The sequence below is a fragment of the Eptatretus burgeri genome, chromosome 7 (assembly GCF_056783735.1).
Source record: "Eptatretus burgeri isolate ZD-2024b chromosome 7, Ebu_testis_v1, whole genome shotgun sequence".
NCBI classification, from domain to species: Eukaryota; Metazoa; Chordata; class Myxini; order Myxiniformes; family Myxinidae; genus Eptatretus; species Eptatretus burgeri.
In genome coordinates this window covers 17,488,240-17,632,418 of record NC_140967.1, presented here as the reverse complement: position 1 = coordinate 17,632,418, position 144,179 = coordinate 17,488,240, and the positions used below count along the sequence as shown (strand labels likewise).

Here is a 144,179-nt window from a genome sequence, read left to right as displayed (position 1 = left end):
GGAGTGCCTGGCCAGGCTCTAGTCTAGAGGAACAAAAAGCTGGAGGGGAGGGGGGTCAGGTGGGGCAAGACCATAAATGGGGTGACAGAAAACTGCTAGGCCACTAACCTATTTGCAGTGGGAGTGGAGTAAGCCTTGCACTTTAGACTCCTGTTGAGTAATTCCAATTTCCCTCAAGAAATTGGATTCCACCATTCCCAGGGCTCAGGGTGACCTCTGGCAAAACCAATCCACAGATATCAAAAAAGTCCACAAAAATGTAATAACTGACAATTTTACAAACTTAATGATTGAGTTATGGTATTATCCAGGTGTTGGCTTAACGGTTAAGGTGGCTGGCTTAAGATTTTTGGGTCTTGAGTTTGAGCCCCTGTTGTATGGTTGAAATAACACCAGGTGGGGTTGACTCAGCCTGTCATCCTTTTGAGGTCATCAAATGAGTACCAGCTTACTGGTCACAGGGGGCACTGCATCAGTGGCATAGCGGTGCTCCTAGAAATGATGCAACCAGCAGCCACAAGCTGCATACGAAATAATACTAGTTATGAATTGGGTTCAGAAGAGGTCTGGACATGGTATTGTAATATAATTGAAATTATTATTATTATTGTTATTTACGTGGTAGAAACAATACTTTGGGTGCTTTTGTGACGTTTAATTTGTAGTGCTCGTAACCCAGGGGGCATTCCAAAGTTAATGACAAAGTGACTGCGATGTTTTAGATTTTTTTGAAATCCAATTGTCGCAAAAGCAAGAATAATCCTGTCGGTTTTTTCATTCGTGTAGAACAACATGAAAATTAAAATAGAATGAAATTTTTTTTAAAAATAGAGTCATTGATGAAAGAAAAGTATCAAAAGAAGCTCAAATGAGCTCAGATCCTCGTCCTCTTAATGATGACGTCATAAAAACGAATATGACGTCATTGTGATGTATCAGGTTTGCGATAAATTATCTGTGCTAATGCCCGGCTTGATTCCTGCAAACAGAATTCAAAAAGCTTGCCTAGTTTCGGAGATAATTTTTTTGGCGATTTCCATTAGTGGAGATATTTTGACGTCATAACTTTTTTTCTCGGAGGAATTTTCAAAATCGGAGATGGTTACTGTCTGCGCAGGGTATTTTTACATATATACGCCAAGTTTCAGGAAGTTTCGATGAAAACTGGAGGCTGTGAAACAAAAAAGTCCACAAGAAGAAGATTAAGAACAACATGAGTCAGACTTGGGGATCCTCCACGAGGATCTAAAAATGGGAAGCCCTCCTATATATATATATATATATATATATATATATATATATATGTATGTATATATATATATATATATATATATATATATATATATATATATATATATATATCTATCTATCTATCTATCTATCTATCTATCTATCTATCTATCTATCTATCTATCTATCTATCTATCTATCTATCTATCTATCTATCTATCTATCTATCTATCTATCTATCTATCTATCTATCTATCTATCTATCTATCTATCTATCTATCTATCTATCTATCTATCTATCTATCTATCTATATATATATATATATATATATATATATATATATATATATATATATATATATATATATATATATATTGTCTGTAAATATTAAACCGAGTTTGCTTTCCCAATGCCTCTACTCAGCAACAGGTGAGTATGTCTATTAAGTACGTACTGATATAAAGTGAGTATGTGGTTTTACAGTGTCCTGCTAAAGTGTCCACCCCCCTCTAATGTTTTCACATTTTGATGCTACCCGAGCATATTTCATGATGCTTTAAAATGAAACGTGATATATGGAGTCTTCACAAACTACTGCAAAATGATAAAGCTAAAAAATGCATATAAAATGTGAATACGTTTGATTAACAGAAAAAAAAGTTACATAAGTATTCAACCCCTTTGCCTAAAATCACTTCAGGAGCATATGATTTGTTTGAAAGTTTACAAAATAAGTGTAATAGGTTTCACCTGTATGTAATCAGTGGTTTAACTTAAAAATTAAACTCCCTCAATTATCTGAGGGGTTTTATGGTGCAACTCACTTGGTCAACCAACAAGGCAAACATGAAGACCAAAGGAGCTTTCCGAAGAAGTCAGACATAAAGTGGTGGAGAAACACCGTTCAGGAGAGGGTTTATAAGAAGATTTCAAAGTTACTCATTATCCCTTTGAGTCCGGTGAAATCCATCATCGCGAAGTGAAAACGTATCACACCCCCTAGACTATACCCAGATCAGGTCACACATCGAAACTCAGCAGCCAGGCAAGCAGGAAACTGGTTTGGGATGTCACTGCAAACCCAACAATGACTTTGAAAGATCTGCAAGGCTCTCTGTGTCCAAGATGGGGGTCAGTGTTCATCAATAAACAATATCCTGCTCCCTTCACAAAGCTGGCTTCTCTGGACAGGTGGCAAGAAAGAAGCCATTACTGAAAAAGACCTATAAAAACTTTTATGGAGTTTACTAAAATGCATCTTAATGAAACTGCAGGCACGTGGAGAAAGGTTTTGTTGTCAGACGAGACAAAAATTGAACTTTTTGGGCTAAATTCAAAAGCGTTATACGTCTTGCGCAAGCCGAACACTGCACATCTCCCAGTCAACACCATCCCTACTGTCGAGCATGGTGGTGACAACATCATGTTATGGGGCTATTTTCATCAGCAGGGACTGGCAAGCTTGTCAGGATGGAAGGGGACAATGGAAGGTGCAAAGTACAGGAGAATCCTAAATGAAAAGCTTCTTGAATCAGCCATGAATATGAAACTGGGTCAGAGATTCACATTTCATCAGGACAATGATCTGAAGCACAAAGCTAAAGCTACACTGGAGTGGTTGAATGAGAAGAAAACATGTTCTTGAGTGGCCCAGTCAAAGTCCTGATTTGAAACCCATTGAACGTTCATGGTGAGGCTTGAAGATTGCAGTCCATCGCCGATCCCCATCAAACTTGTAAAATAGCAATCCCCCTAAAAACACTGCACAAAGCTGGTCGAGAGAGAGAGAGAGAGAGACCTTCCAAAAATACTCATCGCAATCATTGTTGCAAAATCTGCTTCCAACAAGTATTCACCTTTGGGGATGAACACTTAAATTGCAACCAGTGAATTTTGATTTGTACATGTTTTTTAACAGGTATTCCTGAGATGTATCCTCCTTTAACTCGAACAGTGTTTCGTTTGATGTCTACAGTTATGTATTAAAAAAAGTTAATTTGGAAAAATTGTTTCCACATAATTCATCATTCATCGAAATGAGCCATTATTGGTCGGGGGGGGTGAATACTTATGCAAGCCACTGTAAGTACATAATTTTCGAACATGAGTACGTCTATTAAGTGCGGAGTAGAATATAGTTATTGCTATGAAAGCACTTTTACCATGTACATGTAGCCAACCACTTTCGATCCCCCAAGTCATGGCTGTATCAATTTAGTCCGTTTTTCAGCTTCAGCAAAGGTAGTACTCAAGTCCAAATTCACCTTCTATACCCAACCACAGTGTGGATAAACACCGAGCGAGTTCTAGTTATTCCCTTGAAGCATTAAGCAAGAGAGGTGTATGATTTGACCTCGAGTAAGGTCGGTCAACATGACATTGGCGAGAAAGATGGGGAAAGAACCCCCAAATTCCCATCAGCCAGAAAACCCTGCGGTGCGGACGTTCAGGATGCAGAACAAATATCTAGGAGTGAGGAAATCATATGGGGAGAGGGTGGACATCTTGCCCAACCATTCCTGCCAAGGGCCTCTTGCTCCACACGACTCAAAATGTTTGATTTCATCTTGCGCGTTTCGGTTGATCTGATCTCATCTGAAAGCATAAAGTTTCCCCTCCCTCCTTTATCCTCAGTTATAAATGAGTTCATTCTCGATTTTACATCAATCATGATATTTGCAATATAATTGGGTCTCGGACAATCTTCATGCCTGGTGTTTGGCTTTCTGGTTCGGGTGGTGGACTTGGAATCCTCGGATCCTGAGTTAAAATCCTGCTCGGCTTTTGAGTTAATACCAGGCGGGGTTGACTCTGCCTGTCATCTTTCTGAGGTCAGCAAAATGAGTGCTTGCTTTCTGGTATCCTGTGTCGGAGTGGTGACCTATCCAGGATTGTGCCCAGTAGCTAAAGAGACTGTTTAGGCAGCAACAACGCTCTGCACAGAGTATGGTCCCAGGGGATGGATGGACAATCCTCCCTTGAAAGAAAAATCCCACAGCAGCATTCAACGTAAACACCGATGATCCCACGTTATCGGCACACCTGTGCACCAATTCTTATTATTCCAATGTACAGGTTGAATATTTGCAATTTTTAGATCCTCGTGGAGGATCTCTAAGTCTTACTCACGTTTTTGTTCTTGTGGACTTTTTTTGTTTCACAGCCAACAGTTTTCATCGAAACTTCCTGAAACTTGGCATATATATGTAAAAATTCCCTGCGCAGACAGTAACCATCTCCGATTTTGAAAATTCCTTCGAGAAAAAAAGTTATGACGTCAAAATATCTCCGCTAATGGAAATCGCCTAAAAAATATCTCCGAAACTAGGCAAGCCTTTTGAATTTTGTTTGCGGCAATCAAGCCGGGCATTAGCACAGATAATTTATCGCAAACCTGATACATCACAATGAGGTCATATTCGTTTTATGACGTCATCATTAAGAGGACGAGGAGCTTATCTCATTTGAGCTTGTTAACCGATAAAGTACAGCATGTACAAAGTTAACAAGCGACGTTGCTTCAGCACAATGCAATGGGTGACACATCGTTTCAGAGTAAATGCTGCACGGATAACATCTTGCTCTTTTCATTTTCATTCGAGCTGAGAAAACATCGGGGCAGTGTCCTCCACTTCCATCCAAACACGAGAGCTGAATTTGGTCTCCAGGGGACGCTGCCTGTAGTCTGAGTGACGCGTGCAGAAGATCCTGTTTGCTTGCCTGTGGAATCTCACCTTCACGTCAGGCCACACCTGTTCTTACCTTTGATCCAACAAGTTGAGAAATGATTGTAAAACTCCAATGTCATAATGAGTCACCTCCGCATACTCACCCCGGCAATCATTGTTGTCACACTTTCTTTTAATATTTACTCGCAAATACCACCCGTCGCTTCACTGATGGGAATATAAGGAGAGAGAGAGAGAGACAGAGAGAGAGAGAGAGAGAGAGAGAGAGAGAGAGAGAGAGAGAGAGAGAGAGAGAGAGAGAGAGAGAGAGAGAGAGAGACAGAGAGAGAGAGAGAGAGAGAGACAGAGAGAGAGAGAGAGACAGAGAGAGAGAGAGAGACAGAGAGAGAGAGAGACAGAGAGAGAGAGAGAGAGAGACAGAGAGACAGAGAGAGAGAGAGAGAGAGAGAGAGAGAGAGAGACAGACAGACAGAGACAGAGAGAGAGAGAGAGAGAGAGAGAGAGAGAGACAGAGAGAGAGAGAGACAGAGAGAGAGAGAGAGAGAGACAGAGAGAGAGAGACAGAGAGAGAGAGAGACAGAGAGAGAGAGAGAGAGAGAGAGAGAGAGAGAGAGAGAGAGAGAGAGAGAGAGAGAGAGAGAGAGACAGAGAGAGAGAGAGAGACAGAGAGAGAGAGAGAGAGAGAGAGACAGAGAGAGAGAGAGACAGAGAGAGAGAGAGAGACAGAGAGAGAGAGAGAGACAGAGAGAGACAGAGAGAGAGACAGAGAAAGAGAGAGACAGAGAAAGAGAGAGACAGAGAGAGACACAGAGAGAGAGACAGAGAAAGAGAGAGACAGAGAGAGAGAGAGAGAGAGAGAGAGACAGAGAGAGAGAGAGAGAGACAGAGAAAGAGAGAGAGAGAGAGACACAGAGTGAGAGAGACAGAGACAGAGAGAGAGAGAGAGACACAGCGAGAGAGACAGAGTGAGAGACAGACAGACAGAGAGAGAGAGAGAGAGAGAGGGAGAGACAGAGACAGAGACAGAGAGAGACAGAGAGAGAGAGAGAGAGAGAGACAGAGAGAGAGAGAGAGAGAGACAGAGAGAGAGAGAGAGACAGAGAGAGAGACAGAGACAGAGAGAGAGACAGAGACAGAGAGACAGAGACAGAGAGAGAGAGAGAGAGACAGAGAGAGAGAGAGAGACAGAGAGAGAGAGACAGAGAGAGAGAGACAGAGAGAGAGAGACAGAGAGAGAGGCAGAGAGAGAGGCAGAGAGACACAGACACACAGACACACAGACACACAGACACACAGACACACAGACACACAGACACACAGACACACAGACAGAATGAGAAAGAATGAGAAAGAATGAGAAAGAATGAGTGAGAATGAGAATATGTGAGTATGACCATGCTCTCACTTGTCCTCTGTCTGCTCTGTTCAGACTGTTCTTCACATTCGGCTGCCTTCAGTCTCCTTGGAAGGTAGCCATGATTACTCCATTACACAAGAAATGTGAAAAAAACAAGTCGTCTTAACGACAGACTTACTTCCAATTATAAGAAAAGCTGTGGAATCCATCATTGCAAATGACAAGTCTCGGTGGCAGAATGGTTGGAGGGTCTGCTCCAGTCTCAGAGGAGATCGGCGGTTCAAACTCAGGCCGAGCCATTCCAAAGACTTTAAAAAATGGTACTTGCTGCTTCCTTGCTTGACACCCAACATTTAAAACGATAGAGCACGGCCAACTCCCATCGGTTGGCATCCATGGGGAGGAGGAAATTCCTCCTTAGGAAATGCCCTGCTGAGTGCGGTGAGAAAAGCAGCGCCATTGTTGTGATGTTGCTGGTACCCGGGGTATCCTGGGAAGTGATGGTACTTCCCCCAAGGCCAATGGCTGTGTTTGGTGTTCATTTCATCCGAATGTCCATGTGTGTGAGTGGCAGCTCCATTTTGAGCCTCAGATCTTGTATAAAAATAGTCATAAAGTCTCTCATTTTCTCAAACACCATGATGTCTCCCCATCGTTTTGGATTCCATCTCTCCACTCAACTTTGCATGTGATGCCGTTTTTCTCTCAACAATGGGTGGAGGTCCTGTATCTCAAACAAGAGGTCAAGCCTGTCCGTTGATATTATATCTCAGGCATTCGACACAGTCTGCTATCCTGTTCTGCTTTTCAGGCCACATGTGGCACACAAACACCTTCTTTCCTTCATTCCTCGCCTGCTGATATATATATATGTGTGTGTGTGTGTGTGTGTGTGTGTGTGTGTGTGTGTGTGTGTGTGTGTGTGTGTGTGTGTGTGTGTGTGTGTGTGTGTGTGTGTGTGTGTGTGTGTGTGTGTGTGTGTGTGTTTTTTTTTTTCTACAGGTTTAAGGACAATTAGGACAACTAAAACTTAAAAAAATGCACGCACGCACATGCACACACACACTTTTTTAATGTCCTGTGAGGCATAGTGACGTCATTATCACGTGGGTGGGTGAGAATTCACAAAAATCAAGTGATAAAACATTTGACTCCTGGGACTTGATTAAAGACACAACCCGTGCACAAGACTCACCATCACAGGTGTGGTGACAAATTCGTGCACAAAGGTTACAGAGAAGTACTTTTGTTGAAAAATTTGAGAATAGAAAGGTTATTGAGTTTACAGTCATGTTGGTTAATAACTTTTTCAGCACGGTAAGATTTCAGGCATAAATAAATACTCCTTGGGAAAGTTTTCGCATATCTGTCTCTCAGGTATGTCTTTATAGACCCATCATTCCTGGGATGGTGTTGTCAGGCAGACGTATCCCCAGGGTAAACTTGTTTTCTGACCCGTCAAAGCAAGAATAATATAATTCGGCAGATGGTGCTCATTGCCTCCACAAGCTATAAGTAACCCTTTCATGTTTGCATTTGATCTTGAGGGGTGGGAGTGTGGGGGGTATGTCCTTTGCACTCTGGTGACCCAAAGACAGTGGCTTCCCAGTTAAAATGGATCAGCAATTTTCATTCCTGCTGGCCAGAAAATACAACGTGGTCTCTGTTATTGGGCCAAAGATCTGATACAAAGCCTGCAGTACTGCTTTGTTGTTCAAGAAAGCACTAGGCTTACAAAACAATCATACATTACCATAAGAAAGGAGAGAGTGCAGTAATTGTACCTGGACATCAAGGTGCAGTCCTAGATTGTATGCAAAGCATCCTTTCAAACCCACAAACTACTAAAATGGCATGTGTTTCCCACCACCTGGAGACGAGGACCTCCAGTTAAATCATTTCACGTTCACATTGGAAAACAAACAAGGAGAGCTGTTTTACACTTGGGCTCATTATTGAGCTAGGAAGAGTTGAGTTCTTCATAAAGTCTTTCCAACCATCCCTGATTCATTTTCTGAAACTAGAGTTTCTGGGCTAACAGGATGACCTTGAGGTATGCACACTTGCCTACAAGTTGTCAAGCCCAGGGGTTTGAATCCTGACCCATCAACAGTGGCCAGTTAAAGTGTTCACCCTCGATCAATAATGGCACATTTCGATGAATTATAAATTATGTAGAAACACTTTTTTCCAAATGAACTTTTTTAGATCCTCATGGAGGATCTCTATACGACGTCTTACTCACGTTGTTGTTCTTCTGCTTCTTCTTGTGGACTTTTTTTGTTTCACAGCCTACAGTTTTCATCGAAACTTCCTGAAACTTGGCATATACATGTAAAAATTCCCTGCGCAGACAGTGACCATCTCCGATTTTGAAAATTCCTCCTAGAAAAAAAAGTTATGACGTCAAAATATCTCCGCTAATGGAAATCACCTAAAAAAATATCTCAGAAACTTGGCAAGCTTTTTGAATTCTGTTTGTGGGAATCGAACTGGGCATTAGCAGAGATGAATTACCACACATATGATACATCATTATGACGTCATATCAATTTTTATGACGTCATTCCTATTTTTTGTTTCACAACCCAGAGTTTTCATCGGATCTTCGTGAAACTTGCCATGTATATGCAGAAAGCCCACGCGCAGGCGGTAACCATCTCCGATTTTGGAAATTCTTCCGAGAAAAAAAAGTTGACATCATAATATCGCCGCTAATGGAAATCGCCGATAACATTATCTCCGAAACTAGGCAAGCCGTTTGAATTTTGTTTGCGGGAATCAAGCCGGGCATTAGCACAGATAATTTATCACAAACCTGATGCATCACAATGACGTCATATTCGTTTTTATGACGTCATCATTAAGAGGACGAGGATCTTAGCTCATTTGACCTTGTTGAATAAGTTCTCCCACAACTCAAAATCTTCTTCTTCTTCTTCTTCTTCTTCTCCTTCTCCTTCTCCTTCTCCTTCTCCTTCTCCTTCTCCTCCTCCTCCTCCTCCTCCTCCTCCTCCTCCTCCTCCTCCTCCTCCTCCTCCTCCTCCTCCTCCCAGCATGTTTTGATGGAAAGTCGAGGCAATGTGCAGTGTTATAAATATCTTGTGTCTCCGCCGGTTTTCAGGCACGCCGGGTCATGTCACAGGGCAAGCTTTAAAACCATGAGACAGGAGAGGCCTTTCATGTGAGCACGTTTACTTTGCGAGGCCTGACTCCGGGTGCGGACATCACAGATTGTTTCAGAGAACCGCTGCATTGCCTTGATATTCTTGGAACACGGCTTTAAGATAATAATTAGTTAATTACAACAACCTCTACTGACACCAGGTCATGTGTTTTCATATATTGGACATGAGGCAGTTTTCCATCATGTTCTCAACAAACTAAAACTCACCGGCATCAATAGTTTTGAGGCGTGAGACCAATGGCGAGATCAATCAAACATGGACAATGGACATCTTATTGTCCATTAAATGATAATACACCAGTCAAAAAAGCCTCTTGGCCTGAGCTTGTCTGAACACGACTATTATTGCTTTAGGAAAGATAGATCTGCTGATAATGTTTCAGAGAACATTCTCTTTGGGTTGTGTACAACATTATTATTCTCGACTACATGGCTGGCATACACCAGCACACTTTATAAAGACCTCTCCACCTCCTGAACCTCCATGCAGCTGAATGGTTCACCCCCAATATCTTTATTCATTGGACAATGGAGTTCAGGGCATTTAGCTTCTTGGCCAAAGGTGCAGAATGTGATGGTGGAATAGAAAAATATCAAGGGAAGGGAAGGGAATGAACAAGAAAAGAGGACAGGTAGGAGGGAGGAATCTCAAACGAGCAAGTAATACGGTTGAGATAGGGGAAAGGTCGATGGGGGTAATAAAGATGATGGCTCAGAATTGGGGACGAGAAGAGATGGCGGAGCACTGCTTGCTTGAAGCCCTGGAGGGAAGAATGGGACAGGACAGTCTCTGGAAGGTTGTTCCATAGATGGGAGAAGTGATGAATAAATGGGTTGAGCCATGCAGTCAGCCTGGATTTTGGAAGTTTAGCCAGATGAGGGTTACTGAAAGAACACATGGATCCTGGAGTTGCTGGGGTGGGTTGGAGGGCTAATATAGCAGAGGGAGCAATATCAGAGAAGAGGTGATTAAAAAAAAACAGAGACCACCGAGCTGCCTGTGATGTGAATGTGAGAGCAGCAGGTGCTTCGGCCTCATCATGAGAGATTCCAATAGTTTTGAGAGCCTTAGGTTCCACATAATCCAGGAGAGACAGATATGATGGTGGAGTAAAACAGACAAAACGACAATCGCAGAGAGCAGTACTCCATTGAGCTACGGACAAAGGGATATGGTACCTGACATGTTGGATGGTATACACCATTCAACTCTGTCCCCATGTGACACAAAATACCTGTTTATACAGCACTTTGGATAAAAGTTGGACAGTGCATGCCAACATTTACATTGGACTGTATACATTGATATTCCATCCTTAAAAATAAAAAAAATCATGATCACTGTTGAGATTCTCATTATATTTCATTTATATTGTTGCAGATCCAGGGTTCGAGGTTCACCATGAGGGGAAGCACTCAGATCCCTTTCAAATGACCAGTCGGATAACTCCGTGCTTCGGCAGATTGTTTAGCAACCAGGAATGCTGATTGGTACCGACAATCCTGCCTGGGTGCCACTACTTTGTGTGTTACCGTTTCTGGTGGATTGATCGCACCAAGCGAGTTTCGTGCTCTCAACGCATATTTGTGTTAACTTACCTGACCAGGTGCAGCCGAGTGGAACTGCCAAGTATGCACCGGCTAATAGGAGCAAATTGGTGTGGTACAACTTCCTGGCTAGCACTATGTGCAGACTACGCTAGACCAATGGAGGAAAAGACATGAACTGGGTACATTTATATTAGAAGCAATTTATTGATAAGCAAGGGTGAGGAAAAGTAGCAGTACACTAAGAGGGATTTTAATGCACAGAAATAAGTACAACAGGGGAAAGCAAGAATTGATGAGTTGCGGCAAAAAGAAAATACACGCATTGGCAAAAACACAACAAGAGAGACAGTGCAGGACTAAACCGATCCTAAAACTTCTATAATGTTATCTTGTACTAACATGACAGGTACCATCAAAATCATTCCCAAAGAAGGTTAGAGTACAAGAAAGATGAGATAAGAATGCGGTGTTTGCGACCTCCTTCTAACCTCATATGTTTGACAGACCAACAGTTCCCAGTTGCTGAGGAGGGGGAAGGGAGGAGAAAAACTGAGGGCGACTATTGTGCATGGTCGGAGGGAGATGCAAAATGAGGGGGTGTGGTGATTGGTAGATGAGGTGCAAAGAAGAAGGCGTAAAGATGTGGGTTTGAGGGTTTTGGAAACAAAGAAAAGAACATGTTAGAGGATTGGCCTAATGTGAGTGTAAAGAGGTCTGTACGTGTAAATGTTTAATGAGTTAAGGCGGCACTCAGTCTGGTGTCTCACACTTGTAGGTGTACTCAATTCCATCCCCTCTGTCAAGCTCCGCTCATTCCGTCAAGCTCTGTTTGCTCCATTCCGCTCCATGACCCCAACAACAAGAGGAGAGACAGCCAGAGAAGCGAGCTCTCTTTTAGTCTTCGTTTGATTATAATCCCCTGGTGGGGGCGGCGCTTGAGAGGGGAACGGGTGTAGCGATGAGTGTTCTCCAGCACCCTCATTGGTGTACAGATCATTACCCCAGCGTTAACTCCGCTCAGGCGAGGCTTGAGCAGCGGAAATGCCCTTACTCAGCCTGAAATCAGCCACGTTACTGAGCTCCGAGATTAACATGGCGCCAGGGCATTTGGTTGTGCTCTCTGGCCACGAACATGTGCCAGACACCCAATTAGGGTCGTAATTGAATGGAATGTTGGGGATATCCATACCATTTTGAATGGAGCCCAATGCACACTTGCGCCCTGGGCTAGACGCCAGAACGTCCAGACCCGAGCAACTACCATGATGCGTGTGCTACCCTAGTCTCCTGCTGGTCCAGAGGGAGGTGGTGAACATCAATGATGATGGTGGTTGAGCGATGGCAGTTGTGGTGTAGTGTAGTGGTTGGTTATGGCATTGTGGTTGAGGCATCGTGATTGTGGCGGTTAATGGCAAAGGCAAGTGAGCTTAGGTTGTGGTTCGATTGTGTGGGGGAATTGTAAAGAAGGTGTTGTGGTAGTCGGAAGAATGTTGTGGCATTGTGCTTGAATCTGGTAAAGGTTTGAAGTGAGCATCTGTTGGGTAATGGTGTGTGATTTGAATGTGAATTGGCTCGTGTATACAAATGACTGCCTGTTGCTATGGTCTGCATGCTTGCGTGGTTGAGAGGTGGTGCGTGTGAAGTAAAATCGATAAAGAATGGGATTAAAGACCTGCCTGAAGCCCACGCAATGCATATGACCCGTGAACCCACTACACAATAGGGAAGGGCTATCTAAAACGAATGCAAATGAAATAACTGTCTCGGGACCACTATATGTTGTGTGCCATTGCCTTGGGGAGTGACAGTTTCTCAGAATTGTAGCAAAATGTACATGTGTGTGTATGTATATGTATATGTATATGTATATGTATATATATATATATGTATCTATATCTATCTATATATATTATGTATGTATATACACAAATGTATATATACATATCCATATCCATACATCTATATATCTATTGCTACTTGCCACTTGGTAAGTGCTCCACAAACTGGTTGGTAATGGAACTCAACCCCTGATGACATTTAATAGCTGGGGTGAGATTCAAACCCAGGCGAGACAGCTTAGGGGCGAGTGTGTGCCCCTCTAGGCTAGGGATTCTTAATTTTTTTTCCTGCCATTTACCCCCTTTGACATGACCAGACATTTGCCCCTACACCATGAGCTATTTCAATTCATCGACTGACCAATGCAATTTTGGCAAAAAAAAAGAAAAAGAAGTGAAACATGTGACGTGAAAGGGTTAAAAATTGCACTATTTTGGAATTGGTATATTTACCCCCAGCCATGGAATTTTTTTCTCCCCCGAGGGTTCAATTTACACCTCATCCCCCAGTTAAAAACTGCTGACTCGGCCATCTTGCCAGCCCACAACAAATATCGTACACAAGTACACAATTACACCAACCCACACTACAAATGTACAACTCCCTCCCACATAGACATCGTCATACAATTGTTACTATTGTCACACAGTCATATTAGCCAAGAATGTCAAAAGATGTCCTGATGGCGATCCGTAAAAGGATTGTGGTGTTGCATTGCGTTGTCATTCTTACCTTGTTTGGTTGTTTTTTGGGATTCCATCCCAACATTTATTTAGCTCTCATTGGAATTCGGCTGAAATGGGGGCTTATCTGGATTTGGTCTCAATTTTCGTGTCCGTGCATGCGTGTGTGCATGTGTGCGTCCGCAACCATATCTCGGACATGTCTGGACCGATTTTATTTATACTTGGCACAAAGACAACGCATGATGATATACCTTTGCGCATTATTTTGTTTTTGACATTACATCCAAGATGGCCAACTGGCGGCCATTTTAGTTGTAGAAAACCCAATGTTGAACACGTCCTCAACCATTTCTCGGACATGCATTTACTGGTGTTGTTCAAACTTGGCACACAGATATCGAATGATGGCTTACATATTTATGTCATTTTTTTTTTTTTGATATCAGTTCCAAGATGGCCGACTGATAGCCATTTTGTTTGTTAAATGTGTCCCCAACCATTTCTCAGACATGCACGGTGAGATTTTGTTCAAACTTGGCAAAAGCACATTACATTATGGCATACACGTACACCTCACTTTATTTTGTGATCTAATCAAAGATGGCCGACTGGTAGACTGGCAGCCATTTTAGTTGTACATAAATGTGGGTTTGCCCTTTAACTCCACACAACAAAATTACTAAAACAACGGGAGCGATGACATTTTATGTCTTTTTTTACTTGTTTAAAGTGTTTTTTTTTCTGACTTTTGCTAACGAGGAATGGTTATTTTAAATTGTGCTAAAACAACTAGGCAAAAGGTTACAATTATGATGAAAGCTTGTAATCAGGATTGAGGATGTTATATGAAGAGTGACATCCCACTTCAAAGGTCGGGAAGTGAGTGGCGAGCCACGAAATGAAATTAACTTGAAATTAAACGATAAGTCTGATATATATATATATATATATATATATATATATATATATATATATATATATATATATATATATATATATATATATATATCTTACCTTTCTAAGATAGTCCTCATTGATAGATTCCAAAGAACCCACCTAATTTTCACTTGAATTGGTTAAAAATTGGATCCTGAGGATTCCAGGGTCCTGAGTTCATAAGAGTTACTTGCTGTGCCTACCTGTCACTTCGCTGATGGATTTAATCAAATGTTAGCATGTTGTACTTCACAAACATATTGCATGTCCATCTGTAATTGTCAAGGAGATGTAAAGTGTTTATGTATAATTTTGTGCTTCTTCCGTGTCCATCACGCTTTATTCTAAACCAGTGATCTCCACTACTTTTTTTTAGAGGGGAGCCACATTTGCTGATAAGATATCAGTGTGAGAGTCGCTCCATTGACTGCAGGACTCCATATTGGCTGCTATTAGTCAACGCCTCCACATACTCCTCTTCGTCGTGGTTGACTGGGCTGCAAGCGTAATTGCCTGTTTACTGCAACCATATCCTGAGTAGTTATGTTACTGTTATGCTTCGCATTGGAACACTCATTTGAAACCACTGGGTCAATTTGATAGCACTTACGGCGGATTATTATGGGGGTGTTTTTATATTTGTGTATGATCAGCCACACGGCAGGGCCACACTTTCGGCCACCAGGGTCGCCAGTGGCCCCCCGGGCCATGCAATGAAGAACAGGGTTCTAAACAGTTCCTGCTGTTGTACCGTTGGAACTGCTACGTTAAAGTTCCAAGTCCTGCTTCTTCGTCTTCCATCTCAAAAAGACAGGATTTAAAAAACAAGCATTTTCGTGATTAAATGGACACGAATGTTTGTTCCAAGTAAATAGACTTTTTAGTTTTTCCAACAAATAAATCGATTATTAGCTTTGCAATTATATTATTATCCTACACCAATAGGAACCCTTTAGAATAAAGCCTGATGCACACACACACACACACACACACACACACACACACACACACACACACACACACACACACACACACACACACACACACACACACACACACACACACACACACACACCTGACTTTTCTGAGGGATCATTTGTGCCAACATCGGTTCGAAATCTGTCATCGTAATGCGGGGGATTGAGGGATGGAAATTATTAATCAATTTTGACCTCGACTTCAATTTATTGACATCGATGGGAAAGAAGGTTTTCTTGCAAGTGCATGCGCTTCCAAAGAGAGAAGCCGTTTGGTTGATGCGCCGATGAACCTTTGCCTCTACGCCGTCCTCCAAGTCACTGAGCTCGAACTGCATACCAATTGGATCAATTTCTGGCTGAAGGGGTCTTGTAAAATGGAATGAAATTGGTCAGGGGAATGAAGTCCAAAGAGTGCTGGCAGAACTCTTCCTGCAAGCATTGTATGATCTGAAAGTACTTTCCTGAGCACAGGAGGCACAAAACATTGTTTCCTCTTCCAGATCTTAATTGTATGCCAGGAAATGGGGTACATTGTCATCCCTCAGATGCCTCCGCAGTCGTTGAATTTTTCTCTCAAAGAACTTCACACCGTCAAATGGAGTGGATCCATCTTTCCAAGACCTTGCAGTTTCATAACCTGGTGAGTCAACGAAGAATGAATGCTTGGTCACACACATATACTTGGTATTGCTCGGTTGAGGTATATCTTGCCAAATTCAGCAATTTCTTCGCTCAGTAGAAAGAAGCACTTCATAGTGACACTTCTGCCCGGTTTTCCGAGGAGTCAACATCTCCAAATTGGCTTCATATTAATCTAAGAAGCCATTAAATTGGCAGTGATTCAGGCCTCTGATCCTAAATGGAGTTTTCACACTTGATTGCAAAAATTAGTAACGCTGCGTTTCCCGTGTGCTCTAATTAATTGGTGTATGAAAGGGATCCCTCAGTATGTTTTTTGTAAATAATGGGCTAGTCATCGCCGGCATCCTTAAAATATTGAAAATTCTTGCTCAAATAATCTTCAGTGGAATGTCAGGCTTGGCCAGCCGGCTCGTGAAAGACTTGGGCCAAAAAAAAAACCGTTCCCCAGCTGACCCCACAAGAAACTGGGAATAAGTGGTGCCGTTTATGGCATTTTATAGACGATCTGGTTTCCATTTCCCTGCAATATAGTGAACCGCGACATAGAGCATGTGGTGGCCACACACCTGGGAACGAGCAATCAATCATACCTCAACACACTACCAAACATACATAGCCAGGTGCACATAATCCCCCAAACCTATCTGTTAATCCTATCAATCTATATCCTTCGATCGCTATACATGCCGAGTGTTGGTTTAATGGTTAGGGTGGTGGGTTTGGGATCCCAGGGTCCAAAGTTCAAATCCTGCTCAGCTGTTGAATTAATACCAGGTGGGGTTAACTCAACCTGTCATTCTTCCGAGAGCAGCAAACTGAGTGCCAGCTTGCTGGTATCCTGTGTCGGAGTGGCGACCCATCCAGGATTGTGTCCAATAGCCAAGGAGACTGCTTCGGCAGCACCGACGCTCTGCACAGACGGTGGTCCCGATGGATGGATTGCTGTACGCGCTTATCTGTTCCTCCCTCAAAACCAGACTCAGTGATGTAACGGTTCGAGTGTCTGCTCTGAGATTGGGAGGTCGGTGGTTCAAACCCTGGTGGAGTCATACCCAAGACTTTAAAAATGATACGTTCTGCTTCCTCGCTTGATGCTCAAAAATTAAAAAGGACACATCAAATATCTTGATGCTCAAAAAAAGGACACATCTTGATGCTCAAATATCCATGTGTTGGTAGCCATTTCACATGCTTGACAGGCTCAATGGTCTCCTTTATTTAAGTTCCTTGATAAGGAACTCGTATTATTAGTATATTTACTCCCACGACTACTCTCCCCTGGCAAACTGGGTCCATTAACCAACCATGATCTGTATAAAACAAACACCTGTGTCATTGTTATTGCACTTTTTTTTTCTTTTTTTATCTTAAAGCTGTCTTACTTTTCACAGCCAGCTCAAAAAACAACAATAAAACACTACTTGGATATACTTAGTCAATCTCTTATAATAACCAAAGCTTGTGATATCCTCCCAGTAACCTTCTCTTCGCTTATTTAAACGGCACAATGTTTTCACAGCTAGCTACAACCTGACAGTCCTCTAAAAATCCGAGTTGCAACAAAATAAATCTTCTCCAATACAAATACTGTGGGAGGGGAGTTACCAAAGTAGAGCTGCACTGCCAAATGAAACTCATGTGAAGTGTGGCCCGGTGCTCGTCCAACGTTTCTTCACTTCTTTAATTTTTTTCCAGCATTCTCTTGAATGTCATCACAACTATTACTGTACAACATACACTGCGGTGCAACAGTGGTTGTAAATTTGTTTTTGTTCAAGTTAAACCAGGAGGTTGCAGAAAAAGAAAATAAACAAGCTCAAATGAGCTAATATCCTCGTCCTCTTAATGATGACGTCACAAAAAACGAATATGACGTTATTGTGATGTATCGGGTTTGCGATAAATTATCTGTGCTAATGCCCCGTTCGATTCCCGCAAACACAATTCAAAAAGCTTGCCTAGTTTGAGATAATTTTTTTATGCGATTTCCATTAGCGGAGATATTTTGACGTCATAACTTTTTTTCTCGGAGGAATTTTCAAAATTGGAGATGGTTATTGTCTGCGCAGGGTATTTTTACATATATACGCCAAGTTTCAGGAAGTTTCGATGAAAACTGGAGGCTGTGAAACAAAAAAGTCCACAAGAACAACAACGTGAGTAAGACTTCGAGATCTTCCATGAGGATCTAAAAACCGTTTTATTGCAAGTTGATGAAACGAGAAAATTTCAAGAAAAGTTGAGCGATGCTTCCTTCGTCGTCCAACAAGAACAAGATGATAAAGCATTGTGCTTGCTTTGTAAACAAAGCATACCTGTGAGAAGCATTACAATGTGTCGGATGTCATTGCCTGACAAATTCTAACTTAACTCATACGATGCATTCGTTTGCGATCAACGAGTCTGCTTTCAAGAATGCTGTCCAACCAAACCACTCTTCCCTTCCACCACCTTTGTTTTCTGTACCTCGTCCTATCTATCCCACGTTCTCTCTCCTCCCCCACTTGCTTTTTAATATAATGATGAATTCCTTCTTTATAACCATTTTTAGCTCGCCTGTTCGGAGAACAGAGAGCTATAGCGATATCCCCGGTGTGAGCATCAGCGTGAGCGTGAAAATGTTAAATTTTTTGTATTACGGAAAAACTCCTCGACGGATTTCGACGAAACTTGGTGGGGGGGGGGTTAGGTATGGTCCAAGCATCATGCCATTAGATTTTGGACTTGGTCCCCCCCCCAACCAAAAAAAAAAAAAATTGTAAGAGAATTTTTTTTTTTGCATTTCTACATGTTTTAAGTGATTTCCAACCTCCCCCCACCCCCCGCCCAAAAAAAAATTGTTCGAGAAAAAAAATTTTTTGCAACTTTTTTTTCGACCAAATTTCGATTTCTTTTTTTTGCATTTCTACATGTTTTAAATGATTTCCAACCCCCCCCCCCAAAAAAAAATTGTTAGAGAAATCTTTTTTTGCATTTATACATGTTTTGAGTGATTTCCAACCCCCCCAAAAAATTTAGAGAAAAATTTTTTTTTGCACTTCTACATGTTTTAAGTGATTTCCACCCCCCCCCAAATAATTGTTCGAGAAAAAAAAAATTTTTGCAACTTTTTTTTCAACAAAATTTCGATTTCTTTTTTTTTTTGCATTTCTATGTGTTTTAAGTGATTAGGATTTCGACGAAACTTGGTGGGGGGGGTGGGTTAGGTATGGTCCAAGGATCATGCCATTAGATTTTGGACTTGGCCCCCCCCAAAAAGAATTGTTAGAGAAAATATATATTTTTTTGCATTTCTACATGTTTTAAGTGATTTCCAACCCCCCCCCCAAAAAAAAAATTGTTAAAGAATTATAAAAAATATTAATTATTAGACTCGTCTTTTAAAAACGATAAATGTATAAACAGGCGAGTATTGAGTGGCTTTGACACCAACTCTGGTTATATGAAGCATGCTGTAGTAGCAAACAAATTGATACTAATGAGAAAAATTTGGATTCATTTTTTAAAATATTTAAAAAAAAAAAGAATTAATTTTTTTATTTTTTATTTTTATAAAAAGAGACCAATGTAATGGAATCTGCTTTTTAACACAACTGAGCAGTTCATGTTTGTTTCATTGCCCTATGGAGATCTCTACTTACAATCCATTTATAGAATGGAAACAGATCTTCAAAATGCTGCAGCATTGCCATCACTTTTGTTTTATGATCCCTGATAATTTTATATTCACCTCGTTTAATGGCAATCCGTTTTATTGCTGTTTTAAAGGATCATTCTTATTACAAGATGTATCAAGGAAAAGAGTGTTGAAAATGTGAAAATTATTTCAGATGAAGAGACTGCTGTATTGACCGATGTCCTAACTGGGGTGTTATGTGCAAGTGTCAATTTCAGCATGGTTCGCTTGTGAATCGAAATTTTCTCAAGATAAGTCTCCATGACTCAGTGATGTCCATCAGTTAAATAATCTTGGTTTAAACAAAGTAAGAGTTCTTTGAAGAAACCCATTTAATCATGGTTTCAGTCGGGACATATTTATTTATCATAGACGCAAACACTCCATTTCAACAGGGTTGGCAAGATTGCCTAGGACTTAGAGAGTAGACCCGAGAGGTTTGCACACTCAGCTTTGATCTGTCCAACCTGGGTTTGAATGTCGACCCAGAATTTCAACCTCTGAAGTTTGAATCTCATCCTCTCGAATCTCGCCCTCTTTCAACTCGCCCTGTCGAATCTCGCCCTCTCCACCTTGACCTCTCGAATCTCACCCTGTCGAATCTCGCCCTGTCGAATCTTGACCTCTCGAATCTCGCCCTGTCGAATCTTAACCTCTCGAATCTCACCCTGTCGAATCTCGCCCTGTCGAATCTTGACTTCTCGAATCTCGCCCTGTCGAATCTCACCCTGTCGAATCTCACCCTCTCGAATCTCGCCCTGTCGAATCTCACCCTCTTGAATCTCGCCCTGTCGAATCTCACCCTGTCGAATCTCATCCTCTCGAATCTCACCCTGTCGAAACTCATCCTCTCGAATCTCGACCTGTCGAAGTTCACCCTCTCGAATCTCGCCCTGTCGAATCTCACCCTGTCGAATCTCACCCTCTCGAATCTCGCCCTGTCGAATCCCACACTGTCGAATCTCACCCTCTCGAATCTCGCCTTGTCGAATCTCACCATGTCGAATCTCACCCTGTCGAATCTCAACCTGTCGAATCTCAACCTGTCGAATCTCACCCTCTCGAATCTCGCCTGTCGAATCTCACCCTGTCAAATCTCACCCTGTGGAATCTCGCCTTGTCAAATCTTGCCCTGTCGAATCTCGCGCAGTCGAATCTCACGCAGTCGAATCTCACGCAGTCGAATCTCGCCCTGTCGAATCTCGCCCTGTCGAATCTCGCCCTGTCGAATCTCGCCCTGTCGAATCTCGCCCTGTCGAATCTCGCCCTGTCGAATCTCGCCCTGTCGAATCTCGCCCTGTCGAATCTCGCCCTGTCGAATCTCGCCCTGTCGAATCTCGACCTCTCGAATCTCGCCCTGTCGAATCTCGTCTTGTCGAATCTCGCCCTGTCGAATCTCGACCTCTCGAATCTCGCCCTGTCGAATCTCACCCTGTGGAATCTCGTCTTGTCAAATCTCGCTCTGTCGAATCTCGCCCTGTCGAATCTCACCCTGTCGAATCTCACCCTGTCGAATCTCACCCTCTCGAATCTCGACCTCTCGAATCTAGACCTCTCGAATCTCGCCCTGTCGAATCTCACCCTGTTGAATCTCACCCTGTCGAATCTCACCCTCTCGAATCTTGTCCTCTCGAATCTCGCCCTCTCAAATCTCGCCCTGTCGAATCTCGACCTCTCGAATCTCGCCCTGTCGAATCTCGACCTCTCGAATCTCGCCCTGTCGAATCTCACCCTGTGGAATCTCGCCTTGTCAAATCTCGCCCTGTGGAATCTCGCCCTGTCAAATCTCACCCTGTCGAATCTCACCCTGTCGAATCTCACCCTGTCGAATCTCACCCTGTCGAATCTCAACCTCTCGAATCTCACCCTCTCGAATCTCGCCCTGTCGAATCTCACCCTGTCAAATCTCGCCCTGTCGAATCTCACCCTCTCAAATCTCGCCGTGTCGAATCTCACCCTCTCAAATCTCGTCCTCTCGAATCTCGCCCTCTCGAATCTCACCCTCTCGAATCTCACCCTCTCGAATCTCGCCCTGTCGAATCTCGCCCTCTCAAATCTCGTCCTCTCGAATCTCGCCCTCTCAAATCTCACCCTGTCGAATCTCACCCTCTCGAATCTCACCCTCTCGAGTCTCACCCTGTCGAATCTCACCCTCTCGAATCTCGCCCTCTCGAAACTCCCCCTGTCGAAACTCGCCCTGTCAAACTCGCCCTCTCGAAACTCGCCCTGTCGAAACTCGCCCTCTCGAATCTCGCCCTCTCGAATCTCGCCCTGTCGAATCTCATCTTGTCGAATCTCCTCCTGTCGAATCTCACCCTGTCGAATCTCACCCTGTCGAATCTCGCCCTCATGAATCTCGCCCTCTCGAATCTCGCCCTGTTGATTCGCACTCTGTCGAATGTCGCCCTCTCAAATCTCACCCTGTTGAATTGCACTCTGTCGAATCTCGCCCTCGCGAATCTCGCCCTGTTGAATCGCACTCTGTCGAATCTCGCCCTCTCGAATCTCACCCTGTCGAATCTCACCCTCATGAATCTCGCCCTCTCGAATCTCGCCCTGTTGAATCGCACTCTGTTGAATCTCGCCCTGTTGAATCTCACCCTCTCGAATCTCGCCCTCTCGAATCTCGCCCTCTCGAAACTCGCCCTCTCTAAACTCGCCCTGTCGAATCTCACCTTGTCAAATCTCACCCTCTCGAATCTCGCCCTGTCAAATCTCATCCTCTTGAATCTTTCCCTCTCGAACCTCACCCTGTCGAATCTCGCCCTCTCGAATCTCGCCCTCTCGAATCTCACTCTGTCGAATCTCGCCCTCTCGAATCCCGCCCTCTCGAATCTCGCCCTGTCCAATCTCACCCTGTCAAATCTCACCCTCTCGAATCTCGCCCTGTCAAATCTCATCCTCTTGAATCTTTCCCTGTCGAAACTCGCCCTGTCGAATCTCGCCCTGTCGAATCTCGCCCTGTCGAATCTCGCCCTCTCAAATCTCACCCTCTCGAATCTTGCCCTGTCGAATCTCGCCCTGTCGAATCTCGCCCTGTCGAATTTCGCCCTGTCGAATTTTGCCCTGTCGAATCTCGCCCTGTCGAATATCGCCCTGTCGAATCTCATCCTCTCGATTCTCACCGTCTCGAATCTCGCCCTGTTGAATCTCGCCCTCTCGAATCTCACCCTGACGAATATCGCCCTGTCGAATCTCATCCTCTCGATTCTCACCGTCTCGAATATCACCCTGACAATTCTCGCCCGGTCGAATCTCGCTCTCTCGAATTTCACCATCTCAAATCTCGCCCTGTCGAATCTCACCTTGTCGAATCTTGCCTTGTCGAATCTCACCCTCACGAATCTCGCCCTCTTGAATCTCATCCTCTCGAAGCTCGCCCTGTCGAATCTCGCCCTCTCTCAACTCGCCCTGCCAAATCTCGCCTCTCGAATCTCACCCTGTCGAATCTCACCCTGTCGAATCTCACCCTGTCGAATCTCACTCTCTCGAATCTCGCCCTGTCGAATCTCACCCTGTCGAATCTCACCCTGTCAAATCTCACCCTGTCGAATTTCGCCCTGTCGAATTTCGCCCTGTCGAATTTCGCCCTGTCGAATCTCGCCCTCTTGAATCTCGCCCTCTCGAACCTCATCCTGTCCAATCTCGCCCTCTCGAATCTCGCCCTCTCGAATCTCATCCTGTCGAATCTCATCCTGTCGAATCTCATCCTGTCAAATCTCACCCTATTGAATCTCGCCCTCTCGAATCTCGCCCTGTTGAATCTCATTCTGTCGAATCTCGCCCTCTCGAATATCGCCCTCTCGAATCTCACCCTGTCGAATCTCATCCTGTCGAATCTCATCCTGTCGAATCTCACCCTATTGAATCTCGCCCTCTCGAAAATCGCCCTGTTGAATCTCGCCCTCTCGAATATCGCCCTCTCGAATCTCGCCCTCTCGAATCTCGCCTTCTCGAATCTCACCCTGTCGAATCTCATCCTGTCGATTCTCACCGTCTCGAATATCACCCTGACAATTCTCGCCCGGTCGAATCTCGCTCTCTCGAATTTCACCATCTCAAATCTCGCCCTGTCGAATCTCACCTTGTCGAATCTTGCCTTGTCGAATCTCACCCTCACGAATCTCGCCCTCTCTCAACTCGCCCTGCCGAATCTCGCCTCTCGAATCTCACCCTGTCGAATCTCACCCTGTCGAATCTCACTCTCTCGAATCTCGCCCTGTCGAATCTCACCCTGTCGAATCTCACCCTGTCAAATCTCACCCTGTCGAATTTCGCCCTGTCGAATTTCGCCCTGTCGAATTTCGCCCTGTCGAATTTCGCCCTGTCGAATCTCGCCCTCTCAAATCTCGCCCTCTTGAATCTCGCCCTCTCGAACCTCATCCTGTCCAATCTCGCCCTCTCGAATCTCGCCCTCTCGAATCTCACACTGTCGAATCTCATCCTGTCGAATCTCATCCTGTCGAATCTCACCCTATTGAATCTCGCCCTCTCGAATCTCGCCCTGTTGAATCTCACTCTGTCGAATCTCGCCCTCTCGAATATCGCCCTCTCGAATCTCACCCTGTCGAATCTCATCCTGTCGAATCTCATCCTGTCGAATCTCACCCTATTGAATCTCGCCCTCTCGAAAATCGCCCTGTTGAATCTCGCCCTCTCGAATATCGCCCTCTCGAATCTCGCCCTCTCGAATCTCGCCCTCTCGAATCTCACCCTGTCGAATCTCATCCTGTCGAATCTCATCCTGTCGAATCTCACCCTATTGAATCTCGCCCTCTCGAATCTCGCCCTCTCGAATCTCGCCCTGTCGAATCTCATCCTGTCGAATCTCATCCTGTCGAATCTCATCCTGTCGAATCTCACCCTATTGAATCTCGCCCTCTCGAATCTCGCCCTCTCGAATCTCACCCTGTCGAATCTCATCCTGTCGAATCTCACCCTCTCGAATGTCGCCCTGTCGAATCTCGCCCTGTCGAATCTCGCCCTGTCGAATCTCGCCCTGTCAAATCTCACCCTCTCGAACCTCACCATGTCGAATCTCGCCCTGTCGAATCTCGCCCTGTTGAATCTTGCCCTGTCGAATTTCGCCCTCTCGAATCTCACCCTCTCGAATCTCGTCTTCTCGAATCTCGCCCTGTCGAATATCACCCTCTCGAATCTCGATATCTGAGCTGTCTATCCTGGATGTGAAACTGCACCATCTGTCATCCTTGTGTTTTGTAGGTAGGGTGATCCATCAATGTGTGTGCTATCCCTCGGAAGGACGTTAAACTGGCCGTCCCATCTGCCAGCATTCGTTAGTGGACAATATATATCTCACGGTGTCCTTCGCGAAGAGTAGATGAGCTCTCGCCGGCACCCTGAAGAAATTCCAAATTTCTGTCCTGACTTCCTTTTGCGGAGTGGCGACCAGACTAGGATTGTAAACCTGGCCAGAGAAACTGCTTCAGCAGAACTTATGCTCTGCATGCAGCCTGGTTCATGATCTGATCATTGTGCAAAGCAACAATTGGTCAAACGTTGAGATGATCAAGTTTAAAAGTTTTAAAAAGTCCTTGAATCCAAAAAGTTGTAGAAATTGAGTTCTATTCATTCACCAAAGATGAAGGGATATCAAATGAAGGAATGGAACAATAACGACTTATCCCTAAATTGCATGTGCCCCTTCCATATTCTCACCTTGTATCACGAAAGATTTTGGTGGAACACAGTACTTCCATTTCAACAATGAGATGCACTAAACAAGAAGAATGTGAAACATCATTAAGCAAGTTCCTCAAACTCGGCTTTGGGAACAAGAACAGTTATTGTAGCAGCTTGAGATGCTGACATTGATCATGTCGAATGACCTTTGTGTGTCTCCCCATATACTTGAAGTGTCCATCTCCAGAGGTTGCCATAACCATTGCAACTTATTATAGACCACAACTCAATTTAGTACTTCCTATTTTATATTAAACCCCGAGGACAAATATTGGCCACTTCACATTGCTGCTTATTCGAGTCAAGGCTGATAGATACACGGACACCCAGGCAATGGTGCACAATGGGCTCAGGATGTTGATGCCCTCTTCCGGCGAACTCGCATACGAAACAAATTTGAAGTCATCTGGTAATTCATCAACGAATAGCATGAGCAACATGATTACACCATCTTAAGGCAGTAATTTTTGAGCAACTCAAATCTTGATAAAATCTACACCGATTGTTCAGTTCAAATAGCTGGGGAAGAAGTAAAAAAGACTTCTTTATTTATTGCAGACATGGAAACAAGATGAACTTCCTGAGCTCAAGTACATCGATTGCTGTCCATATTTTGTCTCTTTTGTTTGGCTTATCCAATGCAGATGGAGGTTTAATGTTTTCCAAAGTATGATCACACGGGTGATTAAAAAAAAATAAACCAATGTCACCCGCAGGGTGACCTGTATGTTGCCAAAAGGTGACCACGTGTGACTTCTTTAAGGTCACACTGAGGTAAACAGAGCTGCTATCCACCAGGAGCGGCTCCTTGAGGAATATCTGCCTACGAGAGATTCCGATGAGAATCGTTCTGCAGAGTAACCATGAAAAATATGCTTTTGCCTCATAACGTCACCAAATGATGTCATAATGTCTCAAGCTTGACATATCTAGAAAGCACTCATCGAGGTGTTCAATTTGAGGTACTACACGATATGGTTCCTAAAACTTGAAAATTTGACCTTGGGGTCAAATATGTTTGACCTCATGCGCTAACCATGAAGGTCAAGGCCAATCGCCACCAAAAATTAATCAGCTGAGCGCCAGACCATGAACTATATTCCCATGAAGTTTGAAGACGATCCGATCAAAATTACTCAAAAAATAAGGGTTTCGTTGACTCCCCTGATTTGTGCCAAAGTGCCCTTGACCTTTGACCTTGACCTTCAAAATTTTGTGCGCTGAAAGGGACCTCTATAGGCCTCTGATATGGGAAGTTACAAAAATTTCCGATGATAACTGTGCTCTGCAGAATTTTTTATTCGTGATTACAGACAAACAAACAAAAAACAAACAAAAAAACAAAAAACAACAAAAAAAAAACATACAAGCTGACTAACATATCTTGCAAAAACTTCGTTTTGGCAAGATAAATATATTATCAACATGTGTAACCTGTAAGAATTTGAGTATGCAGTACACCTTTGACTATTCAAACTTTAGATTTATCATGTTGCAGTGAAATTATGGAAAGAGTCTTTGGCAAATGCTGGATTTATATTGGCTTGTAAATGATTATGAGGGTAGGAAAGTGCTAAGTGAGAGTTGGAGGGAGGTGGGGAGAATAGATGCGAAGGTGTGGGGGGCAGAGGAGGGGTACGAGGGGCCATCTAAAAGCTTAAGAAGAGCAACATACAGTGGTTTCAGGATAATCCTGGGAGAGGCATTTTCGTGGTTAATAATTCAGGGAGAGTTAAGCAAACAGGGAATATTGGATTTCAGTTCCACCGTGTCTTTACAGCCGCATGTCATCGATGAAACTTCTGCTAAAAATGCGTCCGTGGTGTGGGTCTGACAAAATCATGATCTACCTTATGAATTCATTCTGCACGGCTTTAAATTTACGGCGAAAGGAAGGCGACAGGTGGCGTGGTGAATGTGGCGCACGCTAGATGGTGCTGTAAGCTCGTTTTGTGGGCATGTCATGTAGTTCTGCCTGTGTAGAGTGAACAGGGAGAACATGGTTGGGTTACAGCTCTTTATTACGCCGAGTGATGATTGGAGAGAGAGAGAGAGAGAGAGAGAGAGAGATAGAGATAGAGAGAGAGATAGAGATAGAGATAGAGATAGAGATAGAGATAGAGATAGAGATAGAGATAGAGATAGAGATAGAGATATGATAGAGGAATATAGAATTCAATTTTAAGAAAACAGCAAATTGTGGACACATACTTAAGTCTCAACAACACTGGTTTTTGCTGTCATCAACACTCACACATGGAACCCAAAAATAGAAGAGAATCTTCCAAAAAAAAAATATTCCAAAATTAGAATTAAATAAAAGCAGATTTAATTTTGTTTGTTTTTATATATATTTAGAATCATGACATCTGGTCGATCATAATATATTTTTTTCTTTACATCCTTATATGAAAACAAATGGACCATTAAACAGCAATTGTAAGGCTGTGTTTCCTTAAGTCTAATCTGAACCCATGATTCATGAATGCAGATTGAAGTTCATCATGGACACACGCATGGACGGTTTCCTGGCATACGACCTGTTAACGCGATTTGATGCACAAATTATTAGAATTCAAGTGGTCGCTTCATAGTTAAACCCTCTGTCGATTTGACCGATTCAGCATTCTTTTTGTCCTCACAACTCTGCTCTCTTCCAGGGTGTCGGTACCACTTACCACCACATTAGCCACAGTCAGCTCTGATAATGGTTCACTAGACCTAAATGAGGCATGACCTCAAACCTATGCTCCATTATCACCATTTCATTGTTTGGAAAGACAACCACCAACGCAATGCCACAATGTTGTCGCATGTACGCCCGCACGGCAACCTCCTAACCACCACCACCACCACCACCACAACCACAGATGATCATACTATACACGTCAAAGGAAATAGATTTAAGTATGACTGTGCTTTAATACATTTTGAACACTGCTGCACCCAAGTGGAGAATGTGCTTTGTACTCCAAAAGGGGTCTAAACAAGATCACCAACAACTAGCTGAGCAACTAGGTAGCTTAAACACCCAGCCGAGAAACCAGTCAATCGAGGTGAAGGCCCAGAGAGACAGAGATGGACAGCACTACGGCTCGGCGTATTTATCTCTTCGCTCCCTGCTGGCTCCTTACCTCTTCTCTTAAGGCAGACCGTAGATCAGGCTATGCCCCGCCAGCCAACGATAGCAGCACCAGGCAGGTAATCAAGGCTCTACGCACACACAGGCCTCGCAGACAATCATGGCCCTGCATGACAAGCAGTCCCCACCCTTCCTATCCAGCTCCTAAGAACCACAAAATGGCCTGCACCGGCCCACGCTGTTCTTTGCAAACCAATGTTATCCGCACTTACCTGGGCTCACACGGAGGATCACACAAACATAATGCTTACCCACGCTATCCACTATTTTGGACAACGTTGTCACCGCAGTGATGTAACAACAGATAACTTACCTTACTCACATACACTTAACACATATCCAAAAATTTCTGAGAACTTTGTGATTCCCACAAGGTTAAGGCCTTATAAACTAACTACCACCCCCTACCCTGTAGACATAACAATATGAGTATTAACAACCATTTTCTCCTTTGCATGTTGACCATCAATAGGTACTTCCTTTGAACTGACTTTTTCAATGTCCAACCGGCAATCATGCTCGGTTAGAAAATCTAATCTAAGCAAAGAAGAATCACACACTTCCACCATACATACATTTACATCAAATTATCTTTCCCCACGGCCTAAATTAAAGATTTGTTTTTCAAGTTTAGGTGCTTTCACCTGATTGGACAACATCCACTAATATTTCATTGCAAAATGAGTCGTTCACGGTTGCTTTCCCTATCACCATACAACGCAGTGTGTACTATGGACACATTGGCTGTCGTATCCACAATGGCACGGGTGACCTTCCCTTCAATCATGTGTACCAAAGTCACATTCCTTCATTGCCCAACTGCATAGCAGGACTCAAGCACCATTATTAGGGTGGAAGTGTCAATGCAAGTTTGGGTCTGCCCCATGAACCGGCTAATTATTTTTCTATCATGCCTAATTTCAGCTGATGGTGCGGGAACTCTTACAGCCACCGGACTGCTACGAATCAACCTCCTCCCTATCCACAGTGAGGCTGACAGTGTGACCAACGTCTAGACTCAGACTCACATACCGGCTGCTCCAGTTGCACCTGAGCCAACTCTGACTTATGAGCTGAACCAAAACACTAAGTGAGGTACTGTACCACTTCAGCATAGCCTCAACAAGAGACCCGCTGTACATTAAAAATTTCCAATGTCAAGCTTCTCCGAGAGGCCACCAGGCAAGCATATGTCTCCACCTCTGACCAAGAATTTAAACCTGCGATGCACTGAAATCGAGTCAAATATCGCTTCTAAATTTTCTTTCCCATCAGAAATGCCAGAAGTGACTTCACATGCAGCCCTTCTTGCAAAGGATCAACATGAAAAGGCATTCATGACAGTAGGTCCATGACGAATGTCCCTGAAAGCTCTGTGCTCGGGTTTAGAACCTCTAAGCAGTTTATTTTTTGTACTCCTTCCCCTCTGATGCTTTTAACCCTTTCCTCTACCTGCTCAATTCACCTTGTCAACCACTTTTCTGGTCTTCTCAATTTATTCTCAGAGGCCTTCTCTAACTTTTCCATTCTCTCTCTCTCTCTCTCTCTCTCTCTCTCTCTCTCTCTCTCTCTCTCTCTCTCTCTCTCTCTCTCTCTCTCTCTCAATCTCTCAATCTCTCAATCTCTCAATCTCTCAATCTCTCAATCTCTCAATCTCTCAATCTCTCAATCTCTCAATCTCTCAATCTCTCAATCTCTCAATCTCTCAATCTCTCAATCTCTCAATCTCTCAATCTCTCAATCTCTCAATCTCTCAATCTCTCAATCTCTCAATCTCTCAATCTCTCTCTCTCTCAAACTCTCTCTCTCAAACTCTCTCTCTCAAACTCTCTCTCTCAAACTCCCTCTCTCAAACTCTCTCTCTCAAACTCTCTCTCTCAAACTCTCTCTCTCAAACTCTCTCTCTCAAACTCTCTCTCTCAAACTCTCTCTCTCAAACTCTCTCTCTCAAACTCTCTCTCTCAAACTCTCTCTCTCAAACTCTCTCTCTCAAACTCTTTCTCACAGCACCACTCATCTCCTCTCCTCCCTCTTTATTCCGATGAGGATTCTTAAAATGACCTTCCAACCTCTTATGTGTCTTCACTTTTTGTTTTCCAACATCTATTGCCAAATTTTTCATTCATTCATCCTTCTTACCAAATTGCTCTGTAAATTATTCTTCAATTGTTCATTAACTTTATCAGTATGATCACCAATGATAACACTCAAATGAGCAATCTCGATTTTTATATCAGTTTTTGTATCTACTCACCTTGCTGTGTTTCATCTTTCACCCTGTATTTCACATCCATGTCAATTTTCACACTCGATATCAGTTTTCACACTCTCTTTCACACTCGTAATCATATCATTCATCTAAGCTCAGAAATCACTCCTGCCTGTTCGAAGCATGCTTACCTTTATAGCGGTCATCTCTCACCACTAAAAAAGACTCAAATGTCACCACGAGAGTTTAGATTTCTTGATGCAAACACTGACTGATGTACCAGACTCTGTTTCGGAGCGTCAGTGCTGCCAAAGAAATTTTTTGGCAAGGGTTATACTGGGTGGTTTGCCATTGCCTTCCCAGCAGTAGTTAGGGCAGGAATTTGGAATTGAACCATGGTGTCAGCGAGCTGTTAGCTCACCTACTCTTCCAGAAGGACACTGTGGGATCTTTAACGTCCACTGAGTAATGCTGGCAGACGAGACCCCCGTTCAATGCCCATTTGAGGGACGGCACACACACATTGATGAATCACACTACTTGTGAAACATCGAGATGACAGTTTATAGCTGGGTTGGGATTTAAACCCAGGCTAGAAAGACAGCTTGGAGCGAGCGCGCGTACCTCTCGGCTATATTGCATGATGTGGCGATTCATTGCTTTGTAACATTAACAACTGAAAACATTTTGTACTCATTGTAATCATCTAATTTATTATTCCTCCCTAATTCTGGAGATGTCCCCACAGAGAACCGCACCATGGTATCGCCATGGAAGCTTGTCAAGATCGAACTTGAAGAGCCAGGGCCAAACACAGGTGAGTACGGCCTGAACTTTGTTCAAGTGGATCGATATATTCAGTGACAGTGTGATATGAATACTTTTGTCGTGTATGGCCATGGTTTGGAAATGAACAACCAAGCCACTTGTATAGCGCTTGCCAAGTGGCTTAAGCACTCAAGCAACCCCTCAAACAAAACAGTTGATAAGGAACTCCTGGCTTGTCAAGCGATTAGTGATTTCCGAACAGTCATATAAACACCATGGATCCAGAGATGCCTGGATTGTCAAGAAATGTCCGAATTGGATAAATGGAGACTTTTTTTTTTTTAATTTTTTTTAGCAGTTGGAACTGCTGCTAAGGTCAATTAAGAAGTTTAAATTTTGAATTTGAATGAGATTAAGAGATTCTAGAGGTTATGGCATGTATGGAAATGAAATAAAGCCACAAATGCTTGCGTCTCTGGGCATTTATAAGCATTTCAATGTATCCAGGGATTTGTAGGTATGATGGATGATCAGGCATATGATGATATGAATGAGGAAAGTGAAAAAAAAAAGTTTGTCACTAACAAACTGTTGCATGCAGCCTGTTCCAAGTCAAGGCATTGTTGAGCAGGCCAAAAAAAAATGTCGAATTAAGACCCCAGTGAGGGTCAACAAGGTGACCAAGGATGAGCCTTGATGAAGGATATCATTAAATAAGGTCGTTATTTATCTTCAAAATGGGTGTTTTAATGAACCCAAACACCCAATTTTCACTCTTGCACTTCCTTGAAGTTTTCTTCGTATGCATGCAAAGTTTCAGGCTGCTCGAGCTTGAAGAGCTGGGATTTTATAAGGTTTTGAAGGTTTTATAGTTTTGGAGTTATGGACGACACACACACACACACACACACACACACACACACACACACACACACACACACACACACACACACACACACACACACACACACACACACACACACACACACACACACACACACACACACACACACACACACACACACACACACACACACACACAGCCATTTTCAGTAAAGAAGAAGACTAGCATGGATCGCCTCGCTACGCTCGCCTCTTCACACGTTGTTGCAGAGTTTGATGTTGTACATTTGCTGTGTTGGTGTGATTTCCACTAACCATAATACAAACATTTCTTTTCTGTAAATTTATTTGTAATATTGGTGATGATATATTTATTTGAAATTTAATTTGTGACCTAAGAAGGCCCAAGTGGTCTTAATGGTCAATGGTCAAAGCTATCTAATCTGTCTGAAGGGTATAAGGGGTCTAAATGATGTTAAGGTCAAAGGGGTCTGAAGGTTCTGAGTGATCTTTTGGGTCCTGGGTGCCTTTTGGGTCTTCAGGGTCTTTGGTGACTTTTGGGTCTTCAGGATCTTCAGGGTCTTTTTGGGTATTCAGTGACTTTTGTGTCCTCAGGGTCTTTTCGGACTTTTGGGCCTTCAGGGTCTTTTGAGTCTTCAGGCTATTTTTAGGTCTTCAGTGACTTTGGGGTCTTTTGGGTCTTCATGGTCTTTAGAGTATTTTGGGGTTTTCAGTGACTTTTGGGTCTTTGGAGTCCTCGGGTATTTAAGGGCCTTTGGGGGTCTTTTGTGTCTTAAGGGTCCTCAGGGTCTTAGAGGGTCTTCAAACGTCTAAGGGGTCTCAGCAGTCGAAAGGGTTGAAAGGTACATTCCAATAATACGTAAATAATTGACATATAGTCACACGAACGGACGGACGGACAGAGGGATAGAGGGAGGGAAGGAAAGACGGATGCATGCCGAGACCAAGCTTTTTTTTTAATATGAAGATGATGATGTGTGGTAGACCAGCCAAGGACCAAAATTGTGACTTTTACCTGCATGGAAGGTTAATAGCCGACACCCATGCTAAATCAATCAGTCATCGGTCAGACAGAAATACTAGGGTGGATGCCACTAAAATTTTTGACCTGAAAGGTCATTTCAAGGTCATTTTGAGCCCCAAAAAAGGTCAAATTTCAAAGTCATCCAAATATAGTCATGTAATATATATCAAAAGAAAGGTATGGAAGAGACAAACCGTTTGGTACTATTTTTTAGGTAAGAATATTGATATCAGAAGTAGGTCATGTCGGTCAAAGTCCACCCTAGTATAATAATATATAGTCCACCCTCATATAATACCGAAAAGTAGTCAGGAAAAAAAATACTACTACTTTGATATAATATTTATTTAAATTGCCAAGAATTAATATATACAGATGCATCTTTTGAAGTATTATTAAAAACAAATGGCATTAGAATATCAAATTAGAACAAATGAATATATTTTTTACCAAAAATTTGATGTGGATGCAATATGTATTCGACAGAAATAGTGGTCAATCTGATGGATTACAACAGTCAATAGAATCGCAGCCACAGGTATTTGTACATTTCATATCGTTTTTGAAGCAGGTGTATCTAGCAGTGTTGCACTTCGTTTTGCAAGAGCAGGTCACAAGTTCGAGGCAGGACAATGGTACAGGAGGTAGCCTGGTCCATTGAGGTTTCAGACACCCTGACTCCTTCTTCGAAGCATCTGGGGGCAATGTCACAATAACAACAGTTTCCATCTCTGCCTGAAGCCAAATCTTGGCCTGGTAGTTGGCGCGTTGCACATGAAGCTCCAAAGCATCACATGTTGGAGGAAGCAGTTCCAGGCCTGTCTTGGCTTTGCTGAACATGTTCAATCTTGCACTATCAATTGTTTGCGGCCCTGGACTTCCATAGACGTTGCCATTTTCCACAAATCTTTGAAGAATGTTTTGAGCTATCGACGCATCGATTCTTCGAACCGTATCAATACCAATGGTATTGTTCGCTGCATGGAAGAGATCCAAAAGTGCCTCGGAACGTGTAGCTTGGTGGAGTGCAAGCCCAAAACCAATATGTTTCGGTGTCAACTTTAGTTTCTTAGACACTGCATACACAACGTCTTGAGCAATGCTGCACACACTCTGCTTGATACTGTTGTCTTCTTCAATTCCCTCATGAAGATCATCCGCATCACTGAACAGTAAACGCAGAAATAGATACAAGCTGTTTGGGATAACTTGTGCAACATGTTCTTGATCAAGTCCTTGCCAAGTGCTGGAATAACCTGGACTGTCTGTGAGATCTTCTCTGATTCTCAGTGCCACATGTACCATTTCTTGATAGATATCTCCTTGATTAAGTCAACAGCACCAACATCTTCATTTTCTGTGGATTCCGAATCTGAGGATAAACCACCACGTTGATGACTTATTGTCAATGCCTTTGACAGAATGAAGTTAGACTTTTCACCAGGGCACATTAATTATTGGTGCTCTATTTGAAAGAGGTTTGACATGTCTTGCCTTTGAACCGATCATTTTCTTAACCTTTTCGTAGAAGGATGTGTTTCTGGACTGATAACTCTTACGAACAGGGATGCTTCTCTCAGCACACATGTCCTGGTATATGCGCCACACATCCGACATGTCATAAGTATTACCTCGTGAAAGCCTAATGTCCAAATCAGAGCACAACTTCGTCATGCACTCATCCAGATCTGGTTCAACTTCTTGAGGCGTTCCTTTAGTGCGTCGTTCGAATGTCACTGAACAGGCCACATGATACAGGCCATCAGCTGCCATAAAGTCACTGACACTAGAGAGTCTGACGGACATCACTGGATCACATTTAGCTCGTTCAATCAGTGCTGTGGATTTATTTGTAGTTTCTACTCGGTGAAGCTTCTTGCTTGAGATCTGTGACTGGCAAAACATACAGATCTTCCAGTCAATAGTTGTCTGAGAACTTCTCCTTGTTGGAGCTGAGATGTTTGAGCTGGTAGATGGTACAGATGCTGGTTGTCGTTTATTTCCTAGTCTGTCCAGTTTGTTTTTCGATGTAAACACAGAATGGCAGGATTTGTGCCACTTAATTTTGAGAGAGCTAAATTATCCAACGAGAGATCATCTAGTCTGTCCAGCACGTCTGAATACCTGTGGGCACCCAATTTCCTTCTTTGTTGTGCAACATCTTTGGTTCTGGTTTTTCCATCAGTGGAGGCTTGGCGAAGGTCGCCTGAACTGCTTTGACAAAAGAAGCACCCATTCTTGTTTTCAGAGTCAGTGTGCTGCCTCTTGGTGGTCCTTCTGGTGGAATCTTCACTCATGATTATTGTGTCATCAGTTCAGAGCCTGCAAAAGAAAAGACAAAAATGTTATTCGTTGCATACAGTAAAATGTATACAGGTTGTACATTGTAATAATTCTATTATATTATTATATATTTGTATATATAATATAGGTGCTTTTTCGTTTTGCAGTCTGGTGTTGCCAAATCGAATTTATTTCACTGAATTAACCTAACAGAGGTTAGGTTTTGTTTATCAATTGGCAACACCAGACTGCAAAACGAAAAAGGCCCATAATATATTATATAAATTATATATTATATTATATCTAATTTACCATATATTTTTATATATTATATATTCCATACCTTTCTTTTGATATATTGTTGTGGAGCCGGGTATTGGCCGCGAGCACGACCGCGAGGTGGAGCAGTAGGGTCGACTCTGCCGAACACCTGGAATCAAGATGGTACCTTTCGGAAAACTCAGAGGGTACGGGTCCCTTACCGGACCGTGAATCGTCAATAATTCCACCACATGGTACAAGGTTATTTGCCAATCTTCAAAATACCTAGAGATCCACGTGGCGAGTTACCGAGTATTCACACCCTCGACGGCACCCGTACGAGTCGAGCCGCTAGCGTGCCCTACCTGTGCGCAACCCGAGCGGATGGTTGCCGAAGTCCCGTCAGTCCAAATGTACATTTACAGTGGCAACAGTCTTTGTAATTCACCAACACGCACCACACTAAACCAATGGAAGAAACACAAAAACGAGCTGATACATTAAACGGATGGGGAATTTATTCACAGTAATCTGGGAAACGAGGGAAGCACATCAGGGCAGAGTTATCACGACTAATAGAAAATGCAAGGCAAATAATGTACAGCGAAAGCACTTACCAATTTACTACTTACAGACGGGCTCACCAACAGAAAAACACACACACACAGATACCCAGAAGGACATGAACCTGTCCACCTCGTGTGGTCTTCAACAATCCGAGCGACCCAGACCAGCGTCGCGATGCGGTCCGAAGAACCAGGCGCCAGCGAGAGGCGATTGAGGAACCAGGCACCCGCGAGATACGAGCAGAGTCAGGAAACGGAGCACGTCAGCGACGAGATGCCTTTCGCCCAGCCTCAAGATATGCGTTTTGAACGGGCGCGAAATTCTTCCTCTCCAAGCTCCAGCAGATCCACCGATTATTTGCTCTCTGTCACTTTTATCGCTCTCGGGCATGGTCCGCTCAGGTGTGGCTCGCTCTCGGGCACGGTTCGCTCAGGCGTGGCCCGTCCTCAGTGGGTTGGACACAACGCTTTCCCTTACTTGGTGCGCTGCCAAGCGAACCGGTTCATGACCATATTTGGGAATGGAATTCAGTCCGCTCATCGTGGCCCGTCCTCAGTGGGTGGGACACGACGCATTCCCTTATTTGGCGCACAGCCAAGCGAACCGGTTCATGACCATATTTGGGAATGGAATTCCATTCCCGGACTAATTCCGAACACGCCCGCATACCAATGAGCGCGCGGAGAATGCCGGGAGTAGAGGGTTGTCGCTGTGAGAGTGAAGATGGTGTTGTTGTAGTTGTAGATGTAGTAGCCGTAGTTGTTGTGAATGATGTAAAAACCCTAACTATCAAAATAACTCACAGCGCATGTGCATTTATTCACCCATTAAACGAGGGACGGGGACCCTAACTAAAAAACACATACTTACCAATATAACTCTTCTATAGGACCTGTGTGTTGAGTGCTCATGGCTTCCAGATTCGCAACAATATTACATGACTATATTTGCATGACTTTGAAATTTGACCATTTTGGGGGCACAAAATGACCTTGAAATGACCTTTAAGGTCAATCTTTTAGTGGCATCCACCCGAGTATTGTTGTGGGGCCGAGTTTCGGCAGCGAGCTCGACCGCTAGATGGAGCAGTAGAGTTGGCTCCACCGACCACCCAGAATTTATAGGTCATCACCCCGGATAACTCCAGAGCCGACGGGTCCCTTATCGGACCGAAGATTGCCAATAGGTCGACTGCGTTGGATAGGGTCGAATGCCAATTTCAATTTACCTAAATACCCACGTCATCCAAACTACCGGGGAAATTCACCCTCGGCAGAGCTCGAGCAGAACGAGCCGTTAGCGTGCTCGAACCATGCGTAACCCGAGCGGATGGTTACCAAGGTCCGTCGGTCCAAATGCACAATTTGTCGCTTCCCAATTTCTCAACACGCACCATGCTAAACCAATGAAAGAAACACAGAAATGAGCTGAAACATTTAACAGGGGATTTATTTATAATTGGGGGGGGGGGGTGGGGAGGGAACACACAAAGAGCAGAGTTATCACGACTAAAGCCAGGCAAATAATGTACAAGGAACACAGGAACTTAACAGTTTCTACTTATAGATGGGGCCCAAGGACACACACACACACACACACACACACACACACACACACACACACACACACACACACACACACACACACACACACACACACCCCAAAAAGAAAATGGCCCGATGGATCTTCAGTCGGTAGAGCCGGCCCGGGGTACCTGCCCTGCCTTGTGCAGTCACACCAACTCGAACCACCACGGTGAGACTCCAACCCACGACCCGAAGTCCACGACCACGACCGTCTGCAGAGCCCTCGTCGACAACCACTCACTGGCTTTGAATGCCAGGTTGGAAATGCCTAAACTGAAAATGTCCTCTCCCACCAGGAATGTCTCACACACAATCCTTGCCGCTTGGCAAAACGCCACGATCTCTCGAACTGGCGATCGCTCCTGCCACGAGCACACCACTCTCTGCTCGCTGGTCCAGACAGCCACACTTTCTCCTCAGGAGGGAGGGGCTTCTTCTTCTGGCCACTCGCCTCCTCATTGGTCGGACCCATCGCGCAATTCCCTGGCCGTCATCCATTGGAAAGACCCACGGTAGGTGGGACAACTCCCACCCTTCTGGGCGGAGTCCCGAGCGGAGGCGTTTGTGGCTCCGCCCACCTCCTCACCTCTGGCCACGCGCGTAATGGCGATGGTGTTGAGACGGGAACGGGGCAGGTGAGATGCCCGCTCCTTGCCGATTGGCTAAAGAGGGACGCCATGCCTTTGTTAAACTCCGCCCACGCACGTGATCACCGGCGAGCTGCGAAGAATGCCGCGAGAGCGAAGATGGGCGTTGTTGTCATTGTGGATGTAAAAATCCTAACTATAAAAATAACTCTGCAGCGCACGAACATTTAATTCCCATTAGACTAGGGACGGGACCCTAACTAGAAACATGTACTTACCGATATAACTGATCCATAGGGACTCTGACTGTTGTGCGCAGTAAGCTTCCAAATTCGTAACAGTATTTCGTCTGACCTATGACTGATTGATTTGGCATGGGTGTCGGCTATTAACATTCCATGCAGGTAAAAGTTTTTTTTGAAGCCTTTTTGCTTCTTGGCTGGTCTACGAGTAGCACAAAAAACATTATGCCTTTTTTTTTTCCTTCTCTCTTAACACATAATGACAAAAAAACCTGTGTTTCTGACGAAACCCCATGATGGCCTTTATTGGGACTACATAGGCCTTGCGTTTTTACACGTTTCAGCAAATTATCATGAAAGAGTCTGCACGTTTGACGTATTTGGAGAAATTACGAATGCACAATTAACTTGAAAATCTGAGGATCGATGCATTTGCAACTGGAACAGCACGACGAAGAGTGCAAACTTCCGCCAGGCTGAACAGTTTACATTTTGTATCCCACTGATAGGCCGGATCTGCATCCGGATCTTAACCAAAATGTTATCGGCTTGTTCTTGTGAACTACTCAACTCATCCACCAAGTTTTATTACAACCCGCCCACAACTTTTTGAAATACCATGCGATATGTCGATTTTGGACCCATCTCTGATTGGCGAAGAATCACTTAAATTTCGTTTTTTAAATTCTCATATTCCGAACTGGATCTTCACCAAAAATTGAATCAATTTGCCCTTTTCTCACACTCAACCTGGACACCAAGTTTCATCCGAATCTGCCCATAAGTTTTTGAGATATCGTGCTACAGATAGTTTTTGACCCAACTCTCAATGGTGAAAAAAAATCACTGAAAAAATTATTGCGTCCGGATCTTCACCAAGATATAATCACTTCGTCCTTGGCACACACTCAAACTGTCCACCAAGTTTTGTCTGAATCCGTCCATACTTTTTGATATATTGTGCTCACAGACAGACAGACAGACAGACAGATAGACAGACAAACAGGGGTGCAAACATAACCTCCGTCCACCTTCGGTGCAGAGGTAACTCGACCGGCACTCGGTGGTGTGCATACCTCCACCAGGCTGAACAGTTTACGTTTTGTATCCCACTGAAAGGCCGGATTTGGATCCTTTCCTGAATCAAAATCTAACCGGCTTGTTCTTGTCACCTCTCCAACTCGTACACCTAGTTTTGTCATAATCTGTCCACAACTTTTGAAGTATCATGCTAAATATCGTTTTTGGCCCCATCTCTCAATGGTGAGAACCACTTTCGAATTTTTTTTTTTAAAATCTCGTATCTGGATCCGAATCTTCACCAAAATATCACAAGTTCGTCCTTGTCACACACGCAACCTGTCCAGCAAGTTTCATCCAAATTCGTCCATAACCTTTTGAGATATACTGCGAACAGAAAGACAGACAGACAGACAAATAGGTGTGAAAAAATAACCTCCGGACACCTTCAGTGGCAGAGGTATGAATATCACACAGTGCATTATTGTTTAATACAAAAAATACGACAAACAATGTGCATTGTGACGCCATGAGAACAATAAACCTCATGTTTTGAGGTTTCGCTGCTGCAATGCATAAGTGAGGGAAGTGTAAAATGTTTGCAACACGCTGTTCCCACTTTTACCGGTGACATGTGGCAGGTCTCCAACAGATCCCCGTGGTTGCAGTTATTGTGGTTCTTGTTGGGGGTAGATTTTTGAAATGTGTACCCATTGGTCAGACAGCTGCTGGACCCCATCCACATTTGTTGCTTGACTCCACCGACCATGGCACCCAGATTAAATAATATGGCCACCATCTTGGTTTTCTGGTGGGCCGAAGACATCAAGCCTCTGGGCCTCCGCTGATTATACTGTCGCAGACCCGGCGTCGTGGGGGAACCGCAAGGGAGGGGCTGTCTCTGATTCCTCTCCGGACTCAATGGGAATCACAAGCCGTCAAACACGAATAACCTTGTGTCACGGCGGGTCGCTAATCGACTGCGAATGCCAATTTGTGGGGTGCAGCAAAAGGCAAACAATATAACAAAACAAGACACAGGGTTATCCCGAAAGTTGTTATCCAGTCTTAACTTGTGCTACGACAGGTGCCATCATGCACACACAAAAACCCGAGGAAAATTAGAGATAGCCCAGAGATATAGAAACTGTTGAGGATTAATGACCTCTCAGTACCTGGCGTGGCCGGCAGACCGGTGCATCCCAGAACGCTTCAGAAAGGGGAGGAGGGTGAAATACTGAGGGTGTTTAGGGAGCATGTTTGAGAAGTGCAGGTGTAATACGATGTAGGGTGCGGCGTAGTATAGGAGGAAAAATGTGATGTGCAGGTCAGTTCAGTTCACTCTTCAGTTCACTTTTGGGTTTTGCTCTGAAAAGAACAGTTGGTCGGGCTTGTCTGTGTTGATTGCTCTTTTGCATCCACAGTCGACAAGAGATAGATGGTAGAAAAAAGATGCGTGGAAGAAAATATCCGATCCTTTATCGTGTAAGAGTCTGTATGTGTAAGTGTCGCTGTATGATGTAACCTAATGAGTGACGTTGAAATGGAGCAGTCCCGGCTCGCAGCAGCAATGCGTGACCCCGTGCCTGGTCACGCTGAGTCGACGCTTGTCCTTGCGCCACCTGTCTCCCCGGCAAGGTCCGATGTCCAGTGATGATTGCTCCTGCAATGCTCTCGATGATCTGCTCCCGATGATAGTCTGCTGCCGTGATAGTCTCTCGAGAGAGTCTGTTTCCGTGATAGTCTCTTCCCATGATAGTCTCTTTAGAATGAGCTGCATACGTTCTTTTCTAAGCCTGGGACCAGGAGAGGAGCCAACCATCAGATCAAAAGGAGCTCTAACAAAAATGAGCTCCCCTTTTGGTCCGTAGCAGTCATAGCCACGGCCCGCTAGGCCCCGGAGGTGAAAAATGGCTCAGTCGCCTGCCAACAGAGCCACACACAACAGCTCCTGACCTTTACATTAAGCCATAGTTTTTGAAGGTGCTCTCTGGACCCAAACGTGCGCTGGCCTTCATTCGAACATTGGATTTTAGGGAAATCCTTGCGCCTCCAGTCTTTAAACGAGCTCCATCGCACGTTCACGCTTCGAGTTATGCCCCAAAACAACCTGACCTACATCTCCTCCATGTCCTTTGAGGCTGTGATAAATGTTCGATGATTATGTGGGAGTTGAGGTAGTTGTGGAGTAGCATTTATTTTCCATTTATATTTTTCATTTATTTACCGGGCGCAGTGGCGTGTGCCTGTAATCCGGCGACTCGGAGGCTTGGGTTGGAGGATCGCTTGAGGACGGGAGCTCTGCGCTGGGCCACGCTATTAGAGGGTGTAGGGCATCCCGGGATCATGGCGAAACCCAATCCTTATCCCTGTGTCGTAAGAGGCGACCAGGGTTGCGTCAGGAAGGGCATCCGGCGTAAAACCTATGCCAAATCAGTATGCGGATCATAACGGATGATCCGCTGTGGCGACCCCTATCGGGAGCAGCCGAAAGACGAACAACAACAACATTTTTCATTTATTTATATTTTCATTTATGGATGCTTTCTGATGGTTCTGTGTTTCTTTTCCTTGTGTCGGCTTCGATGTATGCCTGGTGTTGGCTTAATGGTTCGCGTGGTGGGCTTGAGATCCTAGCATTTTGAGTTAAAATCCCCCTCGGCTGTTGAATTAATACCAGGTGGGGTTGACTCTTCCTGTCATCCTTCTGAGGTTCGGCAAAATGAGTGCCAGCTTGCTGGAATCCTGTGTCGGAGTGATGACCCGTCCAGGATTGTGTCCAATATCCCAGGAGGCTGCTTAAGCAGCACCAACGCTCTGCACAGAGTATGGTCCCAATGGATGGATGGATGTAGGAGCATGTTGTGGCATTTGTGGTGAAGTAGTAGTACGTTGTGGCGTTGGGGGAAGAGGTGGAAATTCCTTGCAACGAGATTGTGAATAATGGTCACGCTTGTAATGGAAAATGTAAGCGTGGGTTGTTGTGGAGTGGAAGAACTGCAAGGGTTAAAGGTTAAAGGTTAAAGAAGTATAAGAGGTCTTACTGAAAGAATCCCACCCAACACATCTTTCCCATTTACACACTAGACGTGCACACGTTGCTCGTTTTTACTAAAATGCGCAAATATGTACCCAGATGCCATATCGCAGATAGTGATGAGGTTGGAGGATACAACAATGAGGGATACATATGAAGACCACAAGGGGAAAACCAGAGATGTCACTTTTTATAAATTTCAGGGTTATTGCACCTGCCAATAGTTGGCAACATAAGGTTTCCTCTCACAATATTAATTTAACAAATAACCAGGGGTGTCACATAATTTATATGGTATAAAGTTTAGCCCTGCAATGAAAAAACAAGTGTTGTCAAAGCTGAACAAGTAGAAACCCAGAGTTGTCAGTACTTTACTCCTGGTTATCTCCCTTTCATTCATGTTAACTGTTCCACCATAATATTCAGAGTTGAGAAACTAAAAAATGAAAGGTTGTAAAACTTTCACAGCATAAACTCTGAGCACTACAATGGCCTATTTGGTTATATCATGGGCTCCGTAGTTGGTGCATATCGTGGTTCAAGCCTGGTCAAACCTTTATTGTGACTTTTATGGGACCCACGCCGTGGCTTAATGGTTAGCGCGTTTGAGTACCCATCCCCATTCGATGTACCCACCGCCCAATCAACCTGCTTAGGTATATGAGGGGGTCACATTAGGTGACTTCGGCTATCGCGGGGGTGGTTTATCCTTGGTTTCCTCCCGGTTTTCCATCATATTAAGTAGTACGGAGTAAGAAATGGAGAATCCGTCGTCATATAAGCGAAATACCCTTGAGTATGGCGTTGAACACCAATCAAACAAAAAAACAATGACCCTTTAATGTTGAAAAAAATAATCTGTGATCACCAGTCATGTAATGTATGCTAATAACCAACAAGCATGAATTTGCTGCACATCCTGGGTTAAAATTACATGGCAATTATAAAACAAGGGAATAACCAGTGATGTCAGTTTGCAACATTGATTCGTTCTTTGCTCTGAAATTAAATAACACAGAAGCTTGGCAAATGCTACATGCTTAATTTGATCGGCCAATGATCACTCTTCCTTTTACTGGAAAAGAAATCTATGTGACAGTTATTAAACAGTCCACCAAAGTCTTGAAACTTTGTTTTTCAGTTTCTTCAAAATTGACTTATCCTGACATCTCTGGTTTTCCCCTTGTGGTCTTCATATGTAAAAGTACATTTCACAGTGTCGTTATTTAAAAAATAATTTAAAAAAAGGTTCATTAATTGGGGTGGCAAAACCATTTTTCATCACTTTAAAATTTTGGCTCTTCCACACCTTTGTTCCTTGCCAGACTGGCCGGACAGCTGGCTCGAGGTATGTGCACTCACCTTTGAGATGTCTAACTTGGGTTTGATACTCGACCTAGCTATAAACTACCATCCTGGTGTCTTGATGTTAAGCCAGATGACCCATTTGCCAGTGTTGGTTGTTGATAAGCATTAATGATCCCACGTTTCCTTTCACAAAGTGTAGGCATGAGGTTATCACTGGAACCCTAAACTGATTACAAATTTCTGCCTAACCTGTGGGTAGCAAGTGGTCTTCTTGGACTCTCCTTGACACCAGGTTGCACCGCTTGCTATCTCAGGTGTCAGAGTGTGGTTGCTGTCATTGCAGTTCACATGTTTCATATGATCGGCCTTTTTTGACTGCTTGAATGGCAACCAATTCAGCGTGCCCCTTGCCGGAATTGCAAAGCTTTTGTCTTTCGACAATTGACAGGTGACCGCTTTCTTCAATTGAACTGTTCAATCTTGATGCTATCCAGAGATCTTTTCTACAGCTGCTATTTACATCCTCATGACTTTTCTTCATCCGCCCACCTCCTTAGGACTGCCTGAACCCCTAAGTTGTCATGCCAAGTTTGGTTGAGACTGGCCAAAAGCTGTGAAGCATTTAGCGAACAAACAGATAATCCTCACTTCATAGCTTGCATGGGTTGGTCTGTCATTGAACACCCGCCGTCGTCAGGCAATTTAATTGGGACCAAGCACTGACCTACCTATCATGTCTCCAGCCCATTATCACGCCATGGTGTTAGCAAGCAAAGCCAGAATAAGCCTCCACAAGCCCACAGCGTTGTCTCAAAGCCATAAGACTTAATTTAATCGGTTTGGGGGAATTCTGGTGCAAATATTATTATTATCAATTATCATCTTCCCAAATTGACTTGTGGAGATGACAGCACTCCCTTGTCTTTGTAGTTTCTGGTACTGTCCATCATGGCTGATTTATAACTGTGTGTGTGTGTGTGTGTGTGTGTGTGTGTGTGTGTGTGTGTGTGTGTGTGTGTGTGTGTGTGTGTGTCGGGTGGGGGTGAGGTTGTACCCAGAAAACCACACAGTGATCAGCATCAAGCCAAGTTGGCTTCATTGTCATCACACATTCACACCCACCTGAATCCTCCTCTGCACCTCGACCTCCAACTTCCCATCCCCAGCTACTGTTCTCCCCAGATATTCAAACCTATTTCCCTGCCTGATCTCCTTCCCCTCTAACCTGATGATCATTTATTTTCTCTGTTGCTCGATCCACATCACTTCAGTCTTCTCCATACTCATCTTCAGCCCATGCTTCCCAAATGCCTCCTTCCACTCCCCCAGTACTTCCTGCATCTCCCGTCCACTCTACACCACAACAACCTGGTCGTCCACATACAACATCCTCCACAGAATACCTTTCATGTTCACCTTCCTGCTTACCAGCTCCATCAACATGATAAACATGGGTGGGCTGAGAGCACTTCCCTGCCTCAAACCGATGTTCACACTGAACTCAGACATCCTATGACCAATCAAAACTCTTCCCTTCGTTCCCTTGTACATCTCTTCCACCAACCTAACTTCTGCTTCTGGCACTCCCATCCACCTCGGTATCACCATCTCTCTTGGGAAAGTGTCAGAGGCCTTCTTCTGGTCCTCCAACCAGAGGAAGGCCATTTCACCTCCAACCTCTTCTCCACTTTTTTCATCTTCCCTTTATTCCAGTCATTTTATTCCTTTCCACCATTATGTTTAGGCACTCCTTGTGTTTTTCACGTGTCTTCCTTTCCTTCTTGTTATAATTGCCTTTTTGTTCTTCGCATCATCAGTGATACAGGAATCCTCAATGTTCACTACGTGGCCATCATTATTGTCAGATTTATTTATTTTATGAAATGTATCTCTTCCAGACATATTGCATTTGAAAAATAAGTAAAACATATTAAAACATTACCCAAACTTAAAAACTTAGAAGCGTACCTAATTGAACGTTACATCCAACTAGAGGAATGAGCATTCGTTGATGATCAAACTCACACACACACACACACACACACACACACACACACACACACACACACACACACACACACACACACACACACACACACACACACACACACACACACACACACACACACACACACACACACACACACACACACACACAAGCATTTAAAGGCCATTTTCCCCGCTAAAGCGGGGGTTAGCCTTGCGGGCCCCATGACAATCTTCTCTACTTTACCCTGTTTTCTGCATCTCCCCTTCTTAATCCCCTTGCCCACATTTCCTCTTCCACCACCTTTAGCCAAGTTTTTCTCGGTCTTCCCCGTCCTCTACTTCCGACTACACTCATTTCCAACACTCCTCTCACCCAGTCACTTTCATCCTTCCTCAACGCATGACCCAACCATCTCAACCTGTTTCTCTTCACAACCTCCATCACAGACTCTATTCCCATCATCTTCCGCAAGTGATCATTTGTCTTCCTCTCTCTCAACGATACTCCACACATCCACCGAACCATTCGCATTTCCACCCTTTCCAGCCTTTGTTGCTGCTCCATGTTCAGTACCCATGTCTCACTCCCATAAATCATCGTACTCCTCACACATGAAGCATACACCTTTCCCTTCAGCTTCAACGACACTCCCCTCTTTGTCAGCACGCCACTCAGTTCCCGAAACTTCTTCCATGCACATCTCACTTCAGCAACCGTCGAAGAGTCTGATCCACCTTCTCCATTCAGCATTTCTCCGAGATAGCAAAATGTTTTCACCCCTTCCAGCTTCACACCATCTCCAAGATCCAACTCAACAATTCCTTTATCTGCTGCTCCCTCTATGCACACCTTACACTTGAATGTAGCTGCCACACTGGTTAATGACCCTCTCACCCCACTACATTTTTGATGAACCCATTCAGCACACATTGTACACTGAATGGAGTTCACTCCGACACCCTTCCTGCACACAGCACACGGCCACTTCCAAGTCCTTTCCACCTCACCACTTGGCATTACCTTCGTCTTTCCGATATTCACCTTCAAACCTTTTGCCTCCATACATTCCTTCCACTTGTTCATCTTCTCCTTCAGTCCATCCATACTCTCTGCAATCAACATCAGATCATCTGCATACAGGAGCTACCACGGTAAACCCTCCTTTACCCTCCGAGCCAGCACCTCCATCACAACTACAAATAGAAGTGGACTTAGTACCGACCCCTGGTGCACTCCTACCCTCACCTCAAACTCACCACTGTTCCCATCCTTCGTCCTTACAGCTGTGCGTGCTCTCTCGTACATGGCCATCACTACTCTGATCAACCATTCCTCCACTCCTAACTTCCTCAATGCCCATGCCATTACTTCGCGTGGGACCCTATCAAATGCTTTCTCCAGATCAACAAACCCAAAAAACAACTTCTTCCTCTTCTCCATGTACTTCTCCTGCAACTGCCTTACAATAAAAATTGCATCTGTCGTTCCTCTTCCTGGCATAAATCCAAACTGCATTTCGTCAATCTTTACCTTCTTCCTTATCCTCTTCTCCAACACCCTTTCCAATACCTTCATTCCATGCTCCAATAACTTTATTGCTCTATTGTAGCCACAGTCCAGAGGGTCACCTTTCCCCTTGTACAGAGGGACGAGGGTACTCAGTTCCCAATCCACTGGAATGCGGCCTTCTTTCACCACCAGATTACAGATCTCTGTCATTCTCTTCACACCCCAACTTCCCGCTGCCTTCAACATATCTCCCACAACTCCCGTCGGCCCTCCTGCTTTTCTACTCTTCATTGCTCTTATAGCTTCCTCAACTTCCTTCTCAGTTATCTTCTCTGCTGGTCCTAAAACTTGGTTACTCTCGATGTTTCTATCCCATTCATTTTCTACATTCAACAGCCTTTCCATATACTGTATCTCTTCCATCTTCCTTTAATTCCATCTGAGTCCACAACGATTTGTCCCACTTCATCCTTCAAGCAACTCACCCCCGTCACATCAAATCTCTCTCTCGCTATCTGCTTTGCAATCCTGAATACCTGATGATCAAACTCATACTTAAATTCAAATGAACAAGGTCTCTCTGAAGGATTCAAGAGAAGTTTTGCTCCTTGAGCAGAGCACAACTGTTCATGGGCGTACCTTGTGAGCACTCTCAGCAGGGTTTGAGGATGGATGATGATGTTTGATGATGCGCCTCCCGCATAAAATTTTTTTAACAAACTACATCACACACGGCCATATTGAACTGATTGTACCAATTGCGAACCTCAAACAAACGAACGACTGTTTATTTGATTTTATTTCTTCTCTTGAAAATATGGGAGGCAATACAAGCAGTTCGAACCAGACTTCGGATGGGTCATTATTTTTGTATACAAATTCATGCACGAGCTCAAACATACAGTAGTATGGGTCATGATGTAACAGAACAAAAGGAACAATACAAAGAGAGGAGGGAAAACACACCATCAGCAGGGTTGAGTTACAGAATAGAGGGAGACTTGGAAAAATCAGGGATGTGGGGAAGAATAGGAGAGGATACAAGGGGTGAACAAGATAGATACAGCTACAAACTCTCAGAAAGGAAAAACTGGATACTTGAAAAGAAGTGGATTTGTGGAGGGTTAATGAGAGTAGAAAAGATCATGGTTTTGGATGGGAATGATCTGAGATGGTGGCGTACACCTGTATTGAAGCCCTAAGGGAGGAATGATGAAGGAAATGCTGAGTAGCAAACAAGGAACATTCTGCTTCCTTGTTTGCTACTCAGCATTTAAAAAAGGATAGATCGCAAACAACCATAGGTTAGCAACCTAACCTATGGTTTGTGCAGGCTCGATGAAAGAGAACTCATATTTATCTATTTACTTGCAGAGAAGCCTGTCAAATGACGAGCGACTCCTCTGTATTTTCACATTATTGAGCCTTGAAAACTCGGGCTAAAATCAAAAGTACGTCCAAAAATCCTTAATTTATTCACAGTCCAACACATGAGGCTTTACCTGGGGAGGATTAGCAGTGAGGGGAGCAATTTGTCAATGAAATACAGTTGGACCTCGTTTAGCGCAAAGGATGCGTTCCTGGAGGTCTTTGCGTGATACAAAATTGTGTTAAACGATGTGGTTATATAGTGGAAAAGATAGGGATATGTTCCAAGCTAGCGCAAAATTGGTGATGAATGGCACCAGTATGGAAGCACAGAAGTCTGTTCTTACTGAATCACGTATCACGGGTCAACAAAACAGGCATCTCAGCCACACTGGGAAACAAGGTGAGGAAGTGGGATAGAGAAAGAAAAGTACGATGTGTATTGTCAGCCTCTCGTTCAACGTACGTAAGCTGGCGGGCTTACATTGGTGTCAACAAAAGAGGGTTAGAGGAAGATTGAAAAGGAGGGAAGGTGGTGTGAAGCGGCATGTGGGAACAAGTGCAGATGGTGACTGCATGTCTTCGAGGAAATGGTGTTATGTGCAGCAGTCAGTAAGCTCTCAAAAGAGCAGTTGGCGCTGTTGATGCTCATATGTATGAAGGGAATGAAGGAGATTAGGGAAAGCAAGAGACAGAAAGCGTGAGTCAGTGTGTATGGCCAATGCACCGGGACTTCTCTGGCTGGTATCTTTATATATACGTTTAAAATCATATGTTGAAAATCCCATGGCATCTTTATATGATGGAGAGAGGGCAAGTTATCACTGACCGGAACCTACCCAAGTTCAAAATTCTTGACCGACCAAGCTGTGGGGTTTGTGCCATTTGCTGACTGATGGTGGTCAGCCCTCAAGGTTCTCTCTTTGTGCCAAGAACCGGCAGCCTACTGGGATGCATTACTAAACCATATGTGATGGTTCTATCATCATGATATGGACTTTACTTACCAATCCCACAAAGATACACACATACACACACTCGGAGTCACGCTGATCGACATGCGTTGAGGACGTGGCCTGGTCTTGCGGCTTGTTGAGTTTTGCCGACCCCATGATGTTGAGAACGAAAACCCAAGCTTTGGTTACTCCCGTTTTGCCCACATGGGACTGAGTTTTGTTGGATCAAGGACCGTGCCGAATATAACGACTTCGATGGGAGCGAGAACCAAGCCAAGGACGGCAGCTTTGGTGGGGAAGAGGGCCGCACCCGGAGTTTCGCCAATTGACATGTGTTTGTCTGGCACTCTGGCCTTGCCTTATGCCTTGTTGGATCTTGCGACCCAAAGGCCACACGGTAGGTCAGGCAGATTGACATTGTCACCACTTCGGGGATGGAGGGGGAAATGGAACACAGATAAGGAGACTGCTTGGTCCATGAGTTGTGGTTCCTTGCTGGGGTGATGATGGATGCTTCACTCATGGGGAAGGCCCCGTTGAATGGAGCATGGATGGGGAGACAGCTTGGTCCATGAACCGTGGTTCCTTGTTGGGGTGAAGATGGATGCTTCAGGACTGGGGAAGGCACCGTTCAGTCTTAAAGACTCGCGAGTGATGATGATGACCAGTGGCGGTGGTGCGCGCGCACGCGCGCGCACACTCACACACACACACACACACACACATGCACACACACACACACACACACACACACACACACACACACACACACACACACACACACACACACACACACACCCACACACCCACACACCCACACCCACACATACACACATACACACACACACACACCGGAGGAAAATTAGATAGTAAAGAAAAAAATAAAGAAAGAAAAGGTCAGGATAAGCGCCCTCAAAAATACCTGGCGCGGTTGGTCGACCAATGTGACCCAGACACTTAGGGAGAGGCATGTGGGAGGAATAATGGTGTCTAAAATGTGGGAGTGGGAGGTGTGATATATGTAATGTGAGGGGGGCGGTGTCTTGCGAGAGGAAAATGTGAATGCGTGTCAGCATTTCCGTTCCTTTGTCCCAGCCCGCCATGAACAATTGGGCTATTGCGTCCACAGTAGACGGAATAGAGGGACGTATAGAGATATGGAAGAATGTATGCGTGAGGAGAAAAATCCCAATCCCAACCATGTAGATATGTGTACGTGTGAATGGTGTAACTAAACTCTGTGGGACGCTCCACCTGAATGTTCCCACCTTGTGATACTGCATGTTATCTACTCCTTCCTACTCGATCACAGGGACGAGTGGAACTTTTCGCTGATCCGCCCGTGTGTGGCCGGTTGGCGACTCCATCCGGCTCGGCGGTTCAGTGGCTCCAACAGCAGCGGCACGATGATGGCAAGGTGGTGAGACACACTCGTACTCACGAGTAGGCTGCGAAGAAGAAGAACAAAGGGAGAGAAGAGCAAAGAAGGGCAGCCGCACAACTACTAAACGGCTCCGTGCCGCTTCTTTTATAAGCCCTGGGGCAAGGGTGGGGCGAGGACTGGATAGCGACGTGCTGTGGCCCAAATCCCACACCTCTATTGGGCCACAGTGGCCTTAGCCACGCCCCGCCAGGTTCCGGGACCGGAAACCGGCTCAGTAGCTTGCCAACCTTGGCGCGGCTTGGAGCTCCTCACTTTACACGGGGCCGCACTCCCCAAATGCGCACCCTGGCCCCAAACGTGCGCTGATCGTTATTCTGATGTAGATTGGTGGCGGACCTCTCCCTCTACCCACGGGCCTCCTCCACGAGCCGCGACGCACATTTGGGACCCGTATCAAGTCCTTGAATCACCCTTCCCGTGTCCCCACCTTGTCCCTTGAGGGTTCGCCGTGGTTTAATGACTGTGTGAGGGTGGTTATGATGATGATCGAGCAGGACGCTCACATGGGACGTTCCTGGTGAAATATGCTGGTAATTGTGGTGTCTGTAGAGTGGTCGAGCACTGTGCGGTGCCCAGGGTAATGGCCGGCGCCGTGTGGTGCTCAAAGTAGAATGGCGAATTACAGCGAGGTAGGAGTGTGGTTGTGAGAGTATTTTTCCCATCTTTAGGAGGCAGTAGCGGTGAAGATGGTGAGGTTCGTGGAGCGAGATGAGGATTGAGGTGAGGTGTCGCTTGAGAACTAGCATGCATATTTGCATGAAAAATGGCGCGCAAACTCCCGAGGAAGGATGTATTGTCGGCAGAGATGCTGGTAGTCAGAGCACGCGGAACGTGCTCACAGCGTGAACCCACCAGAGATGCTGGTAATCGAACACGCTGGAGACACTTTCAGTGTGAACCTGCCAGAGATGATGGTAACCAAACACACAGGAAGCACTTGCAGCGTGTCTGCGAAATCATTATTGAGTGGTGTGCGTGCTTGCATTTGTGTTTTTGTATAACAGCTCGAAGGAAAGGGTTAAAGTGGAGGTCAGGGTGAGGATTGAAGAGATGTGTATATATATATATATATATATATATATATATATATATATATATATATATATATATATATATATATATATATATATATATATATATATATATATATATATATATATATATATATATATATGACCGAACCACGAGTCCCACACAACGCAGTTCGTCCCATTTACCCACGAGACATGAGGAGAGGACTAACTATATGAACACGAACGAAATAACTGCCTGGGGTTCACTGTATGTTGTGTGCCATTGCCTTAGAGGCATTCGGTTTTACAGAACCACAACAATATACACACATATTGATATGTGATTATATACATATTATATACACACATAATATTACACCTATTCTATTGTTTTGGAAAACTTATTCCAGGGGGACAGCATTCCTGGACAAGAAGGTGATCCGAGCATCACTTATTTCATTAGTCTTTGTATAGATAGTCCTTGGTTCCTTGTCAAAGGGCTGTTTGGGGGGGGGGGGGGAGCACGCATTGGCTAGGCTGTATTTGTCCTGTGTCATGTCTCCCCCCTTCCCCTCTGTTACTTTCAATCTTTCCTCCTTTACCCCATCAGCTCACTTCAACGATCCACCAATAATTTCCCCTCCATTAAACATCCTTTCAATAGTCCCTCCTTCACCCCATCTCTCTTGCCTTCGGCCCCACAGCCGTTCGGTCGTCTCTCGGTCCAGCAGAATTCCTCTCTGTGTTCTTTCCATTTGTGCATTGTTTAATTGGACACGTTTGACTCGTCTGTGGTCGTTAACCCATCGGCTGCTCTCGCATGCATGTTCACAATGCCTCTACGCCATCAGCCATAACTGGAAAGGGGGCAAGAACATGAGTTTCGTTCCACTGATTGGGGGGACACTTGGTTTTTTGCGGATTGTGATAGCTATTAACGTTATAAAATGGGGGACAAAAGTTCTCCACGGAGATTCCTGCAGTTTTTTTTCTTGCCATTGGAAATTTGGGTAATTCGAGCCCAAACGGTCATTTTGGTGTCCGAAGGCAAATTCTGCTGCCAATATCCACAGACATTGACATCACTCATGCCTAAGATTTTCAGAACACGTTATCATTGGTATAGTGAACGTATTCCAGAGAGTTCTCCAAATTGCTGCACCTGGCTTCTTCTAGGGGATCTTCCAAACATGGCGATTTCGTTAAAATGTGTCGGTTTGAAGTGTCTGGGAACCAACTTTGGAAGTCGATATCTAATGATCTGAAAAGCGCACATACACCAAACTGCCTAGAGTAGTTGTCATCTGTATTGTGAACGCATTACAGAGAGCTCCGAAGGCTGCTTCATATAGTTTCTTCTTAGGGGTCTTCCAAAAATGGCGAAATTCGTTATAATGGGTCAGTTTGACGTGTCTGAGATAAGTTTGGACGTCAATATCTACTGTTCTGAAATGCCCACACGCACCAATCTCCCTAGACTTGTTATCATCTTTATTGTGAACGCATTGCAGAGAGTTCTGCAGGATGCTGCATTTGGTTTCATCTGGGGGGTGGGGGGGGGAGGGGGTCTTCCAAAAATGGTGAAATTCGTTAAAATGGATCATTTGGGTATATTGTGGACAAAATTTTTTGTTCAATAATTGCCTTTGACATCACCAGCGTTCAAAACTAGGTAATATGCAATGGTAGTACAACAGAAAGAACACATTAGAGAAATTAATACAGATTAAAACCGATATAAAAACTTTTATTATTGGTAAGAAGGAATCCCGATACACTCACTCGGTACCATTAGACAATGGCATGTGAACATGGTGTTATCTGCAGCCAACAAACATCAATTACACAACGCTAAACTACGTTAACATTTCGTATCCTTCATCCTCATCATAATCCTCCTGGTCATCATTACAATTAATATCGCCATCATCATCATCATCATCATCACCACCATCATCACAATCATCACGAAGATCAGTTGCATGTCTGACATTGTCACAGTCTGAAGATTTACATAAATCTGAACATGGCACTTTTGCCTTTTTGCATGAACACCTCGAACTTGAGCACTTCGATACTTTGCAAGCACATTGTGTGACTTTCAAAAGAATGGGGCCGGATTGATGGTCATCCACTTTATGACTAATTTCCCATCAACAATCTCCCACCCATGGCCAACAGGTGAAGGGGCACCAAGAGACTGCGCAAGGGATCGCCTATGAATTGTCGCTTGGTAATTGGCCCTCAAGGTATGCATATGTAATGCATCCTTGGTTGGTGGAAGGCTTTGACCAGATGTTGAGGAGACGCAATGCATTTTGTGTCGTGCCTCATTGACGTCATCTAGTTTTGGCTGCCCGTAAAGATGATATACGAAGGATTCCAGGGATTTGAGGCGAACTTCATCTAGATCGAAACTTCGTCCCAGTTCAATGAAAGACCGTGTGTAGTCGTCATGATCAATCATAATAGTGAACGCTTTCTGCTTGCCTTTTCCATAGAAAGCGCTGGTGGAATCACATCCCGTGAATGCATGTAAACCTATTAGTGCCTTGCATACATCAGCTCCAAGACAACATGTCATCTGCAAATCCATAATGCGTGATGTCTCAAACACCACATTGCCAGTCATGAAGAATGTTTTGCAGGACAGATTTTGTTGAAGACAAAGGGAAATTATGCCCACATCCGAGTCGCAGCTCACGATGACAACATCTTCAAATGATGCACTAGCGTGTTGCTCGTGGAGAAGAAGCTGCGTGTCTGCTTCCTCGTGGTCACATGACAACTCATCGACAGAGCAAATGCTTGTGATGGCATTCCTACTCCTCAGAATGTGACAGCACTCTCCATGTGTAATGAACACATCAACGTCCCTATCGAAGTAGGTACGCAAGTTGATGTCCTTCCATACCGGCAGGAGGAAAGCAACAAGTGATTCTTTATTCTGACCGCTTGACATGAATTTTGACCATTGCTTCGATGTTTTTTCGTCTTTACCATAAATATGTATGGTCTGGCTGCCACTGACCGCTCTCCTATCCCTTTCTTCATTTTTTACGCTTATATCAGGGTAGCGATCGACAACAAAATCTAGGCGAGCACAATTCGTGTTCTTGGCAAATTTTGTTAAGGCAGAGAAAACAGCATCAGCCAGCCCTCCAAAAGTAGCTGGGATAGGCTTAATGGACCGAATCAGGGGACCCGCATCCACAATGATCGCTGCGTGGTCAGGGATGCCACTCTTCAGGTAGTCAATGCACTTTTCCTTGACCATTGCCAGGAGCTTTGACTTAACATTTTTTGCCAAGGACCCGTCAGCACCGGCAAGAGGTAGTGAGACGGGTGCCAGGGAATGAGTCAGAATGCCACGGAGATCGATACTCCGAGACTGATCGATGGCAAGAAGTCGCGAGAATGCATTTCTCTCATTTTTTCACAATGACTTCTTGACCACTGGTTGTTTTGGAAGATTTTGAGATACTTTGATCGGCGAAGGTTCTCAGTTTTCAGAAGTATGGGGTCAGTGGAGAGAACATATCAGGATGAGGCTTCATCTTCCGGTGGGGTGCAGTCTGCTCACCCAATCCATCCACTACGTCCAGACTTTTATCTCTCACAGTCAAACAGTCGTTAATATATCGGCTCAGAGATTCCTCGCCAGTCAGATAAGCAGACAGGAGATCATGTTTGACACGATCGTTAGCTATGACCCCAGAGCTTAAACAAACCAGTTGATCAGACTCAACTTCGAATGGGTTGATCATACTCCCAATCGTAGTAATGATTGACTGGACATCCTGATCATCTTTCCTCACTTGCGACTCGTACAACCCCTTCCTCTTGGTGCAGTCAGGCGACAAACCCGCCATAACCTCGCATTGCCTTGCAATTGCAGCATGCTCAGGCTGCGCCAGTATCCATCTCTGTATGGCACCTGGTTTGAGGGTTATCCCAGTCAATCCTCCACTGGTCTTCGAGTCACGATTACACGTTTGTTCTCTTGCCTGATCACAAGCAATTGATGAGAATGGGTGGCGATATTGACGCTGTACGGTCCACCGCCCCGTGACGAGCATTTCCTGATGACATGCAGGGTGTGTCCTCTGAAGATCCACCATCTCAATCCACTAGACAGGGAGATACCTGGCATAATTTACCCGGTCATAGGAAAAGAATCAGGGCAACATGGCTCGAAACATTTTCCCCACATAGCCACCGAAAACGGCAGGGCACCATCATTTTCTACATTTGGCTGATGAATTACGCACTCGCAAGGTTCAAAACCGAACATTTTGACAATGAAAACAACGAAAACGTTACAAAACACACAGCTTCACGGGCGCAGCCATCTTGAATAATTAATTTGTTTTCGGGAAAGACTCTCACCGTTCGGTGGTCACGTGACCATCAATTAGCGCTGGTTCCAAGAACAAACATCTGAGCGGGCGGAACAAAAGGGCGATTTTCATGACGGAAATACGCAATAACTGCGCGATTTTGAGTGGAGATCTTGTGGATTGAGAAAGGGGTGGGGGCTGCATTGAAAATTTCCTCAGAATGGTGTGGTGTTTTCCACAAGTGACGTCGTGGACCCGCCCCCATCGGCTGCAGAACAATGGGAGAGAGAGAGAAAGCTTGTGGGAGGAGGGAAGAGAGCGGTGTGAAGAAGAAGAAGAAGAAGAAGAAGAAGAAGAAGAAGAAGAAGAGGAATAGGAATAGGAATAGGAATAGGAATAGGAAGAAGAAGAAGAAGAAGAAGAAGAGGAATAGGAATAGGAATAGGAATAGGAATAGGAAGAAGAAGAAGAAGAAGAAGAAGAAGAAGAAGCAGGACGGTGGAAGCGAATGTCGAAAGCTTGCACGAGCGGGGGATACAAAGAGCTCTTGAAGGGGAGAAGAGGCCACGAGGGAATGTATCATAATTTGCCTGTCAGCGAACGTTCTTGCCTTGAAGGAAGTTTATGATCATGAGAGAAGCAGAAGGCAGAAGTGAACGGGGAAAGTTTCAATAAGCAGAGACACAAAGAGCTCAAGAGCAGAAAGGCTGAGTGAACCAGTAAGGCCGAGAGGAGCAGAAAGGCTGAGAGGAGCGGAAAGCCTTTGAGAAGCAGAAAGGCCGAGAGGAGCATAAAGGCCGAGAGGAGCATAAAGGCCGAGAGGAGCAGAAAGGCCGAGAGGAGCAGAAAGGCCGAGAGGATCAGAAAGGCCGAGAGGAGCAGAAAGGCCGAGAGGATCAGAAAGGCCGAGAGGAGCAGAAAGGCCGAGAGGAGCAGAAAGGCCGAGAGGAGCAGAAAGGCCGAGAGGAGCAGAAAGGCCGAGAGGATCAGAAAGGCCGAGAGGAGCAGAAAGGCCGAGAGGAGCAGAAAGGCCGAGAGGAGCAGAAAGGCCGAGAGGAGCAGAAAGGCCGAGAGGAGCAGAAAGGCCGAGAGGAGCAGAAAGGCCGAGAGGATCAGAAAAGCCGAGAGGAGCAGAAAGGCCGAGAGGAGCAGAAAGGCCGAGAGGAGCAGAAAGGCCGAGAGGAGCAGAAAGGCCGAGAGGAGCAGAAAGGCCGAGAGGATCAGAAAGGCCGAGAGGAGCAGAAAGGCCGAGAGGAGCGGAAAGCCTTTGAGGAGCGGAAAGCCTTTGAGGAGCGGAAAGGCCGAGAGGAGCAGAAAGGCCGAGAGGAGCAGAAAGGCCGAGAGGAGCAGAAAGGCCGAGAGGAGCAGAAAGGCCGAGAGGATCAGAAAGGCCGAGAGGAGCAGAAAGGCCGAGAGGAGGAGAAAGGCCGAGAGGAGCGGAAAGCCTTTGAGAAGCGGAAAGGCCGAGAGGAGCGGAAAGACCGAGAGGAGCAGAAAGGCTGAGAGAACGAGACAAGCTCGCATGAGCAGAGACACAAAGACTGAGAAGACTCATGAGGGAAAGAAGAAAAGTGTGCGAGGGTAAAGAAAGGAAGGTTTCATGAGCAGTCGGTGTCGAGCTTCTTTTGAAAAAGAACACTCCTTCCATGAACGTCATCCTGCCTCCTTGATCCTGTCGGCCACGAAGGACGAGGAGGGTGAATGGCGGCACCTCCTCTACAAGTGCCTGAGGAGGAAGAATCTGAGGCAGAGGAGGGCAAGTGGCTCTCTAGCTCGCATATCTGGGATGCCGGAGAGAACTCGCCGACGATGTCTGGGCACCTCAGGGACACGGATGGGTGTCCTCATTGCGTCACATCCCCACTACCCGTCTTCCCCATCCATTATCCTCTGCATTCTCTTGTGTACTTGCGCTGTGTGAGGTGAGAGAGAAAGGAAAAGGCTGCTTTTCTTTTCTCCATTTACGTCACTTTTATTTTATTTTCAAGTTCTTGTTTTATTCTTCTCCGCTGAGTGAATGATGGCCAAGTCTTTTGTGTAAGATTGAATAAGAAGGATACGTGTTATGGTTAAATCTGTTCTTGTGTGCCTTTTTGCTTTCTTGCTTATAAATACTTGTTTAAAAAAAAATGATTGCTTGCTTGTGTGTTTGTGAAAAATAATTGTTTGTTGTCATTTCCAATCTGTCTCGGTTGCCTTTTCCTTCGTCGGTCCGACACAGTGCACAAGTATCGTTAGACAGGAAGTTGTACCCCAATAATTTGTTTTGTTTGGCGGCACACACTCGCTGTAACGCTCGGCAGTAATCTGAGCATGCGCTGAGGGCACGTGACACGAATGAGCCAGTCGTCCACAGGTAAGGCATCACGCAGGGTAGTGTAACCCTTCCCAGATTGGACATTATAATCGGTTTCATGGTTTCACCCAGCAACCTGCTGGTGTGCAGAGTTATCTATGTTAAAGTTAGGGTTAAGATTATATACAAACATATTATACTTGTCACATTGCACATATTATGTACTCACACATTGTATGTGACATATTGTACATGTTGTATACAAACACATTGATATGTGTGTTTATACATGGCATATATGCAGAAATAACACACACACACACACACACACACACACACACACACACACACACACACACACACACACACACACACACACACACACACACACACACACACACACACACACACACACACACACACACACTTGTCGACTTAAGGATCCCATGACCATCATTTTATTTGCAACAACAATGATGCGCACGTAATAAAGAGAGCGTGATAATGAAGGCATTTGAGCAGATGGTACGATGGTGAAAAGGCAAGATTGCCCGTCGCCAGGTTTATCACCCTGGCTTCTCATCCCAGTCCAAGAGTTGCTGTCCAACGTTCTCCATCTTTCTTTCCCATTGTGTATTGCACCTGCTTGCATTCATTTATAGATTCCACAGTAGCCAGGCCTAATTACCACCACTCTGAAATCTTTGTTCCTGATGTTAGCTTCGCTGCACAACCACCTGTTTTCTACAATCACAAACATCCATCTTTAATGTTGTCCGCAGAAGAGCAATGATTTCCTGCAATGCACACTCTAGCTTCAGTGATTGTCACCACGTTTTAATGATTCGGATTAACCATTATCTGGGTTTATTAGGGAAGAAGATGTAAATCTATAACACACACACACACACACACACACACACACACACACACACACACACACACACACACACACACACACACACACACACACACACACACACACACACACACACACACACACACACACACACACACACACACACACACACACACACACACACACAAAGCTGCACTTGTGCTTTATCTGCTCCACATCAGGTTTCCAGGCTGACTCTTTAACAAACCTTCATTTGTGCGTCAACAATCAAGGCCCAAGTGATGTCATTGTGCTTTCACGCTCATTACCTTAGCGCATGGATAATCGAGTTGCTAGAGAAATAGATACCAGGTTACTAGGGTGATGTCATGTTCTTGGCTGGGGAGGACAGAGCCCAGATGTGTACAAACACAAGGGCACATAAATGGATGGAGCACGGACCTGGACGATGATGTCATCGAGTGACATCAGCGGCAAGGGGGAGTTAATCCTGGGCCAGTGTGGATGTGGGATAGGGAGGGGGTGAGTTGGAGGAGGGAAGTCGACAAGCTTTGAAAAGTGGGCTCTGGGAACAAAGGCATGTTAAAAAATACAACACAAACGATGGGGGCAGAAGATCGATTTGGTTGCAAAGCTACTGGGTTTCTTCGATGATGAATTTGTCTCTGCGAGGCTTCTGTTGTTGGCCTTAGGCCTTGCATCCTGCAGGCCCTGGGCCTGACTTTGACAGAAATGGCTGTGTCGCTATCCCACATGCATCAAGCCACAGCGGCCTGTGCACAGATGGCCGCAGCACGCTTCGCTTCATTAGGGCCGCCTTGTGTGCCCTCACGATGCGTCGCTTTGCAGCAGAGCCCCCAGGAGGCCTCGCCCGGAGAATGTGTCCTTATTCTCCAAGTCTCCTGAGGGTCATCTGCCATGGCACGGTGACAGCGCCTGTCACTCGGGCCGTGGGAACCAGGTCCACGCTTTGTTTTCCTTCTCCCTCCCCCGACTTCAACAGGTGCTGCTTGGAGAGCCCGAACGCACAGTTAAGCACAGTAGCTAGTGCAGACGGGCCCTGCTGTTTTACAGTGAATAATTTAGCAACTTCGGTTGGACACCTGATCCCCAACAAGGAGAGATTGTGTTCCCTCACGTTGAAGATTGTTTACCGATGGTTCTCCCCTGCTCTGAACATGTACTGTTATATTGTGTGATAATAGATGATTGTGTTCCCATTTAGCACTTTGTCAGACGTATGCAAACAACGCAGTTCGGTTTATTATGATTAATTAGAGAGTGAGGAATTTACGTCACCCAGTGGTGGGTAAACTCACATCTAACCAAAGGTGTTAGCTGCATCTGTGCAGACATGAAGCTTACAGGTAACGAAATATGCAATGTAGTCACACCTGACTGTTGGGTTTGCAAGTTACCTTATTGTTGATGAAACTTTATAATTGTCCCAATTGTAATCATATATGCTGACACCACGTCCTTCTTTGTCCTCTCTCACTCATGTGTACCTGCTAATCCTTTCTCTCTCTCGACAGCTTCCATTCTTCCACTCACACCATGACTGCCCAACATCATCTGCAGCTGTGCTTTACCCAATTAATTGTCTTGAAATACTCGTAGTTTAGCCTTCCTATTTATAGGTTATAGAGCAGAGGTGGATCCAGTGTCTTGAAAAAGGACATCAACATGTCCTACAATGTAAATGTGTCGTTGTTGAATTGAGGTATAATAATGTATACTTTTCACGAAAACGTGTGTGCACGTATACATGGTGTCCATAAAGTCATTGTGCAACTTTGAACTTTTTATAAAAGTGGGATTAAGCAATTGGTTCACATTCTGTCTGCCTGTCGGTTTATTTCCAAAGTCAGTTTATGATCGAGGAACACCTCGATTTCTATTGAAAGTTTTATTTTGAACACTAATCAGAAAACGAACCTGTAGTTTCACAGTACTTTGACTCTGAATCAGTCCCGATCATGCATGCACAAACAGGAGTGGGATCATTTTTCACTCACCTGGGATGTAGTTCCAGGGAGCTTATGGGATGGCGCAGCATCCGTTCAGTCCATCCGTCAGTCCTTCCAGGGTTTAGCCTTCCTATTTATAGGTTATAGAGCAGAGGTGGATCCAGTGTCTTGAAAAAGGACATCAACATGTCCTACAATCTGTCAGTCAGTCCGTCGGTCCGTCTGTCTGTCAATCTGTCTGTCAGTCCATCCATCAGTGCATCTGTCAGTCTGTCCATCTGTCCATACATTCTTGCAACTTCTCTGAAACTACACACACAATTTCAATTGAACTTGACCATAACCTTCATTACCTGGTATGTACCAAAGTTTATTCATGGCATTCAAAAAAATCGGGCCCTAAGGGGGTCTATGGAGGGAGTTTACGAGGGGTTAGTTTGAAAAAGTAGATCGGCGGGGTTTGCCAGACGGTTTTTTAGTGAGAGTGTGAGATTTGTCAGGATTGAAAGACATGTTCCAAGTGTTTGACCAGCTTGTGATTTTTATTTTCAAGGTCTGAAGAGAGGGCAGAGGCTGCTGCCTTCTTGTCTGAGGGATGAGGGATCTCACGGCAGAGGGTAGAATCATCAGAAAAAATGTCATGACAAAGAGTAAGAATCCAACTGTGTACAAGTGTTTGAATGTTTTTTGTACTGTAACCCCTCTTATCCCCCCCCCCAACCCCTTCCCCAAGAAAAGAGGTAAAACATTTTTTGTCGACTTGACAAATTACCTCACTTTTTAGATCCTCATGGAGGATCTCTAAGTCTTACTCGCGTTATTGTTCTTGTGGACTTTTTTGTTTCACAGCCTACAATTTTCATCGAAACTTCCTGAAACTTGGCATATATATGTAAAAATTCCCTGCGCAGACAATAACCATCTCCGGTTTTGAAAATTCCTCCTAGAAAAAAAGTTATGACGTCAAAATATCTCCGCTAATGGAAATCGCCTAAAAATTTATCTCCGAAACTAGGCAAGCTTTTTGAATTCTGTTTGCAGGAATCGAACAGGGCATGAGCAGAGATGAATTACCGCACATACGATACAGCACTATGATGTCATATCAATTTTTATGACGTCATTACTATTTTTTGTTTCACAACCCAGAGTTTTCATCAGATCTTCGTGAAACTTGCCATGTATATGCAGAAAGCCCACGCTTAGGCAGTAACCATCTCCGATTTTGGAAATTCTTCCTACAAAAAAGTTAACGTCATAATATCGCCGCTAATGGAAATCGCCTATACCATTATCTCCGAAACTCGGCAAGCTGTTTGAATTTTGTTTACGGGAATCAAGCCGGGCATTAGCACAGATATAATTTATCGCAAACCTGATACATAACAATGACGTCAATTCGTTTTTATGACGTCATCATTAAGAGGACGAGGATCTTAGCTCATTTGTGCTTGTTTGTTGTGTTTTTGCTGCTGTCTGCATTTCCTGTGTGTGTTTGAAGCTTGGTTTTGTTTTAAAACTTGTGCGAATTGGTGAGTATTCGTCAGTCTTTTCATATTGGGTTTCTTTGAGGTGAAAAAAAAAAACTTTCCTTTGTGTGCACGATTGTGTTGTTCTATTTTCTACTTATTACCTTCAGGTTTTTTTCACCACAATTCCTCCACCCTTTCAATACCCTCTGTTTCATGTCAAAAAATGAAAGAAAAAAAATATTTTTATTCCCTTCTCACAATTATACCTCCTGTAACCACGTGACTTCCCGACCTCCTCTTCTTCCTCCTTACCTTTTTGCCGATCCACCATCCTCCTTTTTCCGATCCACATTCACCATTCACCTTCATGATCTTTTCTTCAACCTTTCCTTTCCATAATCTTACCTAATCTTTACAAAAAAAACGTTAAAATTTTTTTTTTAATATCCTTTCCATTCTCACCTTACACCTCCCATAACCATGTGATTTCTCAACCCCCTCTTCCTCCTCCTGTTATTTCGCCAACCTTTCATCTTCCTTTTACTTTCTCTGATCCACATTCGCCATACACCTTCGTTTTTTTTCCATCAACCTTTCCTTTGCCCAATCTTACCTAATCTTAATTAACAACAACAACAAAAACAACAAAAAACGGCCTTTCAAAATGTTTCAACTTCCTCTGTCACACGTGTGGTTTTCTGCTTTGTATCATAATTCACTACTCTTCGTCTTCTTCGTCTTCTTAGTCTTCTTAGTCTTCTTAGTCTTCTTCGTATTCTTCTTCTTCAAAAGACATCAATTCGACCTTTCCTTCATCCCATGTCTAAAAGGCCCCACTGTTACAAAGATTCTTTTCGCCATTCTCGGAATTCTCCGTTATTGCATCCCCCACATAATGTATTTAATCGCATCTCTGAATTAAAAAAAAAAAAACTTTAAAATCCCAGTTTGCAATGCATGTTCATGTTCCATCAATCGCGTTTTTTTTTTCCAACTTCATTGCCAATTCACCCTACCTCTTTAAATCTACCTCCTCCAAACTCAGAGACATATCACGTGCTTTTGACACAGTCTGGCACCCTGCCCTGCTCACCAAACTCTCTTCCGATGGTATCCAAGGTCATCTCCCACTCCTGGCTCGCAGACTTCCTCTCCTGTCATAGCCAACGTGTGACCCTTCATGGAGTTCTCTTATCCCCTCTTCCTGTCTAGGCTGGAGTTCCTCAAGGTAGCGTTCTGGATTTCTGTGATTTCTCTGGATTTTCTTTTTCGTGTACCTTGTCGAGGCTCATATGAGAGCTAACACAGAACACACATCAAGGGGGGCATGAGACAAGAGGGGCAGGAGTGGGAAGGACAAAACAATGGAGAACAGACATGAGATCTGTGGAAGGGAGGGGGGGGACACAGGGTATACAAGATGGACATTACAGGGACTTTCAGGGAGGAAAGCAGGGAATTTGAAGGAGGTGGGTTTGGGGTGGATTAACTGGGGTAGAAAAGATCGAGGATTTGGATGGGGGGGGGGCGATAAGAGGTGGTGGTAAACAGCTGTTTTAAAGGCCTGGAGGGAAGAATGGGATTGAATAGAATGAGGGAGTTTATTCCAAAGGTGGGGAAAAAAGAGGAATGAAAGAGTGAAGGTGAGCAGTGATTCGTGATTTTGGTCGTTTTACCGGAAGGGGGTTGTTGGTAGACCATGGGCGCCCTGTGGAAATATGTGGGGACAAATTGCAGACACAGCAGGGTGGGGGGGCGAGATCTGAGAGGAGACGGTAGAAGCCAGAAAGACCATCGACCTGCCTGCGGTGAGAGAGTGAGATGCCCAAAGACTCAGTCTCACCGCGGGAGATACCAATGATTCGAAATGCCTTGGTTTCCACAGCGTGAAGTCGAGAAAGCTGGGAGGCAGGAGCACCAGCCCAGAGGGGAGAGCAGTACGCCATCAGGCTGTGGACGGAAGCTTTGTATGTGGTCAGGAGCTCAGGTGGGCCAAGGAAGGACTTTGCATGACGGAGGATTCCCAGTCGGCGACTGGCTTTGGAGGCGAGGTTTGAAATGTGGCTTTACCAGGAAAGATCTTGGCAGATAGTGAGACCCAGAAGCTTCAAAGAAAGGACTTCTTCCAGAGGATTGTTGAGAAAGTGGATGGGGGTGGGGGGGGTTACAAATGGTCTTTTCGGAGAGACAGAGTGAGAGTGTGAGATTTGTCCGGATTGAAAAACATGTTCTACATGTTGGACCAGTTTGTGATTTTAGTGAGTGAAGAAGCTGCAGTGAGTCTGCACCAGATCTGCAATGAGTGAAGAAGCTGCTGCTTGCCGGTCTGAGGGATGGCAGAGGGTGGAATCATCAGCAAAGAGATAAAGAGGATTTTCCAGACAGTCGGAGAGCTCATTGATGAAAACCAGAAAAAGAACAGGGCCCAGAATGCTGCCTTGAGGAACTCCAGCCTCGACAGGAAGAGGGGATGAAATAACTCCATTTAGGGCTACACGTTGGCTGAGACAGGAGAGGACGTTTGTGAGTCATGAGTGGAGACGGCCTTCAAAAACAGCACCCTCTTCAGCTCCCTCCAGATCTTCAAAACAGCCCCCATCCATAATCATGATCTTTTCTCCTCCCGTTAATCCACCCCAAACCCACCCCCTTCAAATTCCTTGCTTTCCTTCCTTAAAGTGCCTGTAGTACCATCTCGTTTACCCTGTGTACCCTGCCACATCCCTCTCCCTTCCACTGATATCCTAATGTCTCTTCACTAATGTTGTTGTTCTTCCCTCTTAGGCCATGGGCTACATATGGCAACCATGCACCCCCCCCCACATCTCAATGAACCTATGTTTTTCTGAATCCCCTGGATGTGCTGAATAAGAAATCAAATGTTAACATTGAAAATATAGGGATGCACTTCCGGTTTTGACCCTATAAGTAATGGTACCCTAAAAACCGCTAATCGCTGCTCCGCGTTGGTCATGATTTCTATGCCTCATCATATCAACTTGTAGAATGGCTCAATGAAGGTCAATGTTCACATGTGATATACCAAATAACAGCTGATGCTATTCTGCTTATTTTCATGTCTGATAAGTTGTTGCAATACATATTGCCTAAATCACAGTCATTTAAATGAGCATACCCCTATCCAGGAATATTCGCGCACTGACTGACACTTTCATGTTTCACATTTTTTTATTTTACTGATAAATATGGCAAAGATCATCAATTTAAAAGTCATTCCTAACATTCTAGTCGGCAACAGAATTATTTTAATCCCAATATTAGCCAGATACCTTGATAATAAGTTGCGAAATTACATTTTAAACTTTGTTGGTGTATGCTGAAAGTTGGTCCAAATCCCACTTTCAAGAATGATTCTCGCGCGTACATTGTAATTGTGTTATTATTATTTGTAATTTAGCACCAACAAAATAATCATCGCCTTGAATGGTACATGTACTGTAGTTATATAATTATAATCATGCAACACTCCTCTCATTAATAAGCACATTTGAAATATCAGCTTCGTTATGGCTTGCCAGATATTGTGAAAGAAGAAGTCTCTCTAGACATTTCTAGACAAAAGTAATTAAACCTCCTACATTCCCCTGAATAAGAAGGTAATTTACCCTCTCCCACAGTCCCGTGAAGATTGTAATTGAATTTTAGATAAATTACGTATAACATCAGTCCTCCAAATTGTTCTATTCGGACATCCGCTACCTTGGATATGACATCTACCAGCTTCAGTACATGGTAATCTCAGTCGTCTGCAGCTGAAACACATTCTGAGGCAGCCATTGGTGCACCCACTCGACACGATCTCCGCACACACTTTAGGAATCGGAGGGAGGGAGACCAAGCGTGGTGCAAGCTTCTCATCTTTGTGGGTCCAGCCCATGGATGTAACACTCGGGAGACATGGATGGAGAGAGTGGGATTGGTTTTAGACACTTGATTGATGGTGTGAACACATAATGTGGAATCGTGCTGCATCAGATGTAGGTAGAGTTTCTTGAGATCGTCCCATGCAGGATAATTTGACTCGTGCCTCATCACAACTGTCTACATCTGGTACTCCATACACTTTGCAGATGAAAACCTCGAATGATTTCATGGCGTCATCGGTAATTTATGTCTGGTGTTGGCTTAATAGTTAGGGTGGTGGGCTTGGGATCCTAGTGTCCTGAGTTCAAATCCCGCTCAACTGTTGAATTAATACCAGGAGGGGTTAACTCGATCTGTCAACCTTCCGAGGTCGGCAAAATGAGTGCCAGCTTGCTGGTATCCTGTGTCAGAGTGGCGACCCGTCCAGGATTGTGCCCAATAGCCAAGGAGACTGTTTCGGCAGCACCGACGCTCTGCACAGAGTATGGTCCTAATGGATGGATGGATGGATGGATCGGTAATTTCACCTTTGCCTCGACTGTGCAACAGGTCATGGTGTTCCTTGAACACTGGCCAAGCAGTGAACTTGCTGTGACCAAATAATTGAGACACATTGTCATACCCTGTTTCGGAAGGAAAGCGAAGTATCGCGTCAACTTGAGGGCCTGTCAAGTGCTTTCGAACATCGTGCACTGGAATATACTTGGGGATCTTGGCAGTACCAGATTTCATCCACAAATATGAACATGGCATTTTGTCATGGGCTAGCAATAGCACCATGACTTCTCACTGTCTTTCATGCCATGCACTGACACCACTATTGAGTCCACATTGGCATGAAGGTAGTGGAATACAAGACTGGTACCAGCCTCTGAGTGATCGACTTCAAATGCTGTTATATCAAGCTCCAGGTCTGAAGTCTTCACCATTGTAGGTTCTGGAAATCCTTCAAAGACAATAAAAATTGTGTTTGTAGGGCTGTATTCAATAAGGCGATCAGATCGAAACGTGGCAAGATGTTCTTTGTTTTCTTCCAATGCCATAAAGTTTGACCAGTTTGCCGGTGGCAGTACTGTGCGACTTTCTATATGATGTCTCACAGGTTGCAAGCCATGTTTATGTTTCACTCTTGTGCCCATTTTGATGGAGTCTTTCCAATATCTATCAAATGCTACTTCAATGCTTCACGGTAGGGATGGTGTTTGATGGGTGATAAGTTGTGCTCGGTTTCCGTCAGACGTAGCGCTTTGCATTCAGGCCGAAGAGTTCAATTTTCATTTCATCAGACCACAGAATCTTTTGCCTCATGGTCTCAGAGTCTTTCACGTGCCTTTAGCAGACTCCAGTCACGCTGTCTTGTGCCTTATAATCCCCCATCCCACTCAGGAGTGGCTTCCATCTGGCCACTCTCCCATAAAGCCGAGATTTGTGAAGTGCTGCAGAGATTGTTGTCCTCCCGGCAGGTTCTCCCATCTCAGCCAAGGAACTCTAGTTCTCTTCGGGTGGTCATTGGGTTCTTGGTCACCTCCCTGACCAAGGTTCTTCTTGCCCGGTTTCTCAGTTTGGTCGGACGGCCAGCTCTCGGAGAGTCTGGGTAGTTCCATATTCTTTCCATTTCATAATAATGGAGCTCACTGCACTCTTGGAAACTTTCAACACATGAGAAATTGTTTTATACCCTTCCCCAGATCTATTCCTCTTCACAATTCTATCTCGGGGCTCGACGGACAGTTCATTCGACTTCATGGTGGAGTTTCTGCTCGGCCATGTACTGTCAACTGTCGGACCTGACATAGAAAGGTGCGTTTCTTTCTAAATCATGTCCAATCAATTGATTTGGCCACAGATGGACTCCAATTGAGTTGAAGGTAGAGACATTTCAAGTATGATTTAAGGAAATTGGATACACCTGAGCTCAATTTGGGGTATCATAGCAAAGGGGTTGAATACTTATTGATGCAAGACATTTCAGATTTTTAATTTTTAGTTCATTTGTGAAATTTTCTAAAAACGTGTTTTCCCTTTGTCATTATGGGGTATTTTGTGTAGATCGGTGACAATTTTTTTTAATTTTATCCATTTTTAATTCCGGCTGTAACACAACAGAATGTGCCAAAAGTGGAGGGTGTGAATTAGGCACTGTGTAAATCCCAACTGCCTTATTCTCACTCTGCAATTCACCTGTACTATACCTTAACGGCCCTATTTTGGAATCTCCAATCAGCTTGTACTGTATAATAATTGTTTTATTTCACTCTCCAATCCAATACAAACCATCTCCACCTTCATGGTCTTAGTAGTTGCATTTCTGACTCAAATCCACCTGCACGACACCGATGCTTCTATTTGTCCCTCTTTCTCTTCTGGCAAGCTGTTATTTGCAACACAGTACCCCCATCAATTGAGCCTTTGTGGAGCTTGTTGCACAGATTCTTATTCTTTTAAATGCCGTGCAAGATTGAGGGGGTAACATCATTGGCTGAGGGCTGGTTCGGCCAGGAATTTGTAATTTGTTTATGGTGCTGGCAATTGCTCGACTACTCTTCACAAAGGACACAATGAGATCTTCAACGTCCACCAACAAATGTTGGCTGACGGGATTCCCATTTAACGTCCATCCGAAGGAGGGCAAACACATTGATGAATCGTACTACCTGCGAAACACAGGGATGACAATTTATAGCTGCGTCTGGATTCAAACCGAGGATAAACAGCTTTGAGGTAAGTGTGCACCTCGAGGCCATCCCATCAGCCTGTTGCACAGATTGATGATTGATAAATGATCATTGACATCAAATCAACTGAATTAAACCGTTTTATAATTCCGAGAGTGGATTAGACATTTCAAACCTGCTCAAAACGTGTTCATGTTTTCAAGCTGTTGAAATGCCGTCCAGGAGGTAGCAATAGCAGCACAAATATTTATGTTAATGCCTTGTGCACCAGTACAGAAACTTGACCACAATCAATGGCTGACCATATAATAGGTTGAAAGCATCACTGGAAACCTTTCACTTGAGCCAAGTCTTTTCTTGGCATTTAATAGCTCATTATGGCATCGGAGGCATTTCTAAGCTGTGCCATGGAGTAATGCTCTCAATTGTTGGCTAGAACTTCTGTGTCTCACAAAGAGGTTTTGGACACGGTGTGTCGAAACCTAAATGGCCGAGAATGATGAGGATAGTCCAACAATGGAGTTTGGAATACGGCCCTATCATTTTATAGCAGACAGAATTTGGAGTTTTTCTTCTACCTGTCATTTTATAGCAGACAGAATACTTCCCATAGGATGGCACAACACTGGGTTGAACCGTGCTCTATCCTCTAAATGCCAAGTGTCAAGCGAGAAAGAAGCATATACTTGGCCAGGTTCAGAATTGAACCATCGAACTCGTAAGCTCAACTTCCATGCTCAAAGTGGATCCTCTAACCACAATGCCACATAGTTTGGTAAGCTCTTATTACCAGTTGAAGCACTTTCGTGTTTTTCTTCAGACTTTATTGCCAAAGAAGTTCACAATTCTTGGCAGGCCTGTGGTGATAGTCACGTAGTGTTGAGTTTTTAGGACTCCTGAACTCCATTCCGTGTCACCCGCCCCCATAAAGAACAAAAATGTTCCAGCTGATCAGACTCTTCTTTCCCCGTCTCAAGTGTTTTCAGGCCGACTACTGTGCTTATATGTATGTATATATATATATATATATATATATATATATATATATATATATATATATATATATATATATATATATATATATATATATTTATTCCAGCCATTTCTATCTATTCATTGCTTGTAATTTAACTCTTCCATTGACTTTAGCATTTGAAAAGAAAGTAAAAAAAAAACATCGGAAGTTGGAGTTTAAGTTCATTAGACTTGGTGGTGTAATGGTTGGAGTGTCCACTCTGAGTTTGGGAGATTGCTGGTTCAAACCCTGTCCAAGTCTTTCCAAATGCTTTAAAAATGGTATGTGCTGATTCCTTGCTTAGTGCTCAGAATTTAAATGTATAGACCATGTACAAACATTGACAGGTTGGCAATCATTGTTCAGGCTTGATGGGCCAAAATTGACTCCTTCTGTGTTGAAGTTTCTTGCAAGGGAATTTGTATGTCACTCATGCTTTGTTTTTTTTGTATGATTATAATTAATTGTAAGGAATAGACCAAGAACATAACATGGTTCATAGGTTCAATGTTTTTTTTAGGCGTTAAAGTAAAAAAAAAAAACTCCCAATAAAACCTGGCCAATACTGCCCATAAAATTTCTGGACAGAACCCAAGGAGATTGCGTTATCCAGGTGACATCATCCCTGGAACGATTGTTTCAGTACTGCACTGAATAGACATGCTGTTGTGCATTATCAATGCTTCGTTTCGGTGGACTGTGCTAAGAAATGGCAACATGACTCTTTTCAGAATCCTCGAGATCAGGAAGTTTAATCTGAGGAAGTGTTTTACGATTATGTTGTAGGAGGTGCTGCAAAGGCAATTCAGCCATACATGCATGAATCCGAGATGGAAAGTGGAGAGACCCGAGAATCCTGAAATGATTAACATTTTGACTTGATTAGTAAATTATCTTGATTAGTAAACAATCTCATTAGTAGATTAGTAAATGGGGGGGGGGGGAGATAATTATCTCATCACCTAGATGGAAGTTTTTTTTCTTTTTTTAAAAGGGCTCCATTCGTTTTTGAACATCGATGTCATGAATCATCATGCTGAGTTTCAAAACGATCTGTTGAACCGCTTCTCTGGAGCAGGGAAAAAAACGAAAAATTGTAAATGCACCCACTGCCTGACATGTGGATTTAACAACTCATCTCAATTCCGTTGTTGATGAGCAAAACATGGAAATGGAGAGTAGTAATGATGATGGAGTGTGCACTTAATGAACGTGTGCGCCTTGACACATGCACATCTACACTATAAAAGGAGCTGTGCGTGTGTCTGAGTTCCACCCATTGGCATACCTGCCAACCCTTTTTGAAGGAAAAGCGGTAGGCTGGCGTGCGACTGCGTCGCACGCGTCCCTAGGGGGGTCCGGGGCATGCTTAAGTCACACTTTCATAAAGAGTCCTTCAATGCCATGGCAATATTCTCACCAGTCGCAGAATTGACTACTGGCATGTCGAGAAATGATGTTGTGATTAGGCCCGTTATCTGATCTTCATGGGTGATCAAGACTGGGAAAAACTTGTCCTCATCATCACTGCTTCCATCCGTTGCTAGGGTAAACATCAGATCGTTCCGGCCGACATTTTGCTTGATGCAATCAACTGACTGACCCGCGATGGTGCACTTATTATGAGTCGCCTTGGTACGACCACATGCGTACTGACACGCGATCTCGCTGTCGGGGAACATCCGCGGGACCAGCTTGGAGAAATGGTCATTTAGGGCCAGAGGCAAATTGTGCTCCATCACCAGTCCTTGAAATAAAACCTCGGCGTTGATTGACATCTGCATCTCTCGCACTGGCTGGAGGGCTATTTTTGATGTGGTTGCCACCGCGCGGGAGTTGCTGATGTGGCGACTCAAGTCGTTGTATCCCCCATGACTGATGGAGAAGTCTGAGCGACACATATCACAGAAGGCATGTCCGTCTCCCTTACGCGAAGCCTTGCTACACTTGAACTCTGTTGTCCAACTTGGCTGAAACTCGTTGACCCAGCGTGGGGGTGTTTTTTTTCTTTTCTGGTGTTTGCATTGTTGTTGTGCACTGAAGCGATGAGTACTCTCTGTTAACTGCAGTCTTTGATCATGAATGAAAAATGGCGCGTTGTCTTGAAATGAATGCCCACTGTTTCCTGTCGTCCCATTGGTCATGCTTAGTTTGGAAGCAATAACCAATTGCTGACGAGATAATAAATCAAGGTCAGGCACGAGTTTTGTGGAATGTAGAAGCGGCCGCGTGTAATACGATCTTGTCAGTGAGAAACGAACGCAAAACTGAAAAAACACAACTATATATATATATGTTTTTTTTCCAATAACAATTTCCAAATGCGGTATGTCTGACTAATAAAATTGGTATGCGTTGGGAGCGATAGAATATCGGTAGGGTTGGTAGGTACGCATTGGTGGGACAGTTCGCCTGACTCCAACCACAATTTCCATACGATGGTCGCCATGATGGTTCTCACTGCAATGCGAAATCAGAGATATTCGGAGCTGTCATATTCACAATTGCCATGCCCGCCCTATTCCCATCATTGTAAAATGACCAAAGTGACAGTTAAAAGGATTTTGAGCCGATAGGAGCCACGGGCCTTGTGAAGATCGACCTCAGCGAATGAGACAGCGGTCTGTTGTTTATACACTGCTCAAATAAATATGTGGCATGACATCCTCATTTTCATTTATTGCCCTTGGTTTGTGTTTCCATGAGTTTTCTGGAACTGGGATGTTGAAATTTTTGCAGATATGCCAATAAATCACTTTGTGTACTTTGTTGTGTTGTTGTGTGTAAACTTGTTCTGATCATAGTTTTTTGCATCCCGAAAGCAGATGACTCGTACTTTCTGTTTCTGACTTAGAACGAACACTTGTCCGTCTTGCTCAGTCCCACAATCTTTTAAAATCCATTGATGTGGTGTCCTTGATCTTGGGCATTTATTATTATTTGTTCTCCATCCCAGTTGAGCTGACAACTTCTCAGCTATTCCAATGAAAGTCCCACAATCTTTTAAAATCCATTGATCTTGGGCATTTATTATTATTTGTTCTCCATCCCAGTTGAGCTGACAACTTCTCAGCTATTCCAATGAACTTTCTTCGTTGATTCCAACTCGGTCCAATTCTTTTTTTTGAATCATCCTGCTCTTTTGCCGTTCTCCTAGTTGTTGGTGTGTATTTGTTGATATCTCTTTTTATATATTTCTTTCATCTTTTTGCAATTGTTACCTCTGCCACAGAAGGTGGAAGGAGGTTATGTTTTCATCCCTGTCTGTCTGTTTGTTTTATTTTATTTTATTTTATTTTTTTAGGCACTGTCGAGGTTCGTATGAGAGCGAACACACAGAAGGTACAACAAGGGGAGCAGGAGACAACAGGGACAGGAAAGAAAAGGAAAAACAGTGTGGAACAGAGACATGAGAGGATCTGTGGAAGGAAGAGGGATGGGATGGGGTGGGGTACACAAGGTAAACAAGATGGACATTACAGGGACTTTCAGGAAGGAAAGCAGGGAATTTGAAGGAGGTGGATTTGGGGTGAATTAGCGGGGGTAGAAAAGGTCATGGTTTTGGATGGGGGAAGAAGAGAGGTGGTGGTGAAATGCTGTTTGGAAGACCTGGAGGGAAGAGTGGGATTGAAGAGATTGTGGAAGTTTGTTCCAAAGGTGGGAAAAAAGAGGAATGAAAGAGTAAAGGTGAGCAGTGATTCTTGATTTTAATAGTTTTACCAGAAGGTAGTTGCTGGCAGACCTTGAGCGCTCTGCGGAAATGTGGGGGGACATATCTCAGACAGAGCAGGGGGGGGGTGGGGGAGCGAGGCTGGAGAGGAGATTGAAGAAGACAGAAAGACCACCGACCTGCCTGTGGTAAGAGAGCGAGAGACCCAAAGATTCAGATTCAGCCTCATCACGGGAGATACCAATGATCAAAAATGACTTGGTTTCCACAGCGTGAAGTCGAGAAATGTGAGAGGCAGGAGCACCAGCCCAGAGGGGAGAGTAGTACTCCATCAAGCTGTGGACGAAAGCTTTGTATGTGTTAAGGAGCTCAGGTGTGCCAAGGAAGGATTTTGCATGACAGAGGATGCCCAGTCAGTGACTGGCTTTGGAGGCCAGTTTGTAAATCTGGCCTTCCTCAGAAAGATCATGGCAGATAGTGAGATGCAGAAGCTTGAATGAAAAGACTTCTTCAAGAGGATTGTTGAGAAAGTGGATGGGGTGGTGGGGTGGGAGGGGGGGTCCAGATGGTCCTTTTGGAGAGACAAAGTGAGAGTATGAAATTTGTCAGGATTGAAAGACATGTTCCATGTGTTCAAACAGCTTATGATATTACCCAGATCTGCAGAGAGCGAAGAAGCTGCTGCTTGCCGATCTGAGTAATGACAGATGGTACAGTAGAGGGTGTAGTCATCAGCAGAGAGATAAAGAGGATTTTCCAGAGTCAGAGAGATCATGGATGAAATCCTGAAAAAGAACACGGCCCAGAACACTGCCTTGAGGAACTCCAGCCTGGACAGGAAGAGGGGATGAGAGAACTCCATTAAGGGCCACACGTTGACTGCGACAGGAGAGGAAGTCTGCGAGCCATGAGTGGAGATGTCCTTGGATACCATAGGAAGAGAGTTTGGTGAGTGGAGTAGGGTGCCAAACCATATTGAAAGCACGCAATTTGTCTCGGGAGATGGCTCTGATATTATGTCTGACATTGAGGATCTCCATCCAATTTTGGGAGAGTGGAAGTAGCATATCCAGGGTAAAGTGACCTGGTCTTAATCCAAATTGATGATTGGAAATTAAGCCATTGGAGAAGATGAAGGATTTACTGTCGAAAGCGATAATGGATTCCATAACCTTGCTGATGATTGGGAAAAATCTGATTGATCTGTTTTTGCACCTTTTTATTCAGAGCGATAATGTTTGCAGATTTCCAAGCAGATGGCAGATGACCTTGAGCAAATCAGAAGGTGATTAGAACAGAGAGAAGGTGAGCAAGAGCAGAGGAATAGATTTTTAGGACACGTGGGTTGATGCCGTCTGGACTGGTTGCAGAATTAGCGTCGAGGCTTGACAGAAAGCTCTCCACCTTGTCAGGAGAAAAGCTGTGTGCGACTGGGTAAGGTGGGTACACAAAGCGATGGATTTGGGACACAATATTTAGAAGCAAACACGGAGTTTAGGCATTCAGCCTTTTCATGTGCAGTATCAGCTGTCTGGCCATTTAAAGTAAGGGAGGGGATGGAGGGGGAACATTCACCAGAAACAGACTTCACTCAGCACCACCAGGATTTGGAGGAGGTTTCAGAGTTCAGACTTGAGATGAGAAAGATGTTGTTTTCTGGATCTCCTGAGGGTAGGCACACTTGTTCTGAGCTTTGTGGAAGGAACTGAGATTACCTTCAGTTGGATTAGCCTTCCATGAGGCGCAGGCAAGTTGTTTCCGGACAACTGCCTCTCCGCAAGCTTCAGTGTACCACGAGGGGACGGCAGAATGGTCGGCCAACTGAAGACGAGATGGGATAGATCTGTGCACGAGAGAGAGCAAGTTTCTTTGAAATAATTCCCAGGATGAGTTGATGTAGGAGAAAGTAGCGATGGGAGACCAGTCTAGAAGTTTAATGGCTGCTTGGCCAGTCAGCCTGCGTGAAATGCCAGACTCAATGGCACTGAGGTAGTTCTCTAATAACAGCCAGAGATGTTTACTTTGACAAGGACGTGGTCAGCTGAACCAATTGGTGTGGAGGAAGAGCAGCAGATATTTTCAGGGAAATTTGTCAAAATCAGATCCAGAAGAGATGGAGTACCGTTGGTTGAGATCTGGGTCGGGAAGTTGACCGATTGTTTCAGTCCCAATGAGTCACCGAAGTCTTTTGCTGAAGTGCCATGGCAGGTGAGAGAGGTACCCACACACAGCCAACTGGCATGATGACAATTGATGTCACCACAGATGAGGAAGAGAGAGTTGGGATGAGAGATAGAAGATGGTCCATGTTTTCGGAGAGCAAGATGTAAATGGAGTCATCACTGTTTGGTGGATGGTACAACACACAAATATACACGAGGTGGGAGTGGAGGGGAAGCCGTAGCCAGAGATATTTCTGGGGGAGTGAGGGCAGTGCATGGAGAGTGAGGAATAGAGTTGTTGATGAAGAGAGCAACTCCTCCACCAGGACGAGGCTCAGGTCTGTCATACTGGAGGAGGGAGTCACCAGGGATAGATACTAGGGAGTCAAAGACGTCTTGAAAGAGGAAAGTTTCTGTTAAGCATATTGTCTGCTTTGTCAGTGGCAACCTGCCTGGAAAGATCTGTCAGGTTTGAGCGAAGGCCCTGGATGTTTGAGGCCCACACTGTTAAGGAAGAGTGAGGGGAGGAGGTTTTGGGTGCAGGGGAGAAGAGGGGAGGGTAGGACGAGGGAGGAGGCGGGGGTGGTGGGGGGGGGGAGGTAAAGAGAGTTGTTGAAAGAGTGTGGGGGATTGCAGAGGAGCTTGGGGAGAGGTCCGGATGAGAAGGAGAAAACGCTCAGTGGTGATGGGTTAAGGTACAGTGGGGAGTCATGAGAGAGGAGGCAGAGGTCAGTTGAAGATTGGAGGAGGTGGAGTGATGAGATAGAAGAGAGAGGGCAGGGGAAGGAGGCAGCTTTGTGGATGTGAGGGGGGGGCACTTTGAGAAGGGGGAGTGAGTGGGAAGATTGGAGGGAGAAGGGTGAGAGAGGAGGGTGAGGGGGGAGTTTTTGACTCTCCTCCTCCCTTTTCCTTCACAGTGTGGACTTCAAACATCCGGGCCTTCGCTCGGGAGGGGATTGTCTGTCTGTGTGCAGGATATCTCAAAAAGTTGATGGATCCAGATGAAATTTTGTGGACAGGTTCAGTGTGTAACAAGGATGAACTGATTAGATTTTGGTGAAGATCCAGAACTGGATCTGACAACTAGAATTTTAAAAGTGGTTCTTCACCATTGAGATATAGGGCCAAAAATGATATAGGGCATGATATCTCAAAAGGTTGTGGACGGATTCGGACGGAACTTGGTGGACACTTTGAGTGCATAACGAGGACAAATTGACTCGATTTCGGTGAAGATCTGAATTCGGATCTTGATACGACAATTATTTAATTTTTCAAGTGATTCTTCACCATTGAGAGATCGGTCCCAAAACGATATCTTGCATGATATTTCAAAAAATGTATCGGGTCAGATACGTTCTCGTGGATCAGGCATTACGTGGTGGAGGTATGCGCTCTACCGAGTTGGCCTTCTCGTTGAGACTGTTTGTTGCCGTTTCATTTTCCTGTGCGGTGTCTTCTATGCTCACCTGTGTTTGGAAATTCCTGACGAGGTGAGTTAGGGATACCTTTTTCAGGTTTGTTGTGTTCATGTTTGCTTTACAAATTGCATCTGATAGTCTGTTGAGCATTTCAGATACTCAACGAGTATACACTGCCAGCTTCCATCGCTTGTGAGGAAGGTGAAAGAAGGAGGGAGCGAGAGAATAAGGCAGGAAGGAGTGAGGGAAAACGAGCTTACGATGAGAGATAGTCTTGCGGGGTCAGTGCCTTATCAGAGCTGTAAAAACAGAGGGGTAAATGGTTCCATGGCATTCGCAGATATTTGATGTTAATAAGTAAATCGTTCACGAGCGAAGTTGTCATTTCATGTAATGGAAGATGAAATCTCGATTGCAGTTGACCGTGTATGGGTGCTCTGCAATTACACCACAATACACTGCCGGATGTAAGAGCATTCACCGAATGATGTCAACGGTCACGTGCTGTTCTCCATCGTAATTTGGGAGCGGGGAAAATAGTGCTACAAAATGTGTCTGAAATGCTGCACAGTGTAGTCGAGTTTTTGTAATGCATGTTTGAAGTGCCTGAAATTCAGAAACAACTTTAGTGTTGTTATTGTTGTTGTTTATCTGAACGGAACTAGAAAAATAAAGAAGGCACTTCTGGCACGGCCCGGATGGCTGACAAGCTGGAGTCTTGCTTATGTTACACGGTGTCAGATGTGGGATATCCTCCCCTCTTCTGTACTGAATGTTGAGGTCATACCATTGTTATCGTAGTGGAATGTTCTGCAGTCTCTTTGGAGCGGACAACAATGGCTTCTTGGCGATAATTTCCAGAGGCTTATGGTCATTGTGGACGATGACTGGTTTCCCAAATATATAACAATGAAACTTCTTGCAGGCATGAACTATGGATAGCATCTCCTTCTCTATTTGTGCATACCGCATACCGCGAACACCCTACTAATTTGTTTCTTGATGCGATGAAAGATGGCCGATTTGCAGCCATTTTAGTTGTAAAAAAAACCCAATGTTGAACACGTCCTCAACCATTTCTCGGACATGCATTTACCGATTTGTTCAAACTTTGCAAATTGATAACGAATGATGGTCTGCATGTGCACGTCATTTATTTATTTATTTTAGATCAGATCCAAGATGGCCAATTGGTGGCCATTTTGTGACTTAAATGTGTCCCCAACCATTTATCAGACATGCACAGTCCAATTTTGTTTAAACTTGGCACAAGCACAGTACACGATGGCATACACTTGCACCTCACTTTATTTTGCGATCTGATCAAAGATGGCCGTTCAATGATGTTGGACTGGCGGCCATTTTAGTTGAAAATGAATATGGGCTAGCCATTGAACTCTGTGCAGAAAAATTACTAAAACAGCAGGGTCTATGATATTTTATTTCTTTTTTTTCCTTGTTTTTATTTATTTCCCTGTATATAAGTTGCATATTCCCTTCTCGATTTTTGTGTCTGTTAAGCCGCTGTCACACCTTGACGTTTTAGCCAGCGTATGGCAACGTATCATAATGTATGTAAAACGCTGGCGTATGCTGAACTATTGATGTTTTTTTTTTAATTTTTCGGTGTATAATAACGTGTTGGACGTATGCATAACGTATTAGTAACATACACAGAACGTTTTAATCACATAGATAACTTATACCAACGAATGCTGAGCGTGTTGTCGGCGTTCACAACCTATGCCCAACGATAGTCTAACTTATGCATAGCGCGCGGCAGCGTATCGCCGACGATCACGTGGCGTAGGCTATTAATAGGCTGCAGCTCGACGATTCAAATCATAACCGCACTAGACATCGAAGTGTCAACATCACCGTCATACCGAAGAAAAAATAAAAACCAATGTCACCCCCAGGGTGACCAGTATCTTGCCAAAATGTGAACATGAGTAACTTGTTTATTTGATTAAAGTTACTGAAAAAATAAGGGTTTCGTCGACCTTGATGCTTGACCTTTTGTGACCTTGACCTTTGACCTTGACCTTTATATTTTCGTACGGTTAATGGTATCTCTCCAGGACCGTTGTACATTAAATGTTGTACATTAAATGTAGTTTTTTTTTTACACTTCCATGACCTAATCTGTTGAACTCTCATACATTAATATTAACAACAAAAACGATCTTATAATGCTTCATCTTACTCTCTCACACATGTGGTACTCTTTACTGTTTCACAATGCACTACTCTTCTGCTATTTTAACAGACTGCTCTCATTTCGACCTCTCCTTCATTCCTTGCCTAAAAAATCCAACTATTACAGCGCTTCTTCTCTCCATGCTCTGAATTCGCCTTCATTGCATCCATCAAGAATTGTGTTAAATCGCATCTCTGACCTAAAACTTTTAAAAACCACAGTTTGCCATGGATGCTCGCTTTCCATCAACCATTCTTTTTCCAACTTCAGTGCCAACTCACCCCCTCACCCCTCACTCTCTCACTCTCAAAGCAACCATCCCACTCTTCTCCCTCCAAGCCTCCCTCTCACCTCTTTCAAAAATTCCCCCCTCACCTTTCTCCCACCTTTCATCCCCTCACTCTTCCTTCTCTAAGTTGCCCCCCTCTCATACACCAACCTGCCTCCCTCCACTGCCCTCTCACCTCCATCCCTTCACTCCACCTCCTCAAATCCTCAACTGCCATCTTCCTTGTCTCTTGTCCCCCCTCTCCCCCCAGCACCACAGAGCCTTTTCTCCTCCTCATTCCGCCCCCTCCCCTCGCTATTCTCCACTACCCCCCACTCCTTCACCCACCCTCCCTACCTCCCCCTCTCGTCCCTCGTCCGACCCTCCCCCGCCCCTCCACCTCCTGCACCAAAAGCCTCCTCCCCTACCTCTTCATTAAAAGTGTGGACCTCAAATATCCGGGGCCTTCGCTCAAACCTTTCAGATCTTTCCATGCAGGTTGCCACTGACAAACCAGACATTATCTGCCTAACAGAAACTTTCCTCTCCCAAGACGTGTCTGACTCCCAAGTATCTCTCCCTGGTTACTCCCTCTTACGGTATGACAGACCTGAGCCTCGTCCTGGTGGAGGTGTTGCTCTCTTCATCAAAGACTCTATTCCTCACTCTCCCTGCACTGCTCTCACTCCCCCACCACCCCAGGAATACCTCTGGCTTCGGCTTCCCCTCCACTCCCACCTCATGTTTATATGTGTACTGTACCGTCCACCGAACAGTGATGACTCCATCTACACCTCACTCTCCGAAAACATGGACCATCTTCTATCTTCTCATCCAAACTCTCTCTTCCTCTTATGTGGCGACTTCAATTGTCATCACGCCAGTTGGCTAGGTGTGGGTACCTCTCTCACCTGCCATGGGACATCAGCAAAAGCTTTCTGTGACTCATTGGGACTGACTCAATCGGTCAACTTCCCGACCCGGATCTCAACCAATGGTACTCCATCTCTTCTGGATCTGATTTTGACAAATTTCCCTGACAATATCTGCTGCTCTTCCTTCGCTCCAATTGGTTCTTCTGACCACGTCCTTATTAAAGTGGACATCTCTCTGGCTGTTATCAGAGAACCACCTCACCGCCGTCGAGTCTGGCATTTCACTCAAGCCGACTGGCAGGGTCTCCGAGCAGCCATCAAACTTACAGACTGGTCTCCTATCACTACTTTCTCAAACATCAACTCATCCTGGGAATTCTTTCAAAGAAACTTGCTCTCCCTCATGCACAGATTTATCCCCTCTCGTGTTCAGTTGTCTTACCCTTCCTCCCGCCCTTGGTTTACTGAAGCTTGTGGCGAGGCAGTTGTCCTGAAACAACTTGCCTTTGCCTCATGGAAAGCAAACCCAACTGAGAGCAATCTCAGTTCTTTCCACAAAGCTCGGAACAAGTGTGTAGCTACCCTCAGGAGAGCCAGAAAACAACATCTTTCTCATCTCAAGTCTGAACTCTCAAACCTCTCTCCCTCCTCAAAATCCTGGTGGCGTTTAATCAAATCTGTTTCTGGTGTATGTTCCCCCTCCATCCCCTCCCTTACCTCAAATGGCCGCACTGCTGATTCCACACGTGATAAAGCTGAATGTCTAAGCCAGCTGTTTGCAGCTAAATCTTGTGTCCCAAACCCATCACTATCTCTACCCACTTTACCCAGTCGCACCCAACTGTCCCTGGACTCTGTATCCTTTTCTCCTGACAAGGTGGAGAGCTTTCTTTCAAACCTCAAGTCAGATTCTGCAACGGTCAGACGGCATCAGCCCACGTGTCCTCAAAGCCTGCTCTTCTGCTCTTGCTCACCCTCTCTCTGTTCTATTCACCCTCTCATTTTCCCAAGGTCATCTGCCATCTGCTTGGAAATCTGCTAACATCACTGCCCTGCATAAAAAGGTGCAAAAACAGATCCCTGTAACTACAGACCAATCAGCCTTCTCCCAATCATCAGCAAGGTTATGGAATCAATCATCGCTTCAGACATGAAATCCTTCCTCTTCTCCAATGGCTTGATTTCCAATCATCAATTTGGTTTCAGACCAGGTCACTCTACCCTAGATATGCTGCTACTGCTCTCCCATCAATGGATGGAGGTCCTCAATGCCAGACAGGAAATCCGAGCCGTATCCCTGGACATATCACGTGCTTTTGACACAGTCTGGCACCCTGCCCTACTCACCAAACTCTCTGCCCATGGTATTCAAGGCCATCTCCACTCATGGCTCGCAGACTTCCTCTCCTGGCGCAGTCAACGTGTGGCCCTAAATGGAGTTCTTTCATCCCCTCTTCCTGTGCAGGCTGGAGTTCCTCAAGGTAGCGTTCTGGGCCCTGTTCTTTTTCTGGTTTTCATCAATGATCTCTCGGACTCTCTGGAAAATCCTCTATTTCTCTTTGCCGATGACTCCACCCTCTGCCGTACCATCTGTCATCCCTCAGACCGGCAAGCAGCAGCTTCTTCGCTCACTGCAGATCTGGATAAAATCACAAACTGGTCCAACACGTGGAACATGTCTTTCAATCCAGACAAATCTCACACTCTCACTATGTCTCTTCGAAAGGACCGTTTACAAAACCCCCATCCACTTTCTCAACAATCCTCTGGAAGAAGTCTTTTCTTTCAAGCTTCTGGGTCTCACTATCTGCCATGACCTTTCCTGGGAAAGTCACATTTCCAACCTTGCCTCAAAAGCCAGTCGCCGACTGGGAATCCTCCGTCGTGCAAAGTCCTTCCTCGGCCCTCTTGAGCTCCTGACCACTTACAAAGCTTTTGTCCGTAGCCTGATGGAGTACTGCTCTCCCCTCTGGGCTGGTGCTCCTGCCTCCCACCTTTCTCGACTTCACGCTGTCAAAACCAGGGCTTTTAAGATCATTGGCATCTCCCGCAATGAAGCTGAGTCTTTGGGCCTCTCACTCAATCACCGCTGGTTGGTCGGTGGTCTTTCTGTCTTCTACCGACTCCTCTCCAGCCTTGCCCCCACCTGCTCTCCCTGCGATTTGTCCCAACCACATTTCCACAGGGCGCTCAAGGTCCGCCAACAACCCCCTTCTGGTAAAACTACCAAAATCACGAATCACTGCTCATCTTCACTCTTTCATTCCTCTTTTTCCCCGCCTTTGGAATAAACTTCCTCACTCTATTCTTTCCCATTCTTCCCTTCAGGCTTTCAAAACAGCTGTTCACCACCACCTCTTATCTTCCCCCATCCAAATCCTCGATCGTTTCTACTCCCGATAATCCACCCAAGCCCACTTCCTTCAATTCTCCTGCTTTCCTTCCTGAAAGTCCCTTTAATGTCCATCTTCCCCTCGCCATGTTCCCCGTCCCATCCCCATCCCTCTCCCTTCCACAGTTCACCTGTGTCTGTTCCCCAATGTTTTGTCCCTTCCACTCCCGCCCCTCTTGTCTCATGCCTCCTTGCTGTTAGTTGTGTGTTAGCTCTCATACGAGCCTCGACCAAGGTATACAAAAAAAAAAAAAAAAAAAAAAAAAAAACATGAAATATCAAGAGATTTTGATGAGAAATGAGGAAATAAATTTTTCATGAAAAATCCGTTTTTTCGTCATGATGTCTTAGCGTCAAACTTTTGACAAATCTGGAAAGCACTTATCAAGCGCTTTCATATGAGGTATTACTCGATATGGTATCTAAGATTTCAAAATTTGACCTTGGGGTCAAAAACTTTCGACCTCCAGCACTAACCATGAAGGCCAAGGCTGATCGCCACCAAAAATTAATCAGCTGAGCGCCAGACCATGAACTATATTCCCATGAAGTTTGAAGACTATCCGATCAAAATTACTCAAAAAATAAGGGTCTCGTCAACTCCCCTGATTTGCGACAAAGTGACCTTGACCTTTGACCTTGACCTTAAATTTTATGCGCTGAAAGGGACCTCTATAGGACTCTGATATGCGAAGTTACAAAAATTTCCAATGATAACTGTGCTCTGCAGAGTGATCGATACGTGATTACAGACAAAAAAAAACAAAAAAAAAACAAACAAAAAGAAAACCTTCCGGCTGGCTAACATATCTTGCAAAAACTTCGTTTTGGCAAGATAAAAAAAAACCAGGGTGTCTGGAACACTGACGCTAACCATTACATTGACGTGTTTCGACTTATGAGTAACGTGTGTCAACGATTGCGTAACGTGCCTACAACACGTTACTCATAGGTTAGAAATACGTTTCGGGTACGCTAAACATTACCTCGACGTGTTTCGACTTATGAGTAACTTACAAGTAACGTGTGTCAACGATTGCATACTGTGCCTACAACGTATTAAGCGTTATGCGGAACGTGTGAGTCATACGCTGGCACACGTCGAATACATTATGGGTAAGTTTGTATACGTTAAGAGCACGCTGGTATACGTCGAAAAATTTCAAGCATGGAAAATTTGTCTAACAGCTTGGCGTACTACGACATATACCAGCGTGCTCTTAACGTATACAAACTTACCCATAATGTATTCGACGTGTGCCAGCGTTTTAGCCAAATTTTGCACATGTCAGGCATACGTTGGCGAAATCGTCAAGGTGTGACGGGGCCTTTAATTTGCATGGTTTGTTCCAAACTGCTTGTTTTCGTCCACCTTTTCCCCCATATTCATTATAAACTAGAGGGGGAGCACTCGGTGGAGTGCAAAACCTCCGCTGCCAATACTGCTAGGTCACTCAAGTGAACCTGATAGCCTATTCATTCAATTTGACGTCAACTGCTCACAGAGTTATAGTTTGCAACTTTCCTTTTTACTTTTAACTTTTACATACTCAATTCATTCGTCATAACTAGATTCCTTGAGACAGAAATTGATTTTACGTGGGTATATCCACCTGAAGTTCGAAAATCAGCCGCAATTATAATTTTGGCATGGTTTTTTTGTTGGAAATCACTAATAACATGTAAAAATGCAAAAAAAAAAAAAAATTAAAATGTTGAAAAAAAAGTTGCAAAAATTTTTTTTCTCTAACAATTTTTTTTGGGGGGGCGGGGTTAGAAAACACTTAAAACATGTAGAAATGCAAAAAAGAAAAAATTCAAATATTTTTTCAAATTGGCCGTCATAGTGGTCATATTGGATTTTGGACCAAGTCCAAAATCTAATGGCATGATCCTTGGACCAGACCTAACCCCCCCCCACCAAGTTTCGTCGAAATCCGTCGGAGTTTTTCCGTAATACTGTTCACAAACAAACAAACAACCAAACAAACAAACAGAAAGGGGTGAAAACAGTAACCTCTGATCTTCGATGGCGGAGGTTCATAAACCCTTTAAAAGGTAACAAAAAGCTGTTTGAGCCATCTGTCTCCTGTGCGTGTGTCATCAGTTTTGGCTTATTTGTGCGATCTTGGGAATGGTAAAGTAATAATTAATTGAATGCAGTGCAGTGGAAGATATAAACTCTTTGGCTGTTTCCTGGAACAAAGGATCCCGGCACTGAGGCATACGGTGTTAATGGAGCCTCAGACGTGACTATTTTTAAAAGGAAAAAAAACCCAACAACTTTTAAATATCGGGTTTTTTAAGGAAAAGTATCCTGCACATTGGAAAAATGTCCTTCCCATTGAAGTCCTCATGTTGTCCCCCTTCCCCCTCCCACCTTCCCTCCCCCCTCCGACCTTCACTTTCCCCTCCCACCTTACCTTCCCTTCCCCACCCTCTCTCACATAATGTCTTCCTCGGTCTTGCTCATCAGGCTGACAGTGACAATTCACAGTCCACCACACAGTGTAAACTGATATCATCTATAGGTCAGACCTGGCAGGGCAAGGAAATTTCCCCCCTCCCTGAAGGTTGTTATTGAGCCAGCTGGCTTTTTACTTACAATGTGATAGCAACATGGTAATTCTCCTGATGCTAATCCAGGTTCCAAAACACTAGAATCTAAATTTATAGTACTGCTGCCTTCAGCTGCATTTGAAATCACAAACACCAGGTTGTCAGTCTCAACCAAACAGTCATTGCAGACCCCGTGCAATGTTTGTCACTGGGAGAGTCACAAGAGAATGTGAAGGGGGGCAGTAACTCATGCAGGGACATATTAATTTTATGCTTCCATGAGCCTTGACTTTGTATACAATTTTTCTTTAAACGTATTTCAGCATATGGAATTGGCAGTGAATATATGGTAAATGTTTGATGTTGAAAGACCAGAGTTTTGCCCAACTGCAGGGTTGTACCTCACCTCTAAGCTGTCGAGCCTGGGTTTGAATCCCAGTGTTTCACTGGCAGGGTGATTCATCATTGTGTGTGCCATCCCTCAAATGGAAGTCAAATTTGGCATCTCAAATGCTGACATTAGTTGGTGGATGTTAAAAATTCCACAGTGTCCTTTGCGAAGAGTAGGCGAGTTATCCCTGGTAACCAGAAAAAATTCCAAATTCCTACCCTAACTACTGCTGGGAGAGGGATGGCAAACCACCTAACATGGCCACTCCCAATGCGAGCATTACGTTCTCAATAAAACTCTGATTTATGTTCACATTGGCTGCCATATTGTATCCATATTGAGTCCGGTATCCACTCGAAAGGCACTTCTTTACCGCCACCATCGAAGGTGGATGAGGTTATATTTTCACCCATGTTTGTTTGTCTGTCTGTCTGTGAACAGGCTATCTATAAAGGTTATGGACGGATTTTGATGAAACTTGGTGGACAGGTTGGGTGTGTAACGAGGACGAATTGATTCGATTTTGGTGAAGATCCAGATCCGGATACTACAATTTTTTTTTAAACAAACCTTCACCATTGAGAGAGGGGGAGCCAAAAATGATATATACCATGATATTTGAAGAAGTTGTGGATGGATTATTACAAAACTTGGTGGATGATTGGGATAGGTGACAAGAACAAGCCAATTCGATTTTGCTTAAGGTTGGGATGCAGATCCAGCCCATGAGTGGGATACAAAAATGTAAACCGGTCAGCCTGGCGGAGGTATGCGCTCCACCGATTGCCGTTTCAGCCATCCCTGAGATAAAAAATATTTAATTCCGTGCTGCATATTGATTGCTCATCATAAGTGGTTAAATGGTTGTGTTATCAATTGTGTGATTAGGGAAATGATGTTGATAAAGTTTTACCACAGAGATCAATTGATGTATCTTGTAAGGAATCCATTTGCACATTCATCCGTAAAAGTTGATGGCTGTCAGTTTATGTCGACCTACTGAGCAGGACTTCTCCAGCTGTTTTAGCAGGAGTGTCAAAATAAAATGGAATTTCAGTTGAAAATAAAAGATAATTTTTTACCTTTTAAAATGTTTGAAACAAAAGTGATCGACAAACTGGTAACGAGATCAATGCAATTTTTCTTCAAAATTATTCTTTGATCTATGGATCGGCTCCTTGATTTGTTTGGAAATGAAAATGGAAAATTAATTGGACAACTTGAACCAATCGGACGATGCAGAACAACGCGGACCTCATTGTGCTCGGCGAAGAAACCAATTTCTCATTCAACTGACACATGGTTTCACAAAGTGTGGAAAACCCTATATTTATTCCATCTGAAAATGTGGAAGAATTTTTGCATCCTTCCCCAGCTGCAAGCAACATGAATGCACCAGCAGTCTGAACCCAACAGACTTATCCTTCCCCCCACCCTCTCTTTCCCTCTACATTTAAGCAAATAATATACTGGAAGATTGTCTTCAGTTCAAGTCTAAATTTTAATGTCACCAAAATATGCAGATGATACAGCAATTAGCAGATTCTGATTGAACGATAAATGTGAACATGTGAACGAAGTCCAGAAGTTTGTACGAGGGCATGTCAAAAAAGTATCCGCAATATATTTTTATTTAAATAATATAACTACAATTGAGCATGTACAAGAGAATCATTTTTCCACATGGTCCACCTCCTTTTAAACACACTTAGTACATCGGTTCATAAGCTTCTGTACATCCTCAGAAAAAAATGTTTTCGGCTGAGTGATGAGCCACACATGTACCGCTTCTTTCACTTGTTGGTCACTGGCAAAGTGGCGGCCTCTGAAAGCATCTTTGAGTGGACCAAACAGGTGAAAGTCCAAAGAGGCCAGGTCAGGACTGTACAGAGGATGCTCCAACACCTCAAAGTTCAATTGCCAGAGGTTTTCCACAATATGGGTGGCAGTGTGTGGAGGGGCATTGCCATGCAACAATGCAACACCTTTTGACAGGAGCCCTCGGCGTTTCCATCGAATAGCTGGTTTCAATACCTGACCATTTCACAATAACAGACACTGTTTACTGTTGTGCCCCCATCTTGATGGTGTTCCAAAATTTGGCCTTGTGAGTCCCAGAAAAGTGTGCACCACTTTTCCGGCTGATGGTTGACATTTTAAACTTTTCGACTGGTGATGTCGGATGTTTACACTACATGCTCTGGCGTTTGCTCTCTGCCTCTTGATGGTAGACCACGTCTCATCTTCAGTGACAATGCATCTCAAAAAACCATTCCCTTCATGCCGAAAGCGGTTCAAAAGGCTTTGGCAGATCGTCACATGGTTGCGCTTGTGTCTTCTGTGAGTTGATTTGGAACACATCTTGCAGAAACTTTATGAAAGCCAAGTTGGTTGTTGATGATTTCATGTATAGAACCATGACTGATGTTCAGCTGTTGTGCCACTTTATCAATAGTCGACCGTCGGTTATCCAGAATCATGGAGCGGGCTCCTTCAATGTTTTCTTCTGTTGTGGACATGGATGGGGGTCCAGATCGTTCATCATCAGTGACAAGTGTGCGATAGTTTTTGAACATGGTAATCCAATCATACACACTCCGCTGTGGTAAAACACTGTTCCCATATTGTGCTGAAAGTCTGTGATGGATTTCTACCTCTGGTATACCTTCCGCCCACAAAAATCATTTCACTATGCTGCTCTTCTTTGGTGCAAACGAACAGCGGAGCGGTCATGTTAACTCCATTATGGCGACAAAACTACTGACTGCTCAAGGTTGAAACTGCTTCACAATGGCGCAGACAGTTTGTGCTTGTACGTGCAAGTACAATAAGCAATCTAGTCAACACAACACAGTAGTTTTTATTAAATCATTGTGCATATTTTTCGACTCTCCCTCGTGGACTTGAACAACTGTCATGATTTGGTTCTTAATGTCAATAAGACTTGATTTTTGATTTTCACTGCTCAGGAGGCCGTGAGCCTTTTCGGATCATAGTAAAATATTGCACAAGTTTCGAAGTATAAGTGTCTGGGTGTCATGATTGATGACAAATTGAAATGGAACAGGAACTCTGAAGTGTTGGCTGGCAAAAGCAATCCAAAGAATGTACCTTTTGAGGAAATTGAAAGAGTTTCACATTGTCAGGTCAGGTTCGAACTGTGACCTGCTACAGGTACCATGTAAACCTGTACTAACCTGTTCCATGGTCGGGTTGTCGGCGACTAAACCGTCTCCCCCACCAGGTTTTCTGGTGAGGGGGGTGTTTGGATATGGACACCCAGCAGGATTAAAAACAAAACCTGTCAAAGGGCGGAGGAGCTCCTTGTGAGCCAACGGCCATCCATATCTAGTGCCCAACTGTGTCTGCAGACGTCCTCCTGCAGTTGGGTTACTTCTTATTAGGAGGTTGGTGGCAGGATTTGCACTCCGGCCACCGTAAAACCCTTCATTCCGCAAAACGCAAAAACGCAAAAAAATCTGAAAACCCACTCCGTGGGAGTACCTCCTGTGCAGCTTCCCTTCGCAGGGCAGCTCACCGGATGACGGGATTGGGGCAAAGCCTTCGGGATCCCCAATCTTTGATAGGAGGGAAACCACGGGGTAACATCCCCGGGTCAGATTGCGGGAGAGTGTGTCGGAGTGGTGCTGAGGTGTCGTCCACCAGACGGCGGTCTCCTTGGGTTAACCTGAGGCGGTCCCTTCGGGTGGGTGCCTGGAATGTCCTATCCCTAAGAGAGGATGATCACCTGGCTCTGTTATCATCTGAGCTCAAGCGTTTGGACATCGGGATTGCAGCTCTCTTTGAGGTTTGGAGACCGGATTGCGGCGAGATAATGGTGGGTGGTTACACCTACTATTGGTCTGGTCGCTTTGATGGTTACCATACCCAAGGAGTTGCTGTAGCTGTGTCCAATAAGCTGACCCCAATGATAATTGAGGTAACACCGGTCAACGAGCGTATTATGAGATTAAGGATTCGTCACTCCTTAGGTGTCATTTCTCTGGTCTCTGTTTATGCTCCGACTGAGGCGAGTGATCTCACCGTGAAGGATGCATTCTACGCCACACTCGAGTCTGTGGTTGATCAGTGCCCCAGACGAGATACACTTCTAGTCTTGGGGGATTTCAATGCATCGACTGGAACTGATAGGGATGGTTATGAGGTGTGTGTTGGTCCCCATGGGTCAGGAACTATGAACCAGAATAGCACTAAGTTCCTTGACTTTGCAAGAAGTCATGGACTTAGGGTGGCTGGTTCATGGTTTCAGCGCCCACAAGCTCATCGCTGGACTTGGTATTCCAACGCTGGCGGTGTGGCAAAGGAGATTGACCATGTCCTCATTGACGGTCGTTGGAGGATGATCCAGAACTGCAGGGTCTACCGGAGTGCTCAGTTCCTCAATACTGACCACAGGCTTGTTGTAGCAACTCTAAAGCTGCACCTTAAATCCTGGAGAATGGTACCATCCCAGCCTAGGCTGGATGTTGGCAAGCTCAGGGATGAGAGAGTAGCTGAGGAGTTTGCGAACAGGCTGAGTGGACACTTGGGGGGTCTGGGTGCTTTGGGGGGTCCTGAAGAGTTGTGGAGCGCCTTTAAGACCACCGTCCTTGATGTTGCCGGTGGATGTCTTGGAACTCAGCGCAGGGCAAAGAAGAATTTTGTCTCTCAAGGGACACTGGATACCATTGACCAGAGTCGCAGGGCCAGGCTGAATGGCAGAGCTGAGCTGTTCAGGGAGCTGAGGCGTAAAACTGTACGTGCACTGAGGGTGGACAAGGAGGCCTATGTGCGAGGAATCTGTGAGGGGGTAGAGCATCACCTGTGGACAGGTGATTCTCGTCCCGCTTACAGGGGAATTCGCGCATTACGTTCATCCAAGCCCATCCCTCGGAGCACTGCAGTTTGAGCAGAGAGTGGTAGGCTCTTGACAGAGGAGTCTGAAGTGAAGGCCCGCTGGGCCGGTTACTTTGAGCGGTTGTACCAGGCTGATCCCCCAACTGTTGAGTTGGACGTCAAGGGTGTTACAATCCCTGTTGCCGACCCACGAATCAACTGTGGTCCACCTTCGCTTGTGGAAACACGGGCTGCGGTGAACCAGTTGAAACGGGGCAAAGCTCCAGGGATCTGTGGCATCCATGCTGAACTTCTCAAGGCTGGTGGAAGTGCTGCACTCGTGTCGTTGCATGCAGTTTTGTGCTCTGCCTGGAACACAGGCATCATCCCAACTGACTGGAAGAGGGGCCTTGTTGTCCCTCTCTGGAAAGGGAAGGGTGATCGCCAAGACTGCAACAACTACCGAAGGGTGACTCTGCTCTCAGTGCCGGGCAAGGTCTTTGCTCGGATAATTCTCGATAGGGTTCGCCACCATCTGCTTGAGCACCAGCGTCCAGAGCAGTCAGGCTTTACACCAAAGAGGTCAACGATTGACCGTATCCTTGCTCTTCGTGTCCTCACCGAACGCAGACGAGAGTTTCGGCAGGGGCTGCTTGCAGCCTATGTTGATCTCTATAAAGCGTTCGATTCAGTGAATCGGGATGTCCTCTGGAGGATTCTTGGTCTTCGTGGGGTGCCACCAAAACTGATCGATCTGATGTCTGAACTCTACTCTGGTTCTGAGAGTGCTGTGAAGTGTGGTGGTACCATCTCTGATTTATTTCCAGTTGTTACTGGAGTTCGTCAGGGATGTGTACTGGCCCCCACACTTTTCAGCACTTGTATGGACTGGATTTTAGGGAGGATGTCGGAGAGATCAAGTTGCGGTGCATCGTTTGGGAATGTCAAGATCTCGGACCTTGATTTTGCAGACGATGCAGTCATCTTTGCGGAGACTTTAGACATCCTCTTGGGGGCCCTCGAGGTGCTGAATGAGGTGTCGGAGCCGCTGGGATTACGGGTTTCTTTGGTCAAAACTAAGATCCAGGCTTTCGGTGACATCTTGGATGCTGCTGTCCTGTCTGTGTCTGTTTGTGGTGAGGATGTTGAGGTCATGGAGAGATTCACTTACCTTGGCAGTGATATTCATGTCTCTGCTGGCTGCGAGTCAGAGGTCAAGAGACGTCTGGGTCGGGCCTGGGGAGTCATGGATTCACTGGATCATGGGGTGTGGCGCTGCCGGTACCTGTGCGGGAGGACGAAAGTCCGAGTCTTCAGGTCCTTGGTACTTCCAGTCTTGCTCTATGGGTGCAAGACTTGGACTCTGACCAAGGATCTGAGACTGAGACTTAATTCCTGTGATACCAGGTGTCTTCGGAGAATCCTTGGCTATCGCTGGTCGGATTTTGTGTCCAACGAGCGGTTGCTGAGAGAGACTCGGATGAGATTTGTTACCTGCTTAGTCCGTGAGCGTCAGTTGCGGCTGTATGGACATGTGGCTTGTTTTCCTGATGCTGATCCTGCTCACCAGATTCTCTCAGCGAGGGAGTCTCATGAGTGGAGGAGGCCAGTGGGCCGACCACGTGCCTCATGGTTGCAGCAGATTGACCATCATCTCAAGGAGATGGGGATGGGCCTGGCATCTGCCTGGGGGATGGCCAGACGGAGGCCCCTGGAGTACCGGCGGAAAGTGGACGCAGCGACGCGCTGTTCTGGCACATGCTCCCATACCTGACCTGACCTTCACATTGATAATGGTATCTTGGTTATGTTTTTTTTTTTAATTCAGTCTCTGATCCATTAGGTATTCTCACTCTCAGTTAATAATAATAATAATAATAATAATAATAGTAATAACGAGAGCAAAGTCGATTGCCGTCATCGCAAATCTCCACGCTTCCCACGAAAAGCAAAGTTGGAAGATGGCGAAAAATTCCACCATGAATGACCCAATATCAATTTTTGAGTTAATTTTTTTCCCGTTTTGACTCCTGTCACCACAAGTCCCCACCCCCTTGGGTGTGAATCGGATGTCAAATCCCAAAAATATTTTTGCATATTTAATGCGTCCCGCAATGTTGATTCTTCTTCTTCTTTCGGCTGCTCCCTTTAGGGGTCGCCACAGCGAATCATCTGCATGATCCGCACAGTGATTTGGCACGTGTTTTACGCCGGATGCCCTTCCTGACGCAACCCTGGTCGCCTCTTACGACACAGGGATAGCGTCCCGCAATGTTGATTGCATACACCAAATTTCATTATGAAATGTGTCCGTAATTGCACTTTTTTGAATCTTACCTTATTATCCCGCCCTAGGAGGTGGGACCAAAATGATGCTGCTTTTGTACCTTCGTGCCATGTGGTGATCATAACTACCCAGTTTGGTGAATTTATGTACAACCGTTTAGGAAGAGATATTGTGATGGACAGACGCACGGAGCCGATTACAATATCCCCCCGTTTTTTTCAAAAGTGTGGGGATAATAATTTTCCTTACAAAGAAAGTTAAGTCGACATAGGAGGAGGCCATTCGGCCTACCAAGCCTGCTGATCAAACGGGCCAACCTATGGCTGTTTGTCAGTGTTTCATCCTTTTTAAATGCTGTCTCCAAAACCAGCCGTAGTCTGGGTCTTTTCTTCAAAAATCAGAACGACTCACAGCTTTCAAAGCTTTGTTCATAGCTCGATGGAGGACTGATCTCCTCTTTGGGAGCAGGGATGGTACCCCAGCATCACATGTCTGCTCTGGATTCTGTGAAATCTCAACTCAGAATTATTGGAATCTCGCTCGATGGGGCCAAAACATAAGGTATGTTGCCATCATGTCGCAGGCAGGTTGGTGGCACTGCTTTTTATTATTATTATTTTTTTTAAAACTACATATCCCCTGGTCTACTTCCCGAATGTTTACGAGCTCCTTCGGCTCTCGCAGACCTCCATTCCTCCCCAGCAACTCCATGATCAGATGTGTGTGTTCTTCTGATGACCCATCCTGGTTCAACTTCCAAAATTACCAGACAAAGTGGCATCTTGGAGATCAGTGGTTTGATTCCAACCCTGACAGAGTCATAGCAAAGACTTAAAAAACAGTATTTGGTGCTTCATTGCTGGATATAATTTTCATGAATAGTCCCAACTGGGACAGACGTTCATCTATCGATGGAGGGTGGGCGTTGTCATGGTGCATTCGGTGATAAAGTTGATTTTCAATTTAATTGTCAGGTCAGGTATGGGAGCATGCGCCAGAGCAGTGCCTTGCTGCGCCCACTTTACACCGGTGCTCCAGGGGCCTCCGTCTGGCTACCCCCCCCCCCCCAGGCAGATGCCTGGCCCATCCCCATCTCCTTGAGATTCTGCTCAATCTGCTGCAACCACGAGGCACGTGGTTGGCCCATTGGTCTCCTCCACTCATGACGCTCCATCGCTGAGAGAATGCAGCCGCAGCTGATGCTCATGGACTATGCAGGTAACAAATCTCATTTGAGTCTCTCTCAGCAACCGCTCGTTGAATACAAAGTTCGAACAGCGATAGCCAAGGATTCTCCGACGAGACCTGGTACCAAAGGAATTAGGTCTCCATCTCAGATCCCTGGTCAGAGTCCAAATCTCACATCCATCGAGTAAGACTGGAAGCAACAAGAACCTAAAGACTCAGACTTTCATCCTCCTGCACAGGTACCGACAGCACTACACCCTGTGATCCAGTGAAACAATGACTCCCAAGGCCCGATCCAGACGACTATTGACCTCTGGCTCACAGCTGGCAGAGATGTGAATATCACTGCCAAGGTAAGTGAATCTCTCTGTGACCTCAACATCCTCACCGCAAATGGGTACAGACAAGATAGCAGCATCAAATATGTAATTGAAAGCCTGGATCTTAGTTTTGACCCCGGAAACCCGTAATCCCAATGGCTCTGATTCCTCCTTCAGCACCTCGAGGGCCCCCAAAAGGATATCCAGTCTCCACAAAGATGACTGCATCATCTGTAAAATCAAGGTCAGAGATCTTAACATTCCCAAATGATGCACCGCAGCTTGATCTCTCAGACCTGCTCCCCAGAATGCAGTCCTACAAGTGCTGCAAAGTGTGGGGAGCCAATACACACCCCCTGACGAACTCCAGTAACAACGGGAAATAAGTCAGAGATGGTATCACCACATCTCACAGCATTATCAGTACCAGAGTGTAGTTCAGACATCAGATCGATCAGTCTTGGTGACACCCCACGAAGACCAAGAATCCATCAGAAGGCATCCTGACTCACTGAATCAAACGCTTTACAGAGATCAACAGAAGCTGCAAGCAGCCCCTGCTGAAACTCTCATCTGCGTTCGGTGAGGATCTGAAGAGCAAGGATACGGTCAATCGTTGACCTCTATGGTGTAAAGCCTGACTGCTCTGGATACTGGTGCTCAAGTAGCTGGTGGCAAACCCGATCAATAATTATCTGAGCACAGACCTTGCCGGGCACTGAGAGTAGCATCACCCCTCAGTAGTTGTTGCAATCCTGGTGATCACCCTGCCTTTTCCAGAGCGGGACAAAAAGGCCCCTCTTCCAGTCAGTTGGGATGATGCTTGTGTTTCAGGCAGAGCACAGAACTGCATGCAACGACATGAGTACAGCATTTCCACCAGCCTTGAGAAGTTCAGCATGGATACCACTGATCCCAGGAGCTTTACCCCGTTTCAGCCATTTCACCACAGCCTGTGTTTCCACAAACGAAGGTGGATCATAGTTGATTGGATGGTCAGCAATAGGGATAGTAATCCCACTGACATCCGACTGAACAGCTGGTGGATCAGCCTGGTAGAGCCGCTCAAAGTAACCGGCCCAGCGGGCCTTCATGTCGGACTCCACTGTCAAAAGCCTACCTCCCTCTGCTCTAAATTGCAGTACACCGAGGGATGGGCTTGGAGGAACGCAATGCGTGAATTCCCCTTTAAGCAGGATGAGAATCACTTAACCACAGGTGATGCTCTACCCCCTCACAGAATCATCGCACATAAGCCTAGTCCATGCTCAGCACATGTACAACTTTACACCTCAACCCCCTGAACAGCTCAGGTCTGCCACTAAGACTGACCCTGTGACTGGTCAATAGTATCCAGTGTCCCTTGAGAGACAAAATTCTTCTTTGCCCTCCGGTGAATTCCAAGATATCCACCGGTAACATCAAGGATGGTGGTCTTGAAGGCGCTCCAACTCTTCAGAATTCCCCAAAGTATTGCAATCCCGATGTTCAAACGTTTCAGCTCAGATGATAGCAGAGACAGATGATCATCCTCTTTTAGGGATAGGAAATTCCAGGCATCCAGCCGAATGGACCATTCCACGTTAACCCAAGGGGACTGTCTTCTGTGGGATGACACCTCAGCACCACCCCGACACGCACTACCGCAATCTGATCCAGGAAGATTACCCCATGGTTTTCCTCATCATCAAAGAGTGTAGGTCCTGAAGGCTTTGCCCCAATCCCGTCATCTGGTGAGCTGCTCTGCCGAGGGCACCAGCACAGGTACTCCCACAGAGTGAGTTTTCAATTTTGTTTCCATTTTTCTTGTGTTTTGTGGAGGAAGGGTTTTACGGTGGCCTGGGTAAAAATCCTGCCACCACCTTAAAAACAAACAAAGTAGGAAACCCTACTGCATGAGGACGTCCACAGAAACAGTTGGGCACTAGTTATGGATGGCCGTTGGCTCACAAGGAGCTCCTCCGCCATTTTTGAGTGGGTGAGGAGGGATGCAGAAATTGGGGACATGACGTTTTGAGGTTGCGGGTTTCGGGTGGATACTTTTCCTGATTTCAAATTCCCAACTTTGACAAATGGAGATGCAAAAAGGTCACGGGATGCGAGATTTGAATGCTTGTTAAATGCACAGAGAAATGCTGCGCTGTATGAGCGGGGGTGAAGGGGTTGGGGGTGGGGGGGGGGACGATATTTGTGGACGAAGCGCAACGCAGACAAACTCCTGAGAAAAATAATCCTTTTGAAGAGGAAGGAGAAGAGACATCGTGTTATAGAAGATCACATGTGGCATTTGTGTAAGAGATATAATCAAAATGGCCTGATTGATTGTGTCCGTGGAGGGGCTCCTCAAACAACGGTGCATCTCCTAGATTGCCCTCTCTTACCATAGCCTTGTGGACCAGATGACCTGAAGGCTCTCAACTCGTGTGACAAAGCCTGTGTTTTGCAGTGGTTGGGAAAGTGTAGCGAAACGAAAGAAGAACGTCTGCAGTGATGGTATTGTAAGTGATGCTTCACCACACTGAGCTGGCAGAATAACCTCGAGGTATGCACACCCACCTCTGAGCTGTCTATCCCTCGGTTTGAATCCAGACCCAGCTATAAACCGTGATCCTCATTTTTCACAGGTAGGGCGAGGCATCATTGTGTGTGCCGTTGCTTGGATGGAAGTTAAGCCGCGTTCCCTGTCTGTGCCAGCATTAGTTGGTGCATGTTAAAGATCCCACAGTGTCCTTCCTGAAAAAGGAGGAGAGTTAACACCAGAACCCTGTACAAATTCCAAATTACTGCCACCTGCAGTCGAACATACTGCCTTGGAGTAGTGATCTGTCCAGAATTGTAACCCTTGCCAAGAAATTGCTTCGGCTGAACGGGCACTTTGTAAGGTGCGTGTGAACACGCATCAACACTGCCCGATTCATCACCTACTCTCTCTACCAATCTTTCAAGAAGGAAATATACTTTCCCAATGGTGAGTGATTTCAAAATGTATTCAAACCAAATCGGACGTGTCACGCTAATGACAGAAGCCCCTCTGAAAGAGTAGTTTGTTAGTTGACGTACTCCTCAGTCCCGAAAACTGAAGCAATAAGTGGGGACCACATCACAATGTTCACCATTTTTTGGTTTTAAAAAGAGATTTGTGGAACGAGATTCTGAGACTCCAACAGGTGTCATGACATCGCGTATGGGCATTGACACTGTATTTGTTGCGGGAGTAACTGATTGACACAAACCCGTTATTGTACAATTATGAATAAAAACCATCTATCGCAGAAAGGATTTACTAACTTAGCTGTTTGGCAGCTTTAAGTCTACCAGATATGACGTCGGGATGATTGGATGTATTACGAGCAAATATGATACCACGGTACAAGAAGTTGCACCACTCCAACAAGCAGATCCAACATTGGCCGACAAACCAATTTTACTTCCATTCACAGTTGTTCACGACTACAAGTAGGTCGAAGTAATAACTCAACAATGCAGTAAGCTGCAGGTGAAGCAATTAGTCCGGAGGTGTGAAGTCAACCTTTCAGTGGCAGCAGAGCAGCAGAAGATTGGGCCTCCATGTTACCATTGTCAACAGATTGACCTTTGACTCAACTGACCCATTGTTTGACCCCGATGTGCCTCCCGAAGGACGTTTAAACACAGTGGTGTGCTCCTGCTATTTACCATGATGTAGGTTGCCGGTGTGTGATGCTACGCCCCCCACCCCCTCCCCTCCGATGCAAATTGTGACACGACCGTGGGGTAATTGTCAATTTGGACAGTCTCTGGTTTGACTCTCTGATTTTGCATCTTGTAATGTTGTTGTGCACCAGCTGGTGGTTTCCAAACAAAACAGCCTCCAATTCTGTCACATTACGGAGGATGATGGCAGTGGAATCAAGTGAACTGTACGGAGTCGTATTAAATTTCATGGAAATTGTAGCAGAAGCTCATTATTAATTTCCTCTCATAAACTCGTCAATGTGTCACCATGACAACAAGGACAAAGGAAAACAACTCAAGCGAACGACTGTCCTGTATTTTCCACAAGTGGGCCAAAAGATGGCAGGCTGGGTCAGCCGAGAGTCGGGTGAGCGGGGGGGAAAGGCTGGGATGCGGAGGAAAGAGGACATGAACGAGAGAGCCAGGGCCACGAGGTCACGCCACCGAAGCCATCATTCATTCCCAACATCACATTAACAGCAGCCCCGGCTAAAGTGCATCTTGTAACATCCATCTTCTCGGCGGCTTTATGGGCATTTGCTTGTGGCATACTTTGCTTTTAATTCCATCAAAAATCCCTCCCGGTTATAGAGAGTTTGGAAAGGCCAATAAAAAGCAATCGGATGAATTTGGCCTACCACGGTCTAGCGGAACCCGTGTCCTGCCTGGAAGCCACAGCGCCTGCAATTCGTTTGAAGGCGCATAAAGGATTCTCGTTCTCTCTAATCCTCGGCACGATTTTCAGGATTATTTCTTAGCCTGGAGATTTCTTTTCCCTTCTGCAGCCACTTCGTGCTGGCAAGGGCAGGCGTCTCTGTCGATAAGTGGACTGCAGCCTTCCCCTTCGTGCCGTCACATCGACACAGACATAAAGGTCAGCGGGTTTGGTTGCCCGCCTCCAGCACAATGGAGCAGCTGTGTTTATGCTCCCTGAGCCCCCCGCCCTCCACCCTGCACCCTCCCTCTTCCTCAGCCGGTCTGACTCTTGCTCTGTGCTGTTCCCAAACAAGATACCGTTTCTGTGCCATTTTTCTCTCGACGATTCCTTTCCTCGTGTCAGAGCTTGTCTGGACGACACGACCCTCTAAAAGCAACGAGATTAATTGATTCTGTCTGAGCTGCCTAAGCGTTGCTATTATTAACCTGACAGAACCTCATCTGCAGTGGGTTTTAAATAATGTACGTTAATGTCTTTTTTTTTTATGGCTTAATGTACCTCTTTACACTGGACACTGATTCTGCACAGTGGCCTTGAATCCAGATTGAGAGATTCCCCGAGGCCTAGCCAAGTCGTGTAAACAATTCCCCCTCCCCCCCCCCCCCCCCCCGTGGCTTCATCTGCGTAAAAGGACACTTTAGTGACGACTGTTTAAGGCAACTCGGCTCAACTTTAAGGAGAAACTCTGTTCGATTTGGAAGTAAACCGGTGTGGTTGGAAAACGGAGTCTCGTTTCGATTACCCCTTGAAATCAATCGGAGCAGTCTTACTTTGTTGAAGACGTTGTGAAGATTTGGTGAAATATTTCCAGTTCTCGAATGATCTGAGAATTTGTTAGAATTTTGGCAAAAAATTGTTTCAACAAAATTGGGTCCATCACTTTGCGAACAAGTTGAAGCGCTTGGCAGTCTCATTATAGAACCAATAATCTGGAGGTAGTTGTAATAATATAGGATGTGTAAAGATAATGCAAGAGAGGTACTCAAACATACCTGTTTCACAACTTTGTTTTTCAATACTTACCCTTGATCCCAATTCATTTATTTAATTTATTTTCACTAAATGCATTCCAATTGAATATGTGTAGGTAGATTTGTGGGGGGGGGGAGGGAGGGAGGTGCCTCTGGCAGGAACAGTAGGGCATGCAAGATGCCCCCCTCCTGAACGGCTACCTCGGTCCTGGTTCTATGTTCACTGTATCATCGACGTCCGCAACAGAGGACTCTCCGGCTGACGATGTAGCGGGAAAATTTGAAGGGAAAATGTTCATCATTCTGAACAAGATGACCGTTTTGCCACGTCCTTCCTGACAGGGGCATGTTGCCCCCACCTTGCTCTGACATGGATCTGAATGGTAATTTGATTGTTCAAAATCCAATGGCAATTTGATTCTTACAGGTAACGAGCACATTGAGTTCAGAAGCAAGTCTTGGCGAGGTCTCGATGGGGATGTTCAAAAGTGTTTTGCAAACTAGATACTCACAAAAGTGTCACAAGACTGCCAATGCTTTTATTTTTTAATTTAATTATTAGACAATATATTAATTTATATGTATGTATTAATAGATAATATATGAATAATTTTTTTTTTTTTTGTAGATCTATGCCTCAATATACTTTTTTGAGCATGCCTTGTACTAGCTATTGTGTCTCCCTGGATAATGTTGAAAACCCTTCACCATACTAAAATGCGCCATTGTCTGTCTGAGCCTGATACATTCAGTCGTTACTGATCCAATCTCGAACCAAACTTGCCAGGAGGATTAAAGGTCACACGATTGAGGTTGTAGTGACTTCATCCCCCCCCCCCCCCGCTTACCGAAGGGGGTTTTCTGCCTTTGGCAAAGTCCATGTTTAGGTGTATATCCGTGTTAAGATAGCTTATCGTGGCATTTTTCCTACACTGCTTCGAACAACAAGAGTAATAACAACAATAATGATTACAAACCAATATCAATACTTATTACAAGATAATATTGCAACTATGAATATCCCCCCGCCCTTAACCCTTTGAACCCTAGTGGCCACTTTACCGGCCTCCATTCAAACTTCCATATACCCGAGCGGCCGGTTTACTGGCCTCCATTCAAACCTCCATCTACCCGAGCAGCCGTTTTACCGGCCTCCATTCAAACCTCCAATACCCGAGCGGCTGGTTTACTGGCCTCCATTCAAACCTCCATCTACCCTAGCAGCCGTTTTACCGGCCTCCATTCAAACAAACAATACCCGAGCGGCTGGTTTACCGGCCTCCATTCAAACCTCCAATACCCGAGCGGCTGGTTTACCGGCCTCCATTCAAACCTCCAATACCCGAGCGGCTGGTTTACCGGCCTCCATTCAAACCTCCACTACCCGAGTGGCTGGATTACCAGCCTCTATTCAAACATCCAATACCCGAGCGGCTGGTTTACCGGCCTCCATTCAAACCTCCACTACCCGAGTGGCTGGATTACCAGCCTCTATTCAAACATCCAACACCCGAGCGGCTGGTTTACCGGCCTCCATTCAAACATCCAATACCCGAGCGGCTGGTTTACCGGCCTCCATTCAAACATCCAATACCCGAGCGGCTGGTTTACCGGCCTCCATTCAAACCTCCATCTACCCTAGCAGCCGTTTTACCGGCCTCCATTCAAACAAACAATACCCGAGCGGTTGGTTTACCGGCCTCCATTCAAACCTCCAATACCTGAGCGGCTGGTTTACCGGCCTCCATTCAAACAAACAATACCCGAGCGGCTGGTTTACCGGCCTCCATTCAAACCTCCAATACCCGAGCGGCTGGTTTACCGGCCTCCATTCAAACCTCCAATACCCGAGCGGCTGGTTTACCGGCCTCCATTCAAACCTCCACTACCCGAGTGGCTGGATTACCAGCCTCTATTCAAACATCCAATACCCGAGCGGCTGGTTTACCGGCCTCCATTCAAACCTCCACTACCCGAGTGGCTGGATTACCAGCCTCTATTCAAACATCCAACACCCGAGCGGCTGGTTTACCGGCCTCCATTCAAACATCCAATACCCGAGCGGCTGGTTTACCAGCCTCCATTCAAACATCCAATACCCGAGCGGCTGGTTTACCGGCCTCCATTCAAACCTCCATCTACCCTAGCAGCCGTTTTACCGGCCTCCATTCAAACAAACAATACCCGAGCGGTTGGTTTACCGGCCTCCATTCAAACCTCCAATACCTGAGCGGCTGGTTTACCGGCCTCCATTCAAACAAACAATACCCGAGCGGCTGGTTTACCGGCCTCCATTCAAACCTCCAATACCCGAGCGGCTGGTTTACCGGCCTCCATTCAAACCTCCAATACCCGAGCGGCTGGTTTACCGGCCTCCATTCAAACCTCCACTACCCGAGTGGCTGGATTACCAGCCTCTATTCAAACATCCAATACCCGAGCGGCTGGTTTACCGGCCTCCATTCAAACCTCCACGACCCGAGTGGCTGGTTTACCGGCCTCCATTCAAACATCCAATACCCGAGCGGCTGGTTTACCGGCCTCCATTCAAACATCCAATACCCGAGCGGCTGGTTTACCGGCCTCCATTCAAACATCCAATACCCGAGCGGCTGGTTTACCGGCCTCCATTCAAACCTCCACTACCTGAGTGCCTGGATTACCGGCCTCTATTCAAACCTCCATATACCCGAGCGGCTGGCTTTCCGGCCTTCAGGGTTATGGATTTGGAAACCTTGTGCACACAGACAGCCAGAGTCCCCGTAGTTCAGTTATTTCGATAAGTATGTGTTAATAGTTAGAATCCTTCCTTCTGTCTAATGGGAATTTCGTGTGTGCGCTACGAGTTATTTTCCAGTTAGTTTTTTTTTTTTTACATCTACAACAACTACAACACCACCATCGCCCACGTGCATCATGTCACGTATAGGGGTGAAGTTCCCTCTGCCCACCGTGAGCTCGTCCAATCAACGGTGGCCACGGGTCGTCCGACAACCCCCCGGCCAATCAGGAAGCGAGTGGCGAGGAGAAGAAGCCCCTCCCACCAAAAGAGGAGTAGAATGGTTGTGAGGAGCAGTTTTTCGGAGACCGGTTGATTGTGGCGACGGCAGAGTGGTTGTGAGAGACGAGAGGACGGCAGACAGGAGGATCGTGGCGATTCTGAGCAGTCGGTCATCGTGGCAGAGGGTCGTGTTTGGTGGTTGGAGCGATCTGGGACAGTGGTGTCATGGTTGAGCGGTCTCGTTTGTGGGCCATGGACTTCGGGTCGTGGGTTCGAATCCCACCAGTGGTTCAGGTCAGTGTGACCGCACGAGGCGGGACAGGTACCCGGCTAGGCCCATGCCCTCAGCTCGCCTTCCCTCCGAGCTGAAAGGCCGAAAATAGACCCACGAGGTCCATTTATTGTGTGTGTGTGTGTGTGTGTGTGTGTGTGTGTGTGTGTGTGTGTGTGTGTGTGTGTGTCTGGCGCCGTCCTGCATGTAGAATTCAGTGCTTTTTCTTTGCTCATTGTACATTGCCTGCCTTTTATTCGGATAACTCTGCTTTGTGTGCTCCCCTCCACGATTATTATTGTAAAATAACTCCCCCGTGTTAAATGTTCCAGTTCGTTTCTGTCCTTTCTTTGATTTACCCAGCATGATTCAGACTTGACAATTGGTGAGGCCGTATGGGCCGGTAAATTGTTCATTTGGTCCAGCGCAGCTTTGGTAACTTCCGCTCGGTTACGCCGGATCCGAGTCGGTGATAGCGACTCGATTCGGATGAAGTCGGCTGAGGGTGTGGTTTCCCCGGTAGTTGGACGGCGTGAGTACTTCGGTAAATTGGAATTAGACAAGTGGACCCTACCTCACGCCGTCAAAATATTGGCGACCACGGTCCTCTAAGTGACCCGTGACCTTTCGGAGTTCTCCGAGAGTCACAACCTAAATTCCGGGTGTTCGGTGGGAGAAGACTCCACTGCTCCACCGAGTGGTTGTTTATCGCCGCCGAACCCCGGCCCACAACAATATTAATACTTATTACAAGATAATATTGATGCTAATAATATCCCCCCTCCCTTAACCCTTTGAACCCTAGTGGCCGTTTTACTGGCCTCCATTCAAACCTCCATCTACCCGAGCAGGCATTTTACCGGCCTCCATTCAAGCCTCCAACACCCGAGTGGCTGGTTTACCAGCCTCCATTCAAACTCCATCTACCTGAGCAGCTGGTTTACCGGCCTCTATTCAAACCTCCGTATACCTGAGCAGCCAGTTTACTGGCCTCCATTCAAACCTCCATCTACCTGAGCAGGCGTTTTACCGGCCTCCATTCAAACATCCAACACCTGAGTGGCTGGTTTACCGGCCTCCATTCAAACAAACAATACCCGAGCGGCTGGTTTACCGGCCTCCATTCAAACCTCCAATACCTGAGCAGGCGTTTTACCGGCCTCCATTCAAACCTCCACGACCCGAGTGGCTGGTTTACCGGCCTCCATTCAAACATCCAATACCTGAGCGGCTGGTTTACTGGCCTCCATTCAAATCTCCATATACCCAAGTGGTTGGTTTACCAGCCTCTATTCAAACCGCAATATACCCGAGCGGGCAGATTTTTCTCCAGGGAGCCCACGGAGGGGGAGCTGAAAGTCCAAGGAGCTCAGCGTTCAAAGGGTTAAGGGTTTTTCCTCTATGGGAAATTTCTGTGCTCACGTGGATAAATAGCTTATCGTGGCATTTATTGGGGCACATCTACCGGAAGTAAAAAAAACATTATAAACTGCAAACACATATGATTAACTTTTTAAAACGGTCATTGCTGTTGTTTAACACGACACCCCAATTTTGACCTTCGTTTGATGACCTTCATATGCTCCCGTCGGGAGCAGTTGTACTCGTATCCTGTTTCAAAGGAGTATCCAGTTGGCCTGTTTGGTGGTCCCATCTGAACTGATGGCTCCTTGTGCTGGGATCGCAGTTTCAAATGCAGCACACTGTGTTGATTTGTTAAGTCTACCTGGAGGGTTCATAATTAGCGCACTCACCTTTGAGCTGTCTAATCTGGGTTTGATTCCCAACCCGACTATAAACTGTTGGTTTGGTGCTTCGCAGATAAGGCATTGCGTCACAAAGTGCAATTGTCCCTAGGGAGTACGTCAACATTAACCATCCCCTCTGACGGCGTTATTTGGGGGCATTAAAGATCCCACTGTGTCATTCGCAAATTGCATCCTTGTGATGTCTTTAATGTTTTTTCTTTTTTCCCTCCCTTAACGTCTATGTACGTCTCAAATACAAACGTACAAACTCTTCCATAAGCTTTAAACACAAAAATTGCAACAGAACATAAATAATACAGATTCTAACTTTCGTTGTCCTAAAATAGACTTGAAAAATAGTTGTTAAACTCTTATGGTCCTGAAAACTTTGGCCCCAAACTCTTTCCTCCCACGCACCCCCGCACCCTCGCGCACCACCTCCCACCTTACTCCTACGAATGATTGCTTGTCACGATAAATCCCTGTTACCTGCTGTTCTTTGGGTTCGTGTTTACTGGTATTTAAAAAAAAAAAGTTTTATCGAGGGATCAATGCAACTCTTTCCTTGTTTAAACCGGAACTTTTAAAAAGGACCATAAAACTCCAGTGGGTAAACATTGCTGTGTCAAGAACAACCAAGGGGTACATATGAAGGTGGCCAGGATTTTGCTTGATACCTGAAATATTTCTGGTCCAGCTCTCGCTTACGAATGAAAGCACTTGGTGGGGAGTAAGTTATGATGGACTGTTTTGTATTGGTTGTACCGTACTTTCATTTTCAAAGTACTTGTAAACAACACCTTTCTGCAATATTTACATTCGATAGTGAAAACTACTTCGTCAGTGAAAAACACACTGAAGAGGTGCAAGGCCTGCTCCTCTTCCAGCACAGCCAGGTCGGTGGCCTCGCAGTTTTCTATTGCCTCATTTCTGGTCTTGCCTTACCTGCCCCCCTCCTTCCCCCAGCTTTTTGTTCCTCAAGAGTCTGGCCAGGCATTCCCTCTACCAGCAACCCACACCTTGTTCCCCTCCTCAAATCCAGGCTAACTGCTCATCTCACCCCCACTCCCTCCCCCATCCTAAAACCAATATTCCCTCGACTGAAGAATTGCTTCATTGAGTCTGTCCAACCATGTTCTTCGCTCTACTCCTCGTGACCAGCTATTGCCATCTCTTGTTGTCCCCCATCTCTGATTCCTGATCTTTTACACTCCCACTGATTCTCCTCTCCAATCCATCCACACTTGTATGCATTTACCATTTTTTTTTCAGCTTTTCCTGTCCATTCAGTTCCCTTGTCCACTCTATATGCCCCCACTTATGCTGCCCGTGTGCTTATTCCTTCCCCTTCCCCCCACTCCCTCCTGCCTTGTATGCCAACTCCCTTCGCTCCATCGCTGTGTGAACGTCAACCCTCTGTCATTCAACTCTTCCCTTAGCCACGATCTCCATAATTAAATAATAATTGGAATTCCTTGTAGTCGTGAAACTTCATTGTACCGGATATTAAGTCTCGACTCTGGAGATTACCTCCATCGTATACCACGTGCTTCTTCTTACTACGCATGTTCCGTCCCTGCCTCGAGCTTTTCTTGATGTTGTGAAGCAAAACCAGCTGTACAGCTGCCCAGAACGACCAGCTGTGGCCGGGTCATTTAAAGGTGTGTCCTTGCCTGCAATCTCTTTGGGGATAAACAGGAGAAGGGTGGGGTTTGCCACGAACATCTGCTTCTCTTGTTCACGCTTTTCACGATTTGCCTTTTTCTCCTTTACTTGTGACAAGTGTGAAGCAGATGCATCGTGATGACATTTCAGCGATAGACGCTCATCACCTTTCGCTCACCATTTATCACCATTCTCCCACAAATAATGAGCCGCTGACATTGTAATTAAAATGATAATCACAAAAAAAAAAAAAACCACATCAGAATTATTTACCTTCAAAAGCCAAAAGGCGTACGCAACTGCCCTGCCCAACTAAGCGCAATATCCTTCCTCGTACTATGGTCACTTGCGAAGTAAGTTTTAAAAAAATAATGGTTTTATTGATTCCATTGTGGTGAATGGAAGACAAAAAAACGCTTGAGTGCGCATTTCTTAGAGGCTGTTGACTTAACAAAGGTCTTTTATGCCCCTGTGTCATATAGGACTTTGGTTCGTGTAATGCAGTGTGATAAATGGTTCGCTGTACTGCTAAAACAAGGAGGGTCCAGTCATTGGGCCAAGATGACATAATGAATGGACCATGCCATAATGAACAAGTGCAATGAAATTCAAGACAAGGTCCATAGAGCATTGAATTTCCTTGAAGGAGTGTTGTTAAATTTTGTGCCTTCGACTCTCCACCCTGCTAACTCTGTATAAGGTGTAATGGAAAGAAAAGAGAGTGTGTTAGGTCATTGGATGGAGGGGACCATGGTTGTGTTGGGTTTAAAAAAAAAAACCCTCCGGGGTTGCATTCAGGATGAAGTTGGAGATGTGGAAAGAGGGTGGATAAATATCTGTGTAAATAATATGACTGTGTCTGTCCCTTTGTCACGATCGCGATCTCCAATCGCACCGTCAACAAACTGTTGCCACGATCAAAAATGGATGCAGGGATGGGACGGACACAGATCATTGTTTAAAGGAAGATGGACGGATGCTTCCACATGGTAATTTCTTGTGACCATCTCTACCTTGTTTTCGTATTTTTTTTTTTTTTGCTGTACCATCCCTCATCCTTTTACCATCCGTACATTACTTGTAGCCATAAATATGTCATTGAGTCCTGTAAGGATGGTACAGAGCATGTGTGAAAGACTTGGGCCAAAAACTTTCACCAACCAACCTTCCACTGGAACAAAATGACGCACACGCACACGCACACGCACACACACGTCTGACACTTTATTTTCAAATTGTACAGTGTCTGCTCTTCCCAAAATATGATGTAATTCAAAGGATTGTTGTAAATGATGTTAATTTCACAACATCCTGTGCGCAACTTTATTATCTCCGCCACCGAAGGTGGATGGAGGTTATGTTTTCACCCCTGTCTGTCTGTTTGTCTGTTTTTGTCTGTTTGTGAACAAAATATCTCAAAAAGTTGTGGACGAATTCGGACGAGACTTGGTGGGCAGGTTGGATGTGTAACAAGGAAAAATTGATTCGATTTTGGTGAAGATCCGTATCCCGAGTCAGATCCGAGAATTTTTAAAAAGTGATTCTTCACCATTGAGTGATGGTGCTTAAACAATAAATGGCACGATATTTCAAAAAGTTATCGACTGATTTGGACGAAACTTGGTGGATGAATTTGTTTGGTGAAAAGAACGAGCTCATTAAAGTTTAGTTCAGGTCCGAATCCAGATCCGGCCTATCGGTGGGATACAAAACGTAAACTAATCGGCCTGGCGGAGGTATGCACTCTACCGAGTGCCCTTCTAGTTTTAATTGCAAACCTCAAAACATAGTTCCCTTACCTGAAGTAAGAACCTTAACCTGGAAGCATTAGATAGTAAGCTGACTGCCCGGATCATCAGTTGTGCACCGTTCTTCCTTGAGGTTTCCATTCCCCGACTGCCCGAACAAACACACATACACACACCTAACACACCATGTCCAAAATGATTGCCGTGTGGCACAGATGTCTGTTGTCTCATGCCCCTCCTTCTCGGCTTTAAGAGTGTTACGCACAGCCACCTCAAGGTTTCTCCCATAAGTACCACTGCTCTCTTCTACTCTCACTGAACCCCATCATCTCTTCCCCCCCCTCCCACCCCCCTTTCTTTTCATCCACTCACCCACTCATGTGCCATCTCTCTTTGTCTCTGTTCCCCTTTGATTATCTTACAGTTTTCAGCATGTGAACCTGCTGCCCTCTGTTGTTGAGTCGCTCTATGAGCCTCAGTTTCTGTATAAAAAAATATGACGTCAATTGTTTTTCAGAAAAAATGGAAAATCAAAAATATGAAACTTTAAATAAATATTTAAATCACATTCATGAAACCAATTAAGGTGTGATATGGGATTATAAAGATTGTTTCGACAACAATTCCCACAGTGAGGTGTCATAAATATATATATATATATATATATATATATATATATATATATATATATATATATATATATATATATATATATATATATATATATATATATATATATAAACTCGTGTAGAGAAATGCTTGTGGGATGATTTACTCCAGACAAGGAGCATCTGTGAGGGAAGTTTCAGGCAGGGAATAAACCGTTAGGAATTTTACGTGTTGCTGTAACTGCTCAATCCGTAAGTCTTCCTGGATGGATCATTTTAGGACTTTAAATCCAGGATTGAAATACAGAAACCTCCCCACCAGAGAAACTCTTTCCCATGGGAATGAGGTATGGCTGATGAAGAGTGGCTCTAGAATCTACGATGTTTATTGTAATCTCTGGAAATAGATGTCAGAAGGTGGAAAAATTCCCCTCTCGGTCCTACAGTATCTTCACACGTCGTTTCGAGTTTGGTATTTTTTCAAAGACCAACTTGTGGTTATGTATCTATCTATAATTCCAGCAGTGTGTGTGTGTGTGTGTGTGTGTGTGTGTGTGTGTGTGTGTGTGTGTGTGTCTGTCTGTGACCGCTGTTTCCCGACAACCACTGGTCCGATCTCATTGAAACTTGCCAGGTATATTGCTGGGGCCCTGTGGATGTGCCTTTTCAAGGTTTGATATTAATCGGACAAGTGGTTCCCAAGTTATGGCCATTTATTTACCAACCAATGAAAGGACACGTTGCTGCGTAGGCCGGTGCGCGGCCGGCCGACGATGACGACGTCACGTGCTGTGCCAGTTACGATGGGGATCGGTGCCTTAGTTACCGTGGCGTAGGAGTGGCAATGGTCAATGGCAGCGAATGTCATGGCAAGCAAAGACAGGGCGGTGAACTTGATTTTAATTTGGATTTTAATTAACTCTGTGTGTGTAAGTATCTCAGCAGTTGATGCTTCAATGCAAGCGATAATTCGTGGAATGCATGTGAACATTCCGTACGGGCACGCACCACTTCCGGATAGTGATGACTTAATGTCTTCCAATAATTTCTCGATTTCTTCTACGCATTTATAGATAAACACAATGCCCCAATCCAGTCGTCGTTTACGAGAGCGAAGGAACGGCCCGGGTGGTTGTTTAAAAGTTTTTTTTTGGGGGGGGGGGGGGTTGCACGTACGGGCACGTGCACGGGCACGCGAGAGTGAAGAAACTGCCTGTGTGGTTGTTTCTGGCTCGCGGTTTGAAAGTTTTTTTTTTTTTTGGTTTGCACTTACGGCCACGCACATACGGCCACGCACGTACGGGCACTCGAGAGCGAAGGAACGGCCTGTGTGGTTGTTTCTGGCTCATGGTTTCAAAGTTATTTTTTATTTTATTTTTATTTTTGGTTTGCATGTACGGCCATGCACGTACGGGCACGTGAGAGCGAAGGAAAGGCCTGTGTGGTTGTTGTTTCCGGCTCGCGGTTTGAAAGTTTTTTTTTTCACGTACAGCTATGCATGTACGGCCACACACGTATGGGCATGTACTAGTCTATCTATAATTCCAGCAATGTGTGTGTGTGTGTGTGTGTGTGTGTGTGTGTGTGTGTGTGTGTGTGTGTGTGTGTGTGTGTGTGTGTGTGTGTGTGTGTGTGTGTGTGTGTGTGTGTGAGACCGCTGTTTCTCGACAACTACTGGTCCGATCTAATTGAAACTTGCCAGGTATATTGCTGGGGACCTGAGGATGTACCTTTCCAAGGTTTGATATTAATCAGACAACTGCTTCCCAAGTTATGGCCATTTATTTACCAACCAATGACAAGACACGTTGCCGCATAGGCATGGCCGATGGGGGAAGGGCACCATTTAGTTACCGTGGCGTAGGAGTGGCAATGGTCAATGGCAGCGAATGTCATGGCAAGCAAAGACAAGGAGCTAAACTTGATTTTAATTTTGATTTTAATTAACTCTGTGTGTGTAAGTATCACAGCAGTTGTTACTTCAATGCAAGCGATAATTCGTGGATTGCATGTGAATATTCCATAGGGGCACGCACCACTTCTGGATAGTGATGACTAAATGTATTCTCATAATTTCTCTATTTCTTCTACGCATTTATAGATAAACACAATGCCCCAATCCAGTCGTCATTTACGAGAGCGAAGGAACGGACTGTGTAGTTGTTTGAAAGTTTTTATTTTTCTTTTTTCTTTTTTTTCTCTTCTCTTCTCTTTGTGTTTTTCGTTGTGTTGACATTGCGAAAAGGCAAAATACGTTGGCGCTAATTGAATAATTGGCCATTAAAACTAAATTGCGAATAATCGTAACTGCGATATGCGAACTTCCAGACAGTGAGGACTTAACTTCCGGACTTCCGGATAGTGACTACTTACTGTATTCTTTCTCGACTTTTTTTTTTCTTGATTTTATCTACTTACTGTATTCTTTCTTTCTCGATTTCTGTACTTTCTCGATTTTCTTAAACACAATACCCCAATCCAGTCATCGTTTATGACAGCGAAGGAACGGTGTGGTTGTTTGAAAGTTTTTTTTTATTTTTTTTTTTTTGCATGTATGGCCACGCACGTACAGCCACGCACGTACAGCCACGCATGTACAGGCATGCGAGAGCGAAGGAATGGCCTGTGTGGTTGTTTCTGGCAAGCTGTTTGAAAGTTTTTTTTTTGCATGTATGGCCACGCACGTCCGGCCACACACGTACGGGCACGCACGTACGTGCATGCACTGGTATATTATGATGTACCATACTCTGTAACAGAGCATCAGTGCTGCCAAAACAGTTTCTTGGCAAGGGTTATAATGGGTGGATTCCCATTGCCTTCCAGGCAGTAGTTTGGGCAGGGATTTGGAATTTTTTCAGGGTGCCGGCGAAAGCACATCGTCTCATAGCGAAGGACACAGTGGGATCTTTAACGGCCACCAACTAATACTGACAGATGGGACTCCCAATTGAAGGTGCATCCAAGGAACAACACACACATTAATGAATCACCCAACCTGTGGAACACTTGGGATGACAGTTTATAGCTGGGTTGGGATTCAAATCCACATGAGACAAGTGTGCGTACCTCTCGGCTATCCTGCCAGCACTGATGTATGGATGTATGGATGTATGTATGTATGTATGGATGTATGTATGACTGAATGTGTGTCTGTATGTATGTATATATATATATGTATATATATATATATATATATATATATATATATATATATATATATATATATATATATATATATATATATATATATATATATATATATATATATATAGAGTACATACATATATACAGTACATATACATATATATATATATATATATATATATTTAATATGTGTATGTGTATATACATATACATATACATATACATATACATATACATATACATATACATATACATATACATATACATATTTAATACACATATATGTGTATTGTATATATTATATCCCCCCTAACTTGAGTCAGGAAGGGACAGGTCATGTTCAAGAACATCAAATACTGCACGACCTGTTAACAAGTATCGTCTGTAATACAAACGCATATCTCTGCCCAACTGATCACAGGTGGTTGCGGTCAGGAAGGGTAATTTAAGCAAAAAGCACATCTCTGACCCTGAATGGGACATGACGCTGACGTCATGTCCATATGTTATGCCAATACATCGCCTCCATAACAACACCCCTAACTGGTGATCAGCAGGGAAGAGATAATGCGTTGTTGTGGCAGATGACACTCGTTGCTAACAGGTCATGTGGCATTTGTTGACGTTATGGGACGCAGCCTGTGCCTTGCTGGTCATCAAGTTGGGGGGTTCGATTTTTATTCAACCAATGGTCACAAGTGAACGATTTGGTAGTATGCCATCCTGATGAGAATTCACGATGGCATGCCGTTGAAGTCATGGAGACACACTCCTGTGGAGGAGGGGTTCAATTGTATGATCATGCATTCTGCGTGTTAGATTGTGTGTGTTTGATTGACCATGTGCTTCAGCCTTCGTGCTGATGTGCCAGTGTATGCTAATGGGACAGTCTTTTTGGACTGTGTGCTTTGGCCATGAGCTCAAGGTGCATGTCCCAAGCTGTTTAAATGTTTTTTACTATTATGTTTTTTGTACAAATATGCTCCTTCAAAAACGAGTGCAAGATCCCAATCGGAGGCTCTACTTTCATGACCTCCACCACCGAAGGTGAAGGAGGTTATGTTTTCACCCTTTTCTGTCTGTCTGTCTGTTTGTCTTTGTGCAGGTTACCTCAAAAATTTGGACAGATCCGGATGAAATTTTGTGGACAGGTTGGGTGTGTGACAAGGACAAACTGATTAGATTTTGGTGAAGATCCAGATCCGGATCTGATAATTGTTTAAGTGATTCTTTACCATTGAGAGATGGGGCAAAACCGATATATAGCACGATATCTCAAAAAGTTGGAGACTGATTCGGATGAAAGTTGGTGTACAGGTTACGTGTGTTGCAAGGACGAATTGATTCAATTTTGGTGAAGATCCAAACCGAGATCTGGATACCAGAATTATTTAATTTTAAAAGTGATTCTTCACCATTGAGAGATGGGGCCAAAAACGATATATCGCATGACATTTCAAAAATGTATTGGGCCCAATTTGTTCTTGTGGATCAGGCATTGTGTGCCAGTCATATGCGCTCCACCGAGTGCCCTTCTGGTTTTATTTGTGACCATTAATCCCGGTCTTTAATGACCTCAGTGCCTCACAGAGAACTTCCTAGTTTGTGTATGTATGTGTTTACTTGTTTGTTCTTTAGACATTTCCAAACACTTGGGCCAATTTCCCCAAAATTGCTGCACCACATAATTTTCATATGCAGAAGATCAACGTCACAATAAAAACTTGGAATTCATCAAATTGATGTAAAAACAAGAAACAAGGGTGCCTTCAAGTACTTTGCGTCTTCCGGTCAAACTGCTCGCGCAGACCAAGCCCCACCCTCTCTCGACCAGAGGTCGTGACACGCCACCATTGGATGATCAAGAGTAGGTTCAAATAAAACACTAATAGAACAGTCTAAATCACCAAATCTTAATTCGGTGACCCATTGTATAAAAATTAAGTTTAGGAACATTTTTGGGTGTTCCATTTCAAAAACTTCTTTACTCAAAGGGCTCTTTTAATGATTGCCACAGAACCTAGAACAACTTCCAGCTGTAGCTCATTTATTGTACTCCTGATACCTCTTTCATACACCCCGTGATTTTGTTATTTTTATTTACTCCAGTCACTCTGACTATTACTGGTATGAGGCTTTTTCTGTTGTCAGCTATCTTGTATTTTGGTACACAGTATTTCACAAAACAATGACATAAATTGGTATGGAGCATGTACTCAAGCAGGTAAAATTTATACCTGTATTAGGGACAAGTTAGAGGTAAGTTGTATATAATATGTGCACTGATGAGGCAGTGACCATTCATCATAAAGCAGCATTGGGCAAGGACGTTCTCCTGTAAAACCTCCTGTCTGCAGGCGAGGCCAGGTGGTGGACCTTAAGTCAGTGAATACAGGCAAAAAAAGCACTACGTGTGCGGATTGAAGAATCCCCCTGCTGGCTACTTCATGGAGAAATGTGGTATAGTAAGTATTGTAAGCTGAAGAATACCCTGTAATGGAAGCAGGATGCTTTTGAAGGTGGACCACCCCATGTAGCTGGATGACCAATTACAGCACTATCAGCGTGTGGGAAAGTAGGCTACATCCGCACTTGTGAAAAACATCATCTCTCTCTCTCTCTCTCTCTCTCTCTCTCTCTCTCTCTCTCTCTCTCTCTCTCTCTCTCTCTCTCTCTCTCTCTCTCTCTCTCCTGGCAGCTTGGCCCATGTGCATCTTGAGCTCTGTTTTTCAATACGAGGGACATCAGCTGACTCACTATTCACCCAGCTGACTTAACCGGACCATCCCTGTGGTATTGAAGTGGCATGTAGAGGCCTATTCATTGCCCTTTCATTTGCTCAAATCCTCACTTGTTCCCTTCAATATGCAAGTCAATACGATTGGTGTCATAGGGGTTATAGTTTCATTTGCATCATCGGCATGTGTGCTCCCTTATTATTTTGTCTTTTGAGTATTATGTCTGTCGGTCTTTATTATTAGTGTCTCTTCTTCCTCCCATATTACATTAGTCAGCCATTTTATTTGTAAGGACCACCTTCCTTCTTTCTTGCCTTCATACACGCTTGGACCAACTGCCAGTTTCAGACTGTGTTTGAACGGTCTTTGGGGAGTATTAAATTGTAATCGGTGTTCCCACTAATAGAGCGTGGATAGATAGGCAAGTGCTGTCCACTCTCAGTAGCTTGCAGGATCGTTTGGCCATTCGGGGATGTGTTGGACCTCTGGTGCAGAAGATATGCATTAGCGAGACTCCGTTACATGACAATCTGTTTATTATTTCTGCAGATTATGAGGGTTTATAGAGTAATTCTTCCCTTCAGGTCTTCAAGACAGATGTTCACCACCATCTCAGATGATCCACAATCCAAAACCATGATCTTTCTACCCTTGTTCACCCCACCCCAATCCCTCCTCCATCCAAATTTCCAGTTTTTCCTCCTTGGAGTTTCCTTCTGTATCCATCTTGTCCACCCCATGCATCATCTCTTGCCCCCATTCCTCCTTACCCCCTTTGTTTGTCCAAGTCTCCCTTCATCTTAGCCTTCAACTCTGCTGTTGGTGTTTACCCCTCTCTCTTTTGTTCGTTTTGTGTGTGTCTCTACTATTCTTTTTGCATCCTGTTATGTCCTGATCCATTCAGTGTACTAGTTCTTCTATGAGCCTCAACCATGAATGCAATTAAAAAAAAATTGGAAAGGTGAAAGGGTAAGGGGCCAGGATCCACACCCCAGTTTCGATCACAAATACATTTGATTCTTAATCTTTTTCTGGTGTCACTTCGATCTTTGGTCCCTGACCCGTACGCTTTGAATGTGCCAGCATCGTGTAACACAGTGTATTTGCCAGCTCTCTTTATTTGATGAAGAGCAAGCGCTCGTTATGTAGCTCTTTACCTTGCTTCCCATTGTGTTAAGCTCACTTTTTCCAATTTCCAGTTGATGAAACCTATCATTTGAATTTGTGCCAGTTTATCTGGAGGAATGATGTTTTAGGGTTGTCTGTCTAGCTGCCCATTATCAGTTTTTTTTTTGGTTACCACGATAATTTGTGAACCACTGAAGATATTTTAACCAAGCTTGGTGAAATAAGCTAAATGAGAAGGTCATTCAAAATAATGGAAATAAATACACAATCCGAACGCCTCCGACAAAAACCTTTACAATGATATGGGTTTTATGATCCCAGGTCGAGTTATTCAAGAGAAAATCGTCGGAAGACAAACAACCAAACAGAATGAGCGCATTATTATATTAGATGTTCTCTTCAATGCAGGAGGAGGCCATTAAGCCCATCAAAGCCTGCGTTAGTGTTTCCAACCTATGGTTGTTTGTCCGTGCTCTATCCTTTTTAAATGCTGAGCATCAAGCAAGGAAGCAGAACATATCATTTTAAAAGTCTTTGGTTTGACTCGGCCGTGGTTCGAATGACCCGATCGACCTCCCAGACTCGGAGCGGACACTCACCATTACACCACCGAGTATGGTGAACTTTGTCTCTCTTCTACTTTTCTCTTTTCTCTCTTGCTCTTTCGCATGTGATATTTCATTTTTCATTTTCCCTTTAATTGAGATCAGACATGACATCTAACTCTAACAGAGGCATATCTATTGACATTTTTGCATGGCATTATATTTTATATTTCTTGTTTAGTTTAACTGTATTAAATTTGACCTTTTTTGCGTTTAATGGCTTGTAAAAACAAGTTTACACTGTGTAACAAGGCTCTTAGTTTATGTGTAAACATGGTTTTAATTCCAAGAGTTGCCTGCTTTGGGTGAATAAATGTACTGCCTTCAGTATGTAAGTGACAGTTTAGTCCAGTTTGATTCGCACCTTTTTCGAGTGAAATACGCTTTTTGAGTCTCATTTATGAAATCGCAATCATCAGACAAGGTCAATCCAGGTGAGTGAATGCTACGGTGGATTGAGTTGTTTCGATATCAACACTAAATATTCCTTTCTGACATGGAACAGTTAACAGGCCTGCCAGATTACCAGGCAAGCAGCCAGCCAGGCCTCTTGGGGGTGGGGAGAGAGGTGTATTAAAATACAACTTTTCAAGTTTTCACACTCCCTCCTCCATGATGACCATTTCACCGATCGAGGCACAGCGTGTCATGCATTCAGTTGCATTTTAAACATTTCATGATCCAAGGAGCACAAAGCCAACACAAAGAGATTGAATGCATGTTGGCATTGTCTTTATATTAGACTAATTACTCTCCGATTGAATTAGACCTTGAAGGAGTGTTATTGAGGGTGCCCTGAGTGCTCAGCACACCCGTGGGAAACATTGCATACAACAAGCACAATGAAATGAACTGCACATGTATGCCATTCACTGTCTGTGTCTGCGTCTCTGTTTATTATCATGCACTGTCGTTGCACCGAGCATGCTTTGAATGTGCCAGCATAGTGGAACACGAAGAGTGTACTTCACGTGCACACCACTCGTAAGGAAAAGTCCATCTACACAGAGCAAAGGTCTATTTTTCGATTTTGCTTATTTTAAAAATCGCCTTGTGCCATTCTTTATATATTAACAGAATATTACAATCATGATCATCACCCATTGCTGGTCCATCATTGGACAAAAGCCTCAGCATGGTCACACTAAATGTTCTGTTCTCTTGTCTTCTCATCCCAGTACTACAACTAGAGCGAACTTGATGGCAGGCCTTGCAAATTCCCACGCTTTCCACCTAAATCATAGTGGAAAGATGGCAAAATGTTCCACCAGGAATGACCCAATATATCAAATTTTGAGGTTTTTTTTGCCATTTTGGCCGCTGTGACCCCAATTCCAAACCCCTTGGGGGCATGAACTGGGGGTTAAATAAAAATTTAAATGGTTACATATTTCATGCATCCCTCAATGTTGATTGCACATACAGTTTCATTTTAAAATGTGCCTACAATTGCATTTTTTATGGTATTTGATCTGGGGCTGGAACAAAATTATTTTGCTCTTGCACCTTCTTGCCATGTGGTGATCATAACTACCAACGTTGGTGAATTTCTGCACAACCGTTTAGGAGGAGATAGCGTCATGGCCAAACAGATGGATGGAGCCCATTACAATATCCCTCCATTTTTATAAAAAAAAAGTGAGGATAAAAGGTGTGTGTGGGTGTGTTCGTTCTAATTCTGATGTGTTATTCAGTTTGAACTTTCAACTCTATTGCAGAGCATCAGTGCTACCAAAGCAGTTTCTTATCAAGGGATATACTGGGGGTTTGCCATTGCCTTCCCAGCAGTAGTGAGGACAGGAATTTGTAATTTGGCCATAGTACTTGCGATAGCTCGCCTACTCTTCTTGAAGGACACCGTGAAATCTTTAACATCCACCAACTAATGCCGGCAGACGTGATGTCCAATCGAACATCAATCTGAGGGACAGCACACACATTGAATCACCCGGCCTGTGAAACACTGGATGACAGTTTATAGCTGGGTCGTGATTAAAAACCCAGGTTAGACAGCTTAGAGGCGAGTGTACATACCTCTCAGCCAACCTGCATATATATATATATATATATATATATATATATATATATATATATATTATATATATGTGTGTGTATATATATATGTGTGTGTGTATATATATATGTGTGTGTATATATATATGTGTGTGTATATATATATGTGTGTGTATATATATATGTGTGTGTATATATATATGTGTGTATGTATATATATATATATATATATATATATATATATGTATATATATATATATATATATATATATATATATATATATATATATATATATATATATATATATATATGAGAGTCAAAACCTGGTGAATTGTCCAAAATTATTTTTATTTTGTGTATCGCAATAAAAACAAGGAGCTGATACTCTAGGTCCCCTTCCGTTTGGGTGGTATGAGGAATAGTTCTGTTTAATACGAACGATAAATCTTGAAGGGTTTTTGAAATATCGCACACACAGGCCAACTCGCTAAGATGGTTGCCATGGCAACACCATTCAGCCAATCACCACCATGATCTAATCAGGTTGAGATAATGTCATGAGGAATACATAGCTGCAATTTCAAAGCTAAATGTTCAACTGTTTTTGAAATATCGCATACACAAAAGTATATGGACTGATCTTCCTTCGGTTGGTCGGAGCTCAATTTAATGTCCCCAATTTCCGACATTGTGTCGGGGGGGGGGGCAGGGGATAAAAATCATTCCAGAGAAGAAACTTGCTTTACTTTAAGAACTTTAAGGAAGGAAACTTTAAGGATATCATGAAGGACACAAACATCAGGCACGAAGAACTAATGTATTGTGTTAAATAAGGTGGTATAAAAAAAAGAAGTTACTGCATCAACAGTGAGCGGTAAGCTTCTGGAATTAATTTTTTTTAGAAGACCTATAAAATCTTAATTTCGCTTCAATTGAATTACTGTATCTACTTCAACACTCTGTGGGGTGAGGTGTTCCATGCATTTTGGAATTGAAGATGTGGTAGTTATATATAATCAATGCCTAGCCCTGAACAAGTTTGTGTCTGCTGAGTTTTCTGATGATAATTATTTGTCTTTACTGAATACATATTGTTATGTTTGTGGGGGGGGGGGTTTAGATATTCCCATACAGCAGATAGGAATGCATCGAGTAGCATGGTCCATGCACGGGTAGTTAGCCAATCTCAATGTAAAAAGTAGGGAAACGTTAGCTTCAGAACTGTCTTGTTTGAATGTGCACAATACAGGGGGTGTTGCGTGGTATGAGTTCATTGGGGAAATGTGCATGTAACCTCCATGTCATCCTCGATCGGGGGCGCTGGGAGACTTTGCAAGCGAATGGGGCAGATATATAGTCGCTTCCAAAGGGGCAGAGCTTGGATCGTGGCCAGGGGGGAGTTGGGGGGGGGGGGAGAGGAGTTTTTTTGCCACAGGAGAAGAGGGAGTAGCCTGATCGTGCGGTTGGAAGTCTGAAAGTACATGGAGAGGCAGAGGTAAAACTCGAGGGAGGAAAAGAGTGTGGAGGAGAGCTTTCTCGAAGGAGGTCATTCTGTTGACCTACCTCTGCCCATTTCATCTGCCTGTCTTCACTCTGTGCTTATTCATTGCCAGGAGCATGTTCATCATCCTGCGCATCACCGCATCGTCCTCGCCGTCCATCCTCATCGTCTGCTCATGGCTACTCTGCATCCATCCTCCGCCACCCCCCACCCCCCCCCCCACCACTACCACCAGAGCTGAGTCCACCGATCTATGTCCCTTTTCCCGTCAAAGACTGAATCTGGTGTGTGGTGCCAGAGTTTTTATTCATATTGTATATAATTATTTATTATCGATTTAGTATTCCGCCCTTTCTTCCCTATCCCAACCCGTCGCTGTCTCCTCATGAACACCATTCCCCTGGTTGCTTGTGATTCAGAAAGAAACTCAATGGTTTTAAAAAAATAAACCCAATGGTTCCTCATGTTTCTCCACATGACTCGCGCATGCGTTGTCTTTTTTTTTTTTTTTTAGGAGACATTGTCGGGGCTTGTATGAGAATTAACACACAGAATACACAACAAGGGGGGCAGGAGAGAAGAGAGGCAGGAGAGGGAAGGACAAAACAGTGGGGAAGAGAGATACGAGGAGATCTGACAAAGGGAGAGGAATAGGGTGGGGTACACAGGGTAAACAAGATGGACACTACAGTGACTTTGAGGACCTTTCACAACAGGGAGCTTTCGGGAAGGAAAGCAGAGAATTTGAAGGAGGTGAGTTTGGGGTGAATTAACGGGGAAGAAAAGATAGTGGTTCTGAGCGAATCGTTCACTCTGCGGATGCTTTTGCCGCGCCACGTCATTCAGAGCGAGTGGTTCGTGCTTCGTCACCCTGAGTGAGTGGTTTGTTCTCCATCACCCTGAGCGAGTAATTCGTGCTCCGTCACCCTGAGTGACTGCTTTGTGCTCTCCTGAGCGAGTAGTTCATGCTCTGTCACCCTGAGCAAGTGGTTCCTGCTCCGTCATCCTGAGCGAGTTGTTGTGAAATAACACTGGATTTCCGAGCCTTTTGCTCTATTAACGTGTTTTATAAATTACAAAATCAATTTTTTTTCCTCCCGTCATACGCAGCTGTTTATAAAGAATAATGTTTGTGAACATATTCCTGAAATGCCTATATAAATGCAACGTTGTTTTTCGGTGAAAGCCACTCAAGGTTTCTGGGTTGTGTACACTAATATAAGTACTATAGTTGGTAATCACATTGACTCCAATGTGCTTATTCCTGAAAAATTGCTGATACCGGCCAAGCACGTGTGTGTGTGTGTGTGTGTGTGTGTGTGTGTGTGTGTGTGTGTCTGTGTGTGTGTTGTTCATAAAGCATAACATACAGTATTCTTTCTGCTAACTCTCCTTCCCCCACCTCTCTTGCCCTCTCCCTCTCTTTGTGCAATCCTTGCTCTACCCCCTCCCAATTCAGTGTAGTACCCTCCTTCCACATCTCCTGTCTCATTCTCCCCTCCCCTCTCTCTCTCTCTGTCTCTGTCTCTGAACATATCTGGACAGTGGTTCTGTCTGGATGGTGTTTGTCTCCAGACATGTCTGGGCATGGTTTGTCTCTGGACGTGTCCTGGCGGTGTTTATGTCCAGACGGGAGTTTGTCTCTGGATGTGTCCAAGCGGTGTTTATCTCCGGGCAGCTTGGCTTCTGAAGCGTCTGGGCGGTGTTTATGTCTGGACAGGAGTTTGTCTCCGGACTTGTCCAGACAGGATTTTGTCTCCAGACGGGAGTTTGTCTCTGGGCCGTATTTATAGTATGAGCGGTAGAAAATGGATTTCAGACATTATTTTGTTTCCATCTTCACTGTTATTCTTTGCAGAATCATTTTGATGAGACGGTATGAATCGTAATTAACACTCTACCGCACGTATGCCTTCCCTTCCTCTCACCTCACATTGTCTTCCCATCCCCCTCCACCTCTTCATGCTCCTTGCTTTCTCCCCCACCACTCTCTCCCTCTTCCCCCTCTCTTTTTCTTCTTCCCCCCTTTAGTACTACCATCAGCGAAGTGACGGTGGTATTTGCAAGTTATAAATAAAAAGCTGAAATGTCTTGAGTGAATTAGCCAGCCACCTTAACTGTTAAGCCAACACGAGGCCTATGCTGCAGATGGTATGATGCTTTGGCCAGAAGTCACTGAATGCTGAAGTTTAATTGGTCTCAACCACTCTCTCGAAAAGATCCAGTCACTTAAACTCTTGAGTGGGTATCACTCTCAAAGTTGGTTGGCTTTCAAAGCAAAACACTGTTCAATATAACCGCATTTCAAAGTTGGCTTCCAAACCTAGTCGCCGACTTTGCATATTCCACCATGCAAAGTCGTTCCTTGGCACAACTGAACTTATGTTCAGTTGTGTGAAGGAATGACTCACAACTGAGCTCACTTCTATACACCTGCAAGGCTTTCCCCCAGCTTCATGGAATACTGCTCTCCCCTCTGGGCTGGCACTGCTGCCTCGCACCTTGCTCAGCTTGACTCAGTGGAAATGAAGGCCTTCCTGATCATTGGAATGCCCTGCGATGAAGCTTAGTCCATGGGCCTATCACTTTACCATCGCCAACATGTCGGTGGTCTCTGTTTTCTATCTCCTTTCTGGTCTTGCACCCTCTGCCCTCTCTGTTCTTTGTCCACCCCAGGTACGTGCAGGGTGGACATGGTCCATCAGCAACCCCCTTCTCGTAAAGCTCTGAAAATCCAGAATATCTGCTCACCTCCACTCATTTGTTCCTCTTTTTTTCCCACCTGTGGAACCAACTTCCACATTCTCTTCAATTTCTTTCTTTCCTCCAGGTCTTCAACACAGTTGTTCACCACCATCTTCGATTATCCCCAATCAAAAACTATGATATTTTTTACATGTGCTAAACCACCCCCACTCATCCCCAAAATTTACCTTCTGTGTGCCTTTTGTCCACCCCTTCTCTTCTTCCCTACCCTTTATCGTTACCCACATCCCTTTGTCTGTCTCCATCTATTTTCTCCCTCTATCCTGATGTTTGCATTTTCTATTTCTCCTTCTGCTGTTCCATTTATGTTATATCCTGATCCATACTGAGTTCTGGCTCTTCCACGAGCCTTGGTTATGTATTAAAAGAGAGAGACAGAGAGACAGAGAGACAGAGAGAAAAAAAAAAAAAAAAATAAGACAAGCTCATGAACCATTACTTGACACTATCTTGTTAATTACATCACACCTGTGCTAGCATTCACTATTATATGCTTTTCGAATATATATATATATATATATATATATATATATATATATATATATATATATATATATATATATATATATATATATATATACACACTACATGGCCAAAAGTATGCGAACACCCTTTCCAATTAGTGAATTCAGCTATTCAAGCCATCCCCATTGCTGCTCGGTGTATAAAATCAAGCACACAGCCGTGCATTCTCCATAGACAAACATTGGCAGGAGAATGGGCCATACTGAAGAGCTTACTGACTTTCAACGTGGCACCATCATGGGATGCCACCTTTCCAACAATTTAGTTTGTCAAATTTCTGCCCTGCTAGTGCTGCCCCGGTCAACTCGAAGTGCTGTTATTGTGAAGTGGAAACGTCTAGAAGTAACAGCAGCTCAGGCGCGAAGTGGTAGGCCACACAAGCTCACAGAACGGGACCGCCAAGTGCTGAAGCGCGTAGCACAGAAAAATCGTCTGTCGTCGGTTGCATCGCTCGCTACCGAGTTCCAAACTGCCTCTGGAAACAACGTCAGTACAAGTACTGTTCGTCGTGAGCTTCATGAAGGAGGTTTCCATGGTCGAGCAGCTGCACACAAGCCTAAGATCACCATGCACAATTGCCAAGCGTCGGCTCGAGTGTTGTAAAGTTCACCACCATTGGACTCTGGAGCAGTGGAAACACGTTCTCTGGAGTGATGAATCACGCTTCACCATCTGGTAGTCCGACAGACGAATCTGGGTTTGGTGGATGCCAGAAGAACACTACCTACCTGAATGCAGAGCGCCAACTCTAAAGTTTGGTGGAGGAGGAATAATGGTCTGGGGCTGTTTTTCATGGTTCGGGCTCGGCCCCTTAGATCCAGTGAAGGGAAATCTTAATGCTACAGCATACAATGACATTCCACACGATTCTGTGCTTCCAACTTTGTGGCAACAGTTTGGGGAAGGCCCTTTCCTGTTTCAGCCTGACAATGCCCCCTCGTGCACAAAGTGAAGTCCATACAGAAATGGTTTGTCGAGTTCGGTGTGGAAGAAATTGTCTGCACAGAGCCCTGACCTCAACCCCATCAAACACCTTTGGGATTAATTGGAATGCCGACTGAGCCAGACCTAATCGCCCAACATCAGTGCCCGACCCCACTAATGCTCTTGTGGCTGAATGGAAGCAAATCCCCACAGCAATGTTCCAACATGTAGTAGAAAGCCTTCGCAGAAGAGTGGAGGCTGTTATAGCAACAAAGAGGGGACCAACTCCGTATTAATGCCCATGATTTTGGAATGAGATTTGGACGAGCAGGTGTCCACATACTTTTGGCCATGTAGTGTAGATACATGTATATGTATATGTATATATGTATATGTGTATATATATATATACACACACACACACACACACACACACACACACACACACACACACACACACACACACACACACACACACACACACACACACACACACACACACACACACACACACACACACGATCAGGAATAAATTCCTGTGTGGGACTTTTGTGAAAAAGATTGTGACAACCCAGGACTCAAACCCAAGGACCTCATCATTTCCACGGTGACAGCCCATTGAGCTCTTGAGTCTTCAGGATATCATCAGAATTTTCTCACACTCACACTACAAGCTTTGTAATGGCTGACATACATCTTATCGTGCCTGCTCGGTTGACCCCGCATATGTGTGTGTGTGCGTCAGTGTTTGTGTATTCGAGATAAATCTCATCTCAAAATTTAACAAACAGGAATATATATATATATATATATATATATATATATATATATATATATATATATATATATATATATATATATATATATATATATATATATAATTTCACTGTTGTTAAATAACAAACACTGCAGCAGTAATGAATAGTTACACAAGTTTTTATATCTCACCACAATGCATACATCTTCAACGGAGCCCTGACATGACATGCACTGTGGATGCCAAATCTTGATTTATATTTCTTATTATTATTGCAGCTATAATGGAAACAACATTATGATTGTTTGGGAATAGCCGATGCAGATGATTTCAAAGCAGGCAAAAGGATAATGTAAAAGAACTGGCATCGTCGAGGCAGGAAGATGTTCAGGGCACTCAGTTTGCGAACCTTCCTCATAGTTAACCATGGGCAGACTGATGCAGACTGATCGAGGAGCCCTGACAAATCTATTCCTGAGGCACTTCTCTTGTCTCTTATCTCAATCTTTCCCCTCATCCGTCTCTCTCTTCTGTTCTCTTCGCTTCTCTAACCTTCTCTCACTCCCACGCACCTTCCCTTACATAGCCACTTTTGGGGTAGAGTCATCATCCCCACCTTACATGGCACAACTCCCTCAACTCTTGGGAAGGAAAAAAAAGGGGGGGGGGATCCACTCCACACTGATGACGACCAGTGAACCAGAAATACGTTCATGAATTGATTCCCGGGAGAGGAGACGGTTAACCTTCTGAGTTAAGAGGTGCTGTTCACGATTACCATTACATTTAAGAGATGTCATACATACATACATACATACATACATACATACATACATACATACATACACCATTTTGAAGTGTCTTTTCCTGTCATGTTTAAAATTTTGCATTTCCCATTTAGTCTGATGAGAATTTCTGAGATGAAGTGTATGAAGTTGCTGTAATTCCCAAGTTGAGATTATATTGAAAGAAAATTCATTTTCATAGTACACATTGCAATATCAGTGTTGAATATGTTTATTTTTTATTTTTTTTGAGTTCAAAGTGATTTTTTTTGTTTTTATAAATTCCAGGTTTTAAATCGTTAAGGAAAAATAACTCATCGGGATAGTTACTTTGGCATCCTCTGCAGATATTTTGCCCAACGATAATTTCCCTTCTGGTTGAGATGTTGCGGGTCGTAAAGTATGCTTGCAAGATGGTAGCATCTATCTTTTGCAAATGTCAGGAACTTGGGCTTGGCCAGAGGAGCAGAGAGTTTAGTGGCACTGACAGTGGTGGAAAGACTGAAAAGCAAAGACTGCTGCGGGGATGTAATCCCAGAGAGGCTGCGTGATGTCGTTTGCATCGCCTCTTATGTCTGGCACCACCATTTATAGCTCCCTGGGGCCTCTGCACCATCATTCAGCATTGGCCATTATCCAGGTCCTCATAATCTGAGGCCTGATGGCAACTTTCCACCATGCATGCAGATGCCGCAAGGTCCGCAAATAAAGCGACGTCTGGCAAAAACGTCTGGAGAAAACGCGAGCTGCTCGCACGCATGTGTGCGAAACTGCACTGCTGGACCCACTCCCATGGGAAGCCACATGGTTCCCAGTAAAGATGTTGTGTTGGGTTTTGCAGAGTTTCGTACACCAGGAAGAATATGCACGGCACAGAAAGTAACACGATCGGAGACTAACTGTGCCTTTTCCAAGCACCTGGACTTCACTCTGATTTTCCCTGTATAGTTAAAGATTACTTCAGGGGATCACCTCTTATGCTATGTTAAAGGCAAGTACGCAAATAATTGCTTGCAACTCAGGATGATTAAAAAATAATAATCATGTCGAGTCTCATTAAGTGAAACCATCTTTCTGAAAAAATTTGGCTGAGATCGTAGCAAAGAAAACCTTTTATTTACTTCTGAAAATCATTTCTTATTTCTTCTTTTCTTTTACAAATCTTATTCGAGAGTAGTTCACCTCAAAGTCTGTTACTATTCTTGAGCCTCCAATATAGCTTTAGAAAGTTTCAACTGTTTATATAATTTGATCAGAAAGCTAAGGAATTTCTTTTCATAAGGCTTGTAATTAATGCAACTTTAGTGAAGGCACAAATCATCTTCCATGACAATGTGCAAAGCATTGCTGGATTTCAACAATTGCTCTCTACTTGCTTTCCTGTATCTTATTCTCACTAGTAATGGTGAAGTACTCTTATACAAGGAAGTGTGACGGAGGAGAAGGCCATCCGGCCTATCATGCCCACGCATTTCCACCAATATATATTTACCCCTCCACCCTCAACACATCCAGGTACCTATCCAATAGCAGTTTAAACCTTTCCACCATTTAAATTACCACCACTGCTCCAGAGAGACATTCCATGCATCACCTACCTTCCACGTGAAAGACCCCTACCTTAATGTTATCTCAACTCCCAGGCAAAAATAGCATTCCTTTCCTGTAGCAATTCTCTGCAGACTGCTGTAAGATAATTCTGGAAGAGTACAACTCTCATGTACTCTCATGTTCTAGCTGTAGTATTTGTAGTATTGTTTTCCTGGACTCTCTTCTTCTTCTCTCAATCTATGTCCCTTGTTCCTACCACTGTTTATTTTGCTGAAAAATTTTAGGCACTTATTCTCTTTACCCTTCATTATCTTTTAAACATGTCTATCAGTTCCCCTCATAATCAACTCCTTTCTCATGCATAAAGTCCTGTCTCCTTCAGCCGCTCCTCATAGTTGAGTCGAGCTTGGCCATGCATCAGTCTGGTAGCCCGACACTGAACCCTCTTTATGGCAGCTATGTCCTTCCTCAGATGTGGTGATCAAAACTGAATACAATCCTCTTAAATCATCCATTCATGAACTTGGAACTTTTCTATGTCATCTTCTCACACTTTTAACTATTTCCTTCAATAGCTTATCTGCTGAACAACCCTGCCATCATTACACCTCTGATAAGCACTGAACGTTTTTTGGAAAGAAATTGTTAATGTGTACGACCTAACCTCCTTGCATGTCCTTCAAATCAAACAATACCTTTTGGCATCTGAATTTGAATTTAGCAATTATTATATTCAAAATGCATTTGCTCTCTCAAATTTATAAGAATGCCAGGAAAAAAGTTGAGAAACAGGTTTATTAAAAACGTTGTCAGAAAAGTTAGGAAAGGTTTACAATATTGTAGCATCTATATTTTGAAATGTCATGAACTTGGGCCTGGGCAGAGGAGCAGAGAGTTTGTTGGAACTGCCACTGTTAACCTCAAAAATGTCATTCATAGGAAAGTTAATAAAATGTAAGAAAACAAAAAGTTTGTAAAAAAAAAAAAAAAAAAAGGTCTGTGTTTCCCAGGTTACTTTCTATTTACATATGTATATGTATATGTATGTGTGTGTGTATATATATATATATATATATATATATATATATATATATATATATATATATATATATATATATATACATATATATATTCCCTTATGGACTATAACCTTATTACATGTCAAACTATGATGTAATGTGTTTTGTTGAATACCACATTTCGCTGTACTGACTCTTCCATTTCCATCTTTTTTGTTACATTTTCATGTCGATATCAATTTCTTTTCCCACCATAAAACTTCTTAATTAAAAACTCCATGGTAATGTGCAAGGCCAAAGTTTCAAGTTTGGTGTTGTCCAATGTCTCGGTCTGCTTGTGTACTTGTATGCATAATTTTTGTGACACCTCTTCCATGATCCTTCGACCCCACTACAAATAAATACTCTTAACTTATCTGAAAATGTTTACATTCTTGATAAAGGTGTAGCATTTAGTTGGCGTTAAGGTTTTTTTTTTTGGAGATATTTTTGTGTTTGCTAAGCATAAGTTGTGAATTTAACGACAGATAATTAAAGGATCTTGTGAATGTTTTGGGATATTATCTTTCAATTTTGAATGCCTCTTGGTCGATTTTACCTGTAAGCAAGATAGAAATCCACAGGGCATTCCCAGGGATCACAAGCCTGGAGCGGAAGAATGCAATGGTCATTTTGATTTGCTAAAGTTTCTATGAACATCAGTCTTGGAGAGTTTCTTTTTCATCTTGTATAACTACTGTGTAAGGAAAAGAAAAACAAACGCATTATTTACAGTGTCTGATGCATGCAGTGTAGCGTAAACCACTATTATGATTAGAACGGCTGCACGGATGCATGCCAAATGAGGCCCTCAAATGACTGTGAATGTGGTTAAAGGTTTTCCATGTCATATATTTACAATCAAGCCATAATGAGACATGATGATTGGGAAACCCACTAATTGGTTTTGACTTTGCATAGTTGCACTGTTTTCGATGTACCAACTGGCACGCTATTGCTGGTTTGTGTTTTTATGCCATGAGTAAGACGCAAGTCTTTTGCTGTGGTTAATGTTGAGAGGTGTCCAACCATAATTCATGGATACACCTCGATCATGGAAGTGCCTGAGAGATTAATTTGTTGGAGTATAAAAAACACAACAGGAAAAAGAAAAACGACTCATAAATCTTCCGAAATAATTGGCACAAACTTGCTGGATGGAAATTCATATGGACACCAGAAGGGCCCTTTGGGGACTAGCAGTGTTAACTTTGCTTGGTCAGAACACACTTGTCATTGTATGAGATGTTGATCCACAAAAATGAAAGAATGTTTCTTGCTTGTTCGACCCATCAAATATGAATAGATATCAAGGAAGTTCCATCTAATATGGTTGAATGACTTATTGTAAAATGTAACAGTCAGCTTCTGAAGGAACAACAACATTTCTGCCAATATCTACTGAATATACCCCTCTACCCTCAATGCTTCCAGCTACCTATGCAACTCCATAATGAATGGGAAATCAAACTTGATCTCTAAATTATTTCCCCCCCAGCAATGTGTCACATTCCGTGTGTGTGTGTGTGTGTGTGTGTGTGTGTGTGTGTGTGTGTGTGTGTGTGTGTGTGTACACACTTGTGTACACGTGTGTTTGTGTGTGTGTCTATGCGTATGCATGTGCGTGTGTGCACATCCATGTGTGTGCGTGTCGTTGGTTGTTATCTTCATATGTGTGTTTCAGAATGTGGAGCGGAGCCCCCCTAGTTCTAAAGTATCCAGGCGTCGCCAGCAGCTGCCATCTCACAAGTGGGCCCCAGAAGTTGGAACGGTCCCCCCCTCCCCCCAGGTCCCAAAACATCCACATTTTTGCGTGTATTTACATACAAGTGTGTGTGCAGTGCACACGCATATATGTGTGTCCAGTGTCCTGCAAAAGTATGAACCCCCGACCAATAATGGCACATTTAGATGAATTACGAATTATATAGAAACAATTTTTCCAAATGAACTTTTTTATTCATAATTGAAGAGTTCAAACGAATCACAGTTGTAGTTGAAGGAGGTTATGTGTCAGGAATACCTGCAAAAAATTGGCACAAATCAAACCTCACTGGTTGCAAAAGTATTCAACCCCTAAGGTCAGTACTTGGTGGAATCACCTTTTACAACAATGACTGCTGAGTCTTTTTGGGTCGGTCTCTCTCTACCAGCTTTGTACAGTGAGATGGTGAAATGTATACCCATTCTTCACGTGAAAATTGCTCTTGTTCTGCCAAGTTTGATGAGGATCGTCGATGGACTGCAATCTTCATGTCTCGCCATAAATGTTCGATTAGGGTCAAGTCAGGACTTTGACTGGGTCACTCAAGAACATTTATTTTCTTCTGATTCAGCCACTCCAGTGTGGCTTTAGCTTTGTGCTTCGGATCATTGTCCTGTTGAAATGTGAATCTACCACTCAGTTTCACATTAATGGTTGACTCGCGCAAGGATACACACAAGGAAATTGGACGCAGGTGGTGGCCACTCAGCTCATAATGCCTGCGCGACATCAACGCTGCATCAATTTATCAACACTCGACCAAAATAAGAAAATTGAAAAATGTTTTTATTTTATTTTATTATTATTCCGTGTTTTTGTGTTTCTTTTGTTGACTTTGGAGTTGTATGTTGTTTTTTTGTATTGTTTGTATTTTAATGTTTTTTTCTCTTTTTGTCCAGGGGAGTGGGTATGGTCGTGGATGGTTCTTGGGTTAAAAAAAAAACACACGTAAACCACACAACAACCATTGACGAGACCACCCCCAACAACACTACACAGACATGCATACAATCACCCATCAATGCTCAAGCAACTGAAAAGTCTTGCAAAAAGTCAATACCCCTCTATCTCCATAACTTCCAGGTACCTATCTAATTCCAATTTAAACTTATGGACTTTCACGATTCAACTTAACTTCCAAGATAAGACCCAAGCAGATTTTCATCAAGGATTCTCCTGTACTCTACTCCATCCATTGCCCCCTTCTATCCTGACAAACTTTCCAGTACCTGCTGATGAAAAGCAACCCCATAACATGTTTGTGAAGACTCCATATATTAAGTTTGATTTGAAAGCATCATGGAGTAAACTCTGGTGGCATCAAAATGTGAAAACTTTGGAGGGGGTGAATATTTTTGCAGGTGTGTGTGTGTGTGTGTGTGTGTGTGTGTGTGTGTGTGTGTGTGTGTGTGTGTGTGTGTGTGTGTGTGTGTGTGTGTGTGTGTGCGTGTGCGTGCGCATGTGTGTGCGCAAGTTGCTGTTGTTGGCTGCTATCTTCACACATGGGTGGGTTTCCGGAGATTAAACGGAAACCTTCCAGGTCTCAAAGTTCCACCTCCGTGTGTGTGTGTGTGTGTGTGTGTGTGTGTGTGTGTGTGTGTGTGTGTGTGTGTGTGTGTGTGTGTGTGTAATTGATATTGATTGTTATCTCCATTAAATGCAGGTTTCAGAAAGTTATGTGCCTGCTGTTGGCTTAACAGTTAAGGCGGCTGGCTTGAGATCTTAGGGTCATGAGCTCAAGTCCCTGTTGACGCATTGAACTAACACGAGGTGGGTTGACTCTGTCTGTCATAATGCTAACGTCAGCAAAATGAGTACCAGCTTACTGGTAACAGGGCATTGCCTCAGTGGCACAGCCATGCTCCCAGATATGATGCAGCCAGCAGCCACAGGCTGCATCTGAAACAACAGCAGAAGGGTGTGTGTGTGTGTGTGTGTGTGTGTGTGTGTGTGTGTGTGTGTGTGTGTGTGTGTGTGTGTGTGTGTGTGTGTGTGTGTGTGTGTTTTGATATAAATCAAAGGATATAAATATATATTTTGAATTTCTCCTGTTTGTAACTCACAGCAGCAACTAGTATTATATTTTGCTCAATTGGATTCTGTAATGATTTGCAGCAGTATCTTTTTCAGACTTCAAACTTCTGTTCTGGTGTCTGATACTGAATCATGAAGAATGCAGACTGCAAGCTTTGCCATGGTACATACAGGTCGAAGACAAAAAAATGGAAACACTTGGGTAAATGAGGGACATCAAGGAACGGCTCCCACATATGTGTGGCCCACATGTTAATTAAGCAAATAACATCCCAGTATGCTTGTGTCATGCATAAAAAATGCTGCACAGGCTTCATTGCCTATACCTATGGCTAGCATGGCTACAAGAGGAGACCCCCCCCCCCAATGCCCCATCCACCGAACACATGTGATTGCCCAGTTGTTTGATAAGCATGACACTGTTATCCATATGTCACGGCCTTCTTAATTACCAAATTTGAACCCATTCGAGCATTCATGGGATATTCTGGAATGATGCCTGAGACAGCGTTTTCCACCCCCATCAAACAGGTATGATTTGATTGACTTTCTCATGGAAGAATGGTGCTGCATCCCTCCTGCAGAATTCCAGACACTGTTGGACTCTATGCCATGGAGCATGCAGCCCATACTGGCCTCAAATGGTGGCCAAGTCAGGTCAGGAATGGGAGCATGCACTTGAGCAGCGAGTCGCTGCGTCCACTTTTCGCATCTCCAGGGGCCTCCGTCTGGCCATCCCCCAGGCAGATTCCAGGCCCCTCATCATAATTGAGATGCCGATCAACCTGCTGCAACCACGAGGCACGTGGTCGGCTCATTGGCCTCCTCTACTTACGAGGCTCCCTCGCTTAGAAGATATGGTGAGCATGATCAGCGTCAGGAAAACAAGCCACATGTCTATGCTGCCGTAGCTGACGCTCACGGACTATGCAGGTAACAAATCTCATTTGGGTCTCTCTCAGAAACTACTCGTTGGACACAAAGTTCGACCAGCGATATCCAAGGATTCTCCGAAGAGTGCTGGTACCAAAGGAATGAAGGAATTAGGTCTCCATCTCAGATCCCTGGTCAGAGTCCAAGTCTCACATCTGTAGAGCAAGACTGGAAGCATCAAGAACCTGAAGACTTGGACTTTCATCCTCCTGCACAGGTACTGACAGCACCACACCCCATGATCCAGTAAATCCATGACTCCCCAGGCCCGACCCAGATGTCTATTGACCTCTGACTCACAGCCAGCAGAGACATGAATATCACTGCCAAGGAAAGTGAATCTCTCCATGACCTCAACATGTTCACAACAAACAGGTACAGACAAGATTGCAGCATCCAAGATGTCATTGAAAGCCTGGATCTTAGTTTTGACCCAGGAAACCCATAATCCCAGTGGGTCCGACTCCTCATTCAGCACCTCGAGGGCCCCCAAAAGCATATCCAGAGTCTCTGCAAAGATGACTGCATCATCTGTGAAACCAAGGTGAGAGATCTTAACATTCTTAAACGATGCACCACAGCTTGATCTCTCCAACATCCTCCCCAGAATCCAGTCCGCTGAAAAATGTGGGGCCAGTACACACCAATGATGAACTTCAGCAACAACTGAAAATAAGTCGGAGATCAAGTCGGAGATCTCACAGCACTTTCAGTACCAGAGTAATGTTCAGACATCAGATTGATCAGTTTTGGCAGTACCCCACAAAGACCAAGAATCTTCCAGAGGGCATCCCAATTCACTGAATCGAACACTGCAGAGATCAACATACGCTGCAAGCAGCCCCTGCCGAAACTCTCATCTGTGTTCGGTGAGGACTCGAAGGGCAAGGATACAGTCAATCATTGACCTCTTTGGTGGAAAGCCTGACTGCTCTGGGCGCTGATGCTCAAGCAAGTGGCGGCGAACCCTGTCAATAATTATCCGAGCAAAGACCTTGCCCGGCAGTGAGAGCAGCGTCACCCCTCGGTCGTTGTTGCAGTCCTGGCGACCAACCTTCCCTTTCCAGAGAGGGACAACAAGGTCCCTCTTCCAGTCAGTTGGGATGATGCCTGTGTTCAAGGCAGAGCACAGAAATGAGTACAGCATTTCAACCGGTTCACCACAGCTTGTGTTTCCACAAACGAATCTGGATCACCATTGTTTGGTGGGTCACCAATACGGACAGTAACATGCCTGACGTGCAACTAAACAGCTGGTGGATCAGCCTGGTACAGCCGCTCAAAGCAACCGGCCCGGCGGGCCTTCTCTTCAGACTCCTCTGTCAAGAGCCCATGACCCTCCGCTCTAACTGCAGTACAATGAGGGACAGGCTTGGAGGAAAGCAATGCGCAAATTACCCTGTAAGCAGGATGAGATCACTTGACCTCAGGTGATGCTCGACCCCCTCCAGATTCCTTGCACGTAGGTCTCCTTGTCCACTCTTGGTGCACTTACAGTTTTATGCGTCAACTCCCTGAACAGCTCAGCTCTGCCATTGAGCCAGGCCTGTGACTCTGGTCGATAGTATCCAGAGTCCATTGAGAGACAAAATTCTTCTTCGCCCTTCGGTGAGTTCGAAGACATCCACTGGCAAGATGAAGGATGGTGGTCTTGAAAGCACTCCACAACTCTTCTGGATTCCCCAAAGCACCCAGACCCCCCAAATCCCCACTCAGCCTGTTCACACACTCCTCAGGTACTCTCTCGTCCTTGAGCTTGCCATCATCCAGAGTAGGCTGGGATGGTACAATTCTCCCACATTTATTCTGCAACTTTAGAGTTGCTCCCAGAAGCCTATGGTCAGTATTGAGGAACTGAGAACTCCGGTGGACCCTGCAGTTCTGGATCATCTTTCAGTGACCATCAACGAGCACATGGTCAATCTCCTTTGCCACACCACCAGTGTGGGAATGCCAATTCCAGCAATGAGCATGTAGGCGCTGAAATCATGAACCAGCCACCCTAAGTCCATGACTTCTTGCAAAGTGAAGGAACTTAATGCTCTTCTGGTTCACAGTTACAGACCCATGGGGAACAACACATGTCTCATAACCATCCCTATCAGTTCCAGTCGATGCATTGAAATCCCACAAGACCAAAAGAGTATCTCGCCTGGGGCACTGATCAACTATAGACTTGAGCGTGGCAGAGAATACGTCCTTCACGGTGAGATCACTTGCCTCAGTTGTAGCCTACAGAGAGACCAGGGAAATGACACTCAATGAGTGACGAATCCTTAGTCTCATAATGCACTCGTTGACCGGTGTTACCTGAATTATTATCATTGGAGTCAGCTTATTGGACACAGCTACAGCAACTCCTTGGGCATGGTAACCATCAGTGCAACCAGACCAATCGTAGGACTAACCACCCGCAGTGGTCTCACCACCATCTGATCTCCGAACCTCAGAGAGTGCTGTAATACTGATGTTTAAACGCTTGAGCTCAGATGATATCAGAGACAGGTGATCATCCTCTCTTCGGGATCGGACATTCCAGGCACCCACCCGAAGGGACCGCCTCAGGCGAACCCAAGCAGACCGCCGTCTGGTGGATGACACCTCAGCATTACCGTGACACACACGACTGCAATCTTACCTAGGAAAGTTACCCTGTGGTTTTCCTCCTATCGTCAAAGAGTGGGGGTCCCAAAGGCTTTGCCCCAATCCCATCATCCTGTGAGCTTCCCTGCGGAGGGCAGCTGTACACGATGTACTCCCACCGGAGTGGGTTTTCAATTTTCTTTGCGTTTTTCTTGTGTTTAAGGGAGTGAAGGGTCTTACAGTGGCCGGATTGCAAATCCTGCCACCAACCTCCTAAAAAACAGTACCCCAACTGCAGGAGGACGTCCGCAGACACAGTTGGGCACAGGAAAAGGATGGCCGTTGGTTCACAATAAGCTCCTCCGCTCTTTGATGGGGTTTGTTTTTAATTCTGCTGGGTGTCCATAATCATACACCCTCCTCACCAGGAAGGTGGGGGGGGGGGAGATGGTTTAGTCGTCGATAACCCGACCATGAAACAGGTTTGTATAGGTTTACATGATACCTGAAGCTGGTCGCAGATTTAATCCGGCCTGACCTGACGTGACAATGGTGGCCCCAATGGCATATTAATTGTTTCCATTTTTTTTGTTCACTACCTGTATACATGTGCGTACATATATATAATTTTTTTTCTCAATTTTAGTGTTGACTCTCCTATTTATTCATAAATTAAAAAATTTGATTTTGATCCACGAGTGCAGACACAAGTATAGCGTTTATACTTTAACCTGATATGGATGATAAAGTTCAACTCACTTGCCGTCTTAGTTGATGCACTGGAAATTAATTTATTTTGAGGATATTTGAGATATTTTGAGGATTCCTTTGTTTCACTATTTTTTTTTTTTACAAAGAAACGAAGACCACCATTGCTATTCATTTTTATTGTGTGTGTGTGTGTGTGTGTGTGTGTGTGTGTGTGTGTGTGTGTGTGTGTGTGTGTGTGTGTGTGTGTGTGTGTGTGTGTGTGTGTGAGTGAGAGAGTGAGACAGAGACAGAGAATCTCAAAGCATTGGTTATTTGTTCAAATGTCTGTCTGGTGAGCATGTCATTTGGAGATGGATAAACCCAATAATGGAGATAGTTGTAATTTATAGATGCAGTTCTATGACTTTCTAAAGAGTTTGCAGACTTCAATATAGGTCCCATGCTCAGTGGCTAATTTTGGGTTTGTTTGACGAAAAACGAACATGAAATCCCTTTCACATTGCGGTCTTGTTGCAATGTGTCAAAACATTGAGAAATTGGGGCATTTTCCAGGTTTTGGAAAAAACCCCAAAGGAGTTGAGGAATATTTCAGGAAGACAAAAGTTTATCTTGGTTTGATGTGCTTTGGTAAATTACCATGAGATGAAGGTTTATCAGGATGTTTTCAGGGGGAAGCAGAGGGGTAGAGTGTTTCACTGGGAAATACGAAGAGAGCGGTCGTTGCTGAACGCATATTGGACGAGGTTTGGATTATGGCCTGCTGGTTGCATTATCGTGCTGCTGATGTGTCGATGCAGTGCCCTGTAATTCAGGTCAATAAGTTGCAATTTGTTCTGGGGGTTGGCGATAACTCATCTACCCCTCCGTTGAAAGAGACCCTGGAATCTTTCATCTCCACCAGCAATCAATGCCGGTAGATGAGTACCAAGCTTAACATCCGTCTGAAGGATGGCGGACGCACTGGATGTGAAGCACCAATCTGACAGTTTTTATTGTCAACTCGATAAACCCAGAATAGAGTGCTTTAATGCAAGTCTGAGGGACAGTGATGGGGAGGAATAAGCTGGAGGCAGTAAGGAAGGGGATGGCAGATCAAGATTGGAGCAGTGCTGGCTGGTTCGAGTTGTGTAATATCTACAATCTCGATGCACTGTATGGTTCTCTGTTTGAGTCCCATTAAGATGAAGGAATACATTATGTGGATGATTCTTCTTGAGGAATATTCTTTTTTTTTGCTGAGATTTTGCAACTGGAACGGCACTCGTAGAGCACATCGTCTCGCCTCGCACGCTCATTCTGAACAGAAATACCATCGTTAACTGAACACGCTACTATTATGGCCCACTGCTATTGTGGCTTATACACATGCAGCCTATTATGTTGCATGCATTGCCATTATTGGAAGCTGTATTGATTGATTAGGATATCTAACAACCACTTTTGTGCACATTAAGGCTAAATTGCATCAATGAAGATGTATATGAAAAAAAATTCAAACTATATTCCCCATGGCTAGTTGATCATGTATGTATATATATATATATATATATATATATATATATATATATATATATATATATATATATATATATATGTAGTTTTGCATCAATCTGAAAAGCAGTTCTGGAAAAGAATTTTTTTTTAACATTTTTATTTTCAATCGAATATGGCCGCCAGACCACATGATCAAAGATTGCATAAGTTTAATTCTTCACTCACATCGGGTCGTAGATCAGATATATGAAGTTTCATATTTTTCTGAAAAGGATTTCGATTCAACCAATTATAGCTGGAATACCACTTCACTGATGCCGTCATCATTATCACCCTATATGCATACCCCATGGGAGTTGATGACGTATGTCAAGGTTCAATTTTTTTCGTTGAGCAGTTTTGGAGAAGAGGTGTCAAATTTTTTTCTTTTATAGCAATATGGCTGTATACCATGTGACCTGTGACATCAAAGTTATCATTCAAAAATATTTTCCATGTGGAGTCCCTCATATGTTTAAAGTTTTGCTTCAATCAGACAAACGGTTGCAGAGAAAAACTTGAAGGGCACTCAGAAGAGCACGTACCTCCGCCGCGCAATGCCTGATGCGCGAGAACATGTCGGACTCAGTACATTTTTGAAACATCATACTCAATATCGTTTTTAGCCCTATATCTCAACGGTGAAGAATCACTTTCAAAATTAAATAAATCTCGTATCCGGACCAAAATCTAATCAATACGTCCTTCATCACACACCCAACCTGCCCACAAAATTTCATGCAGATCCGTGCACTTCCTTTTGAGATATCCTGCACACAGACAAATAGACAGACAAGCCGGTAGGCGGCGATGGGTCGCCGAGCATGGAAACTATAAGATATCGAGCAAAATGGATGTCATATAGCGGATAGCGAATCACCTTAAGATTATGCATATCAAATCTCATCCAGTTCCATCTACTGATAACAACTCGGTATCCATTTGAATGAAAAGTACCGAAAATACAGTTTGAAATCGGAAATTTCCAAAGTTCGAGGGGGTGCTGTGGGTGAACAAAGATCTAAATCGAAAATCCGACTCGATCGTTTGTGCACAATGTATTCCAGACGATTAGTGTGAATTTTCATGACCATCCGACCATAACCCTAGGAGGAGTAGCATTTGGTGCGAAGGCACCTCCAACTCTTGCATATTATCGATTTTTGCACTAATTGACCTTTGACCCCTGACCAAAGCGAAATCGGTCAATATGACCTGAGACAAAGTTGTAGTAATCATTGAGTACCATGAACCTGCAAAGTTTCATTTGTTTCGATGCACTCACCTGGTCGCTAGGGGACCTTCAATTTTCGCCAAATTTTCGCACATACCCTAATTGTAGGGGGCGCTGTGGGTAAAGTATTCCATATATCACAAAAACCGGAAATATTTGATCGAGCATCACCTCTAGATCATTCGTGCAAAATTTCATAACCCTACGTGGGATAATGGCTTTCGGAATTGATTTCGTGTGAACGGTACCAATTTTGAAGGTTTTTCGGTTATTGCTGGGGAACCAAAGCGTCCCTAGCAACCATCACAATTTCCAAAGCACTAGTTCATAAGATGTACCTACCACCCGAGTTTGGTCAAAATCCGCCCACGTTTACTACCAATTATGCTGATGACAAACGAACAAATATCCAAACAAACAGACAATGATTGACAATAAGGGTCACCTATTTCGGCGACCCAAAAGGGGTGAAAACATAATCTCCTTCACCTTCGGTGGCGGAGGTAAAAATTAAAGTGAAAATATATGGACGTGGATACACACAGACAGATGGACAGGGCATTACAATAGTCTTGCAAGCCCATCAGGGAGAGACTAATTGTAATTATTTAATTAATGAATCAATTAGTTTATGGAGAGTTACATAGTACAAAAATAAATTTTATTACAATGCCCTAAAATTAACTGAGGAGTTGTAAGAATTATGGAAATGGAGAAAATGTTGGAGATGGAGTAATTATTTTTCACAATCACGGGTTTCAGTGTTGTGATGCTTTCCCACTGCAATGATTGCCGTTTGTTCATTGCAATCATCCTCTTGAACTGGAAAACGGATGGAACAATGTTGTTTCCAATGACTTTTACTCTTTGGATCAAGTAATTTGCACACGGTGTAGCTTCACATCTGCAATGTATGGTATGGGGCTGGGAAATCTGAACTTTGGAAAATTGTTTACTATTTCTGTTATTGGTTAATTAAAGGAGGTTGATAATCCCACTTCAGGATGCCACAATGCAAATGTACTGAGCTACTCTGAAACAGCTTCCACTCTAAAATAGCCATTGAAGCTACGATTCCATCGGGATTGAAATCAGATCATGCGTCCCTAAGATAACAACGGTTATTGTAACTCCTTCACTTTATAACCATTAAACACATCTCAGGCTGGGTCAGGGAATATCCTTCCTCACCTGCTGAAGGTACCCCTTTGTCCTGGTCCTGCAAGTATTACCTGTGTTCTATTTGTGAAAACTCCTCCAAGAGCTTAAGAGAATTGTTAATGTCATACCTCCATCCCTATTTGTTTTAATGAGGGGTATTCAAAAGTTGTATTTGTCTTATCGAATCCCTCTCGACTTCTTTTAATGGCTGCCATTATTCCTCGCTTAGTGTGAGGTTCACCGAGGAAGGGTTTTGGCCCAACTTGACTGAAGTTGAGTGGGGAATGAACTTGGAGTTAGTTCAGGGTCTCGGTGGTATCTCGCCTACATATTACGAAAGACACCATGAGATCTTTAATGTCCACCAATAACCAGTGTAAGCAGATGGGTCATCTGGCTTAACATCCTTCCGATGGATGGTGCACACACTGATGCCTCGCTCCGCAAGTGAAACACCCAGGTGACAGTTTATAGCTGGGTCAGGATTCAAACCCAGGGTAGACAGCTAAAGGCAAGTGTCATACCTTTTGGCTATCTTACCAGCCTCATTATCAAATCCCTCTGATCAGGATATTTGTCTTAACGAGAGTCTACCACTTGCTTTGTTGGTGTTCTTTGTTGGAAGGTGTCAAAGCAATTCCATTTCTTTTGTCGTTTCAGTTCCAAAGTAGTTCCGGGAAATACCAGTTTTGTAGATCCTTGTTTACAGTTTATCATCTAGTTGGTGGTACTTGTTAGCACGTTGTATTTTGTGAGACCATTTTGTGTGCTTGTGAAGCAGCTTCAGAGGCAGCTTTCGTGCAGCGCCATGCTTGGATCCCCATGAAACATCCTTAAATTAAATATTGTGATCACACAGGTTTCTCGAGCATTGCAATGAACTTGCGCTGTGACAATAACCAGCCTTCATTTTGAGGCCTGTATTACCCTTTAACGTTTTAATCGCTCGTGCGAATGATTTTTCAGTTGGTTTTACTCTGATTCATTGTGGGTTTGTACTCTTCTTTTTTTTTCTTTTCTTTCTTTTTCAACGTGGAATGTGAAAGATTCAGGACAGATGTTTTGGACTAACAGCAAACCCATCACGTGATTCCAACATGGATTGAGGAGAGCTCGGTCAAGAATCCAGGTTTTATCCCTCTCCGCTAATGCATCGCCTGTCTCCACTGCACGATGTTTTGCTGCACACTCTGTGCCAAGCGTATCGTGATGTTCCAAAAGCTGTGTTTCCTAGATGCACAGTTGGAACATAATACATCAGTAGCGAAGTGACGCTTGTCATAAGAGCAAGTGGCCATGCAAGAAGAAGTGATTAGCATCTCATCTGGAGATTGAACGTGCCAGCTGAGTTACTAGTTCGACATCTTCATAGTACGACAAACATGGTTTGGGGTTTCAATGGATAACCAGGATAAGGTTTTGGGGTTACAAACCATAACAGCATCAACAGACCTTACTTATCTCATTGAACCCCAATGACATCTTTCTTCTCTGCCTGTCTGTGAGCAGGATATCTCAAAAAGTTATCGACAGATTTGGATGAAACTTGGTGGACAGGTTGGGTGTGTGACAAGGACAAACTGATTAGATTTTTGTTAAGGACTGGATACAGATCTGGCCTATCAGTGGGATAGAAAACGTAAAATGTTGAGCCTGGCAGAGGTATGTGCTCCGCTGAGTGCCGTTCTTTGTTTTAGATTTTTTTAAAGTTAAAAATATTTGCGTAAGGGGCAGTAAGGACGTACCAATGCACTGTGAAGTGCACAGGACAGACATGCAGATTATACCATGGTCCTCTCTCGGATCATTAATGAACCAGCTGGGTTTTCCCTTTTTTAACTGATGATGACATGTTAATTCTCCAGAAACTGAAACTGAAAATCCTTAACCCTGCTGCCTTAAGCTGAATTTGAACCTACAACATCTGGGATGCCAGTCTATTGTTTTCACTACTTACGCCACCACTGCACCAAAAGCAAGCACCTCAACCTATCGATGCACAGACACACCAGCCAAAATACAATGACATCCTCGTGCTCGAGTTTCTTTCCTTCAGAACCAACAATGCAAGGAAGTAACTTTAAGGAAGGCTTGGACAAAGGAAAGGTCCATTTGGTCCATCATAACGGTTATGCATTACCTATCACACAAATTTATCACATTGATTTGATCAATTGGTTATGATTTACTTAAACACCTACCATGCATCGACCACTGAACATTCATATTCCGTTATATCGGTCATTCTTGGCCGTTATACAGTACTTACTTTGATTGTGTTGCTCTTTCTGTCCGTGATCCTTTCTGTCAACACGATTGTGGAGCTGTTTCCTTTGGCAAAAAGGATACCACATGGTAAGATTTGCAAAATTTGGGGTCATTACCCTTGTGTGGGTGGAGGTTTAAGCATCTTGTTACTTAAGGATCTTGCCTGGTTGATAACTGCTGTGTTAGCCATCAAGGAGGCTTCTGTGTGTTGAGTGATGATGGTTGAGCCCACGCTCTTGACAGGGCATCAGGGTTAGCTCATGACAAGTCTTGAACAT

General features: G+C 44.3%; 1 long non-coding RNA gene across 1 annotated transcript; it reads right to left on the bottom strand.

Moving 5' to 3' along the window:
• Positions 1-33,814: 33,814 nt before the first annotated feature.
• Positions 33,815-106,081, bottom strand: LOC147022750 (uncharacterized). The gene is made up of 3 exons (XR_015059896.1): positions 105,971-106,081; positions 36,111-36,197; positions 33,815-35,806 (listed from the first exon to the last, which is right to left on the bottom strand). It is a non-coding gene; the product is annotated as an uncharacterized LOC147022750 (long non-coding RNA).
• Positions 106,082-144,179: the final 38,098 nt, after the last annotated feature.